Genomic DNA, 124,320 nt, shown 5'->3' on the forward strand with positions numbered 1-124,320 from the left:
AACCTGAACTGAGGGTGAGGTGTTTTAGGGGTCACAGGAAAGTTGTGACTTGGTAAGGCTGAATCTGAATCCTCCACAGGCTCTGATTTTAGTGGATCTGTTTTTCCAGCCAGTAACTGGTCCACATGCCTCCTCTAGATAATCTCATCTGAGGTCTGGACAGAGTAAAAGACAGGTCCAGTTTGTACGAGGACTGTGGCAGGAACTCATTTCTCCCCTGAGGGGTAATTCCAAGCCAAGACTCCTTGACCTGCTGGAAAACTCTGTGCTTTGCCTTGATTTCACACCACTCCACTTGTTGTCGCACTATCTCCTTGGTTTCTGGAGGTTTCAGAAGGTCAAATGCAGCTGCCTTTTAATCATGAGTAATATAGGAGAGACCTTGGTTGTGGCATGTGTGGTGTTCTGATAGGCCAGTGAGTATTTGTTGAGGCAATGGTCAAGCGAACCTTGTTCTTTGGTTCTTTCTAAAGCATTTTTCATGGTTTGGGCAAAGCATTCTGCCAATCCATTAGTGACAGGGTGACATGGTGCAGATGTAATGTGTTGAATGCTGTTTTCTTGTCAGAAGTTCTCAAATTCCTGAGACACAAATTGAGGTCCTTTGCCACTTACCAGCTGTTATGGAAACCCAATGCAGCTAAACACTTCTCCCAGCCTCTTGATGGTCTTCTCAGAGGTAGATGTCATCACAGCAACCTCTGGCCACTTGGTGCGAGCGTCAGCAGTTACTAAGAACATGTGTCCCTTAAAAGATCCTGCAAAATTTGCATGCATTCAGTGCCAAGTCTCTTCAGGCCATTCCAATGGATGAAGGGGTGCTAAAAGTAACAGATTTCTTATCTTTGCACAGGAAGAAAATGTTCTAGCTTTTACTTCAATCTCAACATCAAATCCGGGCCACGATAAAAAATTTATTGCTATTTCCGTACAACTCTGCAGTGACCTTCCTGGAGCTGCATTAACACCTGTTTCCTCAATGGTGGTGGAATAATCACTCTGAGCCCCCATAGAAGACACCCTAACTGAACTAACAGCTCCATTCTCCTGGAGTGTTAAGGTTTCAGGCTAGGTGTTAGTCCTGAAGTCTTTCCTTGTAAAACCGTGTCCATCATTTCTGAGAGCGCAGGGTCATTCCATTTCCTCACTTGCGTAGATGTGACTGGTGTGTTGTCTACTTGTTTAAAGTGGAAAATATTCCCCTTTGAGCAGTTTGAATAACTGACAGGTAGTGACAATCTTGAAAGTCCACCTGCATGGCAATGTAGACTAGGCTGGCGGTATTTAATGGTGTAGGTATGCGCAGACAGGTGCAATGCCCATCTTTGCATCCTACTTACAACGAGTGACGGTATTCCCTGTGTGTGGACCAAAAATGGTAATGAGTGGCAATGGTCTGTCAGCAATGTAAACTCTCTCCCATTCAGGAACTGATGGAATTTCTTGATGCCGAAGATGATCCCCAATGCCTTCCGTTCAATCTGGGCAGTTGCTCTCACTTTGCTTAAGGTTTGAGAAGCAAACATAATGAGACTTTCTTCACCTGATAAATGATGTGGGAGACTGTGGTGAACCATCGTTGGTTCCCACTAGATAGTACTGAGCCAGGGTCTGGCCAGTACTACAAGTATGTATATATGTTGCTGTTGGGGTTAGGGATGGGTTGTTCTGCTTGTTGCTGTTGGGGTTAGGGTTGGGCTGTTACACCTGTATTATAGTTATTATGGTACATCCCAGTCGGGCTCCGCCTCCTGGGAGAGGTATAAAGGTCACTGCTCTGTCTGGGACCCCTCAGTCTGGGATCGTGTACTATACAGGGTAGCTTCGTTGTAACAGTAAATAAAAGCCTTTATTTCCTGAGCATCTCAAGCCTCGTGTGTGATAACGCGCATCAATTTTATTTACTGTTAGTTAAACTCTCGTCGTTAAAAAAAAAAGAAAACGATACAGAGAGTATGGAGCAGATGTTAAAACCTGAACGTCTTACACTGGATCCACGTGCGGCGGGCGCCTCTAACACCTTCGACCACTGGTTGAAATGTTTTGAGGACTACCTGGCAGCCTCCGCAGCGGTCACCACAGACGATGACAGACTCCGGGTCCTCCACGCGAGGGTAAGCGACACCGTATACCTCGCGATCCGTGCGGCCACCGACTACACAAGGGCCCTCGAGCTTCTTAAGAAGCGTTACATTAAACCGCCAAACGAAATGCATGCTCGATACCTCTTAGCCACTCGACGTCGGCAGCCCGGCGAAACGACAGAAGAATACGCGAACGAGCTCCTACAGCTAGCCAGGGGCTGTAACTGCAAAGCAGTGTCGGCAGACCAGAATATGAACGACCTCGCTCGAGATGCGTTTGTGGCGGGAATCGGATCATCTTATATCCGACTCAGACTGCTGGAGCAAGGTAATCTTGACCTCACTAAGTCGATAGAACTAGCGGATACGTTGGAGACGGCCTCCAAAAGCCTAGTATTGTATCCTGAAGACCACGTGGAGACAACGTGGCAGGAACAGTCGCTGATCCCTCCTCGTCCCTCGGGTTCGAAAAGCTGCGTGATGGCGTGCCCACACTCGGGCCTGATGACGGCAGCAGCTCTGGGCGGCCCGCGGTGTTACTTCTGTGGGGGAGCGAAGCATACTCGGCAACGGTGTCCCGCTAAAGCTGTGTTGTGCTCTGCCTGCGGTAAGAAGGGGCACTATTCGAAAGTATGCCGATCTAAACTTACTTCCAGGAACAGCAGTGCGGCCTGCAACTCCCCGGAGCCCGGTTCTTCGTCGTCGGCATCGTTGAGGGTTTCGTCCACGTGCGAGGCCAGGACGACGCCATTACAGTCGACGGAGTCGGAGATGCGTGACCACCAGGGGTCGCTGATTTTGGCGCCATCACCCACGTGCGACCTATGGGAGCGGCCATGTTGGTCAGCACCGACCGCGAACGACCAGCAGGGGTCATCTTCGTCTATCTCAGCTGCCTGCAGTGGCGCTCACGAACCAACGGTGGCATCGATCATCCTGGACCAGGCCAAGCCTCACAGACTCGACAAGTCTATGATGGACATTCAGGTAAACAACCACTTGATTTATTGTCTGTTTGACAGCAGGAGCACTGAGAGCTTTATTCAACCAGACGCTGTGAAGCGGTGTGGCCTCCAGATTCAACCTGTCAAACAGACAATTTCTATGGCATCAAGGTCCCGGTCTGTCACCATGCTAGGGAGTTGCGTGATAAATTTAACGGTGCAAGGCACGGTTTACGAGCGCTTCAAGCTCCTGGTGTTGCCGCACCTTTGCGCGCCAATACTCCTCGGACTAAATTTCATGGTCCACTTGAAGAGTGTAACCCTGCAGTACGGTGGGCCACTCCCTCCGCTTTCAGTGGGAGAACAGCAGCTTCCAAATTGCCCAACGCGCCCCACCTGCAGCTTCTCGACGCTGAAGATTACCACACCCTCCCTGTTCCAGAATCTTGTGCCAGGCTGCAAGCCCATCACGACTAAGAGTAGGCATTACAGCGCTGAGGATCGGATCTTCATTCGATCTGAAGTTCAGCGGCTCCTCAAGGAAAGGATCATACAATCTAGCGCTAGTCCATGGAGAGTGCAGGTCGTGGTGGTCAAGAGTGGGAACAAACCCCGGATGGTCATTGACTATAGTCAGACCATTAATAGATACACGCAGCTGGATGCGTATCCCCTCCCGCGCATATCTGACATGGTCAACCAGATTGTGCAGTACCGGGTGTTCTCCACCATAGACCTCAAGTCTGCCTACCACCAACTCCCCATTCGCCCAGAGGACCGACAATACACGGCTTTTGAGGCGGATGGTCGCTTGTATCACTTTCTCAGGGTTCCTTTTGGTGTCACCAATGGGGTCTTGGTCTTCCAGCGTGCTATGGACCGAATGGTGGACCAGAACGGGCTGCGGGCTACCTTCCCGTACCTGGATAACGTCACCATCTGCGGCCAAGACCAGCAGGACCACGATACAAATCTCCTTAAGTTCCTACGCATTGCATCTCGCCTGAATCTGACCTACAACAGGGAGAAGTGTGTATTTCGTACGCGCCGTTTAGCCATCCTCGGATACGTGGTGGAAAACGGGGTCATTGGCCCTGATCCAGACCGTATGCGTCCCCTCTTTGAACTTCCCCTGCCCACTAGTGCAAAAGCACTGAGAAGATGCTTAGGCTTCTTCTCTTACTATGCACAGTGGGTTCCCAATTACGCGGACAAAGCCCGTCCGCTCATCAAGTCCACCTCTTTTCCCCTAACACCAGAGGCTCGATTGGCCTTTGATAAATTAAAAGCCGACATCGCAAAAGCCACGATGCATGCTGTTGATGAGTCCATCCCCTTTCAGGTGGAGAGCGATGCATCTGATTTCGCCCTGGCCGCCACACTTAACCAGGCGGCAGGCCCGTCGCCTTTTTTTCCCGCACCCTCCAAGGCCCCGAAATTCGACATTCAGCGGTGGAAAAGGAGGCCCACGCCATTGTGGAGGCCGTCAGGCATTGGCGCCATTACTTGGCGGGAAAACGGTTCACCCTGATCACGGACCAGCGGTCCGTGGCGTACATGTTCAATAACACGCTGCGGGGCAAGATCAAGAACGACAAGATCTTGAGGTGGAGAATCGAACTCTCCACCTATAATTACGACATCATGTATCGTCCAGGGAAACTCAATGAGCCCTCGGATGCCCTGTCGCGTGGAACATGCGCCAGTATACAGGAGGACCGTTTGCAGGCTCTCCATAATGACCTATGCCATCCTGGGGTCACTCGGCTCTACCACTTTGTAAAAGCCCGCAATCTGCCCTACTCGGTGGAGGATGTCAGGTCCATAACGAGAAGCTGTCGGGTATGCGCGGAATGCAAACCGCACTTTTACCGACCTGACCGGGCACAACTAGTCAAGGCCACCCGTCCCTTCGAAAGACTGAGTGTCGACTTTAAGGGCCCCCTTCCCTCAACAGATCGGAATGTGTACTTCCTCAACATCATTGATGAGTACTCGAGATTCCCTTTTGTTATTCCCTGCTCTGATACATCCGCTGCCACGGTTATCAAGGCATTCTGTGATCTTTTCACCCTGTTCGGGTATCCCTGCTACATTCACAGCGATAGGGGCTCGTCGTTCATGAGCGATGACTTGAGGCAATACCTGCTCTCATACGGGATTGCCTCTAGTAGAACCACGAGCTACAACCCTAGGGGTAACGGACAGGTGGAACGTGAGAATGCTACAGTCTGGAAGGCTGTCTTACTGACGTTGAAGTCAAAAAGCCTTCCAGTCTCCCGTTGGCAAGAGGTGCTCCCTGATGCGCTCCATTCCATACGCTCACTCTTGTGTACGGCAACCAACGCTACTCCCCATGAGAGGCTGTTTTCATTCCTTCGGAAGTCTTCCTCTGGGACCTCATTACCGTCTTGGTTGACGTACTCAGGACCTGTCCTCCTGCGGCGACATGTAAGGGCCCGCAAGTCCGACCCGTTGGTCGAACAGGTCCATCTCCTCCACGCCAACCCTCAGTATGCCTATGTGGCATACCCTGACGGGCGAGAGGACACGGTCTCGATCCGAGACCTGGTGCCAGCAGGGGACGTAGAAACCCCTGTCACTCCCATACCCCCTGTTAGAAACCCCCCAACTATTGTTTCCCCTCCTGACATGGCGCGGGCAGCATCGGGACCATTACTTAACCCTTTTACTCCCGTGTACAGCTTGCCTGAGTCCAGGGGATGGTCGCCACTTCAGGGCGTGTCGGAACTCAACGGATTATCATCACCTCGGGGTCAACCGGCCCGTGAGACTGTGGAGGAACCGTTGGACATTGCCTTGGGGAGAACGCCACCGCGAGTGCCTACTCCGGTGTCATCACCGGTGTTGAGGAGGTCACAATGACGGTGCGGTCCCCCTGACCGTCTGAACTTATAGACTGATGACAAATTATTCTGGGGTTTTTTTGTACCCCGCCGGCCTTTGTCTTCAAAGGAGGGGTGAATGTGGTGAACCATCATTGGTTCCCACTAGATAGTACTGAGCCAGGGTCTGGCCAGTACTACAAGTATGTATATATGTTGCTGTTGGGGTTAGGGATGGGTTGTTCTACTTGTTGCTGTTGGGGTTAGGGTTGGGCTGTTACACCTGTATTATAGTTATTATGGTACATCCCAGTCAGGCTCCGCCTCCTGGGAGAGGTATAAAGGTCACTGCTCTGTCTGGGACCCCTCAGTCTGGGATCGTGTACTATACAGGGTAGCTTCGTTGTAACAGTAAATAAAAGCCTTTATTTCCTGAGCATCTCAAGCCTCGTGTGTGATAACGCGCATCAGAGACCATCACTCCTACACCATGAGGAGATGCATCACAAGTTAGACGTAAGGGTAAAGTAGGATCAATGTGCATGTGAGCTTCAAACTTGAGCAATGCTTCTTTGGCCTGCATGAAGGCATTATTGCATTGATCCGACCACTCCCACATCTTGTTCTGGCACAAGAGGTTATGTAATGGCTTCAGGATTGCTATGATGTGGAGATGCCGGCGTTGGACTGGGGTAAACACAGTAAGAAGTTTAACAACACCAGGTTAAAGTCCAACAGGTTTATTTGGTAGCAAAAGCCACACAAGCTTTCGGAGCTCTAAGCCCCTTCTTCAGGTGAGTGGGAATTCTGTTCACAAACAGAGCTTATAAAGACACAGACTCAATTTACATGAATAATGGTTGGAATGCGAATACTTACAACTAATCAAGTCTTTAAGAAACAAAACAATGTGAGTGGAGAGAGCATCAAGACAGGCTAAAAAGATGTGTATTGTCTCCAGACAAGACAGCCAGTGAAACTCTGCAGGTCCACGCAACTGTGGGAGTTACAAATAGTGTGACATGAACCCAATATCCCGGTTGAGGCCGTCCTCGTGTGTGCGGAACTTGGCTATCAGTTTCTGCTCAGCGACTCTGCGCTGTCGTGTGTCGCGAAGGCCGCCTTGGAGAATGCTTACCCGAATATCAGAGGCCAAATGCCCGTGACCGCTGAAGTGCTCCCCAACAGGAAGAGAACAGTCTTGCCTGGTGATTGTCGAGCGGTGTTCATTCATCCGTTGTCGCAGCGTCTGCATAGTTTCCCCAATGTACCATGCCTCGGGACATCCTTTCTTGCAGCGTATCAGGTAGACAACGTTGGCCGAGTTGCAAGAGTATGTACCGTGTACCTGGTGGATGGTGTTCTCACGTGAGATGATGGCATCTGTGTCGATGATCCGGCACGTCTTGCAGAGGTTGCTGTGGCAGGGTTGTGTGGTGTCATGGTCACTGTTCTCCTGAAGGCTGGGTAGTTTGCTGCGGACAATGGTCTGTTTGAGGTTGTGCGGTTGTTTGAAGGCAAGAAGTGGGGGTGTGGGGATGGCCTTGGCGAGATGTTCGTCTTCATCAATGACATGTTGAAGGCTCCGGAGGAGATGCCGTAGCTTCTCCGCTCCGGGGAAGTACTGGACAACGAAGGGTACTCTGTCCACTGTGTCCCGTGTTTGGCTTCTGAGGAGGTCGGTGCGGTTTTTCGCTGTGGCGCGTTGGAACTGTTGATCAATGAGTCTAGCGCCATATCCTGTTCTTAGGAGGGCATCTTTCAGCGTCTGGAGGTGTCTGTTGCGATCCTCCTCATCCGAGCAGATCCTGTGTATACGGAGGGCTTGTCCGTAGGGGATGGCTTCTTTAACGTGTTTAGGGTGGAAGCTGGAGAAGTGGAGCATCGTGAGGTTATCCGTGGGCTTGCGGTACAGTGAGGTGCTGAGGTGACTGTCCTTAATGGAGATGCGCGTGTCCAAGAATGCAACCGATTCCGGAGAGTAGTCTATGGTGAGCCTGATGGTGGGATGGAACTTGTTGATGTCATCATAGAGTTGTTTCAGTGATTGTTCACCATGAGTCCAAAGGAAGAAAATGTCATCGATGTATCTAGTGTATAGCATCGGTTGAAGGTCCCGTGCGGTGAAGAAGTCTTGTTCGAACCTGTGCATGAAGATGTTGGCATATTGAGGTGCGAATTTGGTCCCCATGGCTGTTCCGTGTGTCTGGATGAAGAACTGGTTGTTGAAGGTGAAGATATTGTGGTCCAGAATGAAGCGGATGAGATGTAAAATTGAATCTGGAAACTGGCAGTTGTTGGCGCTGAGCACTGAGGCCGTTGCAGCAATGCCATCGTCATGGGGGATGCTGGTGTAGAGTGCCGAGACATCCATTGTGACGAGGAGCGCTCCTGGTTCAACTGCTCCATGTGTGCCGAGTTTTTGTAGGAAGTCCGTCGTGTCGCAACAATTCAGGATTGTTGCCAAGTTTGGGACAAATCTTCCATAATATTTACACAAGGCAACAGTCTGAGGTTCAGTCTGTCATTTGCCACAGCCAACTCTAGAATCTGTTTTCAGAGTATCTTATCTTCATGCCCACACCATCCAACTCATTTTTTCCATAGACAGCAATGCACAGATGAAATGTTTCCCTTTTCTGACTTTGGTTAAATTTCTTCGTCTGAGCAGTTTAGCAAACGTATGTCCATTATCCTTGTCGCCAGTTTTGTTGTGTATTTGGAGAATGACACTCTGGAACACTCGATAAATGAATGTAACTTTATTGTGGTGTGTTCTCTCTCATACTTGCTGCTTCTCTGTTTCCCGCTCTGCATCACATCCCATCACTTCCCTGCCTACATCAATAGAGCAGGGCTCCACTGTGAGCCAAAAGGGACAAATATATAACAACCTTACATTGACAACTTAACTTCCCCAAAACTGAAAGTTACATTGCTATAACATGTAAATCATGAAATTAAAACATTTTCACAACAAAAGATAAAGGAAAAGAAGCAGAAGAGGAGAGACAGAGAGAGAGAAATAGCTACATGAAGATAGTAGCGTTGAGTAAGAAAGAAACTACAGGCTAAGAATGGGTTTGCACCTCTTGTTGGGCATGGGTTGCAATTTTTGATCAATTGAGATGGATGTAGGCAACTCCCAAATTTAGTGCTGCCAAATCATTTACCTGATTATGCTGAGTGAGTCTGGCACTGGTGGCTGCTAGTGAGCCAAGCTGTGCATACCAAGAGCATGTGATGCAGCTCGCCTTCTGTTCTTAAAGATGGTTTGTTCCTGTTAAAAGGGCAGCTGTACTGAATTACCGGTGGCTGCGGCTGAATGCTATTATTGCTAATGTAAATAAAGGAAATGAAACACCAGAGCACATAAATGGTTTCAGGGACATGGATGCAGTGCTGGAAATCTATGTGATAGAACTGGACAGTAGAGGTTACACAGGGGCCAGCAGTCTCTCAAGAACCAAGAAGAGATTGGAGGCTAGTGCTTAGGGAGGCCAATTCCTGGTGTCTTAAACGGAGGACCTGTCAGCAGTACCACAGGAATATTAATGACCGCAGGCAGGTGGTTAAAGTCGTTGAATGAATCTATCTTCGATGGACATCTCATGCTCCCTCTTCATCAGCCTCTCATACTTCTGAATGTACCATCTCCCGATACTTAACAGCCAGAAACCCTTGGCACTCAGGATGCTCGTTTAACATCCAGATACTCCACATCCCACATATTCCAATGATGCCAACTTCACACTCAAGTCCTATTGCTTCCAAATTCCTCCAACTATTCAACTGTGGAAAGCGCATCACCCAAATACATTGCAACACAATCACGAATATTCATCCATCTCTCTTGCAGGACACGGTAACTCACAATAGAAAGCAGCAGAGCAGAACCACTGGGGAACAAGAATATCTGCATCTACTGAGCCCTAGGGAGGGCATTATGTGGACAGTAGTGACAGAGCCCAAGATAGGCAGAGCAATTGAATACATTGGGAATGACAGGATGTTCCTCCCAGCTCAGCTTTATTCTGAAATCCAGCATGTTGAAAAAATTGCAAATGCGGTCACCTTAGACTCAACTTCCTCACCCCAACTTTCCCCTTCTGATTTTCAGCTTTTAGACATCTGCCCAGCTACAGCACCCCTAGATGGAGGTAAGAGGGCAACACCACACCATTGATTAGAAGATCCCAACGCTTGATCTGACAATCAGCCAACAGATCAGATATGGGTACTGCAAATGCCTTAGATGCTATGAAGAGTCAGGATCTGCACATGGTGAGTCACCAGGTACGAGTAGGCTGAAGCCACACCGGAGGAATGGTGAGTGCCAGTTCACTGGCAGCTGAGAAATTTTGATGCAGAAGATTCAAATAGGCGGCATACAGGAGAAAGCTGATGAGGCGGTGCACTGAGATGCTGGGTGAATTCAAAACAGAAAATGCTGGAAAGACTCAGCACCAGTGGAGAGAGAAAAACAGAGCTAACGATTCGAGTGCATGTGACCTCTTCAGGGCATGCTGAGTGCCTCTTCTGGCCTGTCAGACAACCTTCTGTCACTGTCAAGGAGCATGTTAGAGCCCAGCCTGAGCATGGCAGAGGGTATTGTGCAGAGCTTTTCTTCTCCGCAGCCTCTGCTCCATTTGCCTGGTGCGTTGTAGAAACTTGATTTGCCTGGTGCGTTGTAGACCCAGAGGCACTGCAGCTGCAGCCCGCATGAGGTTCCCCAAAGTCCAGTGCTCATGTAGGATTTGAGGGGAGAGAGGTGCTGGGTCAGTGACACTTACTGTGTGCGAGGGGAGTTAGGACAGGTCTGGTCTGAGTTGGGGGTTTCTGCATGAGGACAGGACTATGCCAGACTGAGAGCGGTTAACAGGTACAGACGGGTATGTAAGGATCCAGATGTCCTCGGTGCATGGTTCCCATAGAACCAGAAGGTCAGAGCTGAGATAGGACACAGGGAGGAAACAACACCTTTATCATTCAGGTGCCTGAAACTGATATGGATCAGGTTAGCTGCAACACTTCAAATAGTCAATAGAAGCAGTCCAGCAAGGCCCCCACCCCCCCCCCCCCCCCCCCCCCCCCACCACCCCTCCCGAGGTCATCCCCTTTCTTCCAACTCGAACCCCAGTTGCCTCCATTGAGACAGACATGCCCCTCAAGCAGGACATAAAAGTTTAAGAATGACCATTTACCCTTTAGCTCCCCCTCGGATGCCTTGCTCCAGGTTCCCGCTTTTCAAGAGTAACACCAAATTACATCCCCATGACGTCCCGCAGCGAGGGTGGATGAATATTGCCTGTCCGCTACATCTGGAATCAGTCCACTAATTGAGGGGGGCGGGGGGAGGCGGTGGGAATGGCATCACCCCCCCACCACAAATAATTGAGCCCTGCCAATGATGTTCTCCCTAGGGCCCACCCCAGCATTGCGCCCTGACACAAGATGGCACTGTCTGGTTGGCTCTGCCTGGTTGGGACTGCTGAGCTGGCACAGTGCATTTCCAGGGCACTGCCCTGTGTCCCCCGAGGGATCCCTCAACAGGTTTATGCCTGGCCAAACCTGTCGAGAACCTTGTTGACATGACGCCGTGTCAGTGAGGTATGAAAATTTAGTGAGGGGCGATAATTTGGCGAGGGAGGTGTATATAATTATATTTAAATTTATTGAAATCTATTAAAATCGGAGTCTCACCCACTATGGGCATGAACCTGATTACGTCACTGGCGAGGATTAGGGAAAATCGGAGGTCACGATCTCACCAGCAAGATTTCCGATTTCTGGTTTTCACCGGATTTTGAGCCCCCTCTGGTGATCTTGTTCACAGAAAGTGTGGGCTCTAGATCCAATCCATAGAGTTGGAAGGAGCTTATACCTAAAAGTCACACCCAGATGGCCAGTTACAAGTTGATTATATTTTCAACGATTGACCAAATCACCTCTCTCTCTGTTGACAACGGAAAATCAGTGACTGTCTTTAAACAGTAAAGTTTTAACAACATGTCCTTTGTTGGGCTGGATCCCTACTTTCCGATGTTCTCCGGCTGAATTCGCTTTCATGTTCACTTAGTTGGCAATTTTCCAGATATGAAGCCTACTTCATTTGTTGGCTAGTAATTGGTTGTGCTTAACAGGTTTCAGGGCACTGACACAGATAGGTATTCAAATCTTCAAAGTCTGTTTTTAGCCTTTTTTTAATAACACTTCTTTGTTCTTTCCTGACAACACATTTCAGCTCCCATGTGGGGAAATTCGTTCACACGACACCCACAATCCAAAAACTTGAGCAAAACAAATTGTTTCCCACCAGCCCCGTTCTGGCACAGGAGTTAGCACACTGCCTCACAGCGCCAGAGGCCAACATTTCCAGCATGGGTCACTCACTGTGCAGAGCCTCTGCATGTACTCCCTGTGCCTGCATGAGTTTCTTCCGGGTGCTCCAGCCTCCTCCCACAGTCCAAAAGACGTGCTTGTTCGGTGCATTGGCCATGCTAAATTCTCCCTGAGTGTTCTCGAACAGGCGCCGCAGTGTGGCAACTAGGGGATTTTCATTGCAGTGTTAATGTAAGCCTACTTGTGACACTAATAAATAAAATCAAGCATGATGGATTCTTTTAGGCAAGCTTAAGCCTTTCACATAATCTCATCATGGTTGGATAACTTGCACAGGTTTTAACCATAAGTTGTGGTTCTTCTTTCTGCAGATTTCATACCCCATCAGTTACCTTTCATCAGAAATTCAGAAATAAACTTTGAATGATCTTGCCCTCAGCCTAGGCTGAGTGTTTGCTAAAGTTACTGGATATCTAGAGGCTGCTTAAGAATCCCAGTAATTTAGGGCTGTAGCATAACCTTGAAACGAATTATATCAGTACATTAAGTAATGAGATAAGTATATGTGTACTTTAAAAATTGAAGTTGATTGTCCATAAATGTGATTGACCTTGAATGTCTGGTAGACAAAATGGGAGGTTGTTTTCACTGAAACTGCTATTTCCAATGTATTACAGAAAACCACTAAAGATTGTACCAACATGTAAAGCACAAGTGTGGTCTGGTTTAGTTCTGACAACTTTAAATCAATGGTGGCATTGGAAAGCATCCAAAGTGGGTCAGAGTCACTGAACCACTTCATGTGGCCAAAGGAAAGAATAGAATGGTATTACTCCAGTCACTCAATAAATGACAAAACCTAACAGTGTTTTCAGACAAACTGTTTCAGTGTTAACTCAGAATCCGAGAACATTTTCCATAATTAAAATAAACTTGGACCTCACACATTCACCCTGGTAAATTACATGATAACCAATTAACTATTGCCAACATTTTGGTCTTTTACTATTTTGCATCTTGCTTCCTGATTCACTTCACTGAAATGTGGTGTCAAATGACTTCCAAAACACTAGGAGTACATTTTTGTTCTTGCTGAACTGGAATGAGGGCAGAATGAACTAATGGAGAAGAGTTTAAATATTAACTAAGGCGTTCACTGGCTGATTTGAATATTGCTTTGCTTGTGTTCATCCCTGTTTGGCTCTCAGGGACAGAGTATGGCTGACAAGATGAGCGAAGACTCTTTTTTCCAGTAGTCTTAAGTTCACAGGTAAAGTAAATGAACTTTCTCTATTCCTAAACTTAAAATTAGATTTAGCATGTTTTATTGCCTGTGTATGAATCTAAACTAAGATTATGGAAATTTGTTGCCAGAGACCAGACCACATAATGTCGATTTGCTAACCTGTTTACTTTTCGTAGCAATGTTAAGTCCTAATGTAGGTAAAAGGCTGTATTGACAATAATGAGTCTATTTTGCTAAAACACTCAAGTTATTTTTCTTTTTATTGATTAATTATTAATGTTTTTATGTGTTAAAATTTAAGCAACTTTGTGTAGGTGAGCCTGCGTAATTGCTACGTCAGTCTGCTGTCGCACCTTTCTGGATTTAGTTATTGTGGCTACCTGCAGTACTTGGCACCTTGGAATTAGTATGACTTGTAAACTAATAAATGGTGATTTACAGGCTCACTTATTGCTCAGTGAATTTATTCAGCTCAGTCTTACAGACCAAGAAATCTGAAGTTCGCTCTGTGCTGTTAGAGCTGCTACAACTGGTCTCAGTACCTTGATTTGGGAAGGAGAAAATCATGATGCCTTCCCATTCTTGGCTATAAATCCAGCTATTGCCACTAGAATTTCATTTGGATGTTGAATTAGACCTGAATCAGGCTTGGTTTAAAGTTTATGTTAATTTTTTATTAGTGTCACAAGTAGGCTTACATTAACACGGCAATGAGTGTACTGTGAAAATTCCCTAGTCGCCACACTCCGGCGCCTGTTTGGGTACACTGAGGTAGAATTTAGCATGGCCAATGCACCTAACCAGCACATCTTTTGGACCCGCTCACCTGATGAAGGAGCAGTTCGTGATGCTAAACAAATCTGTTGGACTTTAACCTGGTGTTGTGAGACTTCTTACTATCTTTTGGATTGTGGGAGGAAACCGGAGCAAACTCACGCAGACATGGGGAGAAGGTGTGGACTCCACACAGACAGTGACTCAAGCCGGGAACTGAACCCAGGTCCCTGGTGCTGTGAGGCAGCAGTGCTAACCATTGTGGCTGTTGATTAACTCCCTAATTTGACTGATGTCAAAGCTCACATGTGAATAATGGCCACTTAGGAGTATCAGAGGGTGATAGCTGTGTAACAATAAAAAATCATTGGCCCGCCTTCTCAACCTTGCCTCTCGCCTGAGGTGTGGTTATCTTCAGGTTCAACCAGTCAGCTCTCCCCCTCAAAGGGGAGAGCAGCCTATGGTCATCTGGGACCATGGCAGCTTTAACATTAAATAATTGTTGCCACAAGGAAAGGAAAGAAGATTGCTGACTAAAGAAACAAAAAGTACAAAAACACAGATTTTACTGCTTTAATGTTCAATGTTGAACATAAACAGTTTCTGAAACAATGTCATTTGTACATTGTTCTGAAATACAGAAAGATATTTCACAAGTTCTGAGGTCTTGCTAATACTTGAACTGCCTTAAGCTGAAGTTCATTCAAATGTCATTAGCATGTTTTAACTTCATGTTGAGAATCAAGAGCTGCACCTCTTGTATATTCTGGAGAAGTCAAATATTTAACATAGATTCTTGTCTTAATGCCAAGATATAAATCAACAACTAAGCTATGCATTTTGTAGCTGCTAAGTCAGATGTTTGCTCGGCCCTTTTTTCATTGTACCCCTGACTGGCTGGAGTTGGTAAGTTAAAACAGCAAATTTTAACATACAAAACTTGCTGAAGTTTGTCACTTGCAACAAAATGTGCAAAAGTAAACTTTCAACCATCTGCTGTTTCCTGATGGGCAGCGAATGAAAGGATGAGCATTTTTAAATCAATTGCTTGACCGGGAGACAAAGATGGTCAGCGAGTACAGAGGTGATAGGGAAATGGGACTTGGGCAGCAGAATTTTCAATCACCTCAAATTTATGGAGGATAGAATGTGGGAGTGTGTTGGAATAGCCAGGTCTAGAAGTAATGAAGGAATGAATGAGGGTTGCAGCAGCAGATGAACTGAGACAGAGGTGAAGTTTGGGGATGTTATGGTGGTGCAAATAGGCCAGTTTTGGCAATGGTATTAATATGATGTTAGAAGCTCTTTTTGGGACACCAAGTGTGACAAATTGTGAACTGACTGGCTTAACTTCAGACTGTTGCCAGCCAGTGGGGTGGAAGTATAGCCAGAGAATGGAGTTTAGAGAGTGGACCAAAAATAATGGTCTTGGTTTTCCCACTACTTAATTGGAGGACATGTCTGCTTGTTCAGTACTGGACATTGGATGAACATTTAGGTAATTATACATCAATGTAGGAGTCGTGGAAGATGGTGGTGAGGTAGAGTTTGGGTGTCGCCAACATTCTGTGGAAACTAATGCTGCGCCTTCAGATGATGTCAGCAATGGCAGCATATAGATAAGAAATAGAAGGGGGGGGCCAAGGATAGATCTTTGGGGGACATGAAAGATAGTGTGAGGAAATCAGGAAGAGAGGACATTACCAGTGATTCTCTGGCTGTGATTTGATAGATAAGGACAGAGCCATGTGAGAGTTGGTCCCACCCAGCTGGATGACTGTGGAGAGGCGTTAGAGGGGAGTGAGGTGGTCAATGATTTAAAAGGCAGCAGTTATGTCAACAAGAATGAGGAGGGAATCCCGTAGATGTCATTTGTGACTTTGATAAGAACCATTTTGATTTATTTAATCAGTTCATTATGCCAGTTCACTTTATCCCTGAAAAGAAAGGCCTGTGTTGAATTCTGAGAGATGAAGGCTCTCCTCTGCGATGGCGGATTATGAAGTCTGCCATGAGCTGAAGATGGATCTTTTCATATACCCGAGGGAAAACTGAGAACAGACTGATTGGTGTTGGTGTGCTGCAAGTGCCTGGGTTGATCCAAGGCCATCCTGCTATATATTCTTGTTACCTAAGATTGCCTTGCTAAGATACCTCTTGATGGAATCACTGGAGGAGAAAGAAGATATGGAAGGCAACTTTTTGTTGGTTCCAGGAGACATTTATGCCACTCTCATACATGAGATCTTTTTTTCAATTCCATATCAACCACCTTATTAACAATGATGTCTATATCTTCCTTATTTCATTTAAAAATATACCATCATCTGCAGACCCTTCCCTTCAAGTAATTCAACAAGCTTCTCGTTCATGTTACCTGGTAAAAGCAATTTCCAAATCTTTCCAAGATCAATTAAACCTGATTTTGCAAATACTGAAAATTTAGGTTTGCACACTTGGATCCATATAGTGAGGGTGTGTAGTGGGCGGTGAACCATGCAATGTTAGCCTGGCTCCTGTTTTCAATCAGTGTAGGTGTAGAGAGGGTTTGGCATATTTAGTTAAGAAATGCAAATTAAGGTGAGGAAATAACTTGAAGGGCTTCAGCTCATCATTAAAGTGAGTTATTGTATTGGCAAAATGTGAACATAGTGCCGAGTGGTGACAATAAAAGTTAATTCAGTGATTTCCTGACAGTAATAGCATAGAAATCATAGAATCATAGAAACCCTACAATGCAGAAGGAGGCCATTCAGCCCATCAAGTTGGCACTGACAACAATCCCACCTAGACCCTATCCCTGTAACTCCATATATTTACCCCGCTAATCCCTCTAACCTATGCATCCCAGGATACTAAGGGTCAATTTAGCATGGCCAATGCACCTAACCCGCACATCTTTGGACACCTCACCCACAGTAACCTGGTTTTCATTGTGATTAAGTTGAACATTTACCCTTCTGTTTCAAAGGACACAATGGAGACACTTCTCTTTTCGATATTGAAGAGTTGGAGGTTCTGCTGCAGGAGAAAAAGAATGTGCCTTTTCTTGGACTGAGGGCTACCCTCCAATGAAAATATAGATAGCAGCTAAATGGAGGGAGATTGACACTGCTCGGGTGCCAGGGCACAGTGCTAGGAAACCTGCCAAGTCCCTCACTGCTCGGGGGCTATACTTACCTCTGTGCCCCCAACATGGTCATCATGACTTGTTTTCATTTTCGAAAACCAGTGGTGATTCCACCGATGTGACAAGACCATTTAACGGTGCCAGAAGCTATGGCGTTAAGCCGTATTATGATATTCAAATTCATCCAAATTCACGGGAATCAGGTTCATGCCCTTTCTGGGCGTGAACTTGATTTAGTCGCCACCACAAATCCCATCATAGCCCTCTCGCAAGTTTTAGCAGCCATGAACAGGATTTGCGCCTGTGGCAAAGGGGCCTGCAGAATCATGTCCTTAATTGGGAACTGCTACACTCTCTTTGAGGTACCATTTCTCAACATAATAGACACCCTTTCAATTGCATGGTCTTGCATGGCACACCTTTGTTGATGGTGGGGGTAGCAGCTGGAGGTAGCAGCTTAAGAAAAGCAATTAGATGGTGATGTGTCCAGCTGAGGTGCTTCTTTGCTATTGGGAACCTTCTTGATTGACTCAGCAGCCATGGGTGTGGAGGATAGCTCTGCTTTCACAATTGCTATCTGCCTAGTATTTAAACTTCTTTAAATTATGCAGTCACTATGGATCACCACATGAGAAAAGGATCACAATTACTTTCTGGAGACCTGCCACCAAAATCGCATGATAGTTCCATTATCCAACATGTCCACATGCAGGCTTTGGGATAGTGATTCACTTGGCCTAAATGCTTCAGAGATCATTACAATCACAATTGTTGACCTTTCAAGAATTTGCTTTTGGAATCTCACTTATTCAGTACTTTTGGAATCCCCAAACAAGTATCCATGGTAACCTCTTCCTCCTCAACTGAAGTGAGCACCTGGAGTGGGAGTGGAAGGTTTCTATGGAAAGTCATCTAAGCACAGAGGCTTGCCACAGTACCGTGTTACTTTGGCCTTAGTGCTCCTGATTTAAATTTTTTAAATCTGTTATGTATCTTTTCCAATTCATCATATGATACTGGGAATCGCACCAGTGTCACCTCTCTACACCCCTTCCATTCAAGTTCACACCTAAACGGAATCTCCAGGAATTGGTGTCAAAGATGGGAAAAAGTGCTTTCTTCCCCAGCAGTAAAATCACTCAATTTTCTGTCCATAAATACTGTATTCTGTTATGAATGCAAGCTTTTACAAGAAGGTTATTTTTTCACCGTCTCTATTAATGTAGGAAAACACAGAATATTCTGGAAAGGGGGGGTTGGTGTGAAGTTTTATTGGACTCTGCCCAGTGAAAAGCTGAGGTGACCTAGTTATCATGGCAATATGTGACCCATGTCAAATGCTATTGAAATCCAGTGCTTTGCCATTGGTTGAATGCCAGACTCAGATTTTTTAATCTGATTAAAAAACACTGGACAGAGAGAGAAAGAAAGGGAATGTGTCCCAGAGCGAGAGAGAGAGAGATAGGGAAATGACAGCTGTTGCAATTAGCTGGGGGAGAGGCTGCCCTCTGTTAGCTACCAGGCAGAATGCTGCTGTAAGCCTGTACTCTGGGTGAAGAGAAGGAATTTGAAGAAATTTAAGGGCACTGGAAGATTTGCCTTGATAAATCTGGGATAGGGAATCACCAGAGTGAACTTTGCTGCTGGAAGTTGTTTGGGAATTCTCGGAAGACTGAGGGACATGACCTTTGATTGTCATTGATTGTTGTAACACAGGTGCACTGAGCCCAAATTGGGAGTAACTTTGGACTGGTGCCTGTAAAGACCCCAATACTACAGACGGTGTGTTGCAAAGTATAAATGCAATGTTGGTTTTTAAGTGTGTTAAAACCCTAATAAGGGATATCTTTTCTGAAGTTTAGAGTATTAGTTGCCTCCTAAGTAATGTTTAGTGGATGTTAATTTTAATTTGTTTCTGCAGTAAAAGTCTTAAAATTTGAAATCTTGTCCTTTAAGTTGGTTACTGGGAATTCAAATCTTTTCAAAGAATTATCGGTCTACAGGATCATAATTCACTGAAGGAAAAAACCTCCTTCTGTGCTGTAAAACTGTGAAAAGAGACTTTTAGCACAAACACCTGTGTGTGGCTTTGTTGTGAATATGGAACCAACTTCTGTCTCTGTTTATTTCTAGCACTGGTTGATGTAGATCACATACCAAATAACAGCTGGTAACAAAAGTATGTTGCTGATGTGAATGTTTGATACCAAGCAAATAGAGCCAGCTGAATGCATTTTGCTGATTTGCTTTATTATAGAATGCAAATGACTTCCAATTAAATATCTCCGATGTGCATATCCTTATCAGCTTTGGCATGGTGTGCACCACACATCCCCAATGCATTTCTGGTTCAAATTTTGCATGTTTCTGTAAAGAAAAATGTTGTCCTGTGTGTTATTGTATTTATCAAGTAAAACATTATTTACTGATTTTTGGAACTAAAGATGGTTACTAAGGTACCCAACACAAGCATTCTGTATAGTGGCAGTTGAGTGAAAAAGGACAATTCATCAGAATTTGTGTGAACATGCCTCCCATCCATTGACTCCATCTACACTTCCCGCTGTCTCGGAAAAGCAGCCAGCATAATCAAGGACCCCACGCACCCCAGACATACTCTCTTCCACCTCCTTCCATCGGGAAAAAGATATGAAAGTCTGAGGACACGTACCAACCGACTCAAGAACAGCTTCTTCCCTGCTGCCATCAGACTTTTGAATGGTCCTATCACACATTAAGCTGATCTTTCTTCTCATCCTATCGGTAACTGCAACACTATATTCTGCACTCTCTCCTTTCCTTCTCCCCTATGTACTCTATGAATGGTATGTTTTTCTGTATAGCATGTAAGAAACAATACTTTTCACAGTCAGCCAATGCGTGTGACAATAATAAATCAAATCAATTCAATGTGACAGGCAAAAATTTGCACAAAGAACTGATCTGTTCATTTATAGTCATTAATGATAAACTTGTCACTTATGTGAACAGCCATTAATGTTCTTATAACTTCAAACAAAAGGGAACAAAGGTGACGTGTCCTTGCTGCTCCCTACCTGATTTGGGAGACAGATTACCACTTAGGCTACGTGAGGCATATATAGCCAAGTGGATTACTCTTGATGTGCAGTGACATTTTTAGATGAGCAAATGCAAAAAAAATCCATTTTTGTCCAGCAAGATCCTACAAAAAGCAACTGAATGAGCGATAATCTGAAGGAAGAATGCTGACCGATGCACCAAGACAATGCTCTGTTTTTCTTGCCCTAGGATCTTGAATGTGCATCTTTCCAAGACTTTGGATTCTCTGAGCGACCCACAATGATGAATGATTGAAAACATAGAACACTATCATTATCCTTGCCTTGCAGACAAACCAGGCAAATTGTGTATGAATGTAGCATAACCTGTTATTTCTGCATTAAACTATCAGAAGTGCTAACTTAGAAAATCCTTTGTTGTTGGCAAATGTCAAGAGCTGTAGATTATCCATAATACACGGTGTGCAAGTATGAATTAAGTTGAGAAAGCCTCAGGGGCCATGGCACTTCAATATGTTTCCTTGCATGTTGGCAAATGTTCATAAATATTTTTAATAAACTTATAAGACAGCTGCTTGCTTCTCAATTTGCAAAAGCCTGCAAAAAGTCCTCTTTGTAGTCTGTTGCTGAAGCATAAACTACTGAGGATATGTTGTCTAATTAAAGAACCGAAGCCTAATTATTATTTAGAATATTTTCTCAATGTAATAATTTTTGATCATAATGTAATCATCAAGTTTGAAAGTGGAAAATAAGTGTAGCAAGCCTGGCTTGTGGTAACATAAGCACTTACCAATGTATATTTCTATGTTCTTTCTCACTTATCTGACTTGGTGAATGATTTGGATAGGTATACTGGGGGGGCGGGGGGGGTGGAGATTTGAGTGAGAAGGGAAAGGGATTTAAAATTGAGTCGTTATGTCTACATTCTCTGGTATACATCATACTGGTGAGAAAGTTGCTAAACGGTACAAAATATACATTGACATTTGATTACTGCAGTGGTAACTTTGTTATTATACTAGCCCAAATATTCTGGTTTCTGGATTGTTGGAGACTGGACAAATGATTGAAGATGTGTGTCAGGATCCCGCAGAAGTCCTGATGTGCTGATCTACATGGGAATTGTCCGGGAAGTTTCAAATTCTGATGGGCAATTCTCCTTCTTCTTGGGACCCTCCGCGAATGTCTTTGACTCTGAGTTGGATTCAGAGACCTTCGACAGTTTTGGTGCACTTATTTGAATAATTATCTGAAAAATGTTCGATGAAGACATAGTCTAAAAGGTCAAGTTGCCATAGTCCCAGATGAACATAGGCTGACCATAAGATGACCATAGGCTCCCCTCAGAGGGGAGAGCTGTCTGGTGGTGATTTTAACCTGAGGAACACCACACCTCAGGCAAGAAGTAAGGTTGAGAAGTCAGGCCTTCAGGAATAACCTCAGCCAGTATAGGAATTGAACCCATGCTGTTGGCTTCACTTTACATCACGAACCAGCCATCCCGCCGACTGAACTAGTCTAACTCCTGGGTAACTAGACAACTGACACCCGCAACTAGCCCCAGCCCACTCCCTCCCACCCTTGACTACCCACTATCACCTGACTGATCTCCTGACCACCTAGCTAACCCTGAATACTGGACTACCCCACAACCACCCAAGCACCATCCATTCTGACCCAACTCTATCCAAGCGGACTAGCCACCTGACTCGACCAGACTACTCTCTCGACCTGATTACCACACTGTTAAGCCCCAGACCTGACTACCACCTCATGCACTTACCAATTAACGCACTTACCATCTCACCCACCCCACATGTCACCTACTCACTTACCACCTCACCCACCTGCCATCTCACCCACTACGCACCTTACCAAACACAACCTCACCCATCTGTCATCCTATCCACTTGACCCAACTACTATCTCACCCAATTACCACCTCAGCCACATGTCACCTCACCCACCTGCCACCTGCCACCTACCCATCTAATATCTCATTCATCTACTACCTCACCTCCCTTCCAGCTCACTTTCCCGCCACCTCGCTCACCTATCTGCTAGCCATTTACCCACCTCAGGCACTCTATCCACCCACCCACTTACCTCACCCACCCTACCATGTATTCACCCATTCACTAACATTCAAACTTGACCTTTAAACATACAATGTTGGTGCTGTACAATGTGGGCATCCTATGTTCCCTTGACTCTATTCTGCTGTAACAGAGCTCTCTGAGACTCACTGCACTCAAATATCTGGGAAAGCCAGGCTCGGAAGGTCCCAGAAGACCTGTGAGTTGAGTTGAAGGAATGCTCGAGTGGAGTGACAATCCAACAATGAGTGCTGCTTCTCGGAAGATCTTGGCCAATGTGTTACGTGACTTTCCATGTACATTATCATGCCCGGTAAAGGCATATTACAAGGGCAGTTCACCCAAAAAAATTTGAAGTGTTGAATTTGCGTAAAAACAGGAGTAAATCTCACTGGTTTTTTCAGGGGGAGTTTAAAAATGAATCTCCCACACTCTGTGCACTGCTGGGTGCACTCATGTAAATCCTGTTGAAAAGCTGGGGATGGGGCCTATTCCCGCTGGAGAGACCGGCAGCATAGCGCTGAGCGGGCCACTCCGCATGCGCCAATCTGTCAGCACCGAGATCATGTGCAGTGGCCTCTGTCTGCAGGCATCCCAATTGCTGGCCAGCCCTGCGACCCCCACATTGCTGGCCCCTCCACCCCTCCACAGCCCAAGTGCTGGCCCTCCGAACATGTCCAGGCCAGCCTCATTCCCCCCCCAACCTCTCGGCCTGCCTCGAGCCCCACCTACAGTGCCAACCCCTCCCCCGCAGTGCTGACCCCTCACCCTCCTACTGTAGTCCTAGCACCCCCCCCCCCCCCCCAAGCAGGCTGCCCACCAATCCCCCACCCCGATCGCTGGCCTCCCACCCCCATCAATCCCAACTGCAGAGTGGCAGCAGGGCCCCCCACCCCCACTTATCACCCCCATCAGGCCCTGTCCCATCAGGCCCCATCCATTTGGCACTGCCCCATGACCGGTGGGCTGTGGCAAGGTAGCCCCTGGGCATTGGCATTTTGCCCCTTGGGCTGTGTGACAGTTTCAAAGCTTGTGGATGACACAGAACTTGAAGGTATTGTCATCTGTAAAGAGGACAATATAGAACTTCAAAAGGACATGAACAAGCTGGTGGAGTGGGCAGATATGTGGCAGGTGAAGTTCAATGCAGAGAAGTGTGACGTGATGCATTTTGTGAAATGGAGAGACAGTATTAAATAAGAGGGGTACAATTCTTAAAGGGGTGCAGGAGCAGAGGGACCTGGGTGTATATGTGCTTACATCATTGAAGGTGGCAGGACAGGTAGAGAGGGCAGTTAATAAAGCATATTGTTTTCTGGGCTTTATTAATAGGGGCATAGAGTACAAGAACAAGGAGGTTAAGCTGAACAAGACAGACCTCAGCTGGAATATTATGTACATTTCTGGGTGCCACTCTCTGGGAAGGATGCAAACTCATTGGAGAGAATGCAGAAGAGGTTTACAGGAATGGTTCCAGGGATGAGAAACTTCAGTTATGAGGATAGATTGGAGAGGTTAGGTCTGTTCTCCTTGGAGAAAAGAAGGCTGAGAGGAGAATTACTGGAGATGTTCAAATTGTGAGGGGACTGAACAGGGTAGATAGGGGCAAAATGTCCCCACTCGTACCAGGATCAAGAATGAGAGGGCACAGATTTAAAGTAATTTGCAAAAGGAGCAAATGTGATATGAGAAAATACTTTTTCACACAACAAATGGTTCTGGTCTGGAATTCACTGCCTGGAAGTGTAGGTGAGGCGGGTTCATTCGAAACATTCAAAAGAACATTGGATGATTACTTGAGTAGAAACAATGTGCATGGGCACGGGGAACAGGTAGGGGAATGATGCTAAATTATGATGGAGAGCTGGTACTGATACAATGGGCCAAATGGCCTCCTACTGCACTGTGACAATTGTGTGATTCTGTGAACATTTGATGCAAGTTTAAATTCTAAATTTAATCCATGGGCCTAGGCAGGGAGTTAGAAGCTATGCACTGGCAACAGCTGAAATAGTTAATTAAGAAAACTAGCTTGCACATGTTATTGCTGTACCTGGGCTCAGCTCGTCCCTTTGTTCAGAATATATAAATTCAGACGTTCTCAGTGTGAACTCAACGAAGCATGTATATAAAGGATGTGATAAATGGACACTTGGACAATCAAAGCGGACAAAGAACAATATAGCAGAGGAACAGGCCCTTCAGCCCACCAAACCTGCGCTGCCACATGACGCCTTTCTAAACCAAAGACCTTTTGCCTCTACGTGGTCTGTATTCCTCTATTCCCTGCCTATTCATGTATCTGTCAAGATGCCTTTTAAATGTTGCTGTTGTATCTACTTCTCCCACCTCCTCTGGCAGTGCATTCCAAGAACGTACCACCCTCTGTGTAAAAACCTTGCCTCCCACATCTCCTTTAAACTTTCCCCCCTTTTACCTTTAACCTATGTCCCCTAGTAATGGGCATTTCTACTCTGGGAAAAAGGATTCCGATTATCCATTCTATACATGCCTCTCAGTTTTGTAAACTTCTATCAACTCACCCCTTAGTCTCTGATGTTCAAGTGAAAACAAACCAAGCATGTCCAATCTCTCGTCATAGCTAATACCCTCCAAACCAGGCCACATCCTGGAAAACCTTTTCTGTACCCTCTCCAAAGTCTCCACATCCTTCTGGTAGTCTGGTGACCAGAACTGTACACAATACTCCAAACGGGGCCAAAATAAAGTTCAATACAACTGCAACATGACTTGCCAATTTTTATACTTTCTGCTCCAACTGATGAAGGCAAGCATGCCATACGCCTTCTTGACCACATTATCCACTTGTGTTGCCATTTTCAGGGAACTGTGGACCTGTGCGCCTAGATCCTTCTGTATGTTAATGCTTCTAAGGGTTCTGCCATTTACCGTATACTTCCCTCCTGCATTAGACCTTCCAAAATGCATCACCTCGCATTTGTCCAAATTAAATTCCATCTGCCATTTCTCCACTCAAGTCTCCAGTCTATCTATATCCTGTTGTAACATTTGGCAATCCTCCTCACTATCCACAGCTCCCCCAACCCTCATCAATCATCTTTGTTAATTCCTCAAAAACTCAATCAAGTTTGTGAGACATGATCTCCCCCCCACAAAGCCATGCTGCCTATCGCTAATAAATCCATTTTTTCCAAATGTGAGGAAATCCTATCCTTAAGAATTCTCTCCAATAATTTATCTATCACTGGTGTAGGTCTGTAATTTCCTGGATTATCCCTGTTGGTCTTCTTCAATAAAGGAACAATACTGGCTATTCTTCAGTCCCCTGGGACCTCTCCTGTGACTAAATAGGAGACAAAGATTTTGTATAAGGCCTCAGCAATTTCCTCCCTCACCTCCCTCAGTATTCTGGGATAGATCCCATTAGGTCCTGGGGATTTTGTCTACCTTGATTTGATTTATTATTGTCACATGTATTGTCACAGTGAAAAGTATTGTTTCTTGCATGCTATACAGACAAAGCATACCGTACATAGAGAAGGAAAAGAGAGGATGCAGAATGTAGTGCTACAGTCATAGCTAGGGTATGGAGAAAGATAACTTAATACGAGGTAGGTCCATTCAAAAGTCTGATGGCAGCAGGGAAGACGCTGTCCTTGAGTCGGTCGTTACGTGGACCTGAAATATTTGTATCATTTTGCCAACAGAAGAAGGTGGAAGAGAATATATCCGGGGTGCGTGGGGTCCTTGATTATGCTAGCTGCTCTTCTGAGGCAGGGGGAAGTGTAGACAGAGTCAATGGATGGGAGGCCAGTTTGCGTGATGGACTGGGCTTCGTTCACAACCCTTCGTAGTTTCTTGCGGTCTTGGACAGAGCAGGAGCCATACCAAGCTGTGATACAACCACGAAAAATGCTTTCTATGGTGCATCTGTAAAAGTTGGTGAGAGTCGTAGCGGACATGCCAAATTTCCTTAGCCTCCTGAGAAAGTAGAGACATTGGTGGGCTTTCTTAACCATAGCGTCAGCACGGAGGGACAGGACAGGTTGTTGGTGACCTGGACACCTAGTAACTTGAAGCCCTCCACTTCATCCCCATTGATGTAGACAGGGCTGGTCCTCCACTATGCTTCCTTAAGTCAATGGCTATCTCCTGCATTTTGTTCTCATTGAGGGAGAGATTATTGTTATCGCACCAGTTCACCAGATTCTCTATCTCTTTCCTATGTTCCGTCTTGTCATTGTTTGAGATCCAACCCACAACGGAGGTGTCATCAGCAAACTTGAAAATTGAGTTGGAGGGGAATTTGCCCACACAGTCCTGTTTTCCTGCCCGTTGGGCACTCAGTTTTTTTTGGGAGAATTGCCCCCTTCGTCCACGTTTACTCTATCAATTCAAAGAACAAAGAACAAAGAACAATACAGCACAGGAACAGGCCCTTCGGCCCTCCAAGCCCGCGCCGCTCCCCGGTCCAGGATTGAATCCTGAACCCAGGATCCCCACCCAATTTTCCAGCCTAGCTACATCCTAATATCCTATCCACCGAGCTGTCCCTCACAGCTACGATGCTTTGTTCATCACAACCTATTAACTCACCCCCACCCCCCCATTCCAGACCATGTGATCTCCAGGGAGAGGCGAAAACCCAGAGTGAAAACCCCAGGGCCAATATGGGGAAAAAAAATCTGGGAAATTCCTCTCCGACCCCCTGAGGCGATCGAAACAAGTCCAGGAGATCACACTGGCCCTGATCAGAAAATGCTTCCCAACCCTATTCATTTCCACTTCTGCTTTACGAACACCATTTGAATTCCCTGCCCCCGAGACAGGTTCCCAACTATCCGCAGTCTCGCTCTGTACTGGCACCAGCAAGATGATCATAGAATGAAGCCTTGAAACGAGAAACAAAGAACAATTAGCCCGCGCCGCTCCCTGGTCCAAACTAGACCACTCTTTTGTATCCCTCCATTCCCACTCCGTTCATATAGCTGTCTAGATAAGTCTTAAACGTTCCCAGTGTGTCCGCCTCCAGCACCTTGCCCGGCAACACATTCCAGGTCCCCACGACCCTCTGTGTAAAATATGTCCTTCTGATATCTGTGTTAAACCTCCCCCCCTTCACCTTGAACCTATGACCCCTCGTGAACGTCACCACCGACCCGGGGAAAAGCTTCCCACCATTCACCCTATCTATGCCTTTCATAATTTTATACACCTCTATTAAGTCTCCCCTCATCCTCCGTCTTTCCAAGGAGAACAACCCCAGTTTCCCCAATCTCTCCTCATAACCAAGCCCCTCCATACCAGGCAACATCCTGGTAAACCTCCTCTGTACTCTCTCCAAAGCCTCCACGTCCTTCTGGTAGTGTGGCGACCAGAACTGGACGCAGTATTCCAAATGCAGCCGAACCAACGTTCTATACATCTGCAACATCAGACCCCAACTTTTATACTCTATGCCCCGTCCTATAAAGGCAAGCATGCCATATGCCTTCTTCACCACCTTCTCCACCTGTGACGTCACCTTCAAAGATCTGTGGACTTGCACACCCAGGTCCCTCTGCGTCTCTACACCCTTTATGGTTCTTCCATTTATCGTGTACCTCCTCCCTACATTATTCCCACCAAAATGCATCACTTCGCATTGATCAGGATTTATTCCTTCTGGAATTTTATATACCTCGATCAGATCCCCTCGCATCCTTCTAAACTCCAGGAGTATAACCCCAAACTGTTTAATTCCTCCTCGTATGTCAACTCTTTCATCCCCAGAATCAATCTGGTGAACCTCCAACTGCCTCCAATGCCACCACATCCTTCCTCAAATAAGGAGACCAAAACTGAACACAATACTTCAGGTGTGGTCTCACCAACACCCTATACAATTGCACTCTCTACTTTATACTCCAGTTCTTTTGCAATAAATGCCAACATTCCATTTGCCTTTTTTATTACATGCTGCACCTGCATACCAACTTCCTACAATTCATGAACAAAGACATCCAGATCCCTCTGCCCAGACACATTTTGAATCCGCTTTCCACATAGATAATAATTTGCCTTTCTATTTTTTCTGCCAAAATGGATAACCTCACACTCATCCAAATTAAATTCCATTTGCCAAATTTTGGTCTATTCTCCTAGCCTATCTATATCCAACTGTAAAATCTTTATATCCGCTTCACAGCCTGCTTTCCCACCTACTTTAGAATCATCCTCAAATTTTGCTATGTTACACCCTGTCCTTGCTTATATAGATTGTAAACAGTTGAGGTCCGAGGATTGACTCCTGCAGCACCCCGTTAGTTACATTTCACAAGCCAGAGAAAAACCCATCGATCCCAACCCTCTGCTTTCTGTCAGTCCTCCAATCCTCAATCTAATTCAGTACCCTACTCCCAATCCCCTGCAACCGCACCTTCTGGATCAGGCTTTTATGCAGTGCCTTGTCAAACGCCTTTTGGAAGTCTAGATATACCACATCCACAGGTTCCCCATTATCCACCTTGCTGATTATGTCCTCAAAGAACTCAGGCAAGCTTGTCAAGCATGACTTACTCTTCATAAAACCATGCTGACAATGATGGATTGAGCTTTGTCCTTCCAAATTCTCGGTCATTTCCTCCTTAATGATTGATTCCAGCAACTTCCCCACCACAGAGGTCAAGCTAACCAGCCTATAGTTACCTACATTTTGTCTCTCTCTCTTTTTGAATAGGGACGTCCCATTAACATGTTTCCAAACTACTGGGACGTTTCTAGAATCCAAGGAAATTTGAAATATCACAACCAATGCATCCACTATCGCTACTACCACCTCCTTTAATACCCTAAGGTGCAGGCCATCAGGACCTGGAGACTTATATGCCTTTAATCCCATTAGTTATTCTCTACCGTGAAGGCAAAATATTGGTTTAGTGCCTCCGTCATCTCTGTGTTCCCCATTAATACCTCACCAGTATCATCCTCTAAAAGGTAAACATTTACTTTAGCTATTCTCTTCCTCGTCCTATACATCTCAATAGTTGTTCAACAAGTTTTAAAGTTTATGGTGCTCCTAAATGTTAAATCAATACTGCTTAGCATGCCTTTGGCGTCATAGAATTAAGAACAAAGAACAAAGAACAGTACAGCACAGGAACAGATCCTTCCGCCCTCCAAGCGTGCGTCGATCACATTTACCTATCTAAACCAACCGCTTATATCCCTCTATTCCCCATTTGTTCATATGCCTATCAAGATAAGTCTTAAATGTGGCGAACGTAACTGCCTCAACCACCTCACTTGGTGCCATATGCTTTTGTCACCATCTTTTCCATCTGTGCTGCCACTTTTAAGGATCTGTGGACCTGTACTCTCAGATCTCTCTGTGTGTCTATGCTCCTGATTGTTCTGCCATTTATTTTATAGCTCCCACCTGAATTGCATCTACCAAAATGTATCACCTCGCATTTGACCAGATTAAATTCCATCTGCCATTTCTCCACCCAATTTTCCAGTCTATCTATATCCTGCTGTATTCTCTGACAATCTTCAACACTACCCATCGCAATTCCAGCAATCTTAGTGTCATCCGCAAACTAGCTAATCAGACCAGCTATGTTTTGTTCATAACAGTGTTATATGCTGAAACAATAAACTCAAATATTAAAACACAAACTAGGATTTTGGTGAAAATAACATGTGCAAACTAGTCACTTACGCCTACTTCTGCTCCTATTTGTACTTTTGCATGTTTGTATGACAAATATACATTTAGCAGAAATCACATCTGGAGTGTATTGTTACACTTATAGGTAAGAGAATTCAGGCCATATAGATTTGAAAGTTAAAATAATGCTTCTTAATCTAAGATGAAATTAATTTAAAGGCTCACAAAAGTACAGACTGTGGAAACCTGAAACAAAACAGATCTGTTTGGAAACACTCAGCAAATCAAACTTCATTTGTGGAAGGGACCGACAGGTTGATATTCCAATATGGCCCGAGGATGCATTTAGGATGGTCCTGGATCGCTTTCTTCAAGTGCAAAGTTCAATGTGCCAGTATGTTTTGGGCCTACTATCGGATGACAAGTAAACAATGAGAATATCCTGAGGAGAAAGAAATCAAGAGACATGCTGGATACCATTGAGTTATTTTGGGCATCTGATGAGGCATGACAATATAGACAGGACAATATAGACTGTTTGAAGGCCATATCAATGGTAAAATGAGCCAAGGAAGACCAGCATTCCTTGGTTAAGCAACATCGAGGAATTGTAAAAGATGAGCTATCAGGAGGATAGTTTACAGCAGAAATGAGCAACATTGTATCCAACACTCATCAAGAGAGGAAGAAGAAGACTGGGTGCTTCTCTATCAATGTATATCTTCTGAAATGTTAGAAAGTAGAGAAAAATCTGACTAAATGTGTCACAAAAATCTAGTTGATGGTTGATGCTAATTGAAGGGGTTAAAATCATTGAATGCAGCAGAGCTGTCCTGTGGATTGAATACAGCACAGTTTCCTGGGAAGCTGCTGTGAAGATGGTTTTGTGCAGTTCCCACACTTACAGATGGGCAGCACAAACAAGCTGAACAAGGGACAAGAGGATGGGAACTCTGATAACCACAGGATGTAGCCGCAACCGCAGATGTGGATGTTTGGATGGTTTAGCCATGTAGGCATACCCTGTTGGTAATTAATCACTATCATTAGACAGCATGTAGAGGCTGTAACTGGCTAACTATATTCACCTGACATAAATGAACTAGTCAGAACTATTAGCTATAATTGGATGACTTTCAATGACTTCAGGACAAATGTATACTTATGATTAGCATATGTAAATTACTTGTAAGCTAACCAAAAGTATAATTGCTCATGCCATGTATCACTCAGGATGTCAGTATGCCACCACGTGGAAGGCAGACTTCACCATAGCTTGAATAAGGGCCAATTTAAAACTCTGAAAGTTGTATCTGGTCTCTCGAGGGTTCGCTGGGTAGCAGAGAAGTTCCGTATAATTAATATTCTAGAGGTCATATTTAGTTCTGAGAAGATTAAAGTTTAACTGTAGAAAATGGTATAAATGCAACCAAAGAAGCTGGAGTCTTTTATAGCTAAAGATATGGGGCCATGTTGACATATGGGGTAAGAACCATAAAACATCAAAAAGGGCTACTTAGCTGGAGAACTGAAGATGCAATATCTACATTGCTTGCAAAGAAGTGCAGTCCAGAGAGATGCTTTGTTTTGGGAATTAGAGCTGAATTAATTTAAAAGCATTCAGTGAACCCTGAAAGCCGTGTCATCATGGAGAAGTGTGGAGCTTAAGAAGGTTCTCTAGTTTCAAATTATCTGCATGTTTGCTGGGAGAGTTAATGCTCTGCAGCAGGGGAATAAGCTATACTGAAAGGGTACTGCTGTTAGCAGGCTCCTAGGGCTTGAATAAGCCCTGTGAGTTATTCACTGCAGCTGAGGGCTAACTGCAGTTTGGATCTTGTGTGGTTTGCAGCTGACATAAGAACATAAGAAATAGGAGCAGGAGTAGGCCATCTAGCCCCTCGAGCCTGCCCCGCCATTCAATAATATCATGGCTGATCTGAAGTGGATCAGTTCCACTTACCCGCCTGATCCCTATAACCCCTAATTCCCTTACCGATCAGGAATCCATCTATCCGTGATTTAAACATATTCAACAAGGTAGCCTCCACCACTTCAGTGGGCAGAGAATTCCAGAGATTCACCACCCTCTGAGAGAAAAAGTTCCTCCTCAACTCTGTCCTAAACAACTGATCCCCTTTATTTTGAGGCTGTGCCCTCTAGTTCTAGTTTCCTTTCTAAGTGGAAAGAATCTCTCCATCTCCACCCTATCCAGCCCCTTCATTATCTTATAGGTCTCTATAAGATCCCCCCTCAGCCTTCTAAATTCCAACGAATACAAACCCAATCTGCTCAGTCTCTCCTCATAATCAACACCCTTCATAAGAACATAAGAACATAAGAACATAAGAAATAGGAGCAGGAGTAGGCCATCTAGCCCCTCGAGCCTGCCCCGCCATTCAATAAGATCATGGCTGATCTGTCGTGGATCAGTACCACTTACCCGCCTGATCCCCATAACCCTTAATTCCCTTACCGATCAGGAATCCATCCATCCGCGCTTTAAACATATTCAGCGAGGTAGCCTCCACCACCTCAGTGGGCAGAGAATTCCAGAGATTCACCACCCTCTGGGAGAAGAAGTTCCTCCTCAACTCTGTCTTAAACCGACCCCCCTTTATTTTGAGACTGTGTCCTCTAGTTTTATCTTCCTTACTAAGTGGAAAGAATCTCTCCGCCTCCACCCAATCCAGCCCCCGCATTATCTTATAAGTCTCCATAAGATCCCCCCTCATCCTTCTAAACTCCAACGAGTACAAACCCAATCTCCTCAGCCTCTCCTCATAATCCAAACCCCTCATCTCCGGTATCAACCTGGTGAACCTTCTCTGCACTCCCTCCAATGCCAATATATCCTTCCTCATATAAGGGGACCAATACTGCACACAGTATTCCAGCTGCGGCCTCACCAATGCCCTGTACAGGTGCATCAAGACATCCCTGCTTTTATATTCTATCCCCTTCGCAATATAGGCCAACATCCCATTTGCCTTCTTGATCACCTGTTGTACCTGCAGACTGGGCTTTTGCGTCTCATGCACAAGGACCCCCAGGTCCCTTTGCACGGTAGCATGTTTTAATTTGTTTCCATTGAGATAATAATCCCATTTGTTATTATTTCCTCCAAAGTGTATAACCTCGCATTTCTCAACGTTATACTCCATTTGCCATATCCTCGCCCACTCACTCAGCCTGTCCAAATCTCTCTGCAGATCTTCTCCGTCCTCCACACGATTCACTTTTCCACTTATCTTTGTGTCGTCTGCAAACTTCGTTACCCTACACTCCGTCCCCTCCTCCAGATCATCTATATAAATGGTAAACAGTTGCGGCCCGAGTACCGATCCCTGCGGCACGCCATTAGTTACCTTCCTCCAACCGGAAAAACACCCATTTATTCCGACTCTTTGCTTCCTGTCGGATAGCCAGTCCCCAATCCACTTTAACACACTACCCCCAACTCCGTGTGCCCTAATCTTCTTCAGCAGCCTTTTATGGGGCACCTTATCAAACGCCTTTTGGAAATCCAAAAACACCGCATCCACCGGTTCTCCTCCATCAACCGCCCTAGTCACATCTTCATAAAAATCCAACATGTTCGTCAAGCACGACTTTCCCCTCATGAATCCATGCTGCGTCTGATTGATCGAACCATTTCTATCCAGATGCCCTGCTATCTCCTCTTTAATAATGGATTCCAGCATTTTCCCTACTACAGACGTTAAGCTGACCGGCCTATAGTTACCCGCCTTTTGTCTCCTTCCTTTTTTAAACAGCGGCGTGACATTAGCCGTTTTCCAATCAACCGGCACTACCCCCGAATTCATCTCTGGTATCAACCTGGTGAACCTTCTCTGCACTCCCTCCAAGGCCAATATATCCTTCCGCAAATAAGGGGACCAATACTGCACACAGTATTCCAGCTGCGGCCTCACCAATGCCCCGTACAAATGCAGCAAGACATCTCTGCTTTTATATTCTATCCCCCTTGCGATATAGGCCAACATCCCATTTGCCTTCTTGATCACCTGTTGCACCTGCAGACTGGGTTTTTGCGTCTCATGCACAAGGACCCCCAGGTCCCTCTGCACAGCAGCATGTTGTAATTTCTTTCCATTTAGATAATCCAATTTGCTATTATTTCTTCCAAAGTGAATAACCTCGCATTTGTCAACGTTTTACTCCATCTGCCAGATCCTCGCCCACTCACTCAGCCTGTCCAAATCTCTCTGCAGACCTTCTACGCCCTCCACACGATTCACTTTTCCACTTATCTTTGTGTCGTCTGCAAACTTTGTTACCCTACACTCAGTCCCCTCCTCCAGATCGTCTATATAAATGGTAAATAGTTGAGGCCCCAGTACCGATCCCTGCGGCACGCCACTAGTTACCATCTGCCAACCAAAAAAGCACTCATTTATTCCAACTCTCTGCTTCCTGTCGGATAGCCAATCCCCAATCCACGCTAACACCCTACCCCCAACTCCGTGTGACCCAATCTTCTTCAGCAACCTTTTGTGAGGCACCTTATCAAACGCCTTTTGGAAATCCAAAAACACCGCATCCACCGGTTCCCCTCCGTCAACCGCACTAGTCACATCTTCATAAAAATCCAACAAGTTCGTCAAGCACGACTTTCCCCTCATGAATCCATGCTGTGTCTGCTTAATCGAACCATTCTTATCCAGATGGCCTGCTATTTCTTCTTTAATGATTGATTCCAGCATTTTCCCAACTACAGACGTTAAGCTAACCGGCCTGTAGTTACCCGCCTTGACAGAGAAGCCCTGGAGGTTGTTAGTAGGCTTCAGGCAGTTAGGACACAGCAAAGTCCCTGGGAGCTGAGAAGGTGGTGGAATGGCCCTTGTTCCATGCCAGGATTCAGGGAAACCTTGGGAGCCATTTATATCTCAGTGCATCTGGGAGATTGGAGTGCAGAAATACCCTGGGTTACTACCAGTTTAGTGAAGCTTGCAGTCTGCAAAATAGTTAGCTGCGTGCTAGTAATTAGAGGTGGAAACACAGCTTTGCGAATCTGAAGCAAAGAGTCTCAGGTGAAGAGAATGAACCATTGGGAGGTGAGGAATAATTGAAGCAATGCAAGGCGGGGCAGATTATGAGAAAATTCAAAGACTAGGTTTTTAAAAAAAAGAAGAGTTGATATCACTTCCAGATATCACTGGAAATAGAGGGAGGATTTTCCAGCCTCCCCACAGCATATTTTTCACAGCGGGCAATGATGAGCTGTTCACCTGCAATGGGATATTCTGGTCCTGCCACTGTCAATGGGATTTTCCAGTGATTGCACCCCACACTGATGGGAAACCCGAGGCGGGGATATGCCATCAGTGGGACCAGAAGATCCCACCAGCATGAACAGCCAGAAAATTCCAGCCAGAGTTTTAACAAGATTTTGTGACTCACAGTGGTCGCTAACACCTAGGTGGACTAATGAGAAATCCATGGGATCTGTCTTGGTTGCATCTGCCATTTAATGTGCACTGTGGTGTGTTCCCTGCTAATTCATATTCACCTCAATAATTCCGAATGTTAGAGCATGAGATAGATATTGTAAGCTGTTTTACTTTTCTGACTTTGTAGAGTAAAGTTTATTTTGTTTACGACCATGGAATCGTGTGGTTTTATTTTCTTATTGGGTAACAGAGATTTCAAACTTTGCCTACTTCAAACAAAAAGATACTGGTCCCTAACCGGATCACAACAAATGTGATTGTGTTCTGCAGAGTTTAATATTTCTCAGGGTAGCACTTGTTATTTTCTGACTAATTGCAATTGTGAAGTAATCATGAAAGGAATATAAAAAATGATGCTTTGTTTCCAAATGGTGTATTTTTTTCTGTTGTCATTTCTACGGATCATTACATGTGAAATGCTGCGGGTTGCTATAAACGTGAAGTGCAAATCATAATTATGGGCCCCAGAAGTATGCAGGCTTTTTAACAGCATTTGTACATGAACTGGGGCCTACTCAGATCATCTTGACTTACACTGCATGCCATCACGCAATATAGATACTTCATTAAGGGAAGTTACCACAAGCAACAGTCCTTCAAGCAGTAAATCCTTTGTCTAAAATGTGTCCAAGAAGGTTTTGTTAACAATTGACTTTTGAAAAGGTCACAGTAAAAGGCTTCTCCTTGAGGCCAGTATATTTTATCATGCAATGATTTAGGCGCTTTGGGGTAGTGTTACACAGAAAAGAGGCTTACTTCCTGATATTGATAACAATGCAATTTAAACACTTCAGGAATAACCGCTTACTATTCACACCATGCACCAAAGAGTTAATTACTCTTTTAAATGGGATCATCACTGATCAGAACATCAACTCCGTTTTCTTTCCACAGATACTGCCAGATCTGCTGAGTATTTTCAAATTTTCTGTTCAATTTCTAATTACCAGCACCTACAGTATTTTGCTTCTGTAGCGTGATCTCAATGATTGATGGGACAGGCGCAGGTAGTTTCTATATTCCTATTTTCTGATCAGAAACACAATTTAAATGGATGAATTTGAGCAACAGTTTAATCCGCTTTCTTAGTTCACCAGGCAATCATCTACACCACCAACTGACAGGGAATTGCCTGTAAATCAGTTCCCTACCTCTGTGAAGTTTAGGGTGAGGAGCAGTCACAGGCTCTGTTAAAATTAATAAACCAGAGTCTGAAACCATGGGGGCGACTGTTTGAGGCCGTTAGCCCCAGTCGGGATTCCCGATGGTCCATTGAATCGGGTGTGATGGCCAAAATGAGGTTCTCACCTGGCATTGAACCTGTTGCAAATCCTCCTGGCCTGCTCACCCTGGCGAGATCAGTTTCTCATCCAGGAATGGCGAGAACTTGATCAGAGCTCATTAGCATTCATTTAAATCTAATTAGCAATATTGAAGGCTCAGGCTTGTGGGAAGGGGTTGACCACGGGGATCTCCCCCGGGATGGGGTTTGCATGGCTGATCATCTCCATGTAACCCTGAAAATCCTCAAAAAAGCTTTTGGGTTGACCTGAAGATTCATCTCTCTGTAGCTTTGAATTGCTTTGAATCCTTAAATCAAATAAACCTTCATGCCCCATTAACATTTAAAAATCTTTGGTTTGACAGCTCCAGTCCATTTCAAAGCAGGAATCCCTCAGGCAGTATAGAACAGTCACAGTTGGTCCATTAAGTTCTTTGAACTCCTTTGGTTTGACAGCTCCAGTCCATTTCAAAATAGCCAGTAGCTGTGTTTGTTTATAGAATCACTTCACGCCCCATTAGTTTTCACAACCCTTTTGATTGACAGGTTCAGGCTAGTTCAAAGTCGGCAGTGGGGCTATTTATTTACACAGCTCTTCATGGTCCGTTAACTATGAAATGCTTCCTCTTTTGAGCAGCTATGTTCTCTAACCAGTTTTTTTCTAAGGGAGAACCCCAGGGCGGCATAAGCACTGTATTGTTACTGAAGTGGTTAGCACTGCTGCCTCACAGCGCCAGGGACCTGGGTTTGATTCCCAGCTTGGGTCACTGTCTATGTGTAGGCTGCATGTTTTCTCTGTGTGTGTGTGTGGGTTTCCTCCGGGTGCTCCAATTTCCTCCCACACTCTGAAAGACGTGCTGGGTAGGTGCATTGGCCATGCTAAATTCTCCCTCAGTGGTACCAGAAGAGGCACCGGAGTGTGGCGACTAGAGGATTTTCGCAGTAATGTCATTGCAGTGTTAATGTAAGCCTACTTGTGACACTAATAAATAAACTTTAAAACTTTCATCTGAACTGCTTAAGAGGGGGGAGCAGGTGTTCACTAACTGCAGTTTTCTTTGTAGTGGGTTATTTCCAATTCTGAAATGGATTGCAGTAAGGGCAGGTGTTCTGGTTAACCCCATTTTTTTTAAAGCTGAAATTTCAGAACCTCATCTGCCTGATCAGAATGCCAGCACTGGAGGTGGTGTTCCACTATTCAAGTAGCTGGCACCACTCAATACATTTTGATGAAACTGTACTTTTAAGAAATGTAGTTTAGTCATGTTTCTTGTGCAAGGTCTGTTCTATGCACTCGGAGACATTTTCTCTGGATCCAGAAGCACTGTATTGTTACTGAAGCAACATCATTGATCTTAATTGATGCAGTGTTGTTTTGATCTGAATTAATGAAGGGTTCTGTTGTTTTGTGTTATCCCCTAGGATTGCAGAGTAGGGCTTGATTAGGTTGGGTCATATGACTGGGAACAACCAGGCTTTCACAGAGAATTCAAAGCAGTCTGCTTTTGGGGATCTTTAGAGCGTGGTCACTTTCTCTGTATCTCTTGCTCTGTCTGAGGTCTGGAGACCGGAATCTGCTAGGAAATAAAACTCTTTCGATGAGAACCTACTGTTTGGGGTGGAGCTTTCTCTGGAAGTTGCTGCATGAGAATTAGAAGATGGGTGTCTGTCTGAATCACTCTCCAGAAGTGTCAAAAGGCTGGAAATCTAGTACCTATGGAAGCATCTTTGACTTCTGACTTTGACAATAGAGATAGCTAGCTGTTAAGAATTATACTTTGTTATGTTTAAGTATTTTAATTGGTAAAGTTATGCTTTGTTATATTCTAACTGTGTTCTTAAATAAAGTTTGTTTTGATAAAGGCTTCCTAGTGGGTCACTTAAATCATACCTTATGCTCACCCTAAAAAAGTTAAAGTTTATTTATTAATCACAAGTAAGGCTTACATTAACACTGCAATGAAGTTACTGTGAAATTCCCCAAATCGCCACATTCCAGCACCTGTTCGGGTCAATGTACCTAACCAGCATGTCTTTCAGACTGTAGGAGGAAACCGGAGCACCCAGGGGAAACCCACGCAGACACAGGGAGAACATGCAGACTCCACACAGACAGTGACCCAATGCCAGGAATTGAACCCGGGTCCCTGGCGCTGTGAGTCAGCAGTGCCACTGTGCCACCGTGCCACACATGTAAAAGTCAGGGTCTGGGCTAACTTCATAAAATACCTCGGAGTTTCTGATCTCGTCCTTAACAACATTGAAGCGCAGGTGTTCCTCAATGAGGACTGTGTTGTAGCCACTGTACAAATCTGTGGATAGACATGATGACGACATTGGGAAAGGCTCAGAAGCTTTTGTGGCCCCCTTGGGTAGTTAGGGACATGGCTATACAGTTCCCAGCCACTGTCCCCTGGCAACCTGGCATTGTCAACCTGGCAGTGAAAGGTTGACACTGCCAGGCTGGAAATGTCAGGGTGTGAGAGGGCAGTACCAGGTTGGCTCTGCCAAGGTGATGGGGGTGGGGGGGGGGGGGGGGGGGGGGGGGGGAGGGGTTTGAAAGGGGGCCTGGGATGTCAAAAGGGGGCATGGCCTTTTGTGATCCCATTGTGGAATGTCACTCACTTAGGGTGAAGATAGGAGGGGGGAGGACTCAGGTCACCCTGATGCCTGCGTTGAGGGGGAACGGGTCAGGGAGAAGGTGAATGAGAATTTAGTGGTGAGGGGGAGATTGCCCCTGTGTGTTGAATGGTTATTGGGTGTTCCCCTTGTCTGTGGTGGGTCACATGAGCATTAGGGGGGGAGGAGGGGTAGTCACTGTTCTTTGAGATCTTTTTAAAGTGTGCCCCTACCTCATCTGTCAGCGCGTTTAAGCACCCCCACCCCCCCAAACCCTCCCCCTCACCCTCAAGGCCAGTGCAAATCTTACCCCTCTCAAAAAAAGTGCTATGGAATAGCACCTGATTAACATTGCAGGGCCCATGGGAAAGACGCCAATTCTCCTGCTGGCGGCAACACTTTGTTTTTTTTTTCGGAGAATGGCACCCTATGTTCATTCAATGTGAGACCCTTATAGCTGCTATTCCCTTAGGAACCACAGGATGGCAGCACACTGTGCCAAAGTGAAGCCCAGTCCAACGCCGGCATCTCCACACCAAAGTGAAGCACCAGTGTTTAGCTCATGTTGGTGCCCGGCCCTGAACAGCAGTTTGAGAACTTTTACTTCAGAGCAGTGATGGGCAATCTAGGCTAGTGAGTGGCTGCATGAGTGGCCTCCTTCATTTCAGTGGGCCACAAGATTGAAATCGGGCTTGTTCACTCACCATAGCCCCATGAATAAGATTCAATACAATTAATACATGCCGAACATTTCAATATGAGTTATAGAAAATGCTTAAACATTTCTATCTTAATAGGACTATCATCAACTTCAAGTGGTGAAAACACAAGAAATATTTACACTTTGGACAGCTCTCACAGTCAATGTTGTGCGCAATCAGTATGCCCCTCACTTCACTTGCCCTAGCTTCACATAGAATCATAGAATCCCTACAGTGCAGAAGGAGGCCATTCAGCCCATTGAGTCTGCACTAACCACAATCCCACCCAGGCCCTATTCCCATAACCCCAAAATATACCCTGCTAATCCCCCTGACACTGGGGTCAATTTAGCATAGCCAATCAACCTAACCTACACATCTTTGGATTGTCGGAGGAAACCGGAGCACCCGGAGGAAACCCACGCAGACATGGGAAGAATGTGCAAACTCCACACAGACAGTGACCCAAGGCCCGAATTGAACCCGGGCCCCTGGCACTGTGAGGCAACAGTGCTAACTATTGCACCGCACTTATTGCTTCAGTCATACTGGTAGGAAAAAATACTACACAGACAGAAATCAACGGAATTTGGCAACCCCTGTGAATGGGCCACAGGCAACAAAATGTCTCGTGGGCTGCACTCAGAACCCACCTGTGGCCATTGCTTTAGACGATAGTTACAGGTTGGATCAACATGTAGTGAGACACCAGGAACATGTGGCTGGCAGCCAGGGAACAAGACTAAGGTAGTGCAGGTGCAGTTGCTAGAAAAGCTAAGCCAAACTGAGCTGGCAGCATCAATGGCAGAAGGGAGGGTTACACATGAGTTCCACTACAGAGGATTCAAATGAGGATTTTGAGGCGCAAGAATGATGTTAGGTACACACACCCAAGATGCCTGGGGTATTGGCGACCTGGCAGCAAGCTTGTAGACACTGCCAAGGAGTCTGGATGAGTCCAGCATCAACTTGGCACAGGGCTTTGCACAAAGCTCGAAGCCCATGTGGAGGTGCTGGCCAGCCCCACAGAATACTTGTGGACTCAATCATGATACAGCGATGGATGGCTGACGTCTCAGTTTCCATTGCAAGCACAATCTCACCTTACAAAATCAGGGTGTTGTCATCATGTCTGTGGATACTGGTGTTCAAAGGCGCTTCCTTGCGTGGTGCAACCTGTCCAGCAAATTACTAGATTGCTGAGATGCTGCCCCCCCAGGTGAGTGGTACCGGCTCCATGTAGCACAAACCTGCTGTCTTCTCTCAGGGTGACATAATTTGACCTCTCATTATTGCGACTCTACGAGTGTCCTCAATGTTACTTGTCAGCCAGTTGGTAATTGCTGTCACACATGTCAAAACGGAGCAGTCTGAAGCCTGAACTTTTAGACTCAGATCTGCTAAATCTCACCCCCCCACCCCCCCCCCCCCCCGCCCACAAGACCAATCTGCATTCTCCGTCACAGAAAGTCAGCCTTGAAAGTCACAGCCATGCTGAAATGACTGGGGTAGCACTGTGTACACTTGGATAGGCAAAGACACATGGAAAGAAGGCATAAGGGAATGCAGAAGGGTGATTAGTTGACATTTGTCTGAAATACAGCATGATTTAATTTATACATTTGACTTGAAATGTTTGTTTTGTGGTGACCTTTACTTTCGCATTGTCACCAAGCAAAGAATTTGAGATTCAGTGGCAGAGTGAGGTGTGGGGTGTTTATGAATGGGCAATTGGAGAGGCTTTAGGCACCACCACAGTTGGGTGATTCACTCACAGATATCCAGTCTAGAAGGGGGTCGTGTTGATTCTCTCCTCCTTTCCTCCCACTGTGCTGCACATGTGCAATGGCAACCAGCAAAGGTCTGACAGGTCTGAGAGAGAAACCCGTCTGAGAGACTGTCCAGCCTTCTGCTGCTGCAGCCGGCCTCAACGCAGACATCCTCACATCCCCCGCCCCCCCACACCCCCCCCCCCCACACACCACCCCACCCCCCCCCCCCACACCACCCCGCCCCCCCTCACAGCTATCAAGAACGTAAGCCTGTTACTGACTGCTTATGAAGAGAGGTTTTCGGTCTATAAGAGGAATATTGCTTGAATTGGAACTCATAAGGATAGGTTAGCAGTTAAGAATTGTATCTTGCCATATTTAGGTATTGTTCAATGTTAACAGTTAAGCTAATTCATTTGTTATAGTTAAAACTGTGTTGTTAAATAAAGTTTGTCCTGATATAAGCTTCCTAGTTTTTCAGCAGAATTGTGCCTGGAGTGAGTCATCTTATTCTCATATTAATGCCAAAAATAGCAAATAATTGGAGTCTAGTCTAACTTCATAATACAACCTAGGGTTTCTGATCCACCCTAACTCTAGCACTACCTTCAGATATTCAGCTATGGTAGGCACATTACCCTAGCACAATACCACACAATCCCTGCTCTCTCAGTTGCAGGAAAAGAGTACATGTAACACCAGGGTGAGGCAGAAGACTGGGGAGTGGTGGACAGGGGTTTCACAGAGGCAACACAACCCATAGAAAGTCCAGGATGATGGTAATTATCAGCCTTATGCTCCTTTTCAACTCCCTCTTCATCCTCATCGTGAGATGTGACAACCAGTGAAAGCTGAAGCTGGTGAGATTGTGGTACTTCTCCTTCCATCACACCAACCCACCCCTTGTGCTTGTGTTCTTTCAGAAAAACTTGCTGCCTGGCCAGATTCAGATGGGCCGGAGGAAGAGCTACCCCACAAAAGCAATAAGGATGCATCATCACCTGATCTCACACTTGCTATTTCAGACATTGGCACAGTGAAGACCTTAGAGTCCAGTATAGTGGTGAGTTGCCAGGCACGAGTGGGCTGAATTCAGAGCATGGGGAAAGGACAGCCCACGTGTCAACTCCCTATAGGGTGAAGTCACAGATGTGTTCTGCTGCGGAGGGCTCAGATAAGGACTTTGTTGGGGCAGAATACAGGAGAACGCTGATGAACGTGCAGACTGTGATGCTGGTGGCATTGGCAAGTCTGGCAATCAGTCTCCTGTCACAGTCAAGAAGCATGAAGGAGTCCAGCTCCAATGGAGCACATGTCATTGTACAGAGCCTGGATCCCATCCTTTACAGTGGTGATCAGCTACGTGGCAGCATGGAATGATGCGAGGCTGATTCTGCATAGCTATCCTTGCACCGAATCTATAAACTAAGGTACACACTCCTCCATCTATCACAGGAGCTGTGCCAATGCAGGTTATGTTCTGAAAGAGACAATGGGTCTGTATCATGCTGCAAAGTGGCCTGCAGCCAAAATCCTTCCCTTCCTGGGACTATCAAACAGTGGGATGTTGGATATGGGACCAAGCTAGTAATCCAGAGGCCTGCAGGCATGAGTGACAGCTGGGGAATTTCAATTAAATAAAATTGGAATAAGAAGCTTGGATCAATAACGGTGGCTATGTAACTACTGCTTGTCCTAAAAACTCATCTGGTTCACTCATTGCGGAAGAAAATCCGTCATCCTTACCCAGTTTGGCTGAGGCAAGGTGTGGCTCCAGACCCACAGCAATGTGGTTGACTCTGATGGCCCACTGAAATGCCCTGGCAAGCCACTCAATTAAGGGTAATTAGGGATGTGTGATAAATGCTGGCCTTGCGAACAATACCCACATCCATGAAATATAAGACTCTAAGCTTCCATATACCTGGACGCACTATAAACAAGATTTAAGATGATTGTCCAATTTTTTTAGGACATCTTAAAAACCTATTAATGGGAACCTACCCAGTTCATTCACTAACGACGTGTTCTCTTTATGTAATTTTATTTTGTCTTTCAGGCACAGTTGGAACATGGGTTTTGCCAGCAAATTCCAGGCTGTTATTCAAAACCTGAACATTCATCTGGGTAACACAATGAAAATGATCGTGGTGGGGGTGGCAGTCCTTTTTTTCTTGGTATCCATGATAATTCTTGCGTGGCAGATCTACTTATACTGTAAACACAGAAAAGCAAAGAAAACAGAAGGTGGGTCCTGGGTATATTCTCAAGTGGAAATGTCTGAGATTATTCAATGCATAGCATTTCATGTCAATCATTCCCTGTTTGACACTAAACACAACTCTAAGAACTATTTCCACCATAATCTCTGCCAGTAATGCTATTGATTGTCATGGCACATGGAGCATGGACAAGGAAGCCATATTACCTTTCATTCATTGTAGTAAGGTAAAGTTACCATAGCCACAGATGACCATAGGCTGCTCTCCCCTTTGAGGGGGAGGGTTGACTGGTGGTGACGTAATGTGAGGATCACCACACCTCAGGCGAGGGGTTGAGATGGCAGGCCTTCATAAATAGCCTCAGCCAATACAGGAATTGAACCCACGCTGTTGGCGTCACTCTGCATCATGAACCAGCCATCCTGCAACTGAGTTAAACAGACCCCCCAATTAATTGTAGTACTAAATTAGTACATTGCTGTAATATGGGACAGTGAGAGTGAGTGAAATCCGAGTGGCATTAATTTCTAGCAGTGCACCAGTCCCACAACACAGTCACCACAATCTTACCCCAACACTCTTGCTCCCACTTTTGAGGCCGTATCACAATGATATTATATCATTATGTCCCATGTTGTTAAGTTCTGTTGGCCTAGAAAGGTCAAGGAGCATGTCCTATTTTGCAGACTAAACGGTTAATGGTTATGTCAGTTAGACAATGATGTTAATGATGATGTAAGCATGACAACTGGGTCAGATAACCAAGGGGATCTCATTGAACCTTACAGAATACCGAAAGGCCTGGATAATGTGGACATGGGGAAGATGTTTCCATTAGTAGGAGAAACTAGGGTCTGAGGGCACAGCCTCAGAATAAAGGGATGACCCTTTAGAAACGAGATGAGGAGGAATTTCTTCAGCCAGCGGGTGATGAATCTATGGAATTCATTGCCGCAGAAGGCTGTGGAGGCCAGGTCATTGAGGAGGAATTTCTTCAGCCGGGGGTGGTGAATCTATGGAATTCATTGCTGCAGAAGGCCAGGCCATTGAGTGTATTTAAGACAGAGATAGGTTCTTGATTGGTAAGGGGATCAAAGGTTACGGGAAAAAGGTGGGAAATTGGGGTTGAAAAACTTATCAGCCATGATTGAATCATGGAACAGACTTGATGGGCCGAATGGCCTAATTGTGCTCCTAAATCTTACTCCAAGGGAGCAAGACCCGAAACATTCTGTGCCCATAGAATAACGAATGTACTTACCACGAGACCTCAGATATAAATAGTTGTAAAAAAAAATAATTTTGAGAAAAACAATACTATCTCCAAATCACTCATAGAGTAAGCAAAACCTCATCCAGCCAGAGGACAACACAAGTAAAGGGCAACAAGTCAAGCCAGACCCAGAATGGTTGGTGATTTGTGCTATTTATCACGGGGAACTGTGCTGAGGGAGGAAATGGTTGCTTGTGTCACACAAATCCATTCTCCGCCCTGTGACATTTGCAAAATGATAAGAGTATGACAGCAGGTCAGAAACAACCTTCAGTCACAGAGGGAGGAGCCAGTTAGAAGAGTAACAGCTTTGTTTCATTTCCCCAAAATGTTTTGTTACAATCCCTGCAGAGACCAATCACTTTGAAGAAGAGATCTGAATTGCCCAGTGACCAACTCCAAGCATCTCGTAACAAGATCTCACACTTTAAGACTTTTATTGTAACAAACACTCTAAAATCCACATTGACTAAACATTCCTTAATAGGCAACTAAGACACTAAATTACAGGAAGGGTATTCCTTATTGGCACCTCAATACAAATGAAAACCTGATTCCATATTTATACATTACACTTCACTCTCAGCATAAATATAGTCTTGTTCTTGAAGTCCCAAGCCCCACTCGGCTTTAACAAGATTTCATCTCCCTGCCCCACTAGAGAGGATCTTCCAGTGTCCTTTTAAACAAAATTCCTTCAGTCAACCCTTTGAGCATAATCAAAAGGACCCTCACTCGCAAGGTACCCTCTGATGATTCCATGGTCTTTAATTCTTCACAAGACTTCTTTGAGCCAGGAATCTATCCTCCCCAGGACTTATCTTGGTGGGTAAACTGAAAACAGTTACTTTCCTCTACCTGGCATGGCAGCACCCATTTCTAGACTCACTCTTCAGATTTCCCTGTCTGACTGAGACTCCTGTGCTTCTGTGTTCATTTGTCTGTGAGTTACTGTGTCAAGGTGTTAAAACCCGCACTTTACTTTCAATACATTTCAACCCAGGTGATTGTCTCAATGAAGACTGGTCACATGGGCTTGTCTCCTGGCAGATTTAGTACGAGGCCACATAAGCTAGTCTCCTGGCAGATTTTGTAGGAAGTCACATGCCCCACTCCAAACTATTCCATTTTACCTTGCATTGAAGGAGACCGATTACAATATAACCATCTTATAAGGTTCAGCTGTCATAACAATTTTCATAAGCTTGTAGTAGCGATATTGGTAAAATCATAAAATGATTTTACCAATATCGCTACTACAAGCTTATGAAATGAGATCAGCAACACAAATCAGAGCACTGAAGAACCCATTGCAACTTATTTAACCTCATATTCCTTTATTGTTTTGAAGAGTTTAATAGTTCGAAGGTAAAGATAAATTTCTGAAAGGCTACCACTGGCAGGGTGGCATTCACTTTTCTTTCACGCTTGCTCTTCCTTGACCCACAAACTTATCTGTTGTTAGTCTCTCCCAGGCCTGCTGTCCTGGTGAAATCGAGGAGTAAGCTCAGGCTTCCTGGTCGGGCCTGAGTTGAAGTTGCAGCCATCACTCAGACGTCATCAGAATGCATCACACAGAGGGTAGAGGGTGGGTACGTAACAAGTGGTACTTCAACTGCCTACCTGCTTGGCTCACACGCTAACATCAGAGGATTGAGGCTTGAGGAAAGTGTGGAGAAACTCAGGATTTTGAGGGTCAAAGGAAAAGAATGGGACAGCAGTTTATAGAGCTGCAAAAGATAGTGATTAGTAGGAAAACAGTAAATCTGGAACATCACTTTGAATAGATTTCAAATGCAAGTCGGGCAAGGTTTGGAATAGCAGACGGCAAATTCAGAATTGATGCCAGGAAGTTCCCCTTGCACAGAGTTATCAACAGACAGTGTGCATTTCTGGAAAGTGTAGTGGAAACAGAATCCTTGGAATCATTCAAGAACAGCTAGATACCATGTTACAGTTCTGTGAGTTATTTGTGGTTAAATGAATTAAAAGCTTGCCTCCGCAAGTCTGTCATGTGAATTTGTGAAATATGTTGTAACAAAACAGAAACAAATTCTAGTCTTTGTACACCAAGATGTAGGACATAATATTAAAATTGCCTGTATCGCCAGTGGGGGCACAATATCATTCTTGGCATGCCATTGAATATTGCACAAGTTCAAGTTCATTTATTAATCACAAGTAAGGCTTATATTAACACTGCAATGAAGTGACTGTGAAATTCCCCGAGTTGCCACACTCCTGCGCCTGTTCAGGTCAAAGCATCTAACCAATACGTCTTTCCGAATGTGGGAGGAAACCGGAGCACCCGGAGGAAACCCACGCAGACACGGGAAGAACGTGCAAACTCCGCACAGACAGTGACCCAAGCCGGGAATCAAACCCAGGTCCCTGGCACTGTGAAGCAGCAGTGCTAACCACTGTGTTACCGTGGGTGTTACTGACTATTTGCATAATAATGTAACAAAAAATGGTGCTTGCAAAAGAATTGGCTTCATCTGGGTTACTCTTAATCCAACCTGCTGCACAGGGAGTGGTGGGACCCCCAGGATTGGAACTGTGATTTCCCAGTTAGTGAATGTCTGTTCTTAATCATTCCATTATTATACTTTTCTTGCGTAACTTTCAACTAATGTTGTGTTTGTAGCAAAACATGCTGTGGGTGGGACTGATCCCAAGAAAGAATATACAGAAAAGAGCAACTTATCAACTCGCAGCAACTCTACAGACTTCCTGAGCATGTCCGATGAAGATGAGTATTCAGATGTGAAAAAACACAGTTCCAAGGCAAGTGGAGTTCAGGATTGTTGGCACTTTTACTTCACACCTTGAAAAAAATTACATGACACATTGGTTAATATATTCTTCCCATCTCCAATCTTTGTGCATATGTGTCTTTTTTTTTGAAGGTACACAAACTCCAGGAGAGTATACAAAAGCTAAGTCTTTATCTTCAAAACAGTGACCCTATCAATTTTAAGCTGCTTCAATCGAACGACGATCTCGTCATTGACTCAAAGGTTGAGCTTACGGGAAATCTGAAATTTTCTTTGTCATATGATAAAAAACTATCAAAATTAGAATTGACAGTTATCGAAGCATCGAATCTACCCGCCCGACACTTTAGTCAGCGCGCTGACTTCTTCATTCGGGTAAAGCTGTTTACAAGTTTACGTCGATACCAATGTATCCTTCACCAATGGGACACGATGATTGTCAAGAACACGAGAAATCCCTGCTTCGGAGACCAGTTTAGCTGTTTTATTGAAAAGGATGACTACAAGAAGGCTACTTTAAAACTTGAGGTACTTTAAACAAACATTTTTAAATCCTCTTGCTGCCTTTTTACATTTATTCATATAAGTCATGTTTATACCAATTTCAACAAGCAATTGAGTTTGGAGTTCAGGTTATTGTATCTTGGCCACACTGTCTTTCATTGCAGCTATCATTTTCCTGTTATACATCTCTTGCTTTGTTTAATTTAAAGTTTATTTATTAGTAGGCTTCCATTAACAGTGCAATGATGTTACTGTGAAAATCCCCTAATCGCCACACTCCGGCGCCTGTTCGGGTACACTGAGGGAGAATTTAGCATGGCCAATGCACCTAAACAGCATGACTTTCGGACTGTGGGAGGAAACTGGAGCACTCAGAGGAAACCCACACAGATACGGGGAGAACGTGCAGACTCCACACAGACAGTAATTCAAACCGGGAATCAAACCCATGTCCTTGGCGCTGTGAGGCAGCAGTGTCAACCACTGTGACACCGTGCTGCCCGTGTGTGACAATCATAGACTTAATGGTTTATTATTACATATCATTTACCAAAGGAGAGATTAAAATAGGCGAATGAACACAGCGACTAATCATATTTGAACTTTGATTGCTTCTCCTCCTTGTATCAGAAGTTGTATTTGAACTTTGAATCATTGTGATACTATGGGGTCTTTAAACTTATTTATCCTCAACAACTTTTTCTCAGTCAACATTCTTTCAGGCTTCCTTTAGTAACAAAACTCTAAAATAAGCTATAGTAATGTTACATATTACATAAGAAAATCATATCCACCATTAAACTGAAGGCTGCATGTAATTATACTACTTCAGCTTTTTCAGAGAAATCATCAATTGTTGTGTCTCTCCTCCATATACTTTGTAATAAAACTCATTGTCTTTAACTAAAGTCATTACTTACCAAGGACTTGATGTGACATTCACCTCTGCGTATTGCTGCCGTGTGTTCAAGAAAACAAATGAAATAGTGTACAGACTGGGCAGCACAGTGGCACAGTGGTTAGCACCGCTGTCCCACAGCTCCAGGGACCTGGGTTCGATTCCCAGCTCGGGTCACTGTCTGTGTGGAGTTTGCACATTCTCCCCGTGTCTGCGTGGGTTTCCTCCGGGTGCTCCGGTTTCCTCCCACAGTCCAAAGATGTGCGGGTTAGGTTGATTGGCCATGCTAAAATTGCCCCTTAGTGTCCTGAGATGCGTAGGTTAGAGGGATTAGCGGGTATATGTGTAGGGATATGGGGGTAGGGCCTGGGTGGGATTGTGGTCGGTGCAGACTCGATGGGCCAGATGGCTTCTTTCTGCACTGTAGGGTTTCTATGATTTCTATGATTTCTCACAGCGCCAAGGACATGGTTTCGATTCCCAGCTTGGGTCACTGTCTGTGCGGAGTCTGCACATTCTCCCTGTGTCTGCGTGGTTTTCCTTCGGGTGCTCCGGTTTCCTCTCACAATCTGAAAGACATGCTGATTAGGTGCATTGGCCATGCTAAATTCTCCCTCAGTATACCTGAACAGACACAGGAGTATGGTGTCTCGGGGATTTTCACAGTAACTTCATTGCAGTGTTAATGTGAGCCTACTTGTGACACTAATAAATAAACTTAAAAACATAGATTAGATTGCTGTTAATGCTGACCCTTAATACAGAGTACTATCAATCCTTAAGTGGATCAGCCCTACCTTTACTTGGACAAGTCACTACCCTAACTTGGTGAGAATCAATGTTATTCTCTGCGTTATTAAAATCAGTATATTAGTCCTGAAGTCACTCAGATCAGCAAATGAAATGAAAAAGCGGACCTTCTCACATAGAGATGGTTTTTGATACAAGAGGATTACAAACTGGGAAAGAGAAAATCCTTCAACGGAAAGTATGTCAGTTTGGATGGCCATGGTCATGTAAAGTTGCAGATCAATCCCTGGTTATGCCTTATTTAAATCTTGTGGCGATTGTTTCGAACCAAATGGCTTGAAGGAGCGCTGTAGTATATCGGTCTCTAACATCAATATTGCATTAAACCAAGTTTGGGACTGAGAAATTTGGAACTAGCAAAACTGAGTTATAATAATGGTCACACACTCAGTGGTTTGAATAATTTGTGACACAAAGGAAGATGGTCGTGGTTGTTGGAGGCCAAACAGATCGCTGCAGGAGTACCACAGCAAAGCGTCTTTGGCCAACCATCTTTGGTTGGGAGGGAGGGAGAGGAGCCGGAGGTAGCGGTACATATTGGTACCGCTGATGTGGGTAGGAAGGGGGAAGGGGTCATGAAAAGAGAGTATAGGGAATTAGGGAGACAGCTGAGAAGGAGGAAAGCAAAGGTAGTAATCTCAGGATTGCTGCCTGTGCCACGGGAAGGTGAGGACAGGAATGGAGTGAGGTGGAGGATGTATGTGTGGCTGAGGGACTGGTGCAGGGGGCAGGGATTCAGGTTCCTGGACCATTGGGACCTCTTCAGGGGCAGGTGTGACCTGTACACAAAAAACAGGTGGCACTTGAATCCCAGGGGGACCAATATCCTGGCAGGAAGGTTGGCTAAGGCTACTGGGGAGAGTTTAAACTAGATAGGTTGGGGGGAGGAGATCAAAATGAGGTGACTGAGAGTGAGGAAGGTAGCTCGCAAACAGAGAAGGGTTATAGGCAGTGCAAGAGGGCGGATGGACAGGGAATAGAGAAGGGGAGAGCTCAGACCAAAGGATTGAGATGTGTTTACTTTAATGCCAGGAGTATAGTGAATAAAGGGGATGAGCTCAGAGCGTGGATTGATGCCTGGAAGTATGATGTGGTGGCCATTACGGAGGCTTGGATGTCTCAGGGACAGGACTGGATACTCCAGGTGCCGGGATTCAGATGTTTCAGGAAGGACAGGGAGGGAGGCAAGAGAGGGGGTGGAGTGGCACTGCTGATCAGGGATAGTGTCACAGCTGTAGAGAAGGTATATGCTGTGGAGGGATTGTCCACCGAGTCTCTGTGGGTGGAAGTTCGGAGTGGGAAGGGGCCGGTCACTTTGCTGGGAGTTTTCTATCGGCCGCCCAATAGTAACAGGGAGGTGGAGGAGCAGATAGGGAAACAGATCCTGGAGAGATGCAGTAATAGCAGAGTTGTTGTGATGGGAGACTTTAATTTCCCAAACATAGATTGGAATATCCCTAGGGTAAGGGGATTGGATGGGGAAGAGTTCGTTCGGTGTGTTCAGGAGGGTTTCCTGACACAGCATGTGGACAAGCCTACAAGAGGAGAGGCTGTACTTGATCTGATACTGACCAATGAACCTGGACAGGTGTCAGATCTCTCAGTGGGAGAGCATCTTGGGGATAGCGATCATAACTCTATCTCCTTTAGGCTTACATTGGAAAAAGAGAGGATCAGGCAAGCTAGGAAAGTGTTTATATGGAGTAAGGGGAAATATGAAGACATTAGACAGCAAATTAGAGGAGTAAATTGGAAGGAGGTATTCTCGGGGAAATGTACTGAACAGAGGTGGCAGTTTTTCAAGGAATGTCTGTCTAGAGTTCTACAGGACAATGTTTCAAGCAGACAGAGAGGTGTTGGTCGGTTAAAGGAACCGTGGTGCACGAAAGCTGTGCGGGACCGAGTCGAGAAGAAAAGGAAAGCGTACAAAAGGCTCAGAGAGCTTGGGGAAGATAGGGATTTAGAAGAGTATACGGCTTGTAGGAAGGGACTAAAGAAGGAAATTAAGAGAGCCAGAAGGGGTCACGAGAAGGCCCTGGCAGGTAGGATTAAGGAGAACCCTAAGGCGTTCTATAAATATGTGAAGAGTAAAAGGATGAGACGTGAAGGAATAGGGCCTATAAAAGGTGAAGGCGGGGAAGTCTGTACGGAACCAGTAGAAATGGCAGAGGTGCTCAATGAGTATTTTGCCTCGGTTTTCACAGAGGAGAAGGACCTGGGTGGATGTACTGCAGGCGTGCGGTGGACTGAAAGGATTGAGTATGTGGACTTTAAGAAAGAGGTTGTGCTGGAATCTTTGAATGGCATCAAGATAGATAAGTCGCCGGGTCCGGATGGGATGTACCCCAGGTTACTGTGGGAGGCGAGGGAAGAGATTGCAGAGCCTCTGGCGATGATCTTTGCGTCGTCGATGGAGACGGGAGAGGTGCCGGAGGATTGGAGGATTGCAGATGTGGTTCCTATTTTCAAGAAGGGGAATAGGGATAGCCCAGGAAATTACCGACCGGTGAGTCTAACTTCAGTGGTTGGTAAACTGATGGAGAAGATCCTGAGGGACAGGATATATGAGCATTTAGAGAGTTTTAGTATGCTCAAGAATACTCAGCATGGCTTTGTCAAGGGCAGATTGTGCCTTAGGAGCCTGGTGGAGTTCTTCGAAAATGTGACTAAACACATTGACGAAGGGAAGGCGGTAGATGTGGTTTATATGGATTTTAGCAAGGCGTTCGATAAGGTCCCCCATGCAAGGTTTCTAGAAAAAGTGAGAGGACATGGGATCCAAGGGGCTGCTGTCCCATGGATCCAGAACTGGCTTGCCCAAAGGAGGCAGAGAGTGGGTATAGATGGGTCTTTCTCTAAATGGAGGTCGGTCACCAGTGGTGTGCCCCAGGGATCTGTTCTGGGACCCTTGCTGTTTGTCATTTTCATAAATGACCTGGATGAGGAAGCGGAGGGATGGGTTGGTAAGTTTGCCGATGACACGAAGGTTGGTGGGGTTGTGGATAGTCTGGAGGGATGTCAGAAGTTACAAAGGGACATAGATAGGATGCAAGACTGGGCGGAGAAGTGGCAGATGGACTTCAACCCAGATAAATGCGTCGTGGTCCATTTTGGTAGGTCAAATGGGATGAAGGAGTACAATATAAAGGGTAAGACTCTTAGTACTGTAGAGGATCAGAAGGACCTTGGGGTCCGGGTCCATAGGACTCTAAAATCGGCCCCGCACGTGGAGGAGGTGGTTAAGAAGGCGTATGGTGTGCTGGCCTTTATCAATCGAGGGATTGAGTTTAGGAGTCCGGGGATAATGATGCAGCTATATAAGACCCTCGTCAGACCCCACTTGGGTACTCCGTGGGGTCTGTGCTCAGTTCTGGTCGCCTCACTATAGGAAGGATGTGGAAAAGATTGAAAGGGTGCAGAGGAGATTTACAAGGATGTTGCCTGGATTGAGTGGCATGCCTTATGAAGATAGGCTGAGGGAGCTCGGTCTTTTCTCCTTGGAGAGACGAAGGATGAGAGGAGACCTAATAGAGGTGTATAAGATGTTGAGAGGCATAGATCGGGTGGACTCTCAGAGGCTTTTTCCCAGGGTGGAAATGTCTGCTACGAGAGGACACAGGTTTAAGGTGCTGGGGGGTAGGTACAGGGGAGATGTTAGGGGTAAGTTTTTCACACAGAGGGTGGTGGGCGAGTGGAATTGGCTGCCGTCAGTGGTGGTGGAGGCGAACTCAATAGGGTCTTTTAAGAGACTCCTGGATGAGTACATGGAGCTTAATAGAATGGAGGGTTATAGGTAGGTCTAGAAGGTAGGGATGTGTTCGGCACAACTTGTGGGCTGAAGGGCCTGTTTGTGCTGTAGTTTTTCTATGTTTCTATCTTTAGCTGCTTCTGCTGTGATCTTCCCTCCATCATAAGCTCTGGTGTGGGACTGTTCACTGCTCAGTTTAATTCAAATAATGATCCCTGGTCTGAGGAGGGTTGACAAATAGCTGGTAAGATTCATGAGCAGCAGATAATGACCATTTCAAAAATTAAAATGCCCATCTATCTCCCCCTGTTCTTTAAGGGCACCACTATCGCTAAATCCCCCACCATTAACATCTTGGGAATCACCATTGACTATGATAGTGACTATTAGTCACCATGAATAATCATAGGGTCAAAGAGCTGGATTTAATGGAGGTGATGGGGTGGGGGAGGGGGGTGTCTCGTTATTTGGCTGGGGAGCCGGCAGGAGCCCTGTGTAACCTCCTTGAGGGAAGGCTCACTCAGGCACTTAATTAGACAAAGGTGGGTCTTCTCCTGGATCAAGGACCCCAGGTGCCAAAGTTCTGCATGCCAAGAGCTGTCAGCTGATCAGAGACCAGCAGCTCTATTGAATAGCAACACTACTGACAAGGCAGTGGCTGCTGCCAGCACTATACCCACCCAAGACCTAGAATCATTGCTGGATGCCTGGCCCAAGTGAATGTTGGTGGGAGAAGGGTCGCAGAGTGGGGGTCTCAGGTGAAGGGGGGCAAGGGCCTGGACGGGTTCTCAGCAAGACCCATTGCCTCCTGTCCCACCACCGGGTCCCTTGATCAGGCACTGAATGGCTTTGAATGAGGAACCTACTTCCTCCAGGACCCCACAAGCAACACCACATAGGTTGTCATGCTGCCTGCATGGGCTAGGCAAACCATTGCACTTTCTCTGTCCCTGTAACAGTGGACTCAAGATCTCAATATCCACCCAATCACCATCATTGATTGTCCACTCAAAAGCCTAAATTGGCGACAGAATGGGAACGCTAGCCACAGGTCTTCCCACCACAGACTCAATCAGGATGGAGGTGGGAAGGCAGTAGAGTCCCCACCCAATGCCCTCTCATCTGAGTAAACACCCCCACCATGAAACTTCTCATGGGGGAGGTCATTAAATTTCACTCATAGAATGGTTATGGCGCAGAAGCAAGCCATTCATCCCATCATTTCTTTGCTGGCTCTCTGTAAGAGCAACTGCCAGCAGGAGAGGCCAGAAGATCTCGCCTGTGGGAAGGGCTGTAAATTTTCACTCTATGCCCTCATAGAACACCTACATCGTAGAAGGAGACCATTCAGCCCATCAAGCCTGCACCGACAACAATCCCTCCCAGGCCCTATCTCCGTAACCTGTCACATTTACCCTGCTAATCCTCCTGACACTATGGGACAATTTAGCATGGCCAATCCACCTAACCTGCACATCTTTGGAGTGCGGGAGGAAACCGCAGCACCAGGAGCAAACCCACGCAGACACGGGGAAAATGTGCAAACTCCACATAGACAATGACCCGAAGCCAGAATTGAACCCAGGTCCCTGGCGCTGTGAGGCAGCAGTGCTAACCACTGTGCCACCGTGCAAAGCTGCGCAAGGTTTGAAATATGAGAAAGCTGCAACAAACCAGATGGTTAATTTGTTGGCATCTCTTCTCCACCCTGCCTCATCCCTGGTTTTAACTACCCCAGCACTGCTCACTTTTCACCAGCTAAAAGGTTGAGTAGATTCACAGGCTTATGTCACTTTATGTTCATGTAACCAGCTTTGAGGAGATGTGTGAAAGAGCTTATTTAACCCTCCTTGTGAGGTTGTACCTTTCTGATCAATATCTCTCCTTACTGGCATGGCCAGTAACAGGAAAGAATAGAAATCATTTGATTTTCTACACTCACTATTTCTTTATGTCAAATTTCCAGGTCCAATCTGTAAATCTTAGCACTCCTGCATTTAGACATAATTCTCCAAAATGATGTTGAGATCCAATGGCGTCTGTGGTCATTTCTGAACGATTGGAGAAAACTGCATGAAATATTTTATCATTCATAACAATCCCTGATGGTGTTCAAAATGTCTAATGTATATATACCTTCTGCTATTTACTTCTCCTCCTCCACATACCAACAGTCTGGTGATTACATGTGTGTAATAATTTCACTGTTTTCTTTGACACTATTTAAACTTCACTCTTCTGCCTGGAGAAACGCACTTTAAATCCACCAACAGAGGATGTCAGTCTATATGTGCAGTTCTTACAGACATTTAATGGTCTGTTTTTTCTGATCTTGCGTCTTTTGTGTAATCTAATTCTAAATAAATATTCTCCTGCCAGGCCTGGGATTTTGACAAGTATTCACGCCGTGATGTTCTAGGAGAAGTGTGCATGTCATTTAGCAACCTGGAATTACCAAACACAGTCGAGTTCTGTGAGAAGTTGCAGAAGGTCCAAAAGGTACAAATTATGTCATTACCTGGCCTCTCTGTGGCAGTAATATTTTTAATTCCAGTGCTATTTAGCAGCCGTTGGTTGAGCTCCACAGTTCGATTTTAAAACATCTTTCCCAGTGAAATACATTGAAGAATACAAGTTGACGTGAAGGGAAACTTGCCTGTTCCTGCAATTTGCCACATGGTAGATTTATGCCACGATAGAGTTTTGCTGAGTTAAGGCCAAGGACTTTTCCAGAGGAAAAGAAAAAAAACGTTACCAGTGTTATAGTTCCACTTCATACATCCAATCTCATTGAGCCCTTTTATTTGCTGTATGGGATGACTGTGCTCCCCTTAACATTGACAACACGAGGAGAGGAAAGTCAACATCCCACAGCAAGTCAGAGGTAGCAAATTGTGAGAATCCCCATGACTTGCATGGGGAAATCACTAATTGACCTCCCTGTAAGACTCATTGAATACAAGCTCCCTGGGGATTGGTAATTAGCCAAGTAGGTGGAGCTAGTATACAGAGTCCTGTATAAAGCAGGCCCCTGAGTGGGTCCACTATCTTTTAGTCCTGGTTAGGACCAGCTGTGTCCACCACAGGCTTGCGGTTTTTGTTTCCTTCGTTTTGTGCAATAAAAGTACTGTTTGTTCACAGCTGACTCCTGGCATGATTTTACAAATAAATTGAGATTCATTTGACTGGAACATAGGCCTCAAGTTACCAAAGGCAACATCAAAAATAAACACTAATGTAATTCAGTGTGATTTTTGTCCCTGGAACGTACAAGCTAGCAAGAGATTGCTTTCAGAAGCTATTCCTTCAGAATTCCAGTAATCAAAATGTGCCGGAAGATATAGCATGTCCGCTAGATTCCATAATAGCTTAAAACTGACAGAAGGTGAACTGATTCAGGCACTAGTGTGAACAGCAACAAGAACACTACTTAAATTTATGTAGTGCCTTTTGATGTCATGACATCAGGGTCATTATCATTTTATTTGTTTTTGTTCCCTACAGGAGGTTGTTGGGGAAATCTTTGTGTCTCTCAAATATCTTCCAACAGCCCGGAAATTAGAAGTTACACTGCTGAAGGTGAAAATTGGCTGCCTGAGCAACAATCCAGATACAGGTATTTAAGACTTTAATTTGCGTATTACATTTTTCTTTGGTTATTTGGGGATGATGCTTTATGATAATAGAACTATTTGTAATCAATAACACCTTTACCACTCGGGTGATCTTATCTGTACTGTTTTTCTAACGCTGAGGTGTTTGTAATGGATGTTTAAGTCTGAATCATTAAACATTCTATTTGGACTTTAGACATTTTTGCTTATGCACTGATTTTTCCATACCATGTAAAGATAAGTTTAAGATGAGTTTTGTCACTTCATGCAGACCTGGATAACATTCAGCCTTGGGGTCATAAGTGGCAAGTGACAATGATTTGTGTCTCAAGGGAAAGGCTAAGACCATCTACAAGAGAGAATCTAACCATTCCCCCCTCCCCCCCATGACAAGCAATGGCATTTCCATGACTTAACCCCCTACTGTCAACATCCTGTGACGTTATCATTGATCAGAAACCCAACTGGACCAGCCATGTAAATAGTGGCCTACAAGGGCAGGCCATAGCCTGAACTTTCTGCAGTGGGCAACCCATCTCCTGACACTCAAAAGACGTCCCCCATTTACGAGGCCCAGTCAGGAGTAGGATAGAATACTCTCCATTTGCCTGCGTGAGTGAAGCACTAACAACACTCAAAAAAACTCAACACCACTAGGACAAGACAGGCCACACGAATGACAACCCACCCCCTACCCTAAACATTCATTCTGTCCACCACTGGCTACATTGTTTACCATCTGCAAGATGCATTGAAGCAACTCGCCAAGCACTTCCCAAACCATTTGGCTTCAACAATCAAGGGAGGGCAGTAAGTGCATGGGATCACTATCACCTGTAAATTCCCCTCCAAGTCATACATCATCCTGACTTAGAAATAGATTACCATTTGTTCACTGTTGCTGAGCCAAATTCTGGAACTACACCCCAACCGCCCTCCCAACCCCCAAGCCCCCCCAACCCAACAGCACTGTCAGAGTACCTTTGTCACACCAGTGGTTCAAGAAGGCAGCTCACCACAACATTCTCATGACAATTAGGAATGGCAATGAATGTGGCATTGTCCGAAATACCCATAATCATGTGAAAGAATAAAATAAATAGTTGCACATCCAGAAACAGAAGATATCTAAAATGATGCCAGCCAGGCAGATGAGATAAAATGGAAAATATGAATCTTAAATGGTGATTTATGTTTTAAATGCAATTCATTTTTCCACAGTATTTCACAAACTGTTCTAGCACATTAGGCAGCATACTACTTTTATGAGAATCTCACAGAAAACTTAATGTATAAAATAACTGACACAAGGGAGTGATTCAAAAACACTGATAATATAGAAGGGTTGGAAAGGACATCATAAACATTGAAATAACAGAACTGGAATGATCCCCAAGATGAGATTACTTGTCTTTAACTGCCTTTTACTTTGTAAATATGGTACAGAGTTTCTTATCTACATTATCAGTATTAATGCATTTTGATTTTGTTCTTTGTTGCAATGCTGAGTGCTGAATGAACATGGGGTAGAAAGGAAACAATCTGGAGTACCAAATAAAGACACACCGTTAGAGCAAGGGGATGTAGAGAAAACTGATGCAAGGATTGATGTTGAGAAAAGTATCTTCATGTAAACAGTGATCAAAATGTGCAATGGCCTCCTGTTTAGGGTATTGGAGACCAAGGCCTGGATTTTGGCTGAGGTGGGCCAGCTCAGAAGCCCTGGGATTCTTGCCTCATTCCCATTTCTGGTCATTTTCACTGGTGCAGGATACATTGTGCACAGTCCATCCATACACTATTCGCCTGTCCTTGCTGGCTCCAGTGCAGGATGGTTAGGGCAAACCCCTTCACAATTTTAGTGCAGTCAGGCCCCTTCTATGGCCTCTCAGGGGAGTCATGAAACCTTGGGGATTCCCAGTCCCGTGTGGGGAACCAAAAAAAACCAACCACCTGCTCCTGGAATTCTTTCATTGACAGGCTTTGAAATACAAATTTAAAAATGTTCCTCCAGCTTCAATAGCTCAATGCTGTATTGTAAATTAGATGTGTTTTTACCATGGGGATTAATCATAGGACTCTATCCTGCAAAGGTAAGTTGAATATTACATTGATCAGCACTGTGTAAGTACTGAGATGCATTCAAATACTTTTCCATTGGAATAAAGTACTGTTATGAATTCAAAGCAGAAGAAAACATTGTTTTGGGTCTCTATGCCAGGATTTTACTGCCGCGCTTGCCATGGGAATCGGAACGGGTGAGGGGCAGACAATGGGAAGGTGTGGTGAACCATCGTTGGTTCCCACTGGATAGTGCTGAGCCAGGGGCTGGCCAGGACTACAAGGATGTACATATGTTACTGTTGGATTGTGCTATTGTTGCTGTTGGGTTAGGGTGGGGTTGTTACACCTTTGTATTGTAGTGTTGTGGCACATCCCAGTCGGGCTCCGCCTCCTGGGAGAGGTATAAGAGTCCCTGCTCTGGCCGGGACCCCTTCAGTCTGGGATAGTGTATATAATTACTGGCTGCTTCATTACAGTAAATAAAAGCCTTCATTTACTGAGCTTCGAGCCTCGTGTCTGAATAGCGCATCAGAAGGTCCGTTGATCTCAGGTGGGATTTTAAGGTTTTGGGACGAGTGAGGCTATAAAATCCCACCCCGCATGTAATAATCTGAAGTGATTTAAAAGTTCGTAATTGTATTAAATTAAAGAAAATGCCTTCAGCAACTTTCAGTTAGAGAAAAAAGAATATCTGTTGTAGCTTAGAAGAAAAATGTCCATCTGGATTTCAGTCTCAATAAACTGCATTGTTTATATTTCCCATGGTTTGTTATTACAGCTGAGCCTATTCTGAATTATTGAGTGAGTTTCAAAAGCTGATGAACTTATCTCAGCAAAACGCTTTGTTCACATTTGGATTGATAGCCGTTAAGAGGTTATTAAAGGATTATTTGTCTTAGATGTGTAAGGGATGTGTTTTTGTTTTTACAACAGAATGACCATTTGAGAGGGTTTTTTTGAATGACCTTTATGATTGAGAGATGTTTCAGTACACAAAATTACATTGCTATTAGCTTGTTAAAAGTTCAATTTTTAATGTCCATTTCAAAGACATCTCGAGGTCTGCTCATAGTGGATACTGGGTGAGTAACTATGGAGAGTACATAGGGGCATGAAGGGTGAATGCCTGTATGAGGGGGCAGAGGATCGTGATGCCTCATAGAGGGGGCAGATGCAATATGAGGGAGCATGGAGAATAGGCGCTTGAGAGTGGCAAGATGGCATGAAGGGGTATGGCGACAGCATGAGTGATATGAGAAGGGATGGAGGGCATGTGGGATGAATAATGGGTGCAGATTTGAGGGCCTGATGTTCATCAATATAACTAGGCCAATGTCCCAGTAACCAGAGATGAGCGGTCTAGCCTGGCCATCCATCCATTTCCATTGCCACCTCAGGGCAACATCCTTTGGATTTCATCCCACCGCCACCTTCTCAGATTGAAAATAAGGTGGGTAGAGATTATTTTGAAGGAGACAATTTTGCTGGGTCAAGACGTTTCCTAACCTTACCACCTCTTCCATGAAAATTCAGCTCTATAATCTTAGGTCCTGTTAGATGATCAACACCATATTTGTTTACAAATAGATGAGTTCAGACAGGGTAGAGCTTAGCCATTATTCCTTGGAATCCCTACATTGCAAAGAGAGGCCATTCGACCCATCAAGTCTGCACTGACTCTCCAAAAGAACATACCCCCCAGGCCCAAAAGTACCTCCCCTCCAGGTCCAAACCCAACCCTATCCCCGTAAACTGACACATTTACCACAACTAATCCTATAGCCATAGCCATAGTAAATATACCATAGAGATTCTATGATTCATGGTAATCCACCAAGCCTACACATCTTTGGACACTAAGGGGCAATTTAGCATGCCAATCCACTTAACCTGCACATCTTTAGACTGTGGGAGGAAACCAGAGCACCTGGAGGAAACCCACGCAGACATGGAGAGAACGTGCAGACTCCACATGGACAGTCACCCAAGAGCAGAAATAGTGTTTCTAAAGGTAGTAACAAACAAGGTGGACAATTGGGGAACCTGTAGATGTGGTGAAATTGGATTTCCAAAAGGCATTCAATAAGGTGCCACATAAAAGGTTACTGCACAAAACAAGAGCTCATGGTGTAGGAAGTAACATATTAGTATAGATAGCAGATTGGTTATCTAACAAGAAGCAGGAATAAATGTGTCACTTTCAGATTAGTAAGCCATAACCAGACAGGAATCAGTGTTGGGGCCTTCACTATTTACAATCACTATCAGTGACCTGGACAAAGGGACCTAATGTATGGTAGCTAAATTTGCTGCTGACACAAAGATTGGTAGCAAAGTAAGTTGTCAAGTCCACACACAGGCCCAGATTTTTGCCATAACAGAGAGCTTCTCATGATGAAATCAGTAGAAATGTCTGAAAATCAGAAATCCCAGCCCTGTATACAGCACTTCCCAGTTTCACAGGAGCAGGAATAGGGCAGGATGCAATTCAATTTCCCCTGCAATAACCAATTGTTTCCTAATCTCTTGCTGTACCTGCATACTAAGGTTTGGTGAATCATGTTCCAGGACACCCAGATCCTTCTGTAACCTCAACTCCACATTTTAACTACCCCTGATAACCTTTCACCCCTTGCTTATCCAGAATCTATCTACTTCTGCCTTAAAAATATTCAAAAACTGCTTCCACCACCTTTTAAGGAAAAGAGTGCCAGAAACTCTCAATCCTCTGAGAGAAGATATTTGTCCTCACTCTGTCCTAAATTTTTAAACAGTGGCCCCTAGTACTAAGTTCTCCCACAATAGGAAACATCCTTTTCAAAGATCCCTGTCAAGACCTGTCTGGAACTTATATGTTTCAATCAAGTCGACTCTTAATCTTCTAAACTCCAGCAGATACAAGCCTAGCACGTCCAACCTTTCCTCATAAAATAATCCACCCCTTCCTGGTATTAGTCTAGTAAACCTTCTCTGAATTGCTTCCGACACATTCACATCCTTCCTCAAATAAGGAGATCAACACTGTACATAGTACTCCAGATGTGGTCTCACCAATTCCCTGTATAACTGAAGCACAACCTCCCTACTTTTGTATTCAATTCCCCTCACAATAAATGGTAACATTCTCTTACCTTTCCTAATTACTTGCATACTAGCTTTTTCTGATTCATTCACAAATCCCTCTGTATCTCAGAGCTCTCACCATTTAGATAATATGCTCTTTTGTTTTATTTTTCACATCAAAACGGACCATTTCACATTTGCCCACATTATACTCCATTTTCCAGGTCTTTGTTTACACATCTAACCTATCTATATCCCTTTGTGGCCTCTTTGTATCCTCTTCACATCTTACTATCCAATCTATCTGTGTGTGATCAGCAAATGTAGCAACCATAACTTTGGTCTCTTCATCCAAGCTAATCATATAAATTGTAACAAATTGAGACCCCAGCACTGATAATTGTGGCTCACCGCTTGTTACATCATGCCAACCACAAGAAGACCCTCTCTGTTTCCGGTTAGCTAGCCAATCTACTATCCCTGCCAATATGTTACCCCCTACACCATGAACTAAAAGGTAGATATAACCAATTGTATGCCCACAGAGAAGATAGGTGAATAACAGTGATGTGTGTAGTAGAAGGATCTGGTACCTAAAAGATTAATGTGAGACTGACTACTGGGCCATCCACATGGTAATATAAGAAAGCACATGGCCTAGAACTAAGCCCAGTCTAGACATGAATAGCAATGTGTAAGGATCTAGCATGGAGTCCTCTCCATCCCTAATGTAAACATGTACATGGTTAAGTATTGCTAATAAAGACTTCCTTGTAACTGGTAGAAGACAGCTTCATGATGTCCAAGCAGTATCCTTCAAGGGCAATAACAGCAGAACACATCGTGGTAACAGCAGTAGGATCCATCAATGTAACTCAAATGATTAGCAGAAGCAGTTCTGCTACCTTCATTAATGCAAAACGAGCAAACCCCTGAGTCAGTTAGCGCGGTGGTGAAAACTTTAAGCGAGGAAGCCACTTGTCACCTAATGAAAGTTTCTTTACTTCCCAAACTCTGAAATGTAGAGAAATAATCACTGAGTGGGGGTGGGTGCCATTGGCAGTCCTAGCGTCATGTTGACTTTCATTCTTAAAATTTGGTGTTGAACTTGAAATTGCAAAGAAAGTAGCAGGAGCAAATAAAAATTGTTTTTCTTTTAAAAAAGCATGTTTCTGAGTGGAACTTACCATCAATTAATTGCTTATCTATTCAGCCTTTATAATAAGCCAATGAACATTAGACATGAGAAAGTTAAAGACTACAAAGTAATAGAACTTAAGTATTAATAATTGTAGTGGCACTAGAGGTCACTGTTACTCTAGTGCTATGGAAATACACTACTCACTATGAGCAAAAATTATTCCCACAATGAAGAAAATTTAAATATGTTTTCACAATTATTTGAGGAAATTGGGCAAACAATAGAATCATAAAATAGGGGACGCAATGATGTAATGGTTTTGTTGCTGGGCTAGTAATCCTAGGGTAATGCTCGGGGACCTGGCTTTGAATCACACTGTGGCTGATGGTTAAAATTTGAATTTTTTTTAAAATCTGGAATTAAAAGTCTCATATTGATCATGTGGTTAACTCTTAATTGCCCTCAGGGATGGCCCAGACAACAATGCCCACATCCCATTAATGAATTTTTAAAAAAGGAACATATTGAACATTATAGGGTTTGAGAAAAGAACACTTACAAGCATGAGTAAATCACATTGATGACAGTGAGCAGAGTGGGGAGGGCCGTGTGGGTGTGCAAACATGCAGAGAGAAGAATAAAGAAAATGATCTAAAGTTAAAACAATATGGAGAAGGTTCATTATGACCAAATTCTCATATGATAAGGGGATATTAGGAGAAATAATTTAGGTTCTAACTAGAAAAGGGATTTCAGGAATGTTCATGTTCCTTTTTCAATTGTTTAACCATTATCTCTGGAGGTCTATTTGTCCAAAAGCAACAAAAATAATGCAGAAAGAAAGGGATAAAAACCCTCTCAACAATTAATTGTTAGTATGATAAAGAATCATTTGTAGGCAAGTTTGGAATAAATTGCTCAGTATCAGAAGGAGCACATGCACAGTTTTCGGGAGCTCGTTCAGAGTGACTGTTTCTCCCAGACATGCAACTCATTCTGACAATAAAATGCATTTTTACATCTTCATTGTGGAACATGCACAGCAACTAACACCAAAGAGAGTCCAAGGGCTGCATTTTACGTGGCACCATAATCGCCACTCCCTCCCTCGATCAAAAGGTCAATTGTCAGTCCGCCCATCCGATATTAAATTGGTAGCAGCCTTAATTGTTTCAGAGTGGGAATTCCACCCCCATCTGGGAGGATGTCCCGCCTCAGAGAGCTGTCAATCAATCAGATTAACCCTCAGCTCTATACTCCCAGCAGCGCCAGGATCGAGCGGTGGCCACAGCTGGGACTACAGGCAGTCCCCAAGAAGTAGACTGATACAGGCCAGGTTTAAAAGAAAATCTGTGATTTTGGCTCTGTCTGGCTGGCGGATCCAAGCAAGGCAAAGTGAAAGGGGCAGGTTTAAGAAGCTTGGGGGAGGGTTAAAAAGATCTTGGTGGGGTCTGCGTCTGACGGACACAGGAGATCACTCAAAAAAGGTCCATCTCCTTCCTGCCCAATAGTACTCCATGCGGTAAAAGCTTCTGGAATCCCTGCCTTGTCTCCACCTACCTCTGCCACGCGATGAAGGAGCAGCACTCCGAAAGCTCGTGATTCCAAATAAACCTGTTGGACTTTAACCTGGTGTTGTGAGACTTCTTACATGTGAAATAGCAGCGGAGGCATAATTAGTCCCTTAAGTGGTCATTAATTGGCCATTCAGGGGTCTCAATAGGCTTCAGGGCAGAGAGCTGTCTGGAATTTTCCTGTCCGCCGTAATATTGGAAAGAGGTCAGGATTGGGCAGGAAGACATTGAGAAGGCCACAGCTTTAACTTACGAACCCCCACCTACAAATATGCCAGTGGGAGGACTGTAATATCCAGCGCCAGAAGTCTTCGATAGGCATATAAATAGTTAAAAGGATGTAAAATGAAAGAAGAGGCTGATTAAAAACCATTGGCAGAACACTGGCAAAAGTTCTAAATAAAGCACAAGGGCCCATTGTGCTCGAGGTAGAGTGGATCAACTCGTTACTCTAAAACTTTGAGCTTCTATTAGAAAGATTTAACTCCCTGCAAATCTGCAAGAGAGTGTTGCAAAGACTAATCCTTTGATACATAGAAAAACATGTTGCATCTTTAGAGGACATTTGATTGTGATTTTGGCTTGGAATCAACATTGGTTTGTTTCCTTTTAATCCAACTCATAAACCTCATGGTGAGATCTTTAACTCAAAGTGTGGAAACTTCACACACCAAATGACAATTTAGGGAAGAAAACACATTAAAGCTTCTTCATTGCATACACTGTATATTTTCATTCCAATAACATTTATCTGAAACAACTTAAAGCTTTCCTAATCTAAACAAAACTTCAAGTAACAATGGGGAAAAAAGGAATCTTCGAGACCTCCACCTACGGAGACAATCAAAATATTTCCTCAGCTTCTGCCCATCACTGCAATCTATATTACATTTTTAAATCCTTTGTATCTTGCCTGAATGTGGCCCATGTTCCCGCTCTGATATTGGCTGGGCATCGGTTCCATATGTGTCAGGGGCAGTTAGCTCGCATGAGGACATGTACATCTTTTAAGTGCACATTATGGATCTCATGCGTTTCCTCCAACCTTCTCCAAAGTCCCATTTTGCCGCAGTTGGGTCAGAGATGGTGTAGGTCTTTTAATGTCATTTGTTTCTCCCCTGGGGTGAATGGTGTGTGTAGTTGTGATCGGTATCCAGATGCATGTGGGATTGCCTACTGTTGGGTTCAGTACCTCCCTTCATCTCGTCTCTATAGGTGCAGCTCTGACAGGAAGGATTGGGTAAATAGCCATTGCTGGGACCGTTGGCTGAGTGGTTTCGCATCGGGATGGTGTGTCCAAGCCAGACCCTGGATTCTGAGTGTCTCCATGTCCATCTGCATATGCCTCCATAATCTCTCCCTAATTCCCCTCACTTAGCCCCAGATCACCCTGAAAGAACAGTCGCTCTGCAGAGACTCCAGGTTCCCTTTGACGGATGTGGACAATTTTGGTTCAAAGTGCCTCTTGTTCCTTTAATAATTGTCCCTTTTCCTGAATCAGTCTCTGATTACCTCTGATTTCTCCAACCCAAGGTAACATTTACACAGAATCACTATTCCTTTCCCCTCTTTCCTGTTCATCTATTATCCTAACATTCCTTCGGCTTGTCTGGGCTCCATGATGGATCCCAGCTTTTGTTAGCCATTTTATTATGATCTTTTTATTTTTATTCACCAAATATCCAGTGAGTGACCCTTTGGGTCCCCAATTTCTATCTGTTATGGCTATTGCTCTGTTGCTGGAATGACTACTATTATTGCCTCTTACTAGGAGACTGATCCCTCCCTGTCCCATGTTTTATCCCCTCACTCCACCTGACACTAGGAAAAGGTCGATACCATTCTGCCCCACTAGTTCTCTCACTGCACCAAAAATTAGGAAACGGTTGACACTCTTATATTGCACTAGTTTTCTCAATAGCTAAATTTACCCTGGAAACCAAATACAACAATTCCTCCCTTTTTGTTTAACTAAGGAAGCCAATCATGCTCGTGGCACCAAGCTGTCTTTGGTAACTGCATTCACAGATTCATATGCTTGCTCAAATCCTCAAATCAACTATCGGCTTCTTGTTTCAAATGCTGACCGCCCCATCAAGTGGGTGTAAATGAATTACTTACCTATCCTCTGCTGTGAGCATTCAATCAAGTGCCAGGGTCCAATATTGCGAGGATCCTGCCGACTACACCAAATTGTTGTGATAAAAGATTGAAACCACTCAAGTCTGTAAGTTGCAGGAACAGAGATGTTTATTCACAAGCATGCTTGGGAGACACAACCAGCTCCTACAGGGTGTCTCTCTTATACAAAGACTGTGTATTATATTTATATCTCCTGGTTATCACACTTACACAATAAAATCCTAATAACCGAATTATACAGGTTGCAGCTATCCCTTTTTTCTCACTGATAACTCAGGTCCATGCTTCTTATCACACTTTTGGTTACCCACCCTGTTTAGGTCATTTAAGTTTGTGATTGTTACTTTCCCTTACCATCATGCTGAGAAAAGATTCTAATAGCTATTCCTTTAAAGCCGTTAATGCTCATAACTACATTTACCTACTTCAAAACTAATAATGTTTAATGTCAAATTCTTTCAATTGCCCCCACTTCTGGGTGGCACAGTGGTTAGCACTGCTGCCTCACAGTGCCAGGGACCCAGATTCAATTCCTGGCTTGGGTCACTGTCTGCGCAGCATCTTCAGGTTCTCCATGTGTCTGCATGGGTTTCCTCTGGTTTCCTCCCACACCTAACCAGCACGTCTTTCCAACTGTGGGAGGAAAGCGGAACACCCGGAGGAAGCCCACACAAACATGGGGAGAACATGCAATGCTATGAGAAATCAACTAGAACAATCTAAGTGCAATAATTGTCACCAATTCATATTGTACTGAGCTAAGAGACTACACAAGGCAATTAGGTTGGAATGTTGTTTCTGGGAAGTTTATGAAAATGATGGAAATTTCTTATGCAGAGGGAAAGCCCATGAGAAAATTGAATTCTCAGGAAATTGTATCAATCTGAAGAACCAACATATCTCCTGCACTTGGAGACAAATGTAACATGCTACCTGAATACAAGAAGATATAAGAACATAATTTCAGCTTTGGAAATTCAGTAAATAATTACAGTATCCTCTCAAGGCCCCCCTTTTCCCTGAGCAGATGGACTGCAGAAGTTTATGATGCACTTAATACTCTCTCATCATCCAGTCATTTGAAGATTCACAAGGAAATTCAGTCTAAACAATTAGTTCCACTTAGATTTAATCAGCCAATTATTTCACTCACAGACAAACAAGATCCTTCACCGCATGGGAACTATAATCACATACCTCTTTTCAATAACAGTCTCATTGACATCTGGGAGATATATTGAAAAGGTTAATAGGGATTGATTAAGTGGGATTTGTAAAAATAAGTTTGTTGTTCTGCAAACTGTACCGTCTGAATGTTATGGAATGGGCAATGGGGAGATGGGAGTCTGCATTGGCTGTGAAACAGATTTCAGATTCTATTCAGATGTTCATTAGAACAACAGCCACAAGTAGGGATGAAAACGGTGTTGGAAAATATTGAGAAATTTGTACTTTTGTCAGATAGGGATGAGCAACAACCAAACGCAGAAGCTGAAGTGCAATAAATTGGTTAAGTTTGGGTTCAGCCAGAAAATGCTGAAGCTTTTTCCAGTTCTGTTAATCTTAGTTTTGGGTTGAACTGTTCCTTTATAAAATCCTTACACCCCATTCTAAGTATACCACTGGTCTGCCACCCACATGGAAAGTGATATATTGATAACTGTGTCCGAACTCACATCAACAAGGAGAGCTAACTGCAACTTTTATTTTCCATCAATCAATTATTGTTTAATTCTTTGACATATTTGGCAATGGATGCAAGCACTGGGAATAGAACATTTCCATTTGAGACTTCTGATACTTCTTTAGCTGGGTGTAGTATGGATAAATGCAGAGGAAAGCTCCTTCATAGAATCCAAGAATTGTCTCAACTCTAGTCTCTGCTGCAATAATCTGATATTTTCCCCACAGTGACCTGCGAAGTGAGAATGCTAATTTAGTCCTGAATTGTGTGTGTTTGTGCTATGGTGCACATTTACTTGGAACCGAACCTTTACAACCAGCTGATGGAGGAGATTTTCATTCCATGAGTCTGGGCTAGTTTTGAAGCTGGTTTTGCCAGAAATGAAATGGCAGCATCTAATACACTGGATGATCCAATCTCTCCAGTTTATTTTTAATGAGCTGGTAATCTTGTAGTCCGGTTGGTCTATTAGAACATACTGCATCTCTGATAGTCCAAAGAAGGGGCGGCATGGTGGCACAGTGGTTAGCACTGCTGCCTCACAGCACCAGGGACCCGGGTTCGATTCCCGGCTTGGGTCACTGTCTGTGTGGAGTCTGCACATTCTCCCTGTGTCTGCGTGGGTTTCCTCCAGGTGCTCCCATAGTCCAAAGATGTGCATCATTACTTCAAACTTGGGGCTTCACCCTGGGCCACTCCAAGCTACCCACAATTCTACATATTTCCTTATTTATAGTGAGTCAGCTGACTATTACATCACTCTGTGATTGATTCCATGTTTTACTGAGTCAGCTGACACTTACATCTTGTTCCCATTGGTCACATTACATCCAATCAAAGTTGTCACCGGTTACATTCTAGCACAAAACAGGTATTTAGCATCATTCATTACAAACATTTTCACCTCTGTGTCCCCTAACCTGAATTTTAACCTGTTTTATTTGTCCCCTGCCCATTTACCATAAAGTACAAAAAACTGTCTGAAAGGCGGCATGGCAGCAAGTGGTTAGCATTGCTGTCACACAGCGCCAGTGGCCTGGATTCAATTCCCGGCTTGGGTCACTGTCTGTATGGATTTTGCACGTTCTCCCCATGTCTGCATGGGTTTCCTTCGTGTGCTCCGGTTTCCTCCCACAGTCCAAAGATGTGGAGGTTAGGTGGATTGGCCATGCTAAATTGCCTCTTAGTGTCAGGGGAACTAGCTAGGGTAAATAGTAGGGTTACGGGGATAGGGCCTGGGTGGGATTGTGGTCAGTGCAGACTCCTTCTGCACTGTAGGGATTCTATGGTAACATATGAGCTACTTCTATTTCTGGCTAGAAACAATTTATTTCGAAGATTTGTTTTTACTTTAGTTCCTTTTCAATACTGTAATAGGATTTTTATAAAACGTTCTCAGACTAAATATTAACCAGAGGCAGAAAACAAGTAGTGAATTTTTTAAAAATCGCCAATCTACCAAATAATACTCCGTGATGTGTATATCTGCATGTTTATAATCATAGTTTGTATGTCTGGATGCATTCTTTATTTATGTGTATCTGTGTTTTTGCAAGTGTGGGCTTGTCTCTGGTCATCTCTATTTGGTACATTTTGGTTTGATTCTTTAGGCGTCTCAGCAGCTGTGTTCAAATCTTGGTGCCTTATCCGATGCTAAGCCAAGCTAAGCTTTTGACCCCAAATCCTCTCCATCACAGAGACTGCCCATGTCTGTAATATGGCTTATCTCCTCTCCTGCCTCTGAAACCCTTATCCATGCTTTAGTTACCTCCAGACTGGATCATTTCAATCCTCTCTGGTAGACTTTCCATTTCTCACCCTCTGTAAAGGATCAGCACATCTGAAGCACTGCTGCCTACATCCTAACTCTCACCAAGTCCTGTTCACCCATCACCCCTGTGCTTGGTGATCTACATTGGCTGTCCATGAATGCCTTGAGTTTAAAATTCTTATCCTTGTGTTCAAATCCCCCATTGCCTGCCTCCTCCCTATCTCTGTATCTCCTTCCAGGTCTAAAGCCAGCTGAAAAGTACACATTGCTTGAACTCTGCTGCTGCGTGGATCCTCCCCTTTCTTTGCACCAAATTGACAGCAGTGTCTTTAGCCAGCTGAGATTCCTACCCTTCTCTATCTCTGCTCTGTCCAAGCTTTTGGTCATCTCTCCTTCTTTGCCTTGGCGTAAAATTTTGACTGTGATTACCCTCTCATGAAGGGCTTTTGACATTTTGCTATGTAAATGCAAGGTGTTTTACCTGTGTATCTGCGTGCATAATTTGAACTTGATGAGAACTAGGAATTAGTCTGACTGATCGTTAGCCTGTTTTGAACTAAATCTGCTCTGAAATTGCAAATCATTCTACCAAAAACATTAGAAGTTATAAAAACAAATGGGTTGCTGAAAATTATTCATTGCATTGCTGGCCGACTGAATATTGTGAATTATCAACTTGGAATGTACATAGAAAATCTCCTGCAGTGTTGAGGCTGTGGTCATGTCCTACAGGGATTGCGGTTGCCTGGCAAAATTCCAGCCTGACCTTTTGTTGCTTCTTTTCCTCTCAGGTATTTACACAAGAGTCGATTTCTATGTCAATCAACACAAAGTGAAGCACCAGAAGACACCAGCAAAGCCAAAGTCTGAAATAACCGTGTTTAATGAAGTTATTCTGTTCACTGTGTCAGATTCCGTTATTAATCAGTCCATGATTATTACCTCTGTGTATGAAATTTCACACTCCCAGGACAGTGCGAGGCATCTCTTAGGTCGTGCATATGTGGGAGGCAAGAAACCCAAAGAGGATGATCATTGGTTCTCTATGCTGCAGTCCTTAAGGCAGCCTGTGTCAAAGTGGCATCCGCTCTTAATCTAAGCACACCCTCTGGGATCTGTCTTACCATCACCATTAATTATCTCTTGGAGACAGCAGCAATGTGGCAGCAGATGCCTGGAGCACAGCATGCACTCTCTTTTCAAGCCAACCCTGTTCTATTTTGGGTGAAATGTATAATTCTGCAAAAGCATATCCTGAATTCCTTCCAAAAAAAATCTAAAAGGGAAATAATGTACAAAATGGAATCAGAAGATTGATTCAGAATCATAAAATAAAGAACATTGAACTCTTGGTGATTCTACAATCCAGCACCCTGCCTGTTAACTGGAAGTTAGCCTGTATAGTGTGGTTATATCACAAAGAGAAGCCACTGTTAATATTCAATCATTGCCTGAGCTCCTTTCTTTCTATGTTATTGGAAGTTTTAGAAATTGCTGGACCAGCTAGAAAAGCCACAGAGCTGAGCAGTAGTGGAAAAACTTCCACTGGCATAGACTGACCAACAGCTCAGCTATTGTGTATCCAGTATTTTCACAACTGTTCTCCATCGAATTTGAAGAACATTTAGACAATCAGAAATTTGAGTGTAAAACATCAGATGATGTATTTTATGAAATCAAATCACAAGATCCAACCTACAGTTTTTAAAGCTAAATAGCTAGATTTTTTTTTTAAAGCTGTAAGAAGCTAGGGCTGTGCGGTGGCACGGTGGTTAATACTGCTGCCTCACATTGCCAGGGTTCAATTCTTGCCTCAGGTCACTGTCTGTGTGGAGTTTGTATTCCTCCCCATGTCTGCACGGGTTTCCTCCGGGTGCTTCGGTTTCCTCCCACAGTCCAAAGATGTGCGGGTTAGGTGGATTGGCCTTGTTAGATTTCCCAAGAGTGTCAGGGAGATTAGCAGTGTAAATATGTGGGGTTATGGGGATAGGGCCTGGGTGGGATTGTTTTCAATGCAGACATGATGGGCCGAATGGCCTCCTTCTGCACTGTAGGGATTCTATGAATCAAATGTGTCACAGTTGAAGAATAGAAGTTGAGAATCCTGGTGAAAGCAGATGAAATGCAATATCTTACAAAAGCCTCTGGTTATCTCTACTTGGTATGCTTTGGTTTGTTTTTTTAGGTATCTTATTAGCTATGTTTTATAGAATTATAGAATCCCTACGGTGCAGAAAGAGGCCATTTGGCCCATTGAGCTACACCAGTGAAATATAAAAGCAAAGTACTGCGGATGCTGGAATCTGAAACAAAAACAGAAAAAGCTGGAAAATCTCAACAGGTCTGACAGCATCTGTGGAGAGAGAATAGAGCCAACATTTCAAGTCTGAATGACTCTTCATTAGAGCTCAGTTAAATATTCTCGCCTCGAAGAGATTTCTCCTGGGTTTCAGCAGTGGTATTTTAGTTGGAGAGTTGATGCTTCTCCTAACTTCTAGACTCAAATTTCCATTGTTTTCACAGTCCAATGAAGTAACCAGTCAGGCTATCTTCAAGTCTTAGTTTACCACAAGCTTTGGCCATTTTTCTTTTCTGCATTTTTTTGACCAATTTTCATTGTCACTTTGGTGGCCCATCGCCTATAAATCTCTGCTGTACAAATATTATATTTGACCAAAAGTCAAATTAGGGCTGCAGAATGTTTGAGTAAAGACAGCAACGACCTCCCAAAAAAAACCACAAAATGCTCAAATACTCAGCTGTCAGATAGCATCAGGAGAGAGAAACAAAGTTAATGTTTCAGGTCGAAGATCCTTCATCAGAACCGGGTACTCCCAGATATTTGTAAGAATACAATACAACCAAACCAACAACGTTAAAGCTTATTCATAGAATCCCTAATGTGGAGAGGAGTCCATTCAGCACATCGAGTCTGTTCTGACTCTCCTACAGAGCACCTTACCGAGGAACCCCCTCCCCTCAGCCTATCCCCATAACCCCACGTATTTACCCCACTCACCCTCCTAACCTACACATCTTGGGACACTAAGGGGCAATTTAGCATGGCCAATCCACCTAGCCTGCACATCTTTGGACTGTGGGAGGAAACCAGAGCACCCGGAGAAAACCCACGCAGACACAGGGAGAATGTGCAAACTCCACACAGACAGTCACCCAAGGATGGAATTGAACCCGGGTCTTTGGCACAGTGAGGCAGCATTGCTAATCACTGTGCCACCATGCCGCTCATGACATTGGATTTACCACATTAAGTAGCAAAGCAGATGATGACCCAGAACTTGTGCTGTCTGCCTCACCTTGCAGCTGAAATTATTTTTAGATTTGATTTATTATTGTCACGTATTAGTATACAGTGAAAAGTATTGTTTCTTGCGCACTGTACAGACAAGGCATACCGTTAATAGAGAAGTAAAGGAGAGAGTGCAGAATATAGTGTTACAGTCACAGCTAAGGTGTAGGGAAAGATCAACTTAGTGCAAGGTAGATCCATTCAAAGGTCTGATGGCAGCAGGTAAGAAGCTGTTTTTGAGTCGGCTGGTACGTGACCTCAGGCTTTTGTATCTTTTACCCCGATGGAAATTTGTATTGTAAATTGTTGGAAATGCAGCTATAAAGCACAGCAAAGTCATGGTAAATGATGGGATCAATAAGAGCAAATGAAATCGGAGCAGGAATGGGCCATTCGGCTCTTCGAGCCTGCTCTGCCATTCAATTAGATCTTGGCTCATCATCCACCTCAACGTCATTTCCCTGCACTATTCACATATCACTTGGTGTCTTTAAGGTGTAGGAATCTACCAATCACTGCTTGAATATACTCAATAACTGGACTTCCAAAGCCCTCACGTTATAGAATTCCAAAGATTCACTATCACTGAGTGAAGAAATTTCTCCTGATTTCAGTCCTAAATGACTGAGCCCGTATTCTGAGACTATGCATCCTGTTCTAGATGCACTCCATTCTCCCACCAAACCCCCCCCCGCCCCCCCCCGCCCCCCCCCCGCCCCCCCCCCCCCGCCCCGCCCCCCCCCGCCCCGCCCCCCCCGCCCCGCCCCCCCCCCACCCCGCCCCCCCCCCCCGCGCCCCCCCGCCCCGCCCCCCCAAACCATCAGTGGAAATATCCATCCTGCATCTGTCATGTTGAGCTCTGTACCCTTCACTTAGGTTATCCCTCATTCTTCTAAACTTTAAAGAATACAGGCCCAGTCTCCTCAACCTCTCCTCAGAGGAAAACCCTGTCATCCCAGCATGCAGTATGGTTAACTTTCATTGCACTTCATCTATGACAAGTACATCCTTCCTTAGGTATGGAGACCAAAATTGTACACAATACTCCAGATGCAGTCTTATCAAAGCTCGATACGACTGAAGCAAGACATCTTTACTTCTGTACTCAAATACTCTTTTGCAATAAAGGCTAACGTACCATTTTCCTTCCTAATTGCTTGCTGCACTTGCAAGCTAACTTTCAGTGACTCATGAATAGGGACACCCAGGTTCCTTTCAACATCACCACTTTCCAATCTCTCACCATTCAAGAAATAACCTGCATTTCTGTTTTTTTCCACTTCACAACCGGGGTCCTCTGATCTCGTTCTCCCACCACCACTGCAAGCGAGAACAGAGAATTTGGCGCTCGGTCAAAACTCCATTCACTGCAGCGGGACCAGAGAATTCCAGCCGTGGGTGAAGTCGGAGAATTCCAGCCCACATTTTTACACATTATATTCAATGTGCCTTGTTCTCACCCACTCACTTAGCCTGTCTAAATTCCCTTGAAGCCTCTTTGCATTCTTATGGTTCATGTCAGAAAAAAAGTGACAAAGAGTCATCTAGACTCAAAACATTGGCTCTACTCTCTCTGCGCAGATGCTGTCAGACCTACTGAGATTTTCCAGCATTTTTCTGTTTTTGCTCCTTTTCTAGCCATTGCCTGTCTACCATGTACCTTTTAATGTAGTTTCCCAATTTATCATTGCTAATTTGCCTTCATACCTTTGTAATTTCTTTTGTTTTTGGTCTCAGTCCTGTTAAGGTGTCTGTCTGCCTTGTGCAGGTCCCATCTGCCCCAAAACTAGTCCCCATTTCCTCAGAAATCTAAAGTCCTCCCTTCTGCACTATCTCACCAACCATGTGTTCATGTGATGACTTTAGCCAGGCTAATGAGGTTGGCTTGTTAGAATCTGAATTACCTGATGAGCCTTACCTTCTGCGCCCGCTGGGCACCGCAGGGGCTGGCGTGTATTAACAACCCTGAAAATCACATTATGATTTGATGTTTTAAGTTTCCTTTTGACTTTGTTTTCTGTTCGGGCTGTTCCCCCTCCTTTTGGGGAGCTGCCCCTTTTAATTTGTCCCTAAGTTAATTTGAGTTCATTTACTGGTTGGTATGAAAAGAGATAAGCCTTAATTGATGGTTAAATCAGGGAGCCTCATGCTCCCTATTTAAAGCAGGTGTGTCAGACTCCCAGCCTGCATTTCAGCAGGGAGCAACTGTGTACAGATGTATGGTGTAAATAAAGTAACTTGGTGACAGGACTTTCGCCTCCATGGAGTTATTACAGTTCATTAGTTCGATCTTCCTGTTTTTGTACTCTGAAGTATGTGGCACTGGGAGTACTCTTGAGATAACTGCTTTTGAAGTCCTGCTTCTCAATCTCTTCCATGTCTTTCTAAAATCTATTTTCAGAACCTCATTCCTATTTCTACTTTTGTCATTAGTATTGAAGTGGATCACAACCTTTGGCTGTTCACCCACCCCCATAAACATGTTCTGCAGCCACTTATTAACATCGTTGATTCTGGACCATCGAGGCAATATACCATCCTTGAATCACATCTACAGAAACATCTATCTGCTCCCCTACCACTATTGTTCTTCCTCCCATCTTGTGCAGCAGAGCCACCTGTGGTACGATGGACTTGGACCTGGTTGTAGCATCCCTCTCACCAGTATCCAAAACATAAAATCAGTTCATGAACAAGATAGGCTCAAATGGAAGTAAACAATTTGGGTAATGAAGAGGGATTGGACCTGGGTAATGAAGAGGGATTGGACCTGCTGTTAAAGTTTTTGGATAAATTTTACAAAAGGGATGAGTTATTGGAAGCATATGAAGCATGGTTAACCTTCAACACATTCAAGAAAATATGATCATTCCATGGAGGAATGTATTATAGACTTTGATAAATGGTATAAGAGACTGAAGAGATTTGAGCTTGAAATCTCGGAATCTGTATTGGCATTTAAGTTATTCAACTGTGCACGTATTTTTCATGTTGATTGGCTTTTGGTATGCACAGGGGTTCACTTCCACAGTAAAGACACTCTCCTTTTGACTACAGCGTTATAGAGGTTTTGCTTCAATTGCATAGGAGCTTGGTTAGACTGTATCTGGAGTAGTGTGTGCAGTTTTGGTCCCCTTACCTCAGGATACTATTGCCATAGAAGGAGTGCAACGAAGGTTCACCAGACGTGTTCCAGGGATGGCAGGACTGTCTTATGAAGAAATATTGGGCAAGCTGGGCCTGTAATTCTCCAGAGTTTTGAAGAATGAGAGGTGATCTTATTGGAACCTGCAAAATACTTAAAGGAGTAGATGAGGTACATGCAGATAAGGTGTTTCTCTTGGTTGGGGAGTCTAGAACCAGAGAGCACAAATTCAAAAAATTCACTTCGGACTGAGGTGAAGAGAAATTTCTTTACACAGAGTTGTGAATCTTCAGAAATTTCTACCCTAGAAAGCTGTTTAAGGTGGAGATTGATAGATTTCTGATTAACAATAACCTAAAGGGTTATGGGGATAGTGTGTGTGAAAGTCATTGGTGTCCAATCAGCTAAAATCATGTTAAAGGGTAGAGAGCAGGCTCAAACGGCTGATTGGTCTGCTCGTGTTACTATGTTCCTGGACCTAAAAATGTTTAGGGAGACAGTAATTTCCAGCCACTTTTCTACTGAATACAGGCAACTCTGTGGTAAAGCGAAAGATAGAAGATTCGGTGGTGGCTGAGGGTTGAGATCGACAAAACATTAAACACAGATTCCAATACAAAGAAAAGTTTACTGATAGGTAGTCTGAAAATGATAATACTTATAGTTGATATCAGAGTTCAGCCAAAAATGGGGTCTGGAATGGTGACCGTAAGCACTTAAACCCAAGAAGTTCACGGGAATGGTTAATCGGTGTTATCAATATACTTGCTTGTATTATTATGCAATGCATTGTCCACAGCAAAGGAATCAAGTTTTTCAAGTAATACGTGAACCAGATAAATTCAAGGCTGATAATGATGATGGGGACTGCCACGAAGGAATTATATTGGGTCACTGAGAGTTTGTATTCAGTGATGAGTATTTTGATGGCCGATTCATTCAACTGTGCAGTTTTAGATAGTGGTTGCATTTCCACAATGTGTGGGGTGGATAGGCCTAACTGCCAACTGGAGTCTCTTGATGAGGCAGATTGACAGAAGGTCAAAGAGTATGAAAGCTCAACATGCTTCAGGTTTGGAGTTGATAACACGCTAACGTCTTGCAAAAGGGTAGTCTTCCCTCGGAGGATAGCTGGGATCAGCCTTTTCATCAGTACAGATGGGCCATCTGGTGCCATACCTCTATTGTTAAGTAGATCCTTGATGAGAAAAGCACATATGATGCTAGACATGAAGAATGACAGTGTTTGTGAAGACAGTGGATCTACATTTTACTAAGTCAGGCCATTACTGCCAGCCATTGAGGAAGCCAAAAATATCTCATCAGAAAATTCACAAAGTCTTGTTAACTTCTGGAAATAAGAATTTGGTGGACAAAATGAAGATTATTTGGAAGTTGCATAGACAGTTTGCTCATTGGGTGCCATAAAAACTGAAAGCCTTACTGTGAGACGCTGGAATTCCTGATAAAGAATACAACGACCTTATTAAACAACTCACCGCTTGGTGTAAAATTTGTATAAAGAATCAGATTGCACCACGTATGTTTGTGAGCTTGCAACAAGCCAGGGAACTTAACAATGCAGTGGCAATGGACTTCAAAGTATGGGACAAAGATAGGGGTATTTCTTTGCTACACTGTATAGATATGGCAATCACATTTAGCATATTGCATGATAAGGACAAACAGACCATCAGCTATCATTTCATGAAGAAATGGGTGGGAACAGGATTTAGGAACACCAATTAAATTCTTGACAGATAATGATGGGGAATTGGCCAATGAGGAATTTCCATACATGTGTGAAAAGTTGAAAATCATAGCTGCGTCTGAGAGCCCATTCAGCATGGTCTGTGCAAGAGAGACTATGCCGTGATAGATGACGTGTTACATAAGATATTGGCTTATCAACCAGATTGTACATTGCAAAACTGCCCTGGCACAGGGAGTACAAGCAAAGAATTCTTTGCAAATGGTTGGGGGTATAGTCCATATCAGTTGGTGTACAGCAGGATTGCCTTCTGTCCTATCAGATACTCCCCCTGCTCTTCAAGGGACTAACATTAGTTCTACCTTTGCTGCATATCTGAATGTTTTGCATACAAGCAAGAAGGCTTTCGTTAAGGGTTCAGTCTTCAGAGAAAATTTGGCGAGTCTTGGGGTACCACATAAGGCCAATGGGTATGCAGTTTAGATGAGGAGACCTGGTATATTGTGGAAAGAATAGAAAGATCCTGGCAAAGTAATAGGCAGTGAAGGGAAAGCAGTAACTGTACCATTACGGGAATCAACTGTCAGGGTTCATTCTTTAAATTTATTTATTAGTGTCACAAATAGGCTTACATTAACACTGCAATGAAGGTCTGCAAGACATAACAGGCTGCAAGATGAAGGCATGTAAAATCGCTGGCTCCAACGCACCCCTCCCTGATGAGCTCAATGCATTCTACGCCCGTTTTGAACAAGAGGTAAGTGCCCTCCACCCTGGAAGCCCTGGATGAACCTGTGTCTGGGGTCACCATTGCGGACGTCAGAGCAGCTTTTTCGAAGGTCAACTCATGGAAAGTGACTGGCCCGGATGGGGTACCTTGACGAGCACTCAGATCCTGTGCGGATCAGCTGGCTGAGGTATTCACAGACATCTTCAACCTCTCTTTTCAACAATCTGAGGTCCCTATCTGCTTCAAGAGGACGACCATCATCCCCAAAACTAAGAAAAACCAAGCAGCGTGTCTTAATGACTATCGGCAGGTGGCTCTGACATCCATCATTATGAAGTGCTTCAAAAGGTTAGTCATGGCATGAATCAATTCCAGCCTCCCGGACTACCTGGATCCACTACAGTTTGCCTACCGCCGCAACAGATCCACAGCAGACACCATCTCCCTGGTCCTGCACTCAACCCTGAAACATCTAGATAACAAGGACACCTATGTCAGACTCCTATTTATTGACTACAGCTCAGCCTTCAACACTATTATTCCCATGAAACTCATCTCCAAACTCCGTGGCCTGGGCCTCGGCACCTCCCTCTGCGACTGGATCCTGAACTTCCTAACTCACAGACCACAATCAGTAAGGGTAGGCAACAACATCTCCTCCACGATCATCCTCAACACCAGTGCCCCACAAGGCTGTGTTCTCAGCCCCCTGCTATACTCCTTATACACCTGTGACTGTGTGGCCAAATTCCCCTCCAATTCAATTTTCAAGTTTGCTGACGACACTGCCATAGTGGGTGGGTCGGATCTCAAACAATGATGAGGCAGAGTACAGGAATGAGATAGAGAATCTGGTGAATTGGTGCGGCAACAATAATCTCTCCCTCAATGTCAACAAAACGAAGGAGATTGTCATCGACTTCAGAAAGCGTAAAGAAGAACATGCCCCTGTCTACATCAATGGGGACCAAGTAGAAAGGGTCGAGAGCTTCAAACTTTTAGGTGCCCAGATCACCAACAACCTGTCCTTGTCCCCCCCCCACCCCCCCCCCACCCCCCATGCCGACACTATATAGTTAAGAAACCCGACCAATGCCTCTACTTTCTCAGAAGACTAAGGAAATTTGGCATGTCAGCTATGACACTCTCCAATATTTACACATGCAGCATAGAAAGCATTCTTTCTGGTTGTATCACAGTTTGGTATGGCTCCTGCTGGGCCCAAGACCACAAGGAACTACAAAAGATCGTGAATGTAGCCCAATCCATCACACAAACCAGCCTCCCATCCATTGACTCTGTCTACACTTCCCGTTGCCTCAGCAAAGCAGCCAGCATAATTAAAAACCCCATGCACTCCGGACATTCTTTCTTCCTTCGGGAAAAAGATACAAAAGTCTGAGGTTACGTACCAACCGACTCAAGAACAACTTCTTCCCTGCTGCTGTCAGACTTTTGAATAGACTTACCTTGCATTACGTTGATCTTTCTCTACACCCTAGCTATGACTGTAACACTACATTCTGCACTCCCTTGTTTCCTTCTCTATGAATGGTATGCTTTGTCTGTATAGTGTGCAAGAAACATTGCTTTTCACTGTATGTTAATACATGTGACAAAGAACAAAGAAATTTACAGCACAGGAACGGGCCCTTCAGCTCTCCAAGCCTGCATCGACCACGCTGCCTGACTTAACTAAAGCTCCCTACCCTTCTGGGGACCATATCCCTCTATTCCCATCCTATTCATGCATTTGTCCAGACGCCCATTAAATGTCACTATCGTATCTGCTTCCACTACCTCCCCCGGCAGCGAGTTCCAGGCACCCACCACCCTCTGTGTAAAAAAAAACATGCCTCGTACATCTCTTTTTTTAAACCTTGCCCCTCGCACATTAAACCTATGCCCCCTAGTAATTGACTCTTCCATCCTGGGAAAAAGCTTCTGATTACCCATTCTGTCCATGCCCCTCATAATCTTGTAGACTTCTATCAGGTCGCCCTTCAACCTCCGTCGTTCCAGTGAGAACAAACCAAGTTTCTCCAACCTCTCCTCATAGCTAATGCTCTCCATACCAGGCAACATCCTGGTAAATCTTTTCTGTACCCTCTCCAAAGCCTCCACGTCTTTCTGGTAGTGTGGTGACCAGAATTGAACATTATATTCCAAGTGCGGCCTAACTAAGGTTCTATAAAGCTGCAACATAACTTGCCAACTTTTAAACTCAATACCCCGGCCGATGAAGGGAAGCATGCCGTATGCCTTCTTGACTACCTTCTCCACCTGCATTGCCACTTTCAGTGACCTGTGTACCTGTACACCCAGATCCCTTTGCCTATCAATACTCTTAAGGGTCCTGCCATTTACTGTATATTTCCTATCTGTATTAGACCTTCCAAAATGACAATAATAAATCAAATCAAAAAGAAGTTGCTGTGAAAATCCCCAAGTCACCACACTCTGCTCTGTTTGGGTACACTGAGGGAGATGTGTACCCATCTAATGCACCTAACCAGCACGTCTTTCGGACTGTGGGAGGAAACTGAAGCACTGGAGGAAACCCACGCAGACACAGAGGGACCTTGCAGACTCTGCACAGTCAACCAAGTCAGGAATCGAACACGGGTCCCTGGCGCTGTGAGGCAGCAGTGCTAACCACTGTACCACCATGCTGCCCTCTTTGAGGCTAATTGGCACTGCCCCTTTACAGATTCTAAACAAGATGTAGAGAGTGAAAAAAAAGTTTCACAGATGCACATAAGGGGTAATTAGGTAGAACCAACTATGGCAAATAAAGAATTGATTATTGATGAACAAAGTAACACTGAAGCACAGGATAAGGCTATTTATTCAAAAGGACAGCTGCTCAAAACATGGACAAATTAAACATACATGCCTGAAGGGGTCAATGTGTGGAAGGATGGCACCATCATAAGAGCAGGAAAGACCATTGGTGAATATAAACATTGGATAAACGTGCAGGATGAAGGTCAGGAGATAAGACCCATGTATTGGAAAAATCAGGTATAGATGTGATAGGTCAGAAATTACGTTCTGACAATTAACTAAAAAGGCTTTGTGATACTAGGAAAAGATCTTGGACTTATAGACAGGACTCTGATCATATATGGGAAAGATCATGTAGCAACAGTTCAGGAAGAGAGGAGGAAGTGAGTAGAAGTTGTAGCATAAGCAGAAAGAGAAATACAGAAAAAACTATGAATGTCATTAGACGTAGAAGGTCTCATGATCGGGAAATGGTAATAGCTGCCAATAAATTGGAAAATAAGTTGATAAAGAAAACAAAACAAAAAGATTTGGAAAGCGGGAAAGCATTTGGAGTATGTACTGAAATAACAGACAGTGACAGCCAGCCTAGTCACACGGGTGGATATACACGGTGAAGGTGCTCTCTGACGGCACACACAAGGCTAAAGCTAGACTAGTAACTCAGGCTATTGGGGAAAGACTGGGGGAATCAAGATGTCAGTGCGGATCCCTGACTGCAAGGGAAGTAAGCTAAAGACTTTATTTAGCCATTTTGGTAACATACTCCAGGGAGTGCAGATTGATAGATATAAAAGTAGCCTTTTTGCAGGGTGACAAATTTCAAAGGGAACTATTTTTGAAACCATCTAAAGAAGCCTGTGAAATCGAAGAATAATTGAGTGTGTTTATGAATTGAATGGTGCATCACAAGTATGGTACTTTTTCCATGAGTTTGGCCATGGATAATAAAATCAAGAAGGAATTCAAGGTTGAAAGCCAGGCTTCGGGGGCTTTTAAATACGTAGGTTCAAACATTAAGCAAAGCAAATCAGGACTGACATTGCTTTGTAAAGCACTGGTTAGGCCCCATTTGGAGTACTGTGAGCAATTTTGGGCCCCACACCTCAGGAAGGACATACTGGCACTGGAGCGGGTCCAGCGGAGATTCACACGGATGATCCCAGGAATGGTAGGCCTGACATACGATGAACGTCTGAGGATCGTGGGATTATATTCATTGGAGTTTAGGAGGTTGAGGGGAGATCTGATAGAAACTTACAAGATAATGAACGGCTTAGATAGGATGGACGTAGGGAAGTTGTTTCCATTAACAGGGGAGACTAGGACGCGGGGGCACAGCCTTAGAATAAAAGGGAGTCACTTTAGAACAGAGATGAGGAGAAATTTCTTCAGCCAGAGAGTGGTGGGTCTGTGGAATTCATTGCCACAGAGGGCTGTGGAGGCCGAGACGTTGAGCGTCTTCAAGACAGAAATTGATAAATTCTTGATTTCTCGAGGAATTAAGGGCTATGGGGAGAGAGCGGGTAAATGGAGTTGAAATCAACCATGATTGAATGGTGGAGTGGACTCGATGGGCCGAATGGCCTTACTTCCGCTCCTATGTCTTATGGTCTTATGGTCTAACAATCTTATCTAGAAAATGTTAGTTGCATCTCAATAAATTGGGTCAGATTCTTCTAAAGGAAGAAACAGATCAATTGGGAAGTTTGGTTAGACAGTTGAGTTGATTGTGCACTCAAGACTTGTCCTGATTCTAGTTACGAACATTTTTGGAGCTGAGTACCATGATGAAGCTTACTACAATTGAGGAAGTTCTGAGAGCAAACAAAACATCAAAGAAATTCAGTTCAGAGAAATGCGCAGTCAGGTTTCCAGCCTTGGGTGAACCAGATGGTTATGAGGTTGGTCATTTTTAGCGATGCTTCACATGCCAATCTTCCAGATGGATATTTGAGCACGGCAGGGTTCATCAGATTCTTGGTGGGAATGAATGATAAATGTAGCACATTCGCTTGGAAAGCCAAGAAAATTTAAAAGATGGAGAAAAGCACATTAGCAGCTGAAACACAGGCATTAATAGAAGCAATTGAGATAGGGATCTATATATAGAGTGTTTGAGGACTCTGGGTCTGTACTTGATGGAGTTTAGAAGTATGAGGGGGATCTCACTAAAACTTACTTAGTACTGGATGGGGTGGATGTGGGAAAAATCTTTCCATTAGTAAGAGAGAGTAGGATCTGAGGGCACAGCCTCAGAGTAAAAGGATGACCCTTTAGAACAAAGATGAGGAGGAATTTCTTCAGCCAGGGGGCAGTGAGACTATGGAATTCATTGCCACAGAAGGCTGTGGAGGCAAGGTCATTGAGTGTGTTTTAAGGCAGATAGATAGGTTCTTGATTGGTAAGGGGATCAAAGGCTAGGGGAAAAGGCAGGAGAATGAGGTTGAGACACCTATCAGCCTTGATTGAATGGCAGAGCAGACTCGATGGAACAAATGACCTAATTCTGCTCCTACATCTTATGGTCTTTTGGTCTTATGGATCTACTTATGCAATATACTGACATACTACACAAAGGGAAAAGTGAGAAACATTTGGCAATAGAGTGCTTTGTAGATAACAATCCTGTGGGACAACATGCACTCCATGAAAATTGTCACTGGAAAATGATGAGAATAGAACTAGCTAGCATAAAAGAAATGTTAGAGAGAAGGGAGATCTCTAAAATACAATGAGTTGACACAAGACATCAATTATCAGACTGTTTTAGGAAAAGAAGTGACTGCTCCAAGAAATTGCTAAATGTATTGGAAAACGGACAGTTTATATCATAATAAAATGAAAAAAATGTTGCTTTGTAACAATGTATAAATGTGGTTAAGGGAATGTGGGATCTATAATGTTAAAGTCCATATCTTTGTTTCCATTCGTTTGGGTTGGGAAAAATGTGTTTTTTTATTTAAAAGAAAGAGAATGGACTCTGTCAATGTCTTTGCAATTGCATCCTTTGGCAATCACATTGTTCAGCTAATTGAGTTGCTAAAGATAAGTAATGAGCTTTGGATTAAGAGTATAAATAGAGACAGCTGCAACAGTTGGGCGTGGGGAAAATAGGAGGAGGTTGTTGCTATTGTGAGAATAAACTTGCTTCAGGCAAAAGACTAGCTTTGGACTGATTCCTTCCGCATATACAATTATTGGAGTTAACACACTGAAGGACCACCTGCCTCTGCTGCTGAAATTTTACCCATTGAAGGGGAGGCCAGTGGCAAACATCTGAGCCACTGGATGGAATATGGTGGCATTATGGCTGGCCTGGGTGGGATTTGGAGGGGGGAGGGTGTGTGATCTGGGTCAGACAAACTATACCCTTCAGAGGGAACCTGAAAGGCATTCTGCTGCCCTATGACTCCCCACCCCACCTTGTCAATACAGACTTCCTCTCAAGGGGTCCTGTCTGCCTGACCTCAGTGAAACCCTGGACTTGCTGGGCTCCAGAACCTTCAGTGTGGCGGGCTGCATGCAGCTCCAACAATGGCCACTGTTCCCAGTGACACAGCTGGAAGATCTGGTGGCCAATTGATTGGCCCCCCATCTCTGAGGCAGGATTTCCTCTCCCATGAGGCAGAAGGCCCACCTCATTTTTTCACACAGAGGGTGGTGAGTGTCTGGAACAAGCTGACAGAGGTAGTAATAGAGGCGGGTACAATTTTGTCTTTTAAAAAACATTTAGACAGTTACATGGGTAAGATGGGTATAGAGGGATATGGGCCAAACATGGGCAATTGGAACTTGCTTAGTGGCTAAAAACAAAGGGGCGGCATGGACAAGTTGGGCCGAAGGGCCTGTTTCCATGCTGTAAACCTCTATGACTCTATGACTCAGTCCAATTAAAGGCTTGGCAACTGTTAATGCCAATGAGACAAGCCAACAAAACACAGGCAGGCTCATCCCTGACTTTTACATCAGGGGGGTCAGTAAACCCGCCCCTAGTGTAGGATTTAATGCAAATGCTTGTGAATGTTGCATGACTTCTTGATCTGAATTAGCACATTTTTCTTTTGGGTTTGCCTTTTCTGTCACGAACACAAACACGAGTGTAATACAGCAATTGCACTGCTCAAATCCGCTCCGAGTTTGTAACAAATGACAAAAGTAAATTACAGCGGATGCTGGAATCTGAAATCAAAAGAGAAAAAACGCTGGAAAATCTCAGCAGGTCTGGCAGCATCTGTAAGGAGAGAAAAGAACCTCTACCCCACCTCGGCCCCCTTTGTTTTCATTCTATTTTTAAAATTTTTACTGTTCTCTACCTTTTATTTCTTCATTGTCTTTCTTTATTTTTCTTCCCTCCTCCCACTCTTTCCTCCTACTTCATCCCCCTTCTCTTATCTTTTCTCCCCCTCGCTTCCCCTTTTCTACATCCTACCTCTGTCCCATTTCTGCCCCCCCCCTCCTCCACAATATCTTCATCTGTCACAGTTTACAGCTTCTCTGCCGTTTGGCCTTTCACACCCTTTATTCTCTCTGTGGACAGCCATTAGCAGCCTTTCCCCTTGTTTTTGTGGCTATGACTCATCTTTCATTCCCTCACCCTGCAGTATAAATATCTCCCACTTTCTATGCCTTTTAGCTTTGACAAAGGGTCATCTGGACTTGAAATGTCAGCTCTTTTCTCTCCTTACAGATGCTGCCAGACCTGCTGAGATTTTCCAGTGTTTTCACTTTTGTAACAAATGACATGACTTGACTTCTCCCAGTGGCTCAATTGCTAAATATATCAGAGAGTAATGGTGAGCCGATAACTACCAGGTTTTATCGCCAGTTTGTGTTGAGTTGAGCTAATCACAGCTGCAGAGGTGGTAGAGGTGTTGTATTGCAATTGGCTGCTGCTTCTCTTTGCTACACAGTAAAATGAACAAATATCACAGCTTTCTGCGCAACTGTTTGAGGATGTGCCCATAATGATGTTGGGCAAACAAAGGATCGAGGTCTACACCGTGTTTATGGCAGTTGATTCACCAACTGACACAGGTCATCTTCACACATAAATCATAACAACTTGGGTAATGTACCCTTGGGGCGGCACGGTAGCACAGTGGTTAGCACTGCTGCTTCACAGCTCCAGGGACCTGGGTTCGATTCCCGGCTTGGGTCACTGTCTGTCTGGAGTTTGCACATTCTTCCTGTGTCTGCGTGGGTTTCCTCCGGGTACTCCGGTTTCCTCCCACAGTCTAAAGATGTGCAGGTTAGGTTGATTGGCCATGCTAAAATTGCCCCTTAGTGTCCTGAGACGCGTAGGTTAGAGGGATTAGCGGGTAGATATGGGGGTAGGGCCTGGGTGGGCTTGTAGTCGGTGCAGACTCGATGGGCCAGATGGCCTCTTTCTGCACTGTAGGGTTTCTATGATTCTTGTACTGTAGGGCATCCAGCGTCTGAAAAGCATTTTCCAGCAATTAATCAGTACATTCAAAAGAGCAGGAGAGAAATTTCAATCAAAATTGTGGAGTGAGAATGAAGTTGGCTTTACTTGAGTTCTCAAGAACCTCGCTCAAATTCATTTTTAAAATCTGGGAACTCTGCACTTAAAAGAATATGTGCAATAAGAGGACAATAAAGATTTAATAAGTTTGGAAATTTAATGCTATGAAGTGAGAAACAAGAAGAATGACTATCAGGTAGAAAATGATGCAAAGATTTATCCTAAATGAATTTATTATCTTGAAATATAAGCTTTGATTCTTCATGTCTTTCCTCTACAATACTTAAAATAAGTGTTGTGCAGTTTGTTACTGGTCTGTCATCTCATTTGCATTCTGTTTCTGCCACTTGCGCTGTCTGCTTTATACCAGTGCAAAACAAGAGGGAGTTTCCCCTTTGTGTAAATGTGGGTCCAATGTGATAATGATTTTGATGTCTCAATCCAGGTTTAATGGGCACAAAAGTATCACTAAATTGACAGTCCCATTTAGAGAGTTGGTGTAAATAGTTTGAAGACAAAAGGATGTACATTGATATTCTCTCCTAAGATTCAAGTTAAAGCCTTTTGTAAGGGAAGTTTTATTCCACATCAGACCTATGCCGTACTTGACTCAGAAATATTGGATGCTGAAGTTAATTGCAAAATAGGGAAACATATCAAACCTTAATAACTAAATATTACTCCATCCACTGACAAATACAAAGCACATTCTGTTAGCAATAACCCACCTTAGGGCCAGGGGCATTACTGAAATGGTTCCTTTGCTCCTCTCAGAATCTAAATTTGTTTGTAGCCCTGTGGTTTTTCCATTACCCTTCCCCGAGAGAGGCCGTGGAGATCTCAAATATGCTGGTAGGGGTCAGCTAGTTTGCTTTGCTTTTGTGGAAACAATCCAACACTTCTCCAGAAATAGGTGAACAGATGCACGAATTTGAGGCTGCTCTTGGGACATGAGAGAGAGTGTGTTGGAATAAATAGCCAGAATGTCCGAGAAATGGAAATCTGTCTCATACAGTCTGGATAGGTATCTGGTGAAAAGAGCCAAGGAGCTGATGCATGTAAGTAGAGCACAATGCGTACTGATGTTCCACAATAGACTATCACCATTCCTTCACTGTCACTGGGTCGAATTCCCTCCCTAACTTCACTGTGGATGTACCCACACCACATGGACTGCAGCAGTTCAAGAAAGCAGCTCACCACCACCTTTTCAAGGGCGGATAGGAATGAGCAATAAATGACAATGAAGCCTGGATGTTTTGCTGCTTGCCTTATTATTGCGATATATTGAATTGGGTGAAGTTGTTCTACATGTCTGGTAGATACAAACTGAATTGAGCACAGTCAACTCGTTTCAAATCTAAGTACCATTTTAATAATGTGTCAATTTCTGCCAATCAACCATTTTGGCCCTGAAAGTTAACTAATTCATCTCATGCAATCAGTAACTTCAATGTTCTAAATTTTCTTTTTCATCGAATGTACCTCCTTGTCCTTTCTCTGTCAGATGTGTCACTGGGTTGGTATATGAGGTGAAAAACTTTCATTGTATCTGAAGAAACGTTATATATTGCTCGCTTAAACTATCTGATTCCCCACAGGTGCTTAATCAGCAGTTAATAACAAATGAAATTTGCATTGTACACATCAAAAAATCACCAAACAATCTGCTACGAATTACTTTACAGCTATTTTATTTGTAGACTTGTATATGTGGTGTCTGTCTCTTTAAGACAGTACAGCAGAAGTGGGTCACCTGACTGGAGAGATCAATGGGAACTAAGAGCGAGTAATCACCCCAGAAGGTGGAGTCCTCTCTTGGGCAGAGAACATTCAGCAGCCGTGTAGTTAACATCATAAAGGCTGGAGCATGACTCCTAGGAAGCCTGGAGCTGCAACTCCTATTCCTAGTTTCTCTTATCAATAAATACAGTTCGTTTCTGACAAAGCCTGAAATCGCTTGACAACACTGGAATGACATGGCATAACAAAGACAAACACAGCAAAAGTTCTCGCCCATCAGTATCTCGCACAAAGCAACGAGTTGAGTAACCAGTTATTCTTTTTTTGACTTGTTTGGGCTGCCAGGACTGTAATGGACAGGAAACTCAGGTGGTGAGTATAATTGGTTTTCCACCTCAACTGAAACTGAAAGTCTGTCCCATGGCCTTTAACATCCACTTCAGCCAATGGAATATCATCTTAACATCTCATACAAAAGGCAGCACCACTGACAATGCAGCAGGCCCTCAATGGGTTCCCAACTCAAATCCACAACCTTCTGACCCTGAAGAATGAAAGTTACCAAGCTGACACGTGTATCTGTGATGATGCAGCTTTGCTGGAGGAAGGTGATCACTTGTCATTGGAATTAGCAACAAGAATTCCACATCTCAAAGTGCGGGATTATCAACAGAATACTGATCCAACCCAATAGGGTAGCCCCCATGTTGTTTGATTTGATTTATTATTGTCACGTGTATTAGCATACAGTGAAAAGTACTATTTCTTGCATGCTATACAGACAAAGTATACCATTCATAGAGAAGGAAATGAGAGAGTTCAGAATGTAGTGTTACAGTCAGAGCTAGGGTGTAGAGAAAGATCAACTTAATGCAAGATAGGTTCATTCAAAAATCTGATGGCAGAAGCTGTTCTTGAATCGGTTTGTACGTGACCTCAGACTTTTGTATCTTTTTCCTGACGGAAGAAGGTGGAAGAGAGAATGTCCAGGGTGCATGGCGTCCTTAATTATGCTGGCTGCTTTGCCGAGGCAGCGGGAAGTGTAGACAGAGTCAGTGGATGGGAGGCTGGTTTGTGTGATGGATTGGGCTACATTCACGACCTTTTGCAGTTTCTTGCGGTCTTGGGCAGAGCAGGAGCCATACCAAGCTGTGATACAACCAGAAAGAATGCTTTCTATGGTGCATCTGTAAAAGTTGGTGAGAGTAGTAGCTGACATGCCAAATTTCCTTAGTCTTCTAAGAAAGTAGAGGCATTGGTGGGCTTTCTTAACTATAGTGTCAGCATGGGGGGACAAGGACAGGTTGTTGGTGATCTGGACACCTAAAAACTTGAAGCTCTCAACTCTTTCTACTTCTATCCTGTTGATGTAGACAGGGGCATGTTCTTCTCTACGCTTCCTGAAGTCGATGACGATCTCCTTCATTTTGTTGACATTGAGGGAGAGATTATTGTCGCTGCACCAGCTCACCAGATTCTTTATCTCATTCCTGTGCTCTGCATCATCATTGTTTGAGGTCTGTCCCACTACAGTGGTGTCATCAGCAAACGTGAAAATCGAATTGGAGGGGAATCTGGCCACACAGTCATGGGTGTATAAGGAATAGATTGGGGGCTGAGAACACAGCCTTGTGGGGCACCAGTGTTGAGGATGATTGTGGAGGAGATGTTGTTGCCTATCCTTACTGATTGGGGTCTGTGAGTTAGGAAGTTCAGGATCTAGTTGCAGAGGGAGGAGCCGAGGCCCAGGCCACGAAGTTTGGAGATATGTTTTGTGGGAATAATGGTGCTGAAGACCGAGCTGTAGTCAATAAATAGGAGTCTGACATAGGTGTCTTTGTTATCTAAGTGCTCCAGATTTGAGTGCAGGGCCAGGGAGATCGCATCTGCTCTCGACCTGTTGCGGCGGTAGGCAAACTGTAGTGGATCTAGATAGTCCAGGAGGCTGGAATTGATTCGTGCAATGACTAGCCTTTCGAAGCACTTCATAATGTGCTCCTCAGCTGATACTGCCTGAAAGAGCACTTCACACAAAATGTACAACTACTGCAACATGTAAACCAGTGTAATAGGGAAAAATATTAATGTTACTCCAACCTGTGCTGCCCCATTGTTACATCAAACGTCAAAGTGAAAATTAAGTCATGGTAAGATGTTTTTGAAGATTTTCACAGATCTTTTTTCTCCTCCATATAATTGAGTGTCATATTTAACCCAATTCTGAGTGAATTATGAGGCTACATTTGATCTAACTTAAATCGTCCACCTCTGTAAACTTCAGCTCAACCGTGAATGGCACAGTAGTGGTTGGCACTGCTGCCTCAAAGCTCCAGGGACCCAGGTTCAATTCCGGTCTCGGGTGACTGTGCAAACTCACACAGACATTCTCCCAGTGTCTGTGTGGGTTTCATAGAATATAGAACAATCCAGCACAGGAACAGGACCTTCGGCCCACGATGTGATGCCGAACATGGAGCCAAATTAAACTAATCCCTTCTGCCTACCCTTGGTTCATATCCCTCTTCCTTGCATATTCATGTGCTTAGCTAAACGCCCCTATCACATCTGCCTCCAGGTTTCCTCCCACAGTCCAAAGATGCGCAGGTTAGCTTGCTTGGCCGTGCTAAATTGGCCCTTAGTGTCAGGGAGATTAGCAGGGATAGGCCTGGGTGGGACTGTGGTCGGTGAAGACTCGATGGGCCAAATGGTCTCTTTCTGCACTATAGGGAATCCAATGGTTCTGTGAAAACTTTGTTTCATTTTTTTCATGTGGTCTTTTATAACAAGACAGAATTTTATTGCACAAACAGTTTTGGGATATTTTGATGTGTACAATACAATTTTTATCTGTTACTAATTGCTGATTAGCTGACCTGCGAGGAATCAGCTGGTTTAAGTGAGTAATAATGTACGACTTCCACCAGATGCAGTAAAAGCTATTCCATATCCTTGACCGAATCTATAACACATCTGAGGAAGGACTGGGAGGTATTTGTGAAAATGAGTACCTTAAATGAAAGAAGATTGAGAACGTTGAAGTTACTAAGTTAAATTTAATACTTCATTAAGTTGACACATCATCCCTGTCCTTGCTAACCATATTGTTACATGGTTTCCTATTGCCTCCAGTTTACATCTCTCAAAGCCTAACCCCTCCCTATCTCTGAAAGCTCTCCAGCGCTGTAACCCATCTCGGGCTCTGCATCCTTTCCTCCTTACATTCCCCTCCACCCCCCATTGACTGGCATTCCATCGTTGAATTTCCATTATTAACAGGCCACATCACAGTATTCCACTGTTAGCAGCCTATCAATTCATTTTATAACTTGTAAAATTGGAACATAATTTGAGGAACAGAACCCATTGTGCAGAAAATTCATGTAGTAACCCTATACCTACACTGGGTGGAAGTCTTCACCATTTCAGTATACTGGCAGCGCAACGGAGCAAAAAATATTTTGGCCTTGAAAATACGCTGCAGGATATTGCCGTTAGAATGTTTACATGTGTTTCCGATTCAAATAACAGAGAAACATTAGAACAGGGATATGCCATTCAGCCCCTCGACTCTGTCGGTTGTTCAATGAGAAAACTACCGCTCTATACCTCAGCTCCATTCTTTAATACTCTTACGTAACAAAGATCTCTATCTGTGTTGAAAAATTAGTCCAGCATTCATTGCGTTTTGAGGAGTGAGTTTCACATTTCCACTGCTCTCTCTGGGTGAAGAACTGCTTCCTGATTTCACTTTCGAATGGCCAAGTCCCCGTTTTTAAAATCATGGCTCAGGTTCTGGATTTTCCCAGCAAAATAAAAAAAATGTTTATCTGTATCGAGACTATCAAATGCCTTTATTATTTTCAACAGCTTCATTAAATAACCCAAAGAAGTTTCTAAACTCAAGGGAATTCATGCCAAGTTGCTGCAGCCTATCCTCATAACTTAACCCTTTAAGTTCTGCTGGAACTGTCCTGTGCCTTTCCAAATCCAACACATCTTTCAAGCAAATAATACAGAACCTTCCAGAACGCAACTATATTGTTGTGAAGTACCTAATATGCTTCCTTAACATGGTGGTCCAGGAGAGTATTTTTAATAAAATGAACCCATCAAACCTGGCATGTGTCCTTTTGGAGTGAACCTGATCTGGCCCTGAAGGGACTGCAACATTGCCCGCCCTCCCATCAATAAACATGTTTACTGAGCTAGTTTGGTGAAATTTACCCAACATTTCAGATGGGATTCACTTCCTCACTTAGCTATTTGATATAAAAGCCAACATTTCATTACAAATTTTGATTACTGCTTTTAATGATTGTGTATATGGACACTTCTTGCTCCTCCACAGCCTTTAGTCCCTCAAATAAAAAATATTCCTGTTTGTCTTTCTCAGATCTAGAGTGGGATGACCCAACATTTACTTCAATGAGCTCCGTCTGCCGTGGCTTTTTCCAGTCACTTTATCTCTGTTCCTTTCGAAACTTCTTGTCCAGAGTCCAACGCAACTTTCTCTGTGTCTTGTCTTACCATAGAATCCCTACAGTTATCCAACGCAACTTTCTCTGTGTCTTGTCTTACCATAGAATCCCTACAGTGCAGAAGGAGGCCATTCAGCCTATTGAATCTGCACCGACTTTCCAAAGGAATATCTTACCCAGGCCCACTCCCCATCCTATCCTCGTTAGCCTGCATCTTTGGATTGTGGGAGGAAACCCACGCAGACACTGGGAGAACGTGCAAACTCCACACAGTGACCCAAGGCTGGAATCGAATCCAGGTCCCTGGCGCTGTGAGGCAGCAGTGCCAACAATTGTGCCGCCATAGGCCAGGGCAAATATCCAAATTCCTTTTGAAGAATGCTACTGAATTTGTATCCACATTCAGTGCCTTTCAAATCCTAACCGCTTGCGGCAATAGAAGGTATATCACAGTTGGTCCTTTTGCCAACCATATTAAATTTATGCCCTTTGATTATTGACTCTTCAATCATTAGAAACAGTTTCTCTTTATTTGCACTATTTAAACCTTCCATGATTTTAAAAACCTCCATCAAATTTCCTCTTGGTTTTAAAGAGAACAACCACATTTTCTATGACCCATTCAACAATTGTAATCCCTCATTTCTGGAACCAGTCAACTAACTCTCTTTCGGTATCCTCTCCACAGCCTTTATGATGCTTCTTAATGTCTAGTATTGGATAGAATACTCCAACTGGGACAAAGCTAATATTTTATACAGCTTTAGCTTAGCTACCTGCCTTTTGTTTTCTAGTCTGCTGTTTATAAAGCCCAGGATCCCATATGCTTTAACTGCTTTGTTAACCTTCCTGTCCCTTTCCAAGATTTGTGTGCAAACACCTCCGTCTCTTTCTTCTTGCACCCCCTGTAAAGTTGTACCATTTAACATATATTGTCTCTCCTCATTCTTCCTACTAACATGTGTCACTTCACTCTTTCCTGTTTGAATTTCATCTGCCTTGTGTCCTCCCAATCCACAAGCCTCTCTATGCTCTCTCGGAGTTTAGGACAAACTTTCACACTCTGGCACACTGGTTAGCACTGCTGCCTCACAGCGCCAGGGACTCGGGCTTGATTCCCGGCTTGGGTCACTGCCTATGCGGAATCTGCACCTTCTCCCTGTGTCTGCGTGGGTTTTCTCTGGGTGCTCTGGTTTCCTCCCACACTCTGAAAGACATTGCTGGTTAGTACTGGCCATGCTAAATTCTCCCTCAGTGTACCTGAACAGGCGCCAGGGTGTGGTGACTAGGGGATTTTCACGGTAACTTCATTGCAGTGTTAATGTAACCCTACTTGTGACACTAATAAATAAACATAAAGCAATCTTTCACCTTTTTGTCTTACCTGAAAATTTAGAACGACCCATGTACCCTTACCGTTCAAATTATTAACGAAAACAAAATTGCTGAAGTTCATATCAATCACATAGTGTATTTGGCCAATGCTGTGACTTAACCCACAGCCTTGTTGCTCTTCACTCTACACACTAGCCAACTGAGCCAACTGCCTCCACCTGCAAACTTGGATAGAAAGTGCTCTATTCTTTCATCCATGTCATTGAAATACCTAGTTTTAAAAAAAGAGCTGAGGACCGAGTACAGACCCTGGAGAACATCACTGGCATATCCCACATACTACGGAATAAACGAATCTCATGGCGACCAACTAAGAACTGAGTCATGTCACACGGTTATCTATAGTTCCCCACATGCTAATTTTTCCTAATAATCAAATGCTTGTTGGAAGTCCATCTGAACAACATCCATAGACATTCCCCTAATCACCAACCTAGTGACCCCCTCAAAAGAAATGAAATTTGATTAGTCAGGCATGATCTAACTTTCACATACCCATGTGGCCTCTTTCAGATTAGCCAACATCTGTCCAAGTGCTCTCTCTGTCCCTGAGGATAGATTCCAGCTGAAACCTTACAATTTTGATTTAAACTGATGCGCAGGATAACATTTTGGGTCTTTCTATTCCCATTTTACTTGTATTCAATTAGTGCATGTAGCAATCTCTCTGACAAAGTATTTCGATGTTACTGTAAGGCATATAAGACAGCACCTCTAAAAACAGTGTCAGGGAGGATCCTTTCCAGGGACAAGGAATTTTAAGGTTACAGGAGCAGTAAAACTATTTGTTTTCTTAGGAACTAGCATTTTCAAATTAGCCAATAAGTCTAAGAATCTAATAAATTAATTTTCAAAGATTACAACCAGGTATGTTTGTCCATATTAAAGGTAATGTAAAAATCCAATTTTTAAAAATTCATTTATGGGATGTGGGCATCACTGGCTAGACCAGCATTTATCACTCATCCCTAATTGCCCTCGAAGGTGGTGGTGAGCTGCCTTCTTGAACCACTGCAGTCCCTGTGGTGTAGGTACATCCACAGTGCTGTTAGGGATGGAGTTCCAGGATTTTGATGCAGTAATAGTGAAGGAACAGTGATATAATTCCAAGCCAGGGTGATGGCTGGCTTGGAGGGGAACTTTCAGGTGGTGGTGTTTCCATGTTGCCATAGATGAAACCATGGGGTTTCAAAAACAAATTAAAAGAAAAGTATTTTTCATGACTACCGGTTGTCTCAAAGCACTTCACAGCCAACTAAGTACTTTTTGAAGTGTAGTTACTGTTGTAATATAGGAAATGTGGTAGTTAAAGTCAGACTTTTGAATGGACCTACCTTATATTAAGTTGATAATTAATGACCAAATAATCTGTGTATTGTGTTGTTGATAAACATTTTGGCCAGGACAAGGGATGACATTTCTACTCTCCTTCAAAATAAAACAGTGCCATGGGATCTTCCCATGCACCCGAGCAGGCAGCTAGGACCTTGGTTTAATGTTTCATCTAAAAGACGGGACTTCCAACAGTGCACTGCTCCCTCAGCACTGCACCAGAGTGTCAGCTTAGATTGTTGTGTTCGGGCCTGCAGTAGGGACATGCGATAAAGATGACATTGCACAATCAGTTGAATCTTGGCTTATTTGATTTTTTTATTGTCACATGTATTAACATACAATGAAATGTATTGTTTCTTGCGCGCTATACAGACAAAGTATACCGTTCATAGAGAAGGAAACGCGAGAGTGAAGAATGTAGTGTTACAGTCAAAGCTAGGGTATAGAGAAAGATCAACTTAATGCAAGGTAGGTCCATTCAAAAGTCTGATGGCAGCAGGGAAGAAGCTGTTCTTGAGTCGGTTGGTACATGACCTCAGACTTTTGTATCTTTTTCCCGACGGAAGAAGGTGGAAGAGAATATGTCCGGGTGCATGGGGTCCTTGATTATGTTGGCTGCTTTCCCAAGGCAGTGGGAAGTGTAGACAGTGTCAATGGATGGGAAGCTGGTTTGCATGATGGTCTAGGCTTCATTCACAATCCTTTGTAGTTTCTTGCGGTCTTGGTCAGAGCAGGAGTCATATCAAGTTGTGATACAACCAGAAAGAATGTGCATCAGTAAAAGCTGGTGAGAGTTGTAATGGACATGCCGAATATTCTTAGCCTCCTGAGAAAGTAGAGGCTTTGGTGGGCTTTCTTAACAATAGCGTCAGCATGGAGGGACCAGGACAGGTTGTTGGCTGACATACAGTTGTGGAATCTTATCACAAAACGTTGGAAAGAATCCACAAATTCTATGTAACAAAGAATGAATTTAACTTGGATAAAACCAAATTACTGTGGATGCTGGAATCTGCAACCAAAAGAAAAAATGCTGGAAAATCTCAATGAATCTCAATGAAATACCCAATGAATTTAACTCGGTCTATTATTCTAAAGTCACAGATCTTTATTCAAGATCACTTTAATTGTTGTTTTTTTGAAAGCTGAATCAGCTTATTTCTCCTTAGAATTTATTTTTAGATTGGAAAGGTTGCATCTTGTGACCTTGTTTTGTCAACGTGTTGACATGTACTTTTCGATTAGTTTTCTTTTAAAAGTTGATATTAGAAAAGCATGAGTGATTTTAAAGATTGTGAATGATTTTTTAAAATGATAGGAAACATAATTGCCCAGAATTTCCAAACTCTGGGGGATCATACCTGCAAGGGACACCAAAAGATGTTTGGGAGACCTTCTGGAAGTTTCCAGGCAAAGACTTCATGGGAATCACCTGGGAAGGTCAAGCTTCCGCTAGGCAGTTATCTTGCACTGAGAACTATCCGATACTCTGATTGACATCAGAGACTTCAGGTAGTTCCAACCATCTTGGGCGGCACGGTAGCACAGTAGTTAGCACTGCTGCTTCACAGCTCCAGGGTCCTGAGTTTGATTCCCGGCTTGGGTCACTGTCTGTCTGGAGTTTGCACATTCTCCTCGTGTCTGTGTGGGTTTCCTCCGGGTGCTCCGGTTTCCTCCTACACTCCAAAGATGTGCAGGTTAGGTTGATTGGTCATACTAAAATTGCCCTTAGTGTCCTGAGATGCGTAGGTTAGAGGGATTAGTGGGTAAATATGTAGGGATATGGGGGTAGGGCCTGGGTGGGATTGTGGTCGGTGCAGACTCGATGGGCCAAATGGCCTCTTTCTGCACTGTAGGATTTCTGTGATTCTATGATCTTAGCAGAATGGTTATTCAGGAAAGTTTAGAAGAATGAAAACGACCTCTAACTCCTCACTACCTACAGTACTGACACCACCGTGAACCCCCTGACTATCCTCCCTAACTCCCAACTAACCCACATGTCACCCCCAACTATCACCCTGCCTGTTGATTATTTGCCTAACCTTTCCCAAGCTTCTGACAACCTCCATGCCATTGACTATTTTACCAACCCCCTGACTATCCCAACTACCTTGCCCAGCCCAACCAATGTCCAACTGTCCTCCTCACCCTCTGACCCCAGCTGACTGACCACCCGACCCAGCCTAACACCCTCCCCCATCCTAACCCCTCTCCCCGATCCTAACCCCCTCCCCAATCCTAAACGCAGTGCCATCCTAACCCTCTCCCCAATCCCAAGCACAGTGCCATCCTAACCCTCTCCCCAATCCTAAACACAGTGCCATCCTAACCCTCTCCCCAATCCTAAATACAGTGCCATCTTGACCTCCTCCCCAATCCTAAACCCAATGCCATTCTAACCCCCTCCCCAATCCTAAACATAGTGCCATCCTTTTGCTCCTCCACCCCCCAATCCTACATTACCTTTTCTCTTGCTTCTCAGAATGGCTGGGACCTTTAAGTCTTTACAGTCGCTGGCCCATAAAAAGGGAGTGGGACTTCACTTCACTTCCCCCAATGCCACTGCCCTGCACTGAAGGTTTTGGGAACCCGCTGTGCTGCACTGTGCAGGCCCAAGTCGGAAGATTAGCAGGGATAACCTGGTAGGGGTGAAACTATGATCAAGCAGGCAATGTGGCTAGCCCTTTGCATTTGGGGTGTGCTGACGTCTGTGATCATGGTTTTCCCTGCGTAGAGTAAGCGATCAGTGAGATTAAACCAAGACTTTACCTGATGCAATTTTTTTCAAAGCCATCTCAGCCTTTTGGCTAAGATGAAGCATTAGACCAAGCCCGGGAGGGGATGCAATGCCTCATCCTGTCAGTTTGGATCTTGCTTTGATCAAGTCCAAGATGGGATTATATCCTTGTCTTGTCAGCTTGGATCTGGTTTGACCCTCGTGTGGGGACTCTGAACTTAAATGGTTTTTTTGATTAGGAATAAAGTACCAAAAAAAGTTGGAAGATTAGCAAGGAATGTGCAGCTCCTGATTAAGGTAAATAAAATGGAGTGGAGTAGCATTCCTACTGGGACCGCCACTCCTCGGGTGCTCACACCCAATGGATTTTAATAAAAGATGTAGCAATTTTCACTGACAATGTTTCTTGGTCGTGTGGTGATGAAGTGTGATTTCACAATAGGCACTGTGGGGTTTTTGATCAATGAACATATTAGGCCACACAACTTAAACCTTCCAACATTGAGACTGATGCACTGCATTAGTAAATATAAAAATTTGATTTATTATTGTCACATGTATTAGCATACAGTGAAAAGTATTGTTTCTTGCGTACTATACGGACAAAACATACCGTTCATAGAGAAGGAAACAAGAGAGTGCAGAATGTAGTGTTAGTCTTAGCTAGGGTGTAGAGAAAGGACAACTTAATGTGAGGTAGGTCCATTCAAAAGTCTGATGGCAGCAGGGAAGAAGCTGTTCTTGAGTCTGTTGGTATGTGACCTCAGACCTTTATATGTTTTTCTTGATGGAAGAAGCTGGAAGAGAGACTGTCCGGGGTGCATGGGGTCCTTCATTACACTGGCTGCTTTGCCGAGGCAGCGGGAAGTGTAGACAGAGTCAATGGATGGGAGGCTGGTTTGTGTGATGGACTGGTCTTCATTCAAGACCTTTTGCAGTTTCTTGCAGTCTTAGGCAGAGCAGGAGCCATACCAAGCTGTGATACAACCAGAAAGAATGCTTTCTATGGTGCATCTGTAAAGGTTGGTGATAGTCGTAGCTGACATGCCAAATTTCTTTAGTCTTCTGAGAAAGTAGAGGCATTGGTGGGTTTTCTTACACACACACTCTCAATGCACACGCGCACACACACACTCCAAGGAAATAGTTGGTTCAGAGGCTCCTGCAACCTGTCCTCCATGTTGTCTAACAATATTGATTTAGACAGACATAGGGTGAATTTAGGGAATAGATGTTACAATGATAAATTCAGATGAGAGAGGGTGGGAGGAGGCTCGATTGGGACATAAACATTGAAACATAGGAATGGAATGGTTGGGCAGAATGGCCTATTTCTCTGCAGTGTAATCCTATATACTGCTCTATTATCCTCTTCAGGTTGACATAAGAACAGAGTGCATCACACTAACCAACCACCAGGAACTGCACTTCAGTTCGCAGCTGCACAGGAGACTTCCCTTCCCCCATCACCCAAACTAGAAAAATCCAGTAATGACTACAGATTCATTCCTGGGGACATTAGTTAAAGTACAAGAATTGTGGAAACTCGGTTTTGACTCTCTGCCAGCAAAATTGCACTCCCAAAGCACCAGCATTAGCTTCCGCTTGTATTTGTTTAAATAAAGTTTGGCTCTTCTGATCGTTAACAGTAGGAAAAAAATAAATGAACACACTCTCAGTCTCTCTCTACCTTGGCAGATATGGTGCCAATGTGACTGTGACAAAGGACCATGTGTTAAATGTGATCAAGCTCTAGTCTGGTGGGTAAAGAGCCATTTTAGATCAGCGAGCTATCAGGTCAATGGTGAAATGACTGCCAATCTGATACAGTACACACTCGCTCATTTCAATGATTCACTGCCTAGTCCTACTATATCCTCAGGATTCGCGGACGGGAAACATATTTTCTAACAAAAGTAAAATGTTGGGCTTTGTTAATTTCGAGAAGAGTCCGGATCTTTATTGCGGAAGCGATTTTTTTTTTGGATTTGGGTTTTACTTCAATGAATTTAACGTGTGGTTTGTGTTTGCTGTGTGTGTGTGGACGCTCACTTGTAGCCCACAGAGTGTTAGCCCGCAGGCTGCCAGCATTGTGTGGCAGTGCCCCGGGATCTTTTAACTCTCCTTCCCAAACAACCAGCCCCTGCATGGCACTGCCTTCAACATATGGGGAGAGGATATAATGGGAGACATGTTCAGTTTAAACATGGCTGAAAAGCTCAGTGCACAGTCAGCATTTGACTCCGCCTTCTAGTGAATACATGCAGCTGTTGAGCAAGAGCTTCTCTGTTGGACAAAGGAAATGAGGGGGGTGGGGTGTCAGTAACTAGCAGCAAAACTAGCAGCAGTCTTCAGGGGCCAGTTAGCTCTCCCCCCGCCCCCCCGGTAGGAAAACTACTACAGGGCAGCAAACACAGTGAAATGAGGAAAAAGTAGTTTCCATGCTGCTCCTTGCCTATAGAATTGAGAGAGACATTTTCAGTTTCATCTCACTAAACCTAATTACTGTGGAGGTAACTGCCATTCGCCAGGATGCTGTTCACATCTTGCTTCTAACCAGACAATTCAACAACTACCTCATTTTCTCCTCCAGGAGCATTCATGTGGTATTAAAAAATGCTGGTTTGGTGCAGAAATAATGTATCTATCTTATGCAGTCTTTTAATTATAACTTACTTCAATCTTTTATAACTCATGTGGTGTGATCTATTTAGGGACAATCTGCGCTATGTGTTGAGAATCAAATAAATTACGGTCTATATTACAGGATTTACCATGCACCACAAATCCTTCAAACTGTTCCAAACATCTTAGTATCAATATAATTACTATCTATCCTACCTAATGTCATTTTATATAAAACAGTTTACAAAATATGTTCCAACATATGTTCGATCTGTGATAATATGGAAATATTGAAGATTAAGAAGTCTTTAGGGTACATGTTTTAGTCAGGGAGATGACTGGAGACGATGTGATAATTTGCTGGTGAGTTGGTGATGGAGAAAATAATTGGTCTTCATGGTAAGATATATGTTAATACTTAAAAATAAAATCTAGTCCCAATAATCAGTATTTTCTAAGCTTTTGATAAAGAATCAATATTGTTTTCAAGCCATGACATTGAAATCTTTGAGAATATTTTTTATAAATAAGTCATGAATTGATGAAGTTCCATATGCAAGACTCTTTAGATAAGGAGCAGCACTCCGAAAGCTCGTGATTCCAAATAAATCTGTTGGACTTTAACCTGGTGTTGTGGGACTTCTTACCTTAGATAATAGACACACTTGCCGGAATTTTACCGGGGCGGCGAAGCTTGCAGAATGGCAGCTCTTCCAATAAAAGTCAACACGATTGTAAGTGAGCATTGTAACCAGAACTGATCCAATCACTTCCTTGCATAAGAACTGGTGAGAATGAACTGATTGCCTTGATTTCTTCTGCAAATAGGGAATAGCCTTCAGAAATATCAAAGTGATTTACCTCCATCAATAGAACTGTTATCTGTTCCTCCTGGATCCTCTGTGGGTAAATTCGCCTCCCACACTAGTAGCTGTATCTGGACCAGCACCCTTGAATCTCACCTCACTTGGTCTCAGGGAAACTTGTATATCTGGAGGATAGAGATAACAACATCAAATTTCTTAACCGCTCTGTCAAAAGTGCAGTTTCTAATTGTACACAGACATTTTTCTACATAAGTTAGACAAAAAACTCCTACACCTCTTACTACAAAGATTACAATAAGAATTTTTTTATTCCCTAATCTCTCAACTCCTTGCTAACAAAGGGTTCCCACAGGCAATAGGCAACTCTGATAAGACAGAATGTATTTGTGCTCTCTTTAATGTGTTGCATCAATAGGCCTTAAAACCCTGTTTCCAACTCTTGGTAAGGAATGTTATGGTTTCATCAACCTTCTCAGTTTAACCAGTGTCCACAATTTTATTTTCTAGCATTCAGTCTGACAAGATAAGTCAATTTTTGAGGACTTCTTCAAAGCATTTTTCATGCAGTATATCATGAGGCAGCACGGTAGCGCAGTGGTTAGCACTGCTGCCTTCCAGCGCCAGGGACCCGAGTTCAATTCCCGGCTTGGGTCACTCTGTGCAAAGTTTGCACGTTCTCCCTGTGTCTGCGTGGGTTTCCTCCAGGTGCTCCGGTTTCCTCCCACAGTCCAAAAGATGTGCTGGTTAGGTGCATTGGCCATGTTAAATTCTCCCTCAGTTGCCTGAACAGGTATCGAGTGTGGTGACTAGGGGATTGTCACAGTAACTTCATTACGGTGTTAATGTAAGCCTACTTGTGACTAATAAATGAACTTTTTTGTCTCCGACCTTCCTTTCCAGTCTGAGGTTCTTCATCATTCTCCAGAAATTCCCTGTTCCACCACACCCATTGTCAAAGTCATTAATGATACTCTCTGGGACTATGATCCTTCTACCTCATTCTGTCTTGTCTTGTGTGGATTTTGGCATAGTTAATTATGCCGCTCTCCTCCAATGCCTGCCCTCTGTCCCAATGTGCTGGTTGACAATGTTCACATGGTGCCATTTATACCTATCCAAACTCAACCAGAGCATATCCAGAATTTCCCTGCACTTGTGAAATCCCATAGGGATCTGGCCTTGACTTTCTCCTTTGGTTACATTTTGTCCTCAGATAATATAACCTGCAGACACAGAGCCAGCTTTCTCGTGGGTGCCCAGCTCTATCTCTTCATTGCTTTGAGCATTCCCCCCCATGTGTGCCCCCACTAACTGAATGCCTCTGTGCAGTTACTGTTTATCTAATAGCAGGTCAGGAAGTGCAACTTCCTTCAGCCCAAGATCAGTAAAACCAAAGCCACCATTTTTTTCACCTCCCACAACTTTATCCCTCTTGCCCCTGATGACATCTCCCTTGTCCCTGATGACATCCCTCTTGCTTCTGATGACATCTTACGCACCCAATTTCTGAAGCTGAATTAGAACATGTACAACTATAATATCCTGTTCCATCTTTGCTGCTTTTAACCTCACATTTTATCTATCGCCGGACTGCCTGCTTTTACCTTTACCTCACCTTCTATCAACAACATTTTGAGACTGTTTGACCAGCTTATGTAGCCTGAGTGCATCTCCCCTTTTAAGAAGGACTGGCTGCCTTTAAGAAGTGCATCATGCAGGCCATGCACACATGCAGCAGGGTTCAATGCTGAGTGTGAAGCCAGTCAGCAGCACTTTCTGTGCTGGGTTATTCACTACCATTATGTTGATGACCAGCTATTTGTATGCCACCTGCCTCAAATGGAGTAGGCATGCATTGCGCCCCCCACCCAACCTGTTGACCAGTCTCGAATTTTACTCTCCTCATCCTTAATTCTCTGTTGCCTCATGAGCTCTTTCAGCCCTGTGTGTTCTTATGAATATTCTAATATTACGACTCTGGAATCCTCACCTTCCCCCCTCCTACACATCTTTCAACTCATTCCTATTCCTTAGAAATCCCTCAGTCCATTTTTAAAAATCTGCTCAGGACCCATTTCTTCAGCCAAGGATTATAGTGCCTTTCCCGATCTCCCTCTCTTTCCTGCTTAGCATCTACTTTATTTTACATTCGTTGGTGGAAGACCTGGGGACATTCATTAACATTAAAGGTGCTGCACAAGCTGAAGTTGCTGCCTCACAATGACCACTGCTAATGTAGTTTGTTAAACATTAAACTGTGTTTTTGTGCAACTGGCTTGTAAAAGGTGATAAATAGCACATTCTTGCAATATAACCTCTGTTAAAAATCAATCTAAGATATGCAGTAATTTTCCATTTTTGATGTGCTTTCAAAATCATTCTGCAATTGTAGTTTTTAATTTTAGACTTATGGCCTCACTCAACCCGAGACCGGAAAATCCCACCCAAGGTCAATGGACATTTCCATTGTCCACCCTTCACCCACTCCAATTCCGTGGTGGACGGGGTGGTAAAATTCCGGCGAATGTATTTTCCTCAACTGTTTCGTGATTAAAAATTACTTTTGATGGTTTTGTTGGGTCTTATTTATTTTTATCTATTTCATTCCTAACAATATCACAGTAAAGGAAGCAATGATGAACAGAAAGGTTAAGGAGTGCATGTTAGTTTAAGCATTATGTGCCGCTAATCTTCATGGGTCACATGGTGAACTTGTCATCTTCTGCCAGTCAGATGGCAAGCTTAAAAATAACTATGACCTGTTCAATTAAAATTCAACTAGTCCCATGAGCCTAATTATAATTGTTCTCCTACCTCTCTCCCTCCTGGGAATGTCTTATTGGGATCATAAGCCATGACTACAGAGATATTCTGATCACCAAATCAACCATCCCGGTATCAGAACTGGTACAGTAAACAGTTTTGAGTTCAAGGCTAATAACATATTATAAGATGATTGCCATACCAATTTGCATGACACCTGTTAAATGAAAATTTTCCCATTATTGACACTCAGAGTTATTGTATGGGACTTTTATTGCCACATGTTCCATCAATTGTTCCTTGCACTTGTGGGAACCCTTCCAATTTATAAGGTTTGGCAACCTGCTCTCTCTCTTTCACAATTTAGAAACTATAATGCCTGTTCTGAATAGAACATAGAAACATAGAAAACTACAGCACAAAACAGGCCCTTCGGCCCCACAAGTTGTGCCGAACATATCCCTACCTTTTAGGCCTACCTATAACCCTCCATCCTATTAAGTCCCATGTACTCATCCAGGAGTCTCTTAAAAGACCCTATTGAGTGTGCCTCCACCAGCACTGACGGCAGCCGATTCCACTCGCCCACCACCCTCTGTGTGAAAAACTTCCCCTTAACATTTCCCCTGTACCTACCCCCCAGCACCTTAAACCTGTGTCCTCTCGTAGCAGCCATTTCCACCCTGGGAAAAAGCCTCTGAGAGTCCACCCGATCTATGCCTCTCAACATCTTATACACCTCTATTAGGTCTCCTCTCATCCTACGTCTCTCCAAGGAGAAAAGACCGAGCTCCCTCAGCCTATCCTCATAAGGCATGTCACTCAATCCAGGCAACATCCTTGTAAATCTCCTCTGCACCCTTTCAATCTTTTTCACATCCTTCCTATAGTGAGGTGACCAGAACTGAGCACAGTACTCCAAGTGGGGTCTGACGAGGGTCTTAAAGAGCTGCATCATTATCCCCGGACTCCTAAACTCAATTCCTCGATTGATAAAGGCCAGCACATCATACGCCTTCTTAACCACCTCCTCCACCTGCGGGGCCGATTTTAGAGTCCTATGGACCTGGACCCCAAGGTCCTTCTGATCCTCTACAGTACTAAGAGTCTTTCCCTTTATATTGTACTCCTTCATCCCATTTGACCTGCCAAAATGGACCACTACGCATTTATCTGGGTTGAAGTAATAGTAATAGAGATGTGGAGCAAGAAATTGCTAAGCAGATTATGGATAGGTGTGGAGGTCACAGGGTAGTTGTCATGGGGGACTTTAACCTTCCAAATATTGATTGGAACCTTTATAGGTCGAATAGTTCGGATGGGGCAGTTTTTGTGCAGTGTGTGCAGGAGGGGTTCCTGACAGAATATGTGGATAAGCCAACAAGAGGTGGGGCCACATTGGATTTGGTAATGGGAAATGAGCCGGGCCAAGTGTTGGATTTGGTTGTGGGAGGGCACTTTGGAGATAGTGACCACAATTCAGTGTCTTTTGTTATTGCAATGGAGAGGGAGAGGGCCATACGGCAGGGCATAGTTTACAATTGGGTGAGAGGTAATTATGATGCAATCAGGCGGGAATTAGGAAGCATAGGATGGGAACAAAAATTGTCAGGCAAAGGCACGAATGATAAGTGGAACTTTTTCAAGGAACAAATACTGCTTGTCCTTGACAGGTACGTCCCTGCCAGGCAGAGAGGAAATGGCTGAGTGAGGGAACCATGGTTCACAAAAGAGGTGGAATGTCTTGTCAAGAGGAAGAAGGAAGCGTATGTTAGGTTGAGAAAACAAGGTTCAGTTGGCTCGATGGAGGGTTACAAGTTAGCAAGAAATGAGCTGAAAAAGGGGCTTAGGAGAGCAAGGAGGGGGCATGAGAAGTCCTTGGCGGGTCAGATCAAGGAAAATCCCAAGGTTTTTTACTCTTATGTGAGGAATAAAAGAATGACCAGGGTGAGGCTGGGGCCGGTCAAGGACGACAGTGGGAATTTGTGCATGGAGTCAGAAGAGATAGGAGAGGTGATGAATGAATACTTTTCTTCGGTGTTCACCAAGGAGAGGGGCCATGTTTTTGAGGAAGAGATGGTGTCACAGGCTGATAGGCTGGAGGAAGTAGATGTTCGGAGGGAAGATGTACTAGCAATTTTGAATAAACTGAAAGTTGATAAGTCCCCTGGGCCTGATGAAATATATCCTAGGATTCTTTGGGAGGCAAGGGATGAGATAGCAGAGCCTTTGGCATTGATCTTTGCGTCCTCACTGTCCACGGGGGTGGTGCCAGAGGACTGGAGAGTGGCGAATGTGGTTCCTCTGTTTAAGAAAGGGAATAGAAATGACCCCGGTAATTATAGGCCGGTTAGTCTTACTTCGGTGGTCGGTAAGTTGATGGAAAAGGTCCTTAGGGATAGGATTTACGACCATTTAGAAAGATGCAGCTTAATCCGGGTTAGTCAGCACGGATTTGTGAAGGGCAAGTCTTGCCTCACAAATTTGATAGAATTTTTTGAGGAGGTAACTAAGTGTGTAGATGAAGGTAGTGCAGTTGATGTCATATACATGGATTTTAGTAAGGCGTTTGATAAAGTCCCCCACGGTCGGCTTATGAAGAAAGTAAGGATGTGTGGGATAGAGGGAAGTTTGGCCGATTGGATAGGTAACTGGCTATCTAACAGAAGACAGAGGGTGGTGGTGGATGGAAAATTTTCAGACTGGAAACCGGTTACCAGCGGAGTGCCACAGGGATCAGTGCTTGGTCCTCTGCTATTTGTAATTTTTATAAATGACTTGGAGGAGGGGGCTGAAGGGTGGATCAGTAAATTTGCTGATGACACCAAGATTGGTGGAGTAGTGGATGAGGTGGAGGGCTGTTGTAGGCTGCAAAGAGGTATAGATAGGATGCAGAGCTGGGCTGAAAAATGGCAAATGGAGTTTAACCCTGACAAATGTGAGGTGATTCATTTTGTTAGGACAAATTTAAATGTGGATTACAGGGTCAAAGGTAGGGTTCTGAAGAATGTGGAGGAACAGAAAGATCTTGGGGTTCATATCCATAGATCTCTGAAGGTTGCCACTCAAGTGGATAGAGCCGTGAAGAAGGCCTATAGTGTGTTGGCATTCATTAACAGGGGGTTTGAGTTTAAGAGCCGTGGGGTTATGCTGCAACTGTACAGGACCTTGGTGAGACCACATTTGGAATATTGTGTGCAGTTCTGGTCACCTCACTACAAGAAGGATGTGGAGACACTGAAAAGAGTGCAAAGGAGATTTACCAGGATGCTGCCTGGTTTGGAGGGTAGGTCTTATGAGGAAAGGTTGAGGGAACTTGGGCTTTTCTCTTTGGAGCGGAGGAGGTTGAGAGGAGACTTGATAGAGGTTTATAAGATGATGAGGGGGATAGATAGAGTGAACGTTCAAAGACTATTTCCTCGGGTGAATGGAGCGGTAACTAGGGGGCATAACTATAGGGTTCATGGTGGGAGATATAGGAAGGATGTCCGAGGTAGGTTTTTTACTCAGAGAGTGGTTGGGTGTGGAATGGACTGCCTGCAGGGATAGTGGAGTCAGAAACTTTAGGAACATTTAAGAAGCTATTGGATAGGCACATGGAGTACTTCGGGATGATAGGGAGGAAATAGCTTGATCTGGGTTTCAGACAAAGCTCGGCACAACATCGTGGGCCGAAGGGCCTGTTCTGTGCTGTACTGTTCTATGTTCTATGTAAGTCCATCTGCCACTTCTCCGCCCAGTCTTGCATCCTATCTATGTCCCTTTGTAACTTCTGACATCCCTCCAGACTATCCACAACCCCACCAACCTTCGTGTCGTCGGAAAACTTACCAACCCATCCCTCCACTTCCTCATCCAGGTCATTTATGAAAATGACAAACAGCAAGGGTCCCAGAACAGATCCCTGGGGCACACCACTGGTGACCAACCTCCAATTAGAAAAAGACCCATCTATACACACTCTCTGCCTCCTTTGGGCAAGCCAGTTCTGGATCCACAGGGCAGCAGCCCCTTGGATCCCATGCCCTCTCACTTTTTCTAGAAACCTTGCATGGGGGACCTTATCAAATGCCTTGCTAAAATCCATATAAACCACATCTACCGCTTTCCCTTCGTCAATGTGTTTGGTCACATTTTCGAAGAACTCCACCAGGCTCGTAAGACACGATCTGCCTTTGACAAAGCTATGCTGAGTATTCTTGAGCATACTAAACCTCTCTAAATGCTCATAAATCTTGTCCCTCAGGATCTTCTCCATCAACTTACCAACCACTCAGGTTAGACTCACCGGTCGGTAATTTCCTGGGCTATCCCTCTTCCCCTTCTTGAAAATAGGAATCACATCCGCAATCCTCCAATCCTCCGGCACCTCTCCCGTCTCCATCGACGACGCAAAGATCATCGTCAGAGGCTCTGCAATCTCTTCCCTCGCCTCCCACGGTAACCTGGGGTACATCCCATCCGGACCCGGCGACTTATCTATCTTGATGCCATTCAAAGATTCCAGCACAACCTCTTTGTTAAAGTCCACATACTCAATCTTTTCAGTCCACCGCAATCCCACAGTACATCCACCCATGTCCTTCTCCTCTGTGAAAACTGAGGCAAAATACTCATTAAGCACCCCTGCCATTTCTACTGGTTCCGTACTGATTTTCCCGCCTTCACCTTTTATAGGTCCTATTCCTTCACGTCTCATCCTTTTACTCTTCACATATTTATAGAACGCCTTAGGGTTTTCCTTAATTCTACTTGCCAAGGCCTTCTCGTGACCCCTTCTGGCTCTCCTAATTTCCTTCTTTAGTCCCTTCCTACAAGCCATATACTCATCTAGATCCCTATCTTCGCCAAGATCTCTGAACCTTTTGAATGCTTTCCTTTTCTTCTCTACTAGGTCCCGCACTGCTTTCATGCACCACAGTTCCTTTTAACCTACCAACTCCTCCCTGTCTGCTCGGAACATTGTCCTGTAGAACCCTAGACAGACATTCCTTGAAAAACTGCCACCTCTCTTCAGTAGATTTCCCCGAGAATACCTCCTTCCAATTTACTCCTCTAATTTGCTGCCTTATGTCTTCATATTTCCCCTTGCTCCATATAAACGCTTTCCTAGCTTGCCTGATCCTCTCTTTGATTTTATTGATTTGATTTTATTATTATCACATGTATTGGGATACAGTGAGAAGTATTGTTTCTTGCAAGTTAGTACAGATGAAATATACTGTTAATAGGGTACATAAGGGAGAAGAAAAATGCCGGCCAGCCAAACGCCCATGTCTCATGAATGAATAAAAAGAATAAGGTGCAGAATATAGTGTTGCAGTTACTGATAGGGTGAAGGGAAAGATCAGTTTAATGTGTGATAGGACCATTCAAAAATCTGATGGCAACAAGAAAGAAGCTGTTTTTGAGTCAGTTGGTGTGTTTTTCTAGACTTTTGTATCTTTTTCCTGATGGAAGAAGGTGGAGGAGAGTATGTCTGTGGTGCATGGGGTGCTTGATTATGCTGGCTGCTTTTCCGAGCCAGAGTGAAGTGTAGACGGAGCCAATGGATTATGCAATACTATGCTGCTAGCTCTTTGTTTTCTTTTGTCTCTCCCAAGAGGTAACATGGGGAAGGGAGGGGATATGCCACTCGTGATGCTCCTGCTGTCTTGAAGTGTGGGATGAGCATGATTCCAATTAATCTTTCCCTGCCTGTCAAATTCGTATGTTCATAATGTGGCAGAGATCATACGAGACTGGCTGCAGTTGCTCTCACTGCCACAGACAACACTGTTCTCTTGGTGAAATACTACAGGTATTCAATCAGCAGCTGGCTATGTTCGTTCCAAAAATAGTATATGGTGAAGGAAAATCTCTGAACCTTGTCTTATCTCAAGCAAGTTTATTCTCGGAACAGAATATCTCAGTATAGTAACAGCCTCCCTCTGCATCTCCATACTCAACTGTTCCAGCTGTATCCCCTCCTGCATCCCCATACCCAATTGTTCCAACTGTGTCCATTCATACCTCTCTTTTAGGGGTTGAACCAATGATCATCAGCTGTCTTTGACACTGCATGTAGTTTAATAATGTAATTTGCCAAGGGATGCAACTGCTGATACAGTGACATAGTCCCCTTTCTTTCTTTCAAATTAAAAAACAAGAACACATTAAAAAACAGATAGAACCAATGTCATGTACTTAAAATTATAGATCCCACATTCCCTTTACCAAATATAAACAATTACAGAGCAAAACAATTACTTGTCCCATTATAACATAAGATGCCTCCTTCCAAAGCATTCAGCAGTTACTTGGAGCAGGTATTTCTTTTCCTAAAACAGTCTGTAAATTGGTGACTTGTGTCAACCCACTGTATCTTAGTGATCTCCCTTCTCTCTAACATTTCTTTTATGCTAACCAGTTCTATTCTTAACACTTTTAGTTGAGTGGATGTTGTCCCACAGGGATCAATTATCTATGATGTGGAGATGCCAGCGTTGGACTGGGGTAAGCACAGTAAGAAGTCTCACAACACCAGGTTAAAGTCCAACAGGTTTATTTGGCAGCACAAGCTTTCGGAGCACTGCCCCTTCATCAGGGAGTTGTGTTCACAAACAGGGCATATATAGACACAAACTCAATTTACAAGATAATGGTTGGAATGCGAGATCCTTACAGGTAATCAAGCCTTAAAGGTACAGACAATGTGAGTGGAGCGAGAGCCTCTCTCCACTCACATTGTCTGTACCTTTAAGACTTGATTACCTGTAAGGATCTCGCATTCCAACCATTATCTTGTAAATTGAGTTTGTGTCTATGTATGCCCTTTTTGTCATCAGTTATCTACACAGTCCTCTATTGGCAAACTTTTCTCACTCTTCCATTTGTGTATTATGTCGGTCAGTATATTGCATAAGTAAATCCCTATATCAATTGCTTCTACTAATGCCAGTGTTCAGCTGCTAAGGTGCTTTTCTCAACCCCCTTAATTTTCTTGGCTTCCCAAGCAAATGTGCTACATTTATCATACTTTCCCACCAAGAACACAATGAGCCCTGCAGTGCCCAAATATTTAAGTTTATTTATCACTGTCACACTCATGCAAACACAGAGAGAATTTAGCGTGGCCAATGCACGTAACCAGCATGTCTTTCGGACTGTGGGAGGAAACTGAAGCACCCAGAGGAAACTCGTGCAGACACAGGGCGAACATGCAGACTCCACACAGACAGTGACCCAAGCCAGGAACCGAACCTGGGTCCCTGGTCCCCTGTGAGGCAGCAGTGCTAACCACTGTGCTACCACCATGCCACCCAATCTATCCAGAAGATTGGCAAGCATAGCTAAAAATGACCCACGTCACATCATCTGGTTCACCCAAGGCTAGAAGCTTGTGTGTGCATTTCTGTAAATTTAAATTCATTTAATAACAAGAACAAAGGATGCTGGAAAAACTCAGCAGGTCTGGCAGTATCTGTAAGGAGAGAAAATAGAGTTCATGTTTCATGTCCTTTTTGGCTCTTTGTCAGAACTAGAGAGAGGGAGAATGTGTTAGATATTAAAGTGTGCTGTGACAAAAGACAAATGGCCTGGTGTGGGAGCAGGAGGGGAGGTTTGCATTGAGCAAATACATGTATGGGATATTTTTTTAAATGGGTTTAAGATGGGGAAGAAAGGATTTGAGTCCCAAGGGCTGCGACATACAAAACCAGAAGATGAGATGCTGCTCTTCTAATTTGCTCCGGGCTTCACTGGAGAACTACTGCATGACTTGTGGGTATGAGAGCAAGATGCTGAGTTAAAATTGCAAGCAACAGGAAGGTTGGGGTCATGCTTGCTGAATGAGTGAAGGTGTTCTGCAAAGTGGTCACCCAATCTGCGTTTAATCCCCCCCAATGTAGAGGAGACCGCATTGGAAGTAGTGAATGCAATAAACCAAATTGAAGGAAGGGCTAGGGAAATGTTGCTTAACCTGAAAACGGTTGAATGGCGAGGAGGGACAGTGCAATGGGAAAGGGAATAGGGAGTTGGGAGTGGTGGAGGAATGGACCAGGGTGTCATGGAGGAAATGATCCCTGCAGAATGCTGAAAGAGAGGGTGAAGGGAAAATGTCTTTCATGATAGTATTGTGCTGAAGTTGACGGAAATGGTGGAGGATGATCATTTGAATGTGGAGGAAAATGGGGACCGGGGGGGGGAGCTTATCATGGTTCTGGGAGGGAGAGAAGGGATGAGGACAGAGGTGTGGGAATTGGGTTGAACCTGGTTGAGTGCCCTGTCAACCACTCAACTTGGGGGAACTTTGGTTAAGCAAAAAGGCAGACATGTTAGAAGCACCATTTTCAAAGCTGACATCATAAGAACTGATGTGACAGAGGTGGGGAAACTTGGAGAATGGGATGGCGTCCTTACAGGAAGCGGGGTGTGAGGAACTATAGTCGAGATAGCTGTATGAGTCAGTGGGTTTGTAGTGATATTGTTTGTCAGTCTATCACTGGAAATGGAGACAGAGAGTTCAAGGAAGGCAAGGGACGTGTTGGAGATAGATCATGTGAAGATGAAAGAGGGATGAAAATTGGAAGAAAAATTGATAAGTGTTTCCAGGTCCAGGCAAGAGCATGAAGCGGCATTGATACAGTCATCGATGTAACGGAAAAAGAATTGTTTGAGTGGGTCTGGATTTTTACAGCATTATAAGAAATTAATTTCTTTGATGTTTTGTTTGCTCTCAGGTTGTCCATGGTAGCAAGCTTCATCATGGTACTCAGCTCCAACACATCATAACTAGAATCCGATCTAGCGTAAGTGGCCAATCAGTTCAACTGTCCGACCAGTCTTCTCAATTAAACTGATTCTTCCTTAAATGCTGGATCCTCTTTTTGAGGATCTGACCCAATTAGGATGCAAGTAACATTTTCTAGATAAGATTGTTGGTTCAATGTCACTCCTGATTTGTTTTGCTGAATGTTTAAACATTCAGGCCTTGAAGCCTGGTTTCCAACCTTGAATTTTTTCTTGATTTTTATCGATCATCCATTGTTCAAACTCTACAGAACCGCCCAACAAAAAAATCATCCACACGCATGATAAAGATTCCTGCTAGCCTCTCCTTGTTACACTGATCGAACATTGCAGGGTCTGATTTAAACAGGAGGCAGCTCGTTTTCAAGAACTGACCTCACGGTAAAATTCCACACTCTCTCCACACCATTCAATCCATAAACACACTTCTTTAATTTTCACAATTTTCCTTCGATATTGCAGCTTCTTTAGATGGTTTCAGAAATACATCTCTTTGAAATCGCTCACCCTACAAAAACTCTGCCTTCATAGCTATCAATCTGCACTCCTGGGAGTATGTTGCCAAAATGACGAAAAAAGTCTTTAGCTTCCTTTCTCTGCAGTCAAGGATTTGCACTAACATCTTCTTCCCCCAGTCTTTCCCCAGTAGCCTGAGTGATTAGTCTATCTTTAGCCTTGTATGTGCCGTCTGAGAGCATCTTCACCGTGTATATCCACCCATGTGATCAGGCTGGCTGTCGCTGCCTGTAATTTCAGTACATACCCCAAATTTTTACAGCTCTTTTTGTTTTGCTTCCTTTATCAATTTATTTTCAAACTTGCTGGCAGTCACTAACATTTCTCTAACATCCTCTATCATGGGGGCATCTGCTTCTAGTGACATTCCTGGTTTATATCATAGTTCCTGTCCTTGTCAAGCTCCAACCTCTATGCATGCCCCTCACTCTTCTTGAACTACTTGCTATATGACCTTTCCCGTTTGTGATCAGAGTCCTGATTGCAAATTTGTAATTTTTTTCCTGGCATCGTGGCCTCTTTCCGGTTCACTGTCAAAAGTCATACGGCTCTTTCTGGCTATCCACAACCTTACAACATTTTTCCAATCCATGTGTCTTATCTCCCAACCTTCATCCTGCACATTTAACCAATGTTTATATTCACCAGTGGTTTTCCTGCTCTTCCTATGATGGTACTATCCCTCCACACATTGGACCCTTCAGGCATGTATGCTACATTTGTTTATAGTTTTCAATATTTAGCTTTATGCTGCGTTTCAGTGTTACTTTGTTCATCAATAATCAATTCTTTATTTGCCATAGTTGGTTCCTCATAATTGTGCATTTTGTGCATATGTGAAACTCGCAGTGCCTTTTCACTCTCTATGTCTTGTTCAGAAACTGTAAAAGGGCGACACAGTGGCACAGTGGTTAGCACTGCTGCCTCACAGCACTGGGGACCTGGGTTTGATTCCCGTCTTGGGTCACTGTCTGTGCGGAGTCTGCACGTTCTCCCCATGTCTGCTTGGTACTCCGGTTTCCTTCCACAAAAATGTGCTGGTTAGGTGGATTGGCCGTGCTAAATTCTCCCTCTGTGTACCCGAACAGGCGCTGGACTGTGGCGACTAGGGGATTTTCACAGTAACTTCATTGCAGTGTTAATGTAAGCCCACTTGTGACTAATAAATACACTTAAACTTAAAAGGGTCAGTGCCTATTTGCTGTGAATGAACCATAACAGTTTGATTCCTGTGTTGGTACAGTCACTACTTTCCCTTTTTTGCCAGGACCTTTCAATTCGTTCCACCCTTCTTTTTAATAATGCACCAGATCTCCTTTATCTAAATTGTATTTACATTGGTCTTATGAAGTACCCTAAGCTCTCAAAATTTTCTCTGAAGACTCAATCATTATTGAAAACCTTTCTGCTTGCATGCAAAGCATTCAGACAAGTAGCAAAGGGAGATCTAATGCTTGTCCTTGCTAGAGCAAGGGGAGCATCCACCTGATAGGACTGATGGCAATTCCAAAATCCTGCTGTACAACACCTGGTATGGACTATACCCCCAACCATTTACAAAGAGTTCTTTGCATGCACTGCCAATACAATTTGGTTGAAAAGCCAATATTTTATGTAACATGTCATCTCTTGCACAGACTAAACTGAACGGGCTCTCAAACGCAATGCATTTAACTATGATATTCAAATATTCACACATGTATGGAAATTCCTCTTTGGCCAATTCCCCACTATTAACTGTCTGGAATTTAAGTGGTGTTCCTAATCCTGTTCCCACCTATTGCTCTGTGACCTTGTTGTTAATGGTCTGTTTGTCCTTGCCTTGCAATGCAGTGGATATGCTAAATGTGGTTGCCATATCTACACAGTGTAGCAAGTAAGTACCCCTATCTTTGTCCCATACTTTGAAGTCCATTGCCACTACATTGTTAAATTCCCTGGCTTGTTGCAAGCTCGCAAACATGTATGGTGGTTTCATCCAATATTTTATACAAATTTCACACCAAGCCGTGAGTTGTTTAATAAGGTTGCATTCTTTATCAAGCACGCAGCATCTCGCAGTAAAGCTTTCAGTTTATGTGGCACCTAATGTGCAAACTGCAACTTCCAAATAATCTTCATTTTGTCCACCAATTCTTATTCCCAGAAATTAACAAGAATTCTTGAATTTTCTGATATTTTTGGCTTCCTCAATGGCAGGCAATAATGGCCTGACTTAGTGAAATGTAGATCCACTGTCTTCACAAACATGATTGCTCTGTCATTCTTCATGTCTAGCATCATCTGTGCTTTTCTCATCAAAGATCTACTTAACAATAGCGGTATGTCGCTAGAAACCACATCTGTACTGATGAAAAGGCTGATCCCAGCTTCCTACTAGGGAGGACTACCCTTGTGCAAGACATGAGTGTGTTATCATCTCCAAATTTGAAGCATGTAAAGCTTTATGTAGAGCTTTCATACTCTTTCACCTTCTGCCAATCTGCCGCATCAATAGACTCCAGTTAGTAGTTAAGCTAGTCCACCCCACAAACTCTGGAAGTACAACCACTGTCTAAAACTGCACAGTTAAATAAATCAGCCATCAAAATACTTGTCACTGGATTAAAACTCCAAGTGACCCAATATAATTCCTTCAAGACTGTAATTGTCTTCATTTTCAGCCTTGGAATTATCTGTTATATTTCAAAACTTGATTCTTTCACTCTGGGCAACATATTGCATAATGACACTTGGAATCACATCAAAAACATTGATTAACCATTCCCCATGCAATTCTTGGGTTTAGGTATCTGCGCTCACCATCCCAGACCTGCTTTTTATCTCGACACTCAAACACGACCATCTTCAGACCGCCTATAAATACCTTTGTACTGGAATCAATATTCAATGTTTTGTCAATCTCTTACTCGGGCACCATCGAATTCTCCATCTTTTGCTTTACCACAGAGTTGCCTGTATGCAATAGGAAACAAAATTCAAGGGAGAAGTCATTTCCAGCCAGGAAAGTGGCTGGAAATGACTGTCTCCCTTGAATTTTTTTAGGGCGGCAATTATTTGTTCCAAAGGAGGGCCTTTACATTGGAATTGAGCCCTGGTTAATACCAAAAGTCTGTTGACATGAGAAATGAGTGCACAATCAAATAACTTAAATGCCAATACTGACTCTGCAATGTCAGGTTCAAATCTCTTCAGTCTCTTATACCATCTGTCAAAGTCCATGATCTATTCCTGGACTGGTTGTGTGTTTTCTTCAGTCTATTTAAAATTGACCAAGCTTCTAGGTCATTCCTTTGTAGAATTTATCCAAAAACTGTAATGGAAGGTGCAGTCCCTCTTCATTATCCAAATCATTCTCATTGCACTCTGAAAACACTTTACTCCTAATGTTACTTTTGCTGGCAATGATAAAGCCAGAGCCATAATTGCCCAATCAAATATGGCATGGAACATTTATTTGTCACATCTATTGACTGGCTTATATTGCTGACATCCCCAGTAGTAGCCTAAAAATATCCAAAAACACAAGTGCCCAGGGGCAGTTGTGACCCTCTGGAGTAGTATTATTGCAGTTCTAATTTGCAGTGGTATCATCACTGGACTAGTAATCCAGGGACCCAGGGTAATGTTTTGAGGACCCGGGTTCCTGTCAAGGCAGATGTTTGAAATTAAAATTTAATAAAACTCTGGAATTAAAAGTCTAATGATGACCATGAAACCATTGTCAATTGTCCTTATAAACCCATCTGGTTCACTAATGTCCTTTAGGGAAGGAAATCTGTCATCCTTACCTGGTCTGACCTACATGTAACTCCAGACCCTCAGCAATGTGGTTGACTCTTAATTCTCTTCTGAAATGGAGGGCAGTTAGGGGTGAGCAATTGGTCCAGTTAGGGCCCAGCCAGTGACGCTCTCATCCTGTAAGATGAATTTTTAAAACATCATGTATCCCTTTATACCCAAGCAAGCAATGCACTTCTGATGTGCGTATGACTTAGTCTGTCGATGCTGGTGGTGCGTGTGTACAGTGTGTTTCTGACCTACCTGGCATCCTTACATTGACTCTTCTGATATTCTTCCAGGAAGCAAATATACAAGGGGATTGTCACTGGGAAGCCTATAGGGGCCATCTTGAAGCTTTTGATGAAGTTGTTGGGGGAGAGACCGTGGGGCTAAGCAATAGGATTGACACAAGGCTCCCGAAAATAAAGATAGTGGAAAGAAAACAAGCAAAACTACTGATAAATTGCTTTACAACTTGGCAATTGTTTGACTATGCTCCTTGCACTTCTTTCTTTATAAGCTCTGTGTCTAGCAGCCCATTTTATGAGTAATGTTCATGTGCTGGAAGCAACAGAAAATCATTTGTAGATTGTCATGATATAATTTTAGCTTTATCTGCATCCATCTGACCACAAGCTGCCAGATGTTTCCTGTATAGATGAAAAGTTGGAGTGAAAATTGTGACAGATCCAAAAGAGGGTGGGAATTCAGTCTAACGGACATTTCTGAATGAGGTTATTCGATGTTTCATGTTGACACAATCATACAAAATAGCTACTATCCTGGGCTCTTGGATGGTACATAAACTTTTTCCAACATGTGTATTTTCCATATCAACTCGCAAGGAAAAACTGCACTTGGCAAATCTTAGTACCTGTAGAAATGAGGAGGATTCCCCAAGCTGCAAACCTGAGTATTTTTGAGAAGTGTTTACATGGACCATAGAAGGGGAAGGTCCTGTCTAATCATCCTGATGCCCCAAGTTGAGTGTAGAAAGTGTAATGTACCAAAGCTTTCAAAAATAATTAAAATGAAGTTATTAACCAGAACTATTGTTTAAGTTCAAAATTGTGGGACAAAGGATTAATACAAAGAATGTATTAAACAATTCATTGAAGTCTATTAAATAACAGATGCTTCTGCCCCCATCTCCTCCGTACACTTCCTCCTTTTATCATCGCTTTCCTTGATCATTTTCCTTACCCCTTATTACTCTCCATCTCTGCTCCTTCCATCACTACTCTTCCTCCCTCACCACCTTCCTCCACATCATCCCCCCCCCTCTTCATCCTTCTCTCTCCTCCCACTCACTCCATTCCTTTACCTCTTGCACATTCTTCCCCTCCTTCCAACCTCCACCTTCCCTCTCCCACCTCATGCAGAAAACAGGCAAAGAGGAAACAAGTGAGCCTCCGATCTTATATTTTTCTCTTCTCCCATTGTGTACAGAGCCATGGACTTAACATTACACACACACATGGAACGTTCTTACATTGCAAAAAGGACACAGAAGAGGGGACAAAAATTATTTACAAAGATGATAGCAAAACTGAGAGATTCTAACTGGCTGATCAGGCTGAAGCTCTTTCCTTTAGAAAAGAGATGACTGACACATAAGAACATAAGCACTAGGAGCAGGAGTAGGCCATCTGGCCCTTCGAGCCTGCTCCACCATTCAATAAGATCATGGCTGATCTTTACGTGGACTCAGCTCCACTTACTCGCCCGCTCACCATAACCCTTCATTCCTTTACTGTTCAAAAATGTACCTATCCTTGCCTGAACAACACTTAATGAGGTAGCCTCAACCGTTTCACTGGGCAGGGAATTCCACAGATTCACAACCCTTTGTGTGAAGAAGTTCCTCCTCAACTCAGTCCTCAACCTGCTTACCCCTTATTTTGAGGCCATGCTCTCTAGTTCTAGTTTCACCTGCCAGTGGAAACAACTTCCCTGCTTCTATCTTATCAATTCCCTTCATAATCTTATAGGTTTCTATAAGATCTTCCGTCATTCTTCTGAATTCCAATGAGTATAGCCCCAGTCGAGTCAGTCTCTCCTCCATAAGCCAACCGTCTCGACGCCGGAATCAACCTAGTGAATCTCCTCTGCACCCCCTCCGGTGCCAGTATATCCTTTCTCAAGTAAGGAGACCAAACTGTGCACAGTACTCCAGGTGTGGCCTCACCAGCACCCTATACAGCTGCAACATAACCACGCTGTTTTTAAACTCCATCCCTCTAGCAATGAAGGACAAAATTCCATTTGCCTTCTTGATTACCTGTTGCACCTGCAAACCAACTTTTTGTGATTCATGCACAAGGACACCCAGGTCCCTCTGCACAGCAGCATGCTACAATTTTTTAGCATTTAAATAATAGTCCATTTTGCTGTTATTCCTACCAAAATGGATGACCTCACATTTACCAACATTGTACTCCATCTGCCAGACCCGGGCGGCACGGTAGCACAATGGTTAGCACTGCTGCTTCACAGCTCCAGGGACCTGGGTTCGATTCCCGGCTTGGGTCACTGTCTGTGTGGAGTTTGCACGTTCTCCTCGTGCCTGCGTGGGTTTCCTCCAGAGGTGCTCCGGTTTCCTCCCACAGTCCAAAGATGTGTGGGTTAAGGTTGATTGGCCAAGCTAAATTGCCCTTAGTATCCTGGGATGCGTAGGTTAGAGGGATTAGTGGATAAATATGTAGGGATATGGGGGTGGGGCCTGGGTGGGATTGTGGTCGGTGCAGACTCGATGGGCCGAATGGCCTCTTTCTGTGCTGTAGGGTTTCTAAGATTTCTAAGATTCTAAGATTGCACCCTTGCCCACTCACTTCGACTATCTATATTCCTTCGCAGACTTTCAGTGTCCTCTGTACATTTTGCTCTGCCACTCATCTTCATGTCATCTGCGAATTTTGACACACTACACTTAGTCCTCAACTCCAAATCATCTATGTAAATTGTAAACAATTGTGGTCCCAACACTGATCCCGAAGGCACACCACTAGTCACTGATCGCCGACCAGAAAAATACCCCCACTCTGCTTTCTGTTAGTTAACCAATCCTTTATCCATGCTAATGCATTACCCATAACACTGTGTACCTTTATCTTATGCAGCAGCCTTTGGTGCGACACCTTATCAAATGCCTTCTGGAAATTCAGATACACCATATCCACAAGTTCCCCATTGTCCACTGCACATGTAGTGTTCTCAAAGAATTCCTCCAAATTCGTCAAACATAACCTGCCCTTCATGAACCCATGCTGCGTCTTCCCAATGAGACAATTGATATCCAGATGTCTCGCTATTTCTTCCTTGATGATAGATTCAAGCATTTTCCCTACTACAGAAGTTAAGCTAACTGGCCTATAGTTACCCGCCTTTTGTCTACCTCCTTTTTTTAAACAGTGGCATCACGTTTGCTGTTTTCTAATCTGCGGGAACCACCCCAGAGTCCAATGCAAGTGCATTTGCTACTTCCCCCACCATCTCTTTTAGTATCCTGGGATGCATTCCATCAGGGCCAGGAGACTTGTCTATTTTTAGCCCCATTAGCTTGCCCAACACTAACTCTTTCGTGATAATAGTTTCTAGGTCCTCACCTGCCATAGCCTTCGTCATCAATTTTTGTCATGTTATTTGTGTCTTCCACTGTGAAGACCCACACAAAATACCTGTTTAATGCCTCGGCCATTTCCTCATTTCCAGTTATTAAATTCCCCTTCTCATCCCCTAAAGGACCAATGTTTACTTTAGCCACTCTTTCATTTTATATATTTGTAGAAACTTTTGCTGTTTTTATATTCTGAACTAGTTTACTCTTCTGTTGACCTTTAAGTTTTCCCAATCCTCTGGTGTCCCACTAATCTTTGCCACTTTGTTTGCATTTTCTTTCCATTTATTTCCTTAGATATCCATGGCTGATTGTCTCTTTTTCTACTGTCCTTCCTTATCACTGGTATATACTTTTGCTGAGCACTGTGAAAAATCGCTCTGAAAGTCCTCCACTGTTTCTCAATTGTCCCACCATAAAGTTTTTGCTCCCAGACTCCCTTAGCCAACTCCTCCCTCATCCCTTTGTAGTCTCCTTTGTTTAAGCACAAGATTTTAAGCACATTGTATTTTATCTTCTCACGCTCTATCTGTATTTTAATTTCAACCATACTGTGATCACTTCTTCCGAGAGGATCCCTAACTGTAAGATCATTAATTATTCCTGTCTCATTACAGGACCAGATCTAGAATAGCTTCTCCCTCGTAGGTTCCATTACATACTGTTCAAGGAAGCTATCGCGGATACATTCTATGGAACTCCTCCTCAGGGCTGCCTTGACCGACCTGGTTTGACCAATCAACATGTAGATTAAAATCCCCCATGATAATTATCGTACCAGTCTTACATGCATCAGTTATTTCTTTCTCACCCCATTGTGATGTTATTATTTGATCGATGTTGTTAAAATTATGAAGGGTTTCAATATGGAAGATGTAGAAATGATTTTATCTGCGGGAAATCCAAAACACAGAATTTTGACCCAGCGACTGTGAAGGAATGACAGTGCGGGATTCAGTGATGGTAATACCATTGAATTTGGAAAATGCAGGTGAATTCAACAAATTCCTTCGTCATTCACCAAAGATCAAGTATTCAGTTGCAAGAGGGGCCAAGCACTGGTGTCACTCAAAGGGCCAGAACACTAGAGCCATTAAACCGAGGCTCCATCTGCCTGCCTCACGTGAAAAAAAAGGATTCCAATGCACTGTTTCAAAGATGATAGAGATATATCCGTGGTGTCTTGGACAATATTTATCCCTCCATTAACAGCAGGAACAGATTATCACATTGCTGTTTGATAATTGGTTACCACATTTCCTATATCAGTGA

At 43.9% G+C, this 124,320-nt stretch overlaps 1 protein-coding gene across 1 annotated transcript; it reads left to right on the forward strand.

The window, feature by feature from the left end:
- The first annotated feature begins 13,378 nt into the window (after positions 1-13,378).
- Positions 13,379-72,631, forward strand: syt19 (synaptotagmin XIX). Its single transcript, XM_078220668.1, has 8 exons — positions 13,379-13,486; positions 42,908-43,047; positions 44,044-44,231; positions 48,127-48,266; positions 48,389-48,784; positions 56,596-56,715; positions 57,721-57,832; positions 72,061-72,631. The coding sequence occupies exons 3-8, from the start codon at positions 44,057-44,059 to the stop codon at positions 72,366-72,368; spliced, it is 1,251 nt and encodes a 416-aa protein (XP_078076794.1). The 5' UTR covers positions 13,379-13,486; positions 42,908-43,047; positions 44,044-44,056; the 3' UTR covers positions 72,369-72,631.
- Positions 72,632-124,320: the final 51,689 nt, after the last annotated feature.

This window comes from Mustelus asterias, chromosome 9, assembly GCF_964213995.1.
Source record: "Mustelus asterias chromosome 9, sMusAst1.hap1.1, whole genome shotgun sequence".
NCBI lineage: Eukaryota > Metazoa > Chordata > Chondrichthyes > Carcharhiniformes > Triakidae > Mustelus > Mustelus asterias.

Coding starts and splice junctions, on each gene's coding strand:
- syt19 (XM_078220668.1), top strand. CDS start 44,057: ATGGGTTTTGCCAGCAAATTCCAGGCTGTTATTCAAAACCTGAACATT. Junction 44,232..48,126: donor AAAAGCAAAGAAAACAGAAG/GTGGGTCCTGGG, acceptor TTGTGTTTGTAG/CAAAACATGCTGTGGGTGGG. Junction 48,785..56,595: donor AGGCTACTTTAAAACTTGAG/GTACTTTAAACA, acceptor TTCTCCTGCCAG/GCCTGGGATTTTGACAAGTA.